Genomic DNA, 142053 nt, shown 5'->3' with positions numbered 1-142053 from the left:
AGCGTGAAACAAACTGGCTGCTGCTTACTTCCATGTTCCAAGTAAAGCACAAAATGCCTTGTGGCCCAGGGATGGGGAACTGCAGTTTTGCAGCTTCATTAAGTGGCCACAGCACAAAGCCAACCCAGCGCAGATGATGACAGAGACCCCTCAGGAGCACGTTGTGGAGCAGAGCAAGGGAGTGGGCACATACCGTGGTTAGAACAGTGAGGCTGCCCTGCCTTCAGCCGCAGTGCAAGCAACCACTTTGGACCCTTGCATCTGATGGCGGTGGGCATCAACACACTCAGTAACTCAATGAGTTCAGCACAGAGACCATAGGACCTGCCATTCACTCCTGCATCCTTTGAGTCTTGGGGTGTGCCTGCCTCTCTGGGTCTCTCCCCAAGCAATTCCTGTCCGGTTCACTAGAGTTGGGCAGTGCCTCCTAACATGCCCACTTCCTGGCACTTTTGGCTGCAAAAAATTTGTTCCTGGTCTGAATGAGCAGAAGTGAAAGAAGCCATACTGTCTCTGGAAACCTCCATCCTGCGTCTCAGGATCCAAGGCCTCCCGTTGGGCTTTCCGACTCCAGCATGGAAGCCTGCCTGGGACTGTGGATCAGGGTTCCTGAGTCCTGCCTTGCTCTTTCTGTCCCATTTTCAGCACAGTCTCACCCTGCACTCTTGGGAGCTGAAGGCTGAGTTTAGCACTGCACTGGCAGCCACTGGTTTTCACAGTGGGCCATGTGTTGGTGGTTGGCTTACTTGAGCCTATAATTTTCTTTCTTTAGGCCTATAATTGCATCCTAGCTCAGCCAAAACAGCTCTGCAATTCTTAGAGTTGCCATTATGCCCCTACCTTTCAAGTTCTGCAGCCACTGGGTACAACGAAGGGACTGTATAAGGTTCATAGAAAATGCGAATTACGGAAAAACTATGCATAGAGTTTTTTTTTATTTTACCCAAAATAAACATCTTTTTATTCCATTTTTCATGACCCTTTAAAGTTATTTGTTTTCATCTTATTTGAAATAGAGATCTTCCATTTACTGATTCACTCTCCAAATCCCCCAGCAGCAGGGACTGGCTCAGATCAAAGCCCAGAAGCCCGGAACTGAATCTAGGTTTCCCATTTGTGGGTGCCAGGGACTCAAATACTTGACCCATCATCTGCTACCTCCCAGGGTCTAGAATCAAGTGTGGAGATATAATTCTTGCTTAGGATTCAAGATGAGATGCAGACATTAATAGCAACTTCTTCTTTTTGCAGATTTATCTATTTTTATTAGAAAGGAGATTTACAGAGAGAGGAAAGACAGAAAAAAAGATCCTCTAACCACTGGTACACTCCCCAAGTGGCCACTATGGCCAGAGCTGAGCTGATCCAAAGCCAGGAGCCAAGACTGATGATGCGAGACCAGGAGTTTCCTCCAGGTCTCCCACACAGGTGCAGGGTCCCAAGGCTTTGGGCCGTCCTCAACTGCTTTTCCAGGCCACAAACAGAGAGTTGGATAGGAAGTGGAGCAACCAGGATGTGACCCAGAGCCCCTATCAGTTTCCTTAAAGATTTGCTGATTTATTCATTTAAAACGCAGAGAAAGAAAGAGCTCCTCCATCTGTTGGTTACAACAGCCAGAGCTGGACTTGATCAAAGCCAAGAGGTAGGTCTCTCAAATGGGTGGCAAGCACCCAAAACCTTGGGCCGTCTTCCACTGCTTTCCCAGGGATATCAGCAAGGAGTCGGGTTGGAAGTGGAACAGTCAGGACTTGAACCAGCACTCATATGGGATGCCAGTGCCACAAATAGCAGCTTAACCTATTACGCCTCAACACTGGCTCTATCACTCTGCTTTTTAGTATCTTAAGAACTTTTGTTTTTAGCCTTGATTTTTTCAGAAACTTTTTAGAGCAGTTTTAAGATTGCAGGAAAAGAAAGTAGAGAGAATTCACATCTACTCCCCGACAATCTCCCTTGTTAGCAGGTTGCATCACTGCGGTCCCTTGTTGCCATGGCGGAACCCACATGGGGACGTGATGGCTCACTGAAGTCCGGCATTTGCACTGGGATTCGCTGCGCTGCACGTTCTATGGAGAGCACAGATGTGTCATGTCTGTAATGACTAACGCACACAAGCCTAGCACATGTGTTATGACTAATGCATAATGACAGCAATATGCAAAAGATTTAACACCCTCAAATCTCCAGTGCTCCACCTCCTCACCCCTCCCTTCCTCCTTTTACCCCAAACTTCGCTCATCTCTCTCTCTCTCACTCACTCTTCTTCTTTTTAACTGTTGCTATCATTTTGCTTTTTCTGGGGTATTGCAGCATTGGAATGATTCACACTAAACAGCCTTTTCAGAATTGCTTCTTGCACCTAATAAAATGCCTTTATGACTCTTCCATTTCTCTTTGTGGCTCACTAGCTCGTTTCTCTTTTTTTTATTGTGGTGAAATAGAGATAGAATTCCCCATCCTTTTTTTTGTTAAAGATTTATTTATTCTTTTATTGCAAAGTCAGATATACAGAGAGGAGGAGAGACAGAGAGCAAGATCTTCCGTCCGATGATTCACTCCCCAAGTGAGCACAATGGCTGGTGCTGTGCCGATCCAAAGCCAGAAGCCAGAAACTTCTTCCAGGTCTCCCACACAGGTGCAGGGTCCCAAGGCTTTGGGCCGTCCTCAACTGCCTTCCCAGGCCACAAGCGGGGAGTTGGATGGGAAGTGGAGCTGCTGAGATTAGAACCGGCGTCCATATGGGATCCTTGCACATTCAAGATTAGGACTTTAGCCACTAGGCCACGCCGCCGGGCCCAGAATTCCCCATCTTAACCACCTTCACTTGGAGGGTTCAGTGATGTTACTGTCAACCATCTCTCAAGTAGAAATGTCAAATCATTCAACAACCCCTTCTTACTCCTGTTAACCCATTTCTCTTACTCTTTTAAAAGTAAATAAATTTATTGATTGATTGATTTATTTGCAAGGTAGAGCAATTGAGAGAGAGGAAGAGACAGAGAGATCCTTCATCTACCGGTTCACTCCCCAAATGCTTGCAACAGCCAGGGCTGGGCCAGGCCAAAGCCAAGAGACAGAAACTCCATCCAGGCTTCCCATATGGGTGGCAGGGGCCTAAGTGCTTGAGCTGTCATCTGCTGCCTCCCAGGCGCATTAGCAAGAGGCTGGGGCAGAAGCAGAGCATCTGCTATGAGATGCAGCTTAACCTCCTGCTCCTGGCTCATTTCCCTTTACGACTAAGCTACGTTCCATTGTCTGGATTGCCAGGGTTGGTTTCATTGAAGGGCCCCTTGGTTGCTTCCACATTCGCCTGCAGATTTTTTTACATGGACACGAGTTTTCAGATCTGAGGATGAAGTCTCAGGAGTATGGCTGCCGAGTCTCCCTCTGACTTTATTTCACCAGCCTTACAATTGCCACAACAACCCTGTGGACACTGCTGCTGTCCCCAGGTGGCCGATGAGCAAACTGAGGCTCAAGAAAGCAGCCACAGCGGCCGGCGGTCAAATCTCCAGGAACCAGCCGAGGTGGGATGCCCATGAGGGTCCAGAGGCAGAGGACCACGTATGAGGGAGTTCCAGTTTCCTTTTTCAGCCAGTTGGCTCCTTTTCTCCTTTTCACAAAACAAATCCATTTATTTTCCAATCTGAATGTCCAGGCAGGCCTGTCTTGTCCCCTCCCGGTCACTCTTTGTTTAATTGGGATAACCCTCTGACACCAGAGTCGGTGACCTACTTTCGGCCTTGTCACCTCCACGGGAGTCTCCAGTAAATCCAGCCCGACCTCCACTAGCCATCTCTGGGGACAGAGTTTCCAGGTGGAGGCAGACATCTTTCAGGAGGAGGAAGCCCTTTTCTCTCGTGGGACCCTTGTCTCCTAGAGGTGGAGGAACCCCTGGGGAGACAGAGAGAGCGTCAGGCCTGGGGGTAGGGGAGACAGTGCCAGGAGCAGCTCCCACCCCATGTGGTTTTCAATCTATGATAAACTTGGGGTCTGTGTCACCCTGGATCCAAATGCAATCTGAGAAAGATTCGGGCTCCCTGCTCCTCCGCCCAAAGCCACCAACTCCACCTGCAGACCCAGGCTGCACCCCCTAAATGGCATCCCTGCCTTTCCCACCCCTGCCTGCCCGCTCCTTCCCCAAGCCCCCTTAAGCACCAATAATGGAAGTGCTTACTAGGCCGCGCAACACTTCACCCTTATCTTTTATTTATAGCTGACAAAGCTGCAAGCAGGAAAAATATAATCACACTTTAAATAATGGAAGCTGTAGGTATTAGAGCTAGCTGGGCCGTTACGGGAGCCGCAGCCACGTCTCCCTGCAGACCTGCCAGGCCGCACGCCGACCGCATTTTTAATTTTTAAAACATATTTCTTCCCAAATTATTCCACGTTACCGAGGAGTCACATTTATGGGGGTGATAAATTACTGTAATAAAGTGCCGCTTCCCCCCATAGATGGGACGAAGCCGCACCGAGCATAGCGCGGCACAGGTGGCCCCGAGAGAGCCGCAAGGAGTCCCACTGCCTCGCGCCTCACTTTAATTATTTGGCCAATGTGTCCTACATTTTTAATACAGTCACAAGTTTTCTGTAAGCAAAGAACTCAAACTGGCCACTGACACGTCCCACTGTGCCAGTGCTTGAGGGCATAACGATGCATGCCCCTGTGTGTTTGTGTGTCCATGGGCAGAGAAGTGCATGTGGGTGCAAGTGCCCACAGTGTACACGCATGTGCCTCTGTAAGATGCATGGATGCTGCCACCGGCTCACATGTGCAGACGTGTGTCTCTGGCTTGTGGGGGCTCAGGCATGCATGTGAAAATGAACTAATCAGTGAATGAGCTGGGTGTGCACGCTCTGCACACTAACATGTGTTCATTAGCCAAGCATCTGTGCATGCCCAGTATGCATGGCAGATGTGGATCCGGCTGTGTTGCACACATTCGTGTGGCCACGTGCTTTTGCCATGCAGATCTGCCTCCTCTTCCCAGTCTCTCATGTGTGGGCATCCTCTCTCTGCATTGCACCTGTCTTGCCATCCTCTCTCTTCCCTGAGAGTGGAACACAAAGTCTGAAGCACGCGGGCTCTGAGGTCAGATGTCTGTAGCCAAAACCCAGTTCTGTATCCAAAAGCCTTCAGTAGCCACACCTTCTCGAGTGGGCCACCTGATGCCTCCATTTCCCCAGCTCTAGAATGAGATTAAAAATGAGGGCTGCTGGGAAGATGTATGAGTTTAAGACCTAGAAACACCCCCACATGTACCACGGATGCATGTTGGCTGACCTGGCCTGTGGGCCGGAGCACAAACTGCTGGAAGTTGCCTCAGAAAGTTACCTGCAAGAGACAGCCAACTCCCCAACTCCCCAACTCCTTCTGATTCTCTTCACCTGATGGTGGGCCAGAGGGTGGGGCAAGGGCCCAAATCCAAAGTGTCCAGGTGGCCCGTTCCAGCTCCTCAGGTTTGTGGGTCTTCGAGGCAAAGCCATGCCCACTTACTGCATCTCTGCTTGCCTGACTACAGCAAGAAAGGGAGGGTTGCATGAGTGGTGACACTGTGGATAGAGGTAAGACAGGTGCAAGTAGGGGAGACGGGGTGGCTTCTCCAGGAGGAGACAGTCTTGAGCCAACAAGCGGTGTGCAGGTGAGGAGCTTCCTCTGTGGGTATCCAGGGCTCAGTCCCTGCTGGACCTCAGAACAGGATCAATGGGGACCAGTGCTGTCCCACACAGCTGCAGGCTGGCCAGGATTTCCTGGGCACATCTTCAACTCTGGCATCACTAGGGTGCCCTGGGCAACCCTGAGCCAGCTCTGGTGGTGCTAGAGATAGTCCAGGAGGGGAAATGGAGGTGTGGGCACCAGGGATGTTCTCTGTAATGGGGACAGGCCAACGCAGCATGGAGCACTGAGAGGTGCACAACAGGGAGGTGGGCTGTACATTCCTGGGATCTGCTCCCGGTTAACAAGGAATGCGTGGAGCCACAGATGAACACGAGGGGGGACAGACGTGCAGACATCTGCTCTGTTTCTGGTCACACACCCTGGATCCCTTCCCTTCCCCACAAACATTCCCATGTCTGCTGGACTTCGCCAATGCCGCTCCCCACTGCCGGGAGGGAGTTTCCTCTGTAACCAACCCTGGAAGCCCCTTTTTGGAATCTGGTGGGCTCTGCTTGATGCCATCCCATGCACCAAACCTTCACGCCCCAGGTGGGGACTTCCCTCCGCCAGCACCCATGACACACACACTGGCAGCCGCCTGGTGCTGTAAAATAATGCAGGTGCCAGCACATCTGTCCCCCACCAGCCCTGGCTCCTGGAGGAAAAAAAGAAGACTGTGTGTGCGTCATTCCCTACATCTAGCTTGGAGCTTGGCCTCAATTTCCTCATCTGAAACATAGGTTGATAATAGTGTCTAGCCATGGTTGAAGTTTCCATGAGTCTAAACCACTATACTTGGTCAAGCCCCAGGCAGGCAACAGCTGTGGTTATTATCAGTGCAGTCCAGAATGGACAAGGAAGATCTGCTGTTGTGGTGTGCCTACAAGCTGTCCACACCGCCCATTTTACAGACGAGAATGCGGGGGCCCAGGAAGCATCCAAGAGCTGCAGAGGCAGGCCAGCACTTGCACAGGATGTGGTGCTTACACTGCCCCCCTGAACTACACTGCAATGACACAGGTTGCTGGCTCTGTCTTGACCCTTTGTCTTTCTGCTCCTCCTGGCACAGCTGCTAGAGGCTGTCGAGGGAAATGGGTAGCACTCAGACACGGATGTTTTGAAAGAGGGGTTCAAATCCTGGCCACTGCTCACTTGCTGTGACAGTGTGTTGGGCCTGTGGTACCTGCCCCCCCAGGCTTGATTTCCCCCACTGTCTCTCAAAAACTTAGAGGTCAAGGTCATAGGCAGATCTCCTGGGGCCCAGACAACCATCACACTGCTCCCATCTTGCTCAGGTCCCTCCTTTCTTAATAATAATAATTTTAAAAATGCATGTGCACAGGCAGACTTGAACATGTGACTCTTTTATCTCCAGGGGATAAGCCCCTGGTCCCAGACCCATAATACCTGGGGCTCTCTTACAGAACATTCTATCCAGGATGCCGTGGAAGGTCAGAAGGGAGAAATGGAACATTCCCTGCACCCACCTGCACACTGCCCAGGGATCTGAGCTGCCCTGTGCCAGGTCTCATGTCTCAGATGGGACCTAGAAGGGTGCAGAGTCTTACAGGAGATCATCCTATAAGGTAGAGCCAGAGCTGAATTTGACCTCAGGTCTTCTGATTCAGAGCCAGAAAGGAGTGGGTACAAGGGGCTGCTGGCCACAAGTGATGTGAGCTTCCGAAGTGGATTGGTGCCTCTCAAGAGGCTGGGGGGCAGGGGGCAGCAGGCAGGGGCAGCAGAGGGCGGGGCTGTCCAGGGAGGGCATTGAAATCAGCAGTGGCTTCCTCCGTGGCCTGAACTGGGGAAGGAAGCGGAGGGCCGGAAACTGGAGGAGGCAGAGGGCTCTGCACCCACGACCCATGACTGGAACGCCCCCCGCCCACCAGGCACAACACTAGGCCCCAGCCAGCCTGTGGCCCGGAGATCCAAGGTGCTCATCCCCAGCCCTGCTGTCTCCCCTGGGGGCTGGGGGCATGCGCCCTTGACCAGGATTCTACAAGCATGGGCCACTCACAGGGATGCTCTGCCTTACTTCCTCCTTGGGTTCCAACAGCACAGTCACCTCTCCCAGGAAGCCTTTCCAAATCACCTGCTAGACACGCACAGGCAGGATCAGGCGCTCCCAGGCCATTATGACTGGCAGCGCCTGTGGTGCCAGCCCACAGTTCCAGGGAGCTTTATGTCTGTGGTGTGTGGGAGTGGGAGGGGAGGCTGTCCTCTATAGGGAAGCTGATTGTATTCTTGCAAAAAAATAAAACAAAATTATAAAAACACAAGGCCTCATTTCTCTTAGTGACTTCATCCCGCAGATGAGTAGAGAAGAGGAGCAACTTCCCCAAAGCTGCCCAGTCAGGGACACAGGACAGTGTGACTGCTGAGCGGGGTCATGGAGCCAGAGCCCGCCCCCGTGCACCAGCTCATGAAGGATGTCCCCAGAGACTGAGCCACCATGTCTTCTAACCTTCCACCTTGCCTGCAACCCTGGAGCAGCTGGGAGCTAGCAGATGCTCCAGTGAGGAGGAGAAGCGAGAGGGCACCAAAGTGGCATTTCACACCCAGTGGGGTGCAGGGGTCCCAGAAGCATCTCCAGGGTTTCTGGACTGCCTCCAGTTCTTTTGTCTCTCCCCAGATAAACACTCACTTTCAAATTGTGAATCTTAGCTCCCCACCTCCCCACTACCACCACCAAATTGAAATGCTTCAGGCTCTAGCAATCCTAGATCCTACGGCCCTGCTGGTGCCACATGATTAAGACATTGCCCTGCCCAGTGCTCTGCAAGCAGGACTTGGCTCATTGAGACACAAGTGACAGCTAGGTATGCCGGAGGCTCGATGGTTTTGTTAAATGAGGGAATGTATGCATGCAAGAATGAATGGATGAATTAAGAGGAACCTAAGGCCACCAGAAATGATGAGAAGTTCATGTCCAGCTTAAACCTATGGGTCCATCTTTCTGTGTGCTGACCCCACTAGGGGCTGGGGATGACTTATCATCTGGTCAGGGGTCACCTGGCCAGTTCTTGGCAGGGAGGCCTGGAATACCCCTGCCACTCTGCCCTGGACAGCCATAAACCTGCAGACCAGATCCCCTACAATGCCCTCCTCCCGGCTTTCGAAGCCCCCCCGAGAAGGAGGCCTCCCCTCTGCAGCTGCAGGAGGCCCCAAGTCCCCTCCAGAGAGGAAGGAAGTGGACGTGTTGTGGTGCATGAGTCACCAACGGGTTCCCCTCAGCCTGGCGGGTGGGAGGAGCAGTGCTGTGAGTGGCCGGGGAGGGAAGCTGGCAGGGAGGAGATCCTGGAGTGACCAGCCTTCTCAGCATCCTCCAGGAAGTGCTGGAGTCAGCTGCCAGTGTACCTAACTCACGGATAGGATTGCAGAGATATGGCTGAATTCATGAGCAAACGTGACGTGCACGCAGCAGGACCAGGGCCAGGGGAGTGGAGGTGTTGGCTGAGTGCACTGTGGGATCAGGCAAGGGCCTAGTAGGTGGATCCAGGTGCCGGGGGTGCTGAGCAGGGGGAACTCAGTACAGGAGCATGGCCAGGAGTAAGAGCTTCGGAACAAGGCAGGGCTGGAGTGGTACCCAGAGGCATGACTGTCAACCACATCCTGCTCGCTAGGGTGCCATCTTATATAAAATGGGAACAAAAATAAAAGAAGATTGCACATGGAGCAGCATGTTTCATGTCCAAGTGCATGGGTTATGTCCTGACTCCAGCTACCTGCTAACGCACAGCTGGGAAGGTAACAGGTGAGGTGACTCAAGTACTTTGATTCCTCCCGGCTGTGTAGACGCCTGGGTGCGTTCTTGCCTCCTGGTTTCAGCCTGGCTCAGCCTCAGGTGTTCTGGGTAAAAAACTAAACGGGGAGATCTCTCTTCTCTCTGTCCATCTTTCAAATAAATGATAAGTTTTGATGGTAATATATTGACTTTCTTTAAAAGATTTCTCCATTTACTTGAAAGCACAGAAGAGAGAGAGAGAGAGAGAGAGAAAGAGAGAGGTGTTTTATCTGCTGGTTCACTCCTATAGCCACAACAGCCAGGGCTGGACCAAGCCCAACCAGGAGCCAGGGCCTCCATTTGGTTCTTGTACACAGGTGATGGGAATTCAGGTATGTGAGACATCTTCCAGGGTTTCCCAGGCTCATTAGCAGGAAACTGGATCAGAAGAGGAGCAGTCAGGGCTCGAACCAGTGTTCATACAGACTGCTGACGTTGCAGGCAGTGGGGTAACTTGCTGTGCCACACACAGGCCAGACTCTGAATTTTTAATGGTTCTTTCTCCTGGGCCGGCCAAGGTACAGATCTCTCCATTGATATTAACCCTCCGCACTATCAGCAGCGCCTGACAGCCTGGTGACCTCAGGAGGAACTCACTGCCTCCATCCTTACGCTGCTCAACCACTGAGCCCGGCTGCTCCCAGGTCCAGGCTACTGCACACCTTTGCCACTTAACCTTCATCTTCATTATAGACTCACTGGGACAGAGCTGCTTAACGGAGGAACCTCTGTGCCAGCAAACACGTGACAGGGCACTTTAGAAAGTTTGTGCAAGGTGGAACTAAAAGATAAGTTCATTTTGGTGCAGAATAATTTTTAAATTCATGATAATACACACTCTGTAAGTCTTTTTAATGAGATTTGTTTATTTTTATTTGAAAAGTAGAGTTGCTTTTTAAAAAAAGATTTATTTATTTTTCTTAAGGCAGATAAGATTTACAGAGAAGAGGAGAGACAAAGATGTTCCATACGCTAGTTCACTCCCCCAAGTGGCCCCAACGGCTGGAGCTGAGCCAATCCAAGGCCAAGAGCCAGGAGCTTCTTCCTGGTCTCCCATGCCGGTGCAGGGTCCCAAGGCATTGAGCCATCCTTTACTGCTTTCTCGAGCCACAAACAGGGACACAAACCATATGGGATCCCAGAGGATGCAAGGGAGGAGGGAAGGGGGAGGGAGGGAAAGAGAGAGAGAGATCTTCCATCTGCTGTTTCACTCCCCAAATGGCCGCAACAGCCAGAGCTAGACTGGTCGAAAGGCATTTTTTCCTAATTCCCATTTGGGTACAGGGCCATCCTCTGCTGCTTTCCCAGCTGGATTGGAAGTGGAGCAACCAGGACTTGAACCAGTGCCAGCACTGCAGGCAAAGACTAAGCTTACTACACCCCCACACTGGTCCCCTCTGTGAACTCTGTAACTCCTCGGTGTTAGGTTTTAAACAAACTTAAAGTCCCTAAAGTTCTCATATTGTTACACGCAGCTAATTCCCACAGCCAAGTCCTCTTCTCATGATTAGTGTACCGCAAGCCAAAATCCCAGACTCAGTAAAGTGCTTAGTAGGTCCTTTATTCCAGCAGGGTAGGAGCGGGAGCAGGGGTGGAAAGGGACACATCTCCTGCCTTGGTGGCAGGATGGGCGCTGCCAGAGCAGGGGAAGGGACAAGATGGAGGAGGACGGGAAGAGCCAGGTAGGAAGGGAAGAGAGAGGGGGAAGGGAGGGCTGTGCGGGCTGTGTGCGGGCTGTGTGCGGGCTGTGTGCGGGCTGTGTGCGGGCTGTGTGGGCTGTGTGCGGGCTGTGCGGGCTGTGTGCGGGCTGTGTGGGCTGTGTGGGCTGTGTGCGGGCTGTGCGGGCTGTGTGCGGGCTGTGTGGGCTGTGTGCGGGCTGTGTGCTGGCTGTGCGGGCTGTGTGCTGGCTGTGTGGGCTGTGTGGGCTGTGTGCTGGCTGTGTGTGGGCTGTGTGCGGGCTGTGCGCGGGCTGTGTGTGGGCTGTGTGCGGGCTGTGTGCTGGCTGTGTGCGGGCTGTGTGTGGGCTGTGTGCGGGCTGTGTGGGCTGTGTGCTGGCTGTGTGGGCTGTGTGCGGGCTGTGTGCGGGCTGTGTGCTGGCTGTGTGGGCTGTGTGCTGGCTGTGTGGGCTGTGTGCGGGCTGTGTGCGGGCTGTGTGCGGGCTGTGTGCGGGCTGTGTGTGGGCTGTGTGCTGGCCCCAGGGACTGGGATGATCTGAGCCACAGGTAGGTGGGTGGAGACCGGGGGAGGGGCCGGAGAGATTGGGGAGTGGGATTCTCAGATGAGGCGCCAGGTTACATCTGATGGTGGATAACCAGAATGGCGCAAATTTCGAGGGCTGCGAGGAAGGGGAAGCAGGATATGGCGCGGGGTCCAAGATAAAATCAGTGTCCATGACTGATAGTCAAACCACTCCTCACACTCAGTGTCCGCGGGAGTTGTATGGCGCAGGTGCTGCTGGGGCTGCTGCTCCCATTTCACAGAGAAGGACGCTGAGGCACAGCACGCTCAGTTTACACAACCAGCCCATGCAGCTCTGATCTCAACCAAGCTCAGGAACCCCCAAACCCTATACTGTGACACCACGCTGCCCTGCGTGTACCATCCCTGGCTCTCCTCCCATAGCTGGCCTCACCTGCTCCAATGCCTCTCCCCTCTCACAGTCCCCTGCCAGAGCTCAGCAGAGACCGACAGCTGTCCACGCTGATCCCATTACATCCCACCTGCCCCAGAGGCCGGAGGACCCTGGACTCGTCCTGTTGCGGGGGGGAGGGGGGGGTGTGGGGGGGTGGGAGGGTGACTCCTCGCCCTGCCCTTGTCCTGTGGGCGGGGGAGGGGAGAGGCCGCTTCCTCCAGCCACTCTAGTTTCCTCCACTGCAGCCTGGGGAGCTGGACTCATCCTAGCTTTCTGGGCTGTTGTGGCGAGGGGACAACAGGAAGCCCCTGTCAGGGGCGGGTGGAGCTAGAAAGGAATGTGTGCCCAGGGCCGTGCATTCTCATACTAAAGAGACCATCCGTGTTTGCAAACCATTGCCCTGGCCCAGAGACCGTACATTCAGCCACTGACGCTCTTGGTTACATCAAGACACACAGACATGAGGACCTCCATGGTGCACACATGCGTGACTCACATGCACACACAGCCATGCACCTCCACACACCTCCTTGAATCCCAGCCGTGTGTGCCATCTCACCTGTACACACTCTGCTACGTGCCTCACAGCACATGTGCATGCAAACTGCTGACTCACTCACACACAGCAATCCACCAAGGTGTCCTCACGGGCAGGGCCACATGCTACATGCTCATGTGTCTCCCTACACACTGGCAGTCCGGTGTCACTCCCACGTGGGTAACTACATATCCAGAAGCTGCAGCACCCACAACAGCAGCCGCCCCCAGGGCCAGTGCCCTGCCCACTCCCTCCCATAACCCTAGGCCCTAACGCCTCCGCCGTAAGGTCCTGCTTGCGGAACCTAGAACCATCTGGCTGTCCCATGCACAAACAGAACACCCAAGGAACGCCTGCACCCACAGCACCTCTGGTGGTTTGGATCCAGGGAGGGGGAAGGGCAGTCCAGAACTCAAAGTCCTGGGGCCAAAGTTTTGTTTGCCAATGCCAGGCGGAAGTTGCACAACCTGCCCCCAGCTGGCCGAGGGGACGGGCTTATTGTCTCTACTTCCCCTTGGCTGCAAGCCCAGGCCCAGCCAGAGGCCTGCCTCTCTGGGCCAGGGTGAGGGGCAGTTCCTCCCACTCCTGCCCAGGGACCTGGATGGAGGCCCAGGAGGACTCCACGGGTTCCCGGCCACGTGTGCTCCTACCAGCTCCAAACACTGATGTGCAGCATGCTCCCCGGCCCCAGGGGCCCTGGGAGGCAGGGGTTCACCCAGCTCGCTCAACCAACTGGATTAGCACTGGGCTCAGCTTTGTTTTTAAATTCTTGGTCTTAAAAAAAAAAAAAAAAAAAAAGGTGGAGCAGACACCTGGCGGTTAGAATGCTTCAAGCAGAGTTGGAGGGGGGCCACCAAGCAGGGACCACTCGCCAGGACCCGTGCCGACCATACGGCACCAACTGCTTGAAGTTCACTCAGTCCACCCAGGCTGAGAATGGCTTCTCTTGAAATCGGTGGCATTCCCGACAGTGTACTTGAGACAAGCCAGTGGGACTTTGGGAACCTACAGACCCAAATTCAAGGTCTTTACTCCTATCCTGCCAGAGGCTGTGATGGATGGAGCTGTCAAGGGGGCATCTTGGGTACAGCAGCATGGCGGGCTAAGCCACTGCCTGTGATGCTGACATCCTTTATCAGTGCGCTGGTTTGAACCCTGCCTGGTCAGCTATAGATGCAGCTAATGCAGCTGTAAGGGCAATGGAAGACAGCCCAAGTACCTGGGCCCCTCCCACCCTTGTGGGAGACTCAGATGGGAGGTCCTGGCTCCTGGTTTCAGCCTGAACCAGCTTGAGCTGTTGTGGCCGTTTGGGGAGTAAACCAGCAGATGACAGCTCTGTATTCCTCTGCCTTCCAAATAGATAAACAGAGTTATTTTAAAAAAAAAAGATGTTTACAATGGTACAGAAATTCTGAAATCCACATCTTTGTAATGCACATTTTCCATGAGCTTCCTAAAGACTACTTGGATATATGTGACTATGTGTGGATACAGTGTGTGTGTGTGTGTGTGTGTGTGTGTGTGTGTGTGTGTGTGTGTGTGTGCTTCCCAGCTCTGTTCACCGTAGAGGTCTGGGAGCAGCCAGGCTCCTGTAACCACCAGAGAACAGCACTATACCCTGGGGAGGGGAGGCGAGGCTTCCAGGAAGTGGGCGCTTCCCAGCTGGGGCAGAGCCTGGGGACATCCGATTGTGTCCATGAACATGGAAATCTGTCACAGTAACACAGAGCCCGCTGGAAGGATGCTCTTTAGGCCAAATGTAGTAGAATTAGAGCATCAAAATAAACAATGATGACAATGAATTGCAACCCATTGAATAAGCTGAAGGCACAATGCTATAAACACGTGAATAAATAACAGGTTAGTGAGAGCATCTCTCACAGTTGAATACCAAGCAAAGCAGGGAAATAACCTTTAGCAGATTGTTGTAATTATAATTTCACCTACCTCTGGTCAAATCCAGGGTTAGGGCATGAAGGGAGGAAGGAAAAGGATAGACACAGCAAAAGTGTGAGTCATTAGATACTTAGAGTTACTAAAGTAGCAAAGTAACTTCCCAGCAGAGAGACTGATCCAATGGCCAAGCATTGGATTCCAGCATCCTGCTGGGGTTCAAGTCTGTGTCACCCCACAGGACAAGAAAACAGTCCAGTCTCGGAGATAAACCTGCCCACGTATTCAATGTATTCAACGTATTCAACGCACTCTTCAACGCACTTGACACTGGCAGACTCCTGAGGGGGACACAGTATCAGATGACAAGACCTGTTATCTCCCAACACATCCAAGACTGTGGAACTCAGAGCTGAACAGAGCCAGGGAGGGAGCAGAGGTAGATGTCACAACCTGGGGCACTGGCTGGGTCCCCTTCTCTAAGTAACATCGCGGGGCAACAGGTGACACTTGAATGGGATGTTGGGATGAAGGGCATCTGGTTTCTCTGTGCTGTTCTTGGATATTTTCTATGCATTTAAATAACTTTCAATAACATTGTTGTTGGATCCCAGGGACTGTGATTTTACCAAGGGCTCCTGCAAGAACATCCCTCCAAGGAAAAGAGGAGGCTAGAGGAGTATTTAAGCAACTCATCTGCTGGTAGAATGTTCGGGATAAATCAAGGTGGGCACTTGGAAACCCCACAAGCCAAAGACAGAAGTTGAACACCCGCAGAAAGTCCTGCAGGAAAGCGAGTGTCAGCTTAGCGCTGGCCAAGGCTGCCTGTCAGCAGTGTTTACGTTGTCCCCAAATAATTGCCATAGACTTAGAAAATCAAAAATGCTATTGTGATCAGGGAAGGAAGATGCTACCAGGCGAGGCAGGGTTGGGGACAGTCATATGATAAGGAAATTCTCGGCTCCCTGAGTAAGAAGAAGGCACTGCTCTATCCAACACTGGAAGCCAAGGAGTAACAGTGCCAACAGGTGATAACAGACCTGCAGGCTAATAGAAGAGAAGCCACTTCCCATCCAGCTTCTGTTACTGCGTCCTGGAAGGCAGCGGGGATGGCTCATGTACTTGGGTCCCTGCCACCCCCGTGGGAGACCCAGAGGGAGTTCCTGGCTCCTGGCTTTGGTCTGGAATGGCCCTGGCTGCTGTGGCCAGTTGGAGAGTGAGCCAGCGAATGGAAGCTCTCTCCTCCTTCTGTCTTTGCTTCACTCTCTTGTTCTCTCAGGTGAATGAAAAGAAGATAAACATGTTTTAAAAAGGAAACTGCTGTTTCTTTTTTAAGGCCTTTACCTCTGTTGAGTGGAAAATGGGGATAGAGAACAAGCCGACTGCTGTTTCCCATTACAAGTCTTGCAGAACCAAGTACATATAAAACTGTCATAAAAGTAAAGTCAAAATATGAAAATAGAAGGAAAAGAAACACATTCTGCAAGGAGCATAAATGCGGACACTTTGTTGATCTGACCCACAAGTGACAGGAGACTCTGCCAGGTGCTAACGGCTGATGGAGAATCCCTTCAGCTGAGCTTTGTGAGAGTTGATTTACAATAAAGCAGGCCCATGGGACATTACTAAGGAGAGGAGGAGGAAGAAATGGGGGGAAACGCACCAAAGTATTTTATAATTCTTAGGACCCATAGCGTTGGAGAAATCCATTAGTCTTTTTATCTTTTAAGATTTATTCATTTTTATTGGAAAGGCAGATCAGATCTATGCAGAGAAGGAGAGACACAGAGAGAAAAATCCTCCACCTGCTAGTTCACTCCACATGGCCGCAGTGGCCAGTAGCTTCTTCTGGATCTCCCTCGCTGGGTCCTAATGCTTTGGGCCGTCCTCCACTGCTTTCCCAGACCATGAGCTGGGAGCTGGATGGAAAGCAGAGCAACAGGGAACTGACACCTGTATAGCATCCCCCCACTTGCAAAGTGAGGATTTAGCCATTGAGCCATCACACCAGGACCGAAATCCAAGTCTTTGAAACCCTGCTGGGAAGAGCAGACATTCATCAGAATACAATCACTAAAAGTGTTTTCTGGACATTCTTCGGAAAATCTTCTCATTTGGTAATATGGCGGGGGAGGGGGGCCCTCAGTGAACTTCCACCCCTTTCTTTGCACTTGGGAGAACCGAGGTGCCATCTCAGGACCCACTGGCAGCCTCCTGTCAAGTGGAGGGCTCACACCCCATCCCACAATAGCGCCTGGGGGTAAAAAATCATAATGCTTAGGGGAAGATACTGGAAGCATCCAGAACTGAATCCTCACGAGGCACTTCCACCTGGGGACGCCAGGCCTAATGACACCTGGCTGGCCCCTGAGGTGGGTGGGGAGATGGGCATGTCCCCGGGCCAAGAGGGTCTGGAAGGTGCTGCCATGTGTCATTACAACAAATTACAGGGTCAGGCCTCCTGCGTGGGCTCCTGCTGGAGCCAGACTGTCTCCCAGCCCAAGCGGAGGCTGTGTGAGGCTCCCTACCGCGGGTCCCCCACACCTGCCGGAGAAGTCGGAGGCCCAGGCCCCCTACCTTCCCAGCTGCCCATCACGCAGCACCTCTAGACTTCTCTACCCACACTCCCTCCAGGCACAAAGCAAAGCAGCAAGACATGGCTCCACGAGACCACAGCCTCCCACGCCCACGCGGAGAGACACACAGGCACCCACAGGTGCCTGTTCCAGGTGGACCTGGAACGTTCTAACTGAGCCTTTCTAGTGAAGAGCTGCTTATGCTTTGGCCAGGTCCCCAGCGCCTTCACCTCAGGGAAGGACAAGTGAGCAGGCTGAGCAGGGCAAACCACAGCCTACTGACGGGGCAGGAGGCGGCTTCCGCACCTGTCAGGGGGAGTGACCTGTGCCAGGCACCACAGCACTAAAGGGAAGGCCTTGGTCTAGAGTAGCTTGTTTCCTAAAAGGGAAGGTGGTGGCAGGCGGCGTCAAGAAGTGGGGTGAGATGGGGACACACCTGCCCACAAGTGACAGCCTCTCCCGGAGGTGCGCATTGGATCCAGCAGCTAAGGACACCCCGTGTCTCCTCTGAGTCCCACACTGGATTTAGCTTCTGGCCCTGCTCCCAATTGGGCCAGATCCTCGGAGGCCGCAGGTCATGGCTGAAGTACTCAGTCCTGCCACCTGTGTGGGAGACCCTGCCAGAGTTCCAAGCTCCTGGGTTGGCACCAGCCCAGGCCAGGCTGTTCCGAGCTTTCACAGAGTGAACCGTGGATGGGAGCATTGCCCATCTATGTCACTCCGCCCACTGCCCCCAGGTCTCTCTGTCTCCCAAAGGAACTCAGGTATTAATGAATTGCTCGCCTCAACTTCCTCAACCCAAAGGAAAAATGGAGAAATTACTTTGGGACTGGAAAAAGTCAGATTTACAGAGAGAAGGAGAGACAGAAAGGAAAGATCTTCCATCTGCTGGTTCACTCCCCAAGTGACCACAATAGCCAGAGCTGAGCCAATCTGAAGCCAGGAGCCAGGAGCTCCCTCCAGGTTTCCCATGCGAGTGCAAGATCCCAAAGCTTTGGGCTATCCTTTACTGCTTTCCCAGGCCACAAAGTAGGGAGCTGGATGGGAAGCAGAGCTGCCAGGATACAAGCTGGTGCCCATATAGGATCCTAGTGTGTGCAAGGCAAGGACTTTACCCACTAGGCTACCACACCAGGCCCCCTGTGTTCTTTTAACTCATAGATTTAAAAAGAAAATCTTTCAGTATAGCTAGATGATGGCTCAAGTAGTTGAATTCCTTTGCAACTCACATGGGAGACCTGCATTGAATTCCTGACTTCCAGGTTGGAATTTGTCCGGCCCCGGTCACTGCCTATAATTGGAGACTGAACCCGTGGATAGGAGCTCTTTCTGTCTCAGTCTCTGAAATCAAATAAACAAATAAATAATCTTAGCTTGATGTAATTCACCATAACAACAAACTTAAAAGACAAACTATGTGAGAGCCTGGTGTGGTAGCCTAGTGACTAAAGCCCTCAACTTGCATGCACCAAGGTCTCATACGAGTGCTGGTTCCTATCCCAGAGGCCCCGCTTCCCATCCAGCTTGCTACTTGTGGCCTGGGAAAGCAGTCAAGGATGGCCCAAAGCCTTGGGACCCTGCACTCACGTGGGAGACCCAAAAGAGGCTCGAGGCTCCTGGCTTCTGGCTTCGGATCAGCTCAGCTCCAGCTGTTACGGCCACTCAGGGAGTAAGCCAGCAGACAGAAGACCTTTGTCTCTCCTTCTCTCCGTAAATCTGACTTTCCAATAATAAATATATAATTTTTTTTTTTAAAAAAACTATGCAACTATTTTAACAGATGCAGAAAAGCATTGAAAAAATATTGAAATCCACTCACAACAACACCAACAACAAAAGAAATTCTCTAGGGCTGGTGTTGTATCATAGCAAGTTAAGAGCCACCTGCTAGCATCCTGCATGAGCACCAGCTGGAGTCCTGGCTGCTCCACTTCCAGCTCACTGCTCATGTGCCTGAAGCAGTGGAAGCAGGCCTAAGTGCTTGGATCCCTGAACCCACATGGGAGACCTGGAAAACCTAGACACTCTCAAAGAAGCAGATGGGATGTGTTTAATCACATGGCAATTCTTTCCTCTCACTCTCCTCTCCCCGTCTCTTGTCAGCGGCTAGTTCCTCACTGTCCCCCAGCCATTCTCGCTCCCAGGTCCCCAGCCTTCGTTTGTTTACCAAACGCTCCTTTTCTGCCTCAGCGCCTGACCCTATCTGCCCACAGAGGAGTTGCCTGAGGAGGGGCAGGTGCCGAGGGGCAGGTGCCGGAGGCGCCAGGGCCAGCACAGAATTCCTGTCGCCATGAACCAGGAGCAGGCTGAGTGAAGACAGCCCCCTACCCCTCTACCCCACCAGGACTTGGGGTACAAGGGGCTCCCTGGGGGGGGGGGACTGGTAAGTGGTCAAACACTAGAACCTAAAATTTGCCCGCTAAACCCTTTTAAAACATACAAGCCAGTGATTTTTTTTTTAAAGCTCATTAACAACATTGTGGAATCACAGTGATCTAAATTCAGAACATTTTTGTCATTCTTCACCCCAAAAGGAAAGTCCCTTCCGGTTAGGAATCCTACCGCCCACCCACCCCCGTCTCTTGGCAAGCACGGGTCTGCTTGTCCTTTGTGGTCATTTGCCTGCTTGAGCATCTACAGCAGTGACATCAGGTGGCCGCGATGGTTTGTGTCTGGCTTTTCCACTTAGGCTGTGATTCATCCAGGTCCTCTGTGGCCCACGACTGTTGCTTCCTTTTCTTGACTGAATAATATTCTGCTATCTGGATTGATCATATACTGTTTCTCACTGAATGTGCTGATGAATATCTTTTTTCAAAGACTTTTAAAAATTTATTACTTGAAAGGCAAAGAGAGAAAAAAAGTATCTGCTGCATCACACCCCAGAGGGCTACTCAGTCTGGACCCGGCTGGAGTCTAGTGCCAGGAACCCCATCCCGGTTCACCATGTGTGTGGCAGGGGTCCAGGCTCTTGGGCCGCCTCCCCCTGCCTTTGCCAAGAGCTGGATCTGAAACAGAGCAGCAGGATTCAACCTGCCTCTGTGACAGGGTCTCAGGTAGCAGCTTCACCTGGCACACCATCACCACAGCCCTGGCAGGCAGTGCCATTCTGCCCATTGTTTGGCTCATGTGGTAACACTGGTAAGAACATTCTGGAACAAGATTTTGTCTGAATGCTGGTGACCAACCTTTCTCTGTGTGTCCCCAGGAGCTGGGTCAGGTGACTGTGCCCTGTGTAACTCACCAAGGAGCCACTGCCTTTACAGTTCGCACCTTGGCCTTCAGGCTGATCTTGCTCCTGTCCCACCCCAAGGCCCGCTCACCCAGTTATAACTTGCTTCCCCACTTGCTCATTAGCAGCTTTGCAACAGCCCCCTAATTCCCACGAGGGACCCCTGGTGTGGTCAGAAAGATGAGTGCTAGCCTAGGGGTGGAGGGGACAGTAGTGGGTACAAGAAGGCCGCGGATGCTGGTGTCAGGAGTGGACTTTCCAGGAGAACTGTGAGAAACCACAGGGGGCACTTTCTGAGCAGATGGAAGTAACAAACTTCACCTTTAGACGGGAGAGCCTTGGGCCGGCGCTGGTGAAGCTGCCACTTGGAAAGCTGTCCGAGTCCTGGCAGCTCCACTTTCCATTCAGTTCCCTGCTAATGCGCCTGGGAAAGCAGCAGAGGACGGCCCAGAGCCTTGGGTCCCTACACCCACATGGGAGACCTGAATGGAGTTTCAGCTTCCTGACTTCAGCCTGGCCCAACCCTAGCCATTGTGGTCACTGGAAGTGAACCAGTGGATGCAAGAGTGAAGATTCTGTGTGTGTGTGTCTTTCAAATACATCTTTAAATAAGAGCCAAGTTAATTTTGGGGCCCTTGGACTTGAGGTCCAGGCGGTGTCTTCACAACTCACAGAGCTGCCATATGTTGGCCAATTTTGGGTTTGCAGTGTGATTCCAAACCCCACGGAATCGGCCCGGCCAACTGGGGTTCCTATGGTTTTCAGGGTGCAGGGACTTTCTCCTGAGCCACAGACTCATTACAGAGAAGCCCAGGGCCTCCCACGTGGGGTTGGAAAAGCTCTGCACAGCGGAGGAAAGGGCAGTGTGCATTCCCCACCCACAGAGCCTGAGGTTAAACATGACCACGTTCAGGCGAGAAGACAAGGTGGTTTTCCCCAGGGAACTTGTTAGCTCCTGAGACTGGCAGGGCAGAGCATTCCCTGGAAAGTTTAGAATGTTCTAGATTCTCATTCACTCCTCATCGGAAGCAGCAGCCCCATGGCAGGCCCATGGTCCTGACCCAACAGTCCCTGTCTGTACAGATGTAGCTGGTGAGGGGTTGGTCTAGTACAAACATGGTCCCTGTCATGGCGGAGGTTACGCACTGGAACCAGGATCTGAACCTGGGTTTCCTGGCTCCAGACTCAGGGATGACATCTCTTTGAGAGCGGGGACAAGTGGGTGGCACCAGGATCAGAGGGTGCTCCCTGTGTGACCCGATGACAGACTTGCTTCTTCTCCTTTCAGTTGTCCTGGAAAGTCCCCTTGGTTTGCACAACTGCTTCCCAGTGTCTGTGTCCAAAGGTCACGCCTGGGGCAGCCGGAGGCTCGGGAAAGGGGGCCTAGGGTGGGGGCTGTCCACCCCGCATGGCCGTCCTCATGGCTGGATCTTGACAAGCAGGTGCAGTGAGCCTCTGGTCCTGCTCCCTTCACTGCCCTGGGCTGGGCAGAGCTCTGAGATGTCTGCAAGAGCCCCCAGAGTGATGTTGCCCTACCCAAAACATAACGCCCTCCGGACAGCCTGTGCTACCTTCAGGTGAACAGAAAAAGCACAGGATGTTTGGGCAGGGACTGCCAAGGGTGGGATCCCCACCTGCCCAGCCTAAGGAGCAGGGCTGACACCCCTCTGACAAGAGACAGGTGGATGAGAGCAAATATACAAACTTGATGTGACCCCAGTTCTGTGCAGCCCAAGAGGTGTCAGACAGAGTGGGCGATCCAGGGAGTACCGCCCATGTGTAGTGAGGTCCGCCTGTGCAGTCCACCAGACCCCCACTGCACGTGGGCAGGGCCCTGCCTGAAAGCGGGGGGCTTACAGGGCCAACAACTCGAGTGGGTCCAGAGCATTTCCTGCCAGCCTGTTCTCACCCAGGGAACCTGAGAGTCAGCGCTGCCATGCTTTCTGAGTAGTGTTGGAGTCTGGCTTGGGGGTCAGAAGTCCTGTTTTCTGTGACCTGCCTACCTTAGGCTAGAGGAGGCTGAAGCCCTGCTCATGACCTTCACATTCTGAGCATCATGGTCTTAGCCCCCGGCTTGGAAGAGCATGGCTGGAGCCCAGCATGAATGTGGGGGAGGCAGTGCAGAGAACAGAGCTGGCCTTCAAAGCCACTCTTTTGGTAACTGTTTCTCTGGGACATTCCACGCCAGTGACTCGGAGAAGCAGGCAGCCTGCTGTGGAAGTTTCCAGGGTCAGGATGTGGCACCCACACCCCAGGCCCCTGACACCTACTTACTTGGGGCGGAGCAAACATTGGAGGTCAGAAGCCCAGGTTGCATTCTCTCGGGAGAAGGGTTGGCAAGAGTGGCCCCAGATGAGAAGTTTCAGAGAGCCTGTTGGGGAGGTAAACTGAGGCAGGGATTCTGCTGCCTGAATAGGACCAGGCTCCCAGGGGCCAATGCACAATGGGTCAAAGGTGTCCTGTGTGTGCAGGTGTGCCTAGAGAGGAAGACACTGGGTCGTAGCCATGCCCAGCTGTTCACAGGCTCTTATGGTGCTTTCATCACTCCCCGTGCCCCGGGACCTGTGTCTACGGGATCTCCAACCCCAAACTTATCATCTCCCTCTGACCCTAGCCCTCCCGACCAACTCCTCCCCACCCCAAGATCCTCAACGTGCCAGGCCAGGAGGTCACATTCCTTTCTGCTTCCTTTCTGGTCCTCACCAGTGGGGGCTGGCTTGGCCACAGCTGGCTGGCGAGGGTTGGGGGCTCACTCCAGGCTGTTTCCCAGCCCAGCCCCCTTGGCCACCAGCCACACGCAGGGCAGGCATTCCTCCGTGCTCAGGGCCTCCTCTGGGAACACAGGAGCGCAGAAACTTGAGCTAAGCAGCCAAGCACTGCGGTGCAGGCTGGAGGGAGATGGGCCCAGACTGGGGGGCTCGGCTGCTGCCTCAGCTGAAAACAGAAACTGCAGCCCTCGGTCCATACTCCCTCTCAGCTGCTCTGGCCTTCCAGGGCTGGGACCAAAGAGCCTTGGCTTTGGCTGCTAAAGCTACTGAGGGATGTGGGGCAGACACAGAAGTGACACCAGTTTTGTAAAGATGTGGCAGCAAGTGCAAGAGTTCCCACTCCCGGGGGCCCAGGGTGGTCCCATTAAAATTCCAGGAAATAGGGCAGACTACCAGCTGGCATCCAAAACAACCAGCCTGGGGCACTCCCAGGAAGTAGAGGGCGGTAGGGTCCACGCTCAGCACCACAGGATCCAGATCCACATGCCCTGGGGACAGTCACAAGTGTCCTTTCCAACACACCTTGTGCTGGCCCTAACTGAAATTCTTCCCCCTGGAAACCCTCCCTCCCATCCTACGGCACTCTTGGAATCTCCTAGCCGTGACCCACTAGGCATGCAGAGACTAATAGGAAGGAATGCGCCAGTTCATTCTCCTACACATGGGGAAACTGAGGCCCAGGAGGGTCTGTGGCTTATCTGTGACACAGCTAGGCCACCCAAGACTAGTCAGGCTGACCTAGGCTTGAGCTCCGATGCCACCATTTACTTTCTGAGTGATGCTGGCCACGTGGACGCTTCTCTTTTTTTTTGGGGGGGGTGGATCTCGATGTTTCCATCTGTGAATGGGGACCATGAAACCTTCACAACTGGAATCCTATGAAGATGGAAGGAGGCAACAGCTGAGTTCCTGGTATTCAGTGGAGATCTGACACTGCCTGGTGGCTGCCTGCTTCTCCTTCAAACAGTAGGGGGCTGAGAGGGGTGGCACCCTACTAACAAGATGATCGTAAAAAATGCATGGGAAATTTGTTTCATGGTGGTTGTAAGTGCAGAGGGCTCCTTCAGACGCAAAGACAGAATGGAAATGCCTATTGAATGTTTAGGTGCGAGGGAGCAAGACAGCCATGCAGAAATGCTACGGAGCAAAAGAGGTTGGAGCGAAACAGGTCGGAGTTAATGGTATGAAGCTGGGTGGGGAAAGCCAGCAGGGCCAGTCTGTCCAGATGCCCCCCAGGACGTGGACAAGGGGTGTGTGATCCCGTTATCACACAGAGGGTGTTCAGTGGGTTTCCTTACAGCCACTTCCCAGCCAGAAGGGCGGGGTGGGTTCGAGGGATCATTCCAGGCTCTACGGCTTTGGGGTGGTTTGAGGGGTAAGGGGGTGAGGCAGGCAGTCAGTGAGATATTGCTTCCAAGGCCTTCCGACGTCCTTTAGTCTGTGGCATGGCGTACGCTGAAGCACCAGGCTGTGGACTATTGCTTTCCGAGCCCCAACAGAAAGGCTCTGAGACCAGGGTCACCCCGCCCCCGCAAACAGCCAAGGGAGGGTACAGTGGGATGGGAGTGGGGGCAGTGCTAGAACAGGTGTTCCTAGGGGTGTGCTGCTTGGTCAGTGTTTGAGAATTTCAAGACCTCTTGGCAGCTTGAAGGCAACCTCCATAGTGGAAGGATTTTACACCTTGGGACTTGGTAAACACCCACGAAAGAGAGACAGAGAGAGAGGCAGAGAGATTTTTAATGAATGCTGACTTGAATGCATTGCAGCAGAGACCCCAGAGCTGCTGGGCTGCTGGCCAGCCACATGGACATGCATGTCCATCGGGAATCGTGGCATTGCTGATCCCAGCTGTGTGACCTTGAACAAGTTGCTTCACCACTCTGAGCTGCTGAGCCCCCAGCTCTGTGGAGAACAGCACTGGCACTCACCTCAGAGGCCTACTGGAGAGGGACAGTCTGCTATTGGTCTCCTTGGCAGCCATAGGCCGGCTTGGTGTCACCAGGCCCCAGACGTTGCATCTCCAAGGGGAGGCCTCAAAGGAAGTTCCCCAACAGTCTGCTTCTCCTCATCTCCTGGCTCCAGCTCGGCTTTCTCAGCCCAAGCCGTGCACAAGGCCTAGGATTCCTGTCCCCCAGGGTGGGCTGCAGAAATCTGAGCTCTTATCCCTGGAGCCAACCAGACATTCTAGAAACATTTCTCCAGTGCCCCTCATCCCTAACACACACACACCATTGCATCCTGGAGCTGCCCCGCCCTGTCCCATTGAGGATCTGAAGGTCCTCTTTACAGGGGGCTCCAGCCCGCAAGTGGGAGACAGAGAAGCCTTGCAGAGGACTGAGAAGAAGCCGAGCACGGAACAGCTGGCACGGGGTCTTTGGGTCTTGGTCCCCTATACTCCCTGTTGCTGTAGGGGCATCTGTTGTCTCCCACATCACACCACTGCCTGGTGACAGGTGTGCCCTTGTTTCTTATCTTTTTCTCTAAGATGTATTTATTTTTATTAGAAAGACTGAGAGAGAGACCTTCCATCCCTAGTTCACTCCCCAAACCGCTGCAATGATCGGAGCTGAGTCAATCCAAAACCAGGAGCCAGGAGCTTCTTCCAGGTCTCCCGAGTAGATGCAGAGACCCAAGTACTTGGGCTATTCTCTGCTGCATCCCTAGGCCAGAAGCAGGGAGCTGGGTTGGAAATAGAGCTGCTGGGATTGGAACTGATGCCCATGTGGGACACTGGTGTTTAGCCTGCTGTGTGGGCACTGGAAGTGGGTCCAGCGGCCCCAGAGCGGCATCCTGCCAGCTCAGGCCTGCTTTGTGGACAGTATACCTGCAGGACCCGACAACTATCTGGAGCTTCTGCTCCTTTATTTGCTCTGCACCTGGCCAGGGGACCTCTCACCAGGCAGACATCTCAATGTGGCCCTATCGCTTATTGACCCCGCTAGGATACCCCCATGCTGGGGCAGCAGGCATTGCCTGGAGACCCCTGTTAGGGACACCCACGATTCTTGAGGTGCCAGGCCTGTGCCAGCCCTGGACAGACACAGGAGGCCAAGGTGAGCCCGAGGGGGAGGGGAAGCAAAGCTAAGGACAGCTCACAGTCAGAAGGGAGCAGGTGTGCAGGTCCTGTGACCTTGGCAAATGCCCTCTCGGAGCCACATACACCAGCCCTCTGGCTTGAGGGCCAGAGTGACTTGAGGTATTTCCCTTGGGGACGGACCTAGTGCCCACTCCTCTGTTGAGTGGTCTCAGTGAACACCAACAGCCACTCCAAAGTGCAGTCCCAATCTGGGAAGCTAATCCAGGGGCTTGGTGTCTGGAGCTGAGACGACAGTCACCGGACAGGAGTGCGGGGCAGCACAGGCGAGGCAGGCAGGGGGTGGATCCGCAAAGGGCGGAGGGGTTTGGAATGACAACACCCTCAGACCCTCACTGGCCTCACTGCTGCAGCCTTCCGCATTCCAGGGCCACCTGGGTGTGCGCCACGGCAGGCCTGGTTCTGCAACCTGTGGTATAGCCATAGGATCAGCAAGCCCACAGGCATCCAAACCACGGCAGGCCTGCCTAGCCTCCCCGACAGCTGCTCGCCCCCTGGAAGCACCTTGTGCAACTACCAGCACCACAGCCTCGGGGGGCCACACCTTCCAGAGATACTGATTCCACCGCACCACCTCCCATGGACCCGGAACGCGGAAACACCTGGCCGGAGCCCAGACATAAAAGAAGCGCACAATATTTATTTTTTAAAATATTGATTAATTGATTGATTGAACAAGCTCGATGATAAAGAGCTCTTCCATCTGCTGGCTCATACCATCTTCACCCCTAGAGGGTCCCAGTGGCTGGAGCCAGACCAGGCTGAACTTGGGATCCAGAAGGATCTTCCAGGCCCCCCATGTGGGTCCAGGGGCCCAAGCACTTAGGCCATCTTCTGCAGCTCTCCCAGGCACGTTAGCAGGAAGCTGAATTGAAAGTAGAGCAGACAGGACTTGAACCTGGGCTCAGGTATGGGATGCCGGCATTGCCAGCAGTGGCTTAATGCACTGCACCGCCACCCTTGGCAACTCTGCTCCCGGTGCTGACAATGGAATTGTCCTCAATCCCGATGCTGTGAGAATGAACTTCTCTTAGAGCCAGGCGTGCAGGAGGCACACAGCAAGCAGGAGTTTTCCTTCCCCTAATGCAGAAAAAGAATGAAAAGTGACACAAGCCTAATCCTGAAACTCCCGGCGGGGCCAGGCCACACGAGGGGGCACTCACAGCCCTGTGGGAGGACCGGCGCCAAGCGCTGCACGCAGGCAGGCACTGAGTCTAAATTCAGGACTCGCTTTGCAAACACCTCCCGGCGGTGACTCATTGCGGGACTTGGTGACATCTCCTTTGAGTTAAAAACAGAAGTTGAGTGGGGCCAGGCTGCCTCACACCTTTCCCCTCCACCCCCGCCCTGGCAGGGCTGTTGGGGGCACTGCAGAAACGGGAGAGTCTTGTGGGTGCCCTAGGGAGATTCAACCCCTTTCCCCACCCCCCTCCCACTCCCATCAAGCCTGTCATCAGGGGCTGAGACCATCTGACCCAAGATCAGGGAGGAGGAAGTAAGGAGGAGGAGAAAGGCCAGGAAAACGGGGTGTTGGTGCCACCTCCCCACCCCACCCCGCCCTCAGAGTCCCACTGCTGTCCCCTCCTGAAATTAGGAGCCCTGAGGGAGGCTTGAACTGCCACCAAGGGGGAGCCAGGAAGCGACCCGCTGTGGGACCTCTCTGTTTCCCGAACACTCCGCCTGCAGCCGGTGGCGACGTGACCTGCAACACATGGCCTGAACATTAGGTGGAGAGCGAGGAACCCTAAACATTCCTTCCAGGGGCTCGGTGAGGCTGGCCCTTCCACAGCAGGGCCTAGTCCTTCTCCGCCAGCACATTCCAACCTCCCCTTCAGGAAGTTCTTCAATTCGTGCTTTGTGGCTCACCCGGTGGCTCATGGAGCACAAAGTCTGTCCTACACACATGAGCTTCGAGCCTCTGTCCCCGGCGGGCCCCCACCCAGCTCACGGCAGCCTGGGGAGAGAAGCACCCTCCGCTCCTATACCTCCACCCCAATCCCAGCCTTACTATTTCTTTCTGGGTCTACCTCCCCCCCATTTCAACCCCTAGACTATGTGGGGGTCGTATTTGGCTCCTTGCTGCACATCGGCACCCGCAGTAGTAGCTGGCCCCGAGACAGCGCTCAGAGCATTTGACAAAGTTTATGGCAAGTGCATCGAAAGGAGAAGCTAATGGGGGCGGGTGCTGTGGCACCACACTGTTAGGCGACAGTCCCACAATGGAGCGTCCCACAATGGAGTGCACAGTTCAAGTCCTGCGCCCAAGCCAGCTGTCTGCCTTTGCATTGCGGGGGCAGAAGATGGCCAAGGACTTGGGGCCCTGCCACTTTTGATGGAGTTCCTGACTCCTGGCTTTGGGGCATATGGGGAATAAACCGACTAATGCAAGATCTCTCTCTTCATTGTTCTGCCTTTGGAATAAATAATCATAAAAAGTTTATTTTGTCGTTTTTTTTTTTATTGGGAAGACAGATTTGTGGAAATTAGTGCAGTTTTTGAAACCCACACAAATGAGGGGTCTTCAAGAAGATTCTGAAAAATGTATATGACAGAAAAACTACACACACATTCCATTTTTGCACCCAAATAAACTGATGCTTTAATTGTATATTCTGCGAATTTTTAAAGAATCTTTGTGTGGCTCAGGTGCCCCGCTGGCATCGGCCCTCACAGGCTGTGACGCTGTTGGGCAGCGGACAGACAATGGTCAGTGTCCCTGGTTCTAGCCCTCCCGGGAGACACAGCACAGGTTCGAAGGCACGGGAGAAACAAGAAGTGGCTGCCTTTGGGCCACCCTGGAGGCGCTGACTTCCTAAAGGAGCCCTTCACAACTTCCAGAATCTTCTATACCTTCCCTTTGGCTGGTGGGGGTGCGGGGGCGGGCACAGGAAGTGGAAGGCAGGGAGCAAGGCCTTTGGCACCTGCCGACGACACCTCAGAGGCCACTTCAGCGCCTGCACCTGGTCCAAGCACAGTAAGAGCTTTGTGAATGGGTCGATATCAGCCTGACCACGGCTGCGGTGGGTGGATGATGATGATGATGGGGACCCCAAAGTCGCGTGGGAGAGGCCCCCAGAGTTGGCGGGCTGCAAGACCCTTGCACACCCAGTTTTGAAGGGTGCAAGGAGGAGGGGACCAGATGCTGGTCGCCGTGCGTGCTTGGCGGTGGGCGCTTGGGCCTCAGTCTCCCCGACTCTGAAATGGGGAGGGGGTCTTCTGCTGAGCGGACCCCTCGCTGCCCTGGTCCCCAGGGCTCGGCGGCAGGCAGGGGCCGGGCGCCCCCCGGAGCCTGCGTGGCGGCGGCAGCGCGCACGAGCGCAGGGGGCGGCGCGGCCCCGTGGCGGGGAGGGGCGGGAGCGCGCGCGGGCCCGCGCAGGCGGCGGCGGAAACCGGCGGCCGAGCGAGCGAGGGAGCGAGCGGCCGCGGCGCCGCCAACTCGTGCGGGACCCAGCGCTCCGGCGGCCGCCGCCGGTCCTCCCGCGGCAGCCCAGTCCGCCCGCCGCGCGCCGGTGAGTGGCCTGGGGCCGGGCCCTGGCCGCGGCTGGGCCCGCGCGGGTCGCGGGGAAGGGACGGGGGGCCGGGCCGTGGGGCCGCGCCCCCCCACACCAGCCGGGCCGCGCGTGCGCACGCCCGCCCGGGGCCGCGCGTGTGCGTGGCGGGGCGGCGCGCGGCCGTCTGGAGCGTGTCCGCGTGCACTTCCGAGGGGTCCTGCGGAGGTTTGGGGGGCGAGCCGTGTGGAGAAGTGGCCCGGCTCTCCCCAGCGTCCTTTGGCCGCGTGTTTCCTATGGCTGCGAGAGGGTGCGTGGGTCGCAGGGAGTGTGCGTGCGCCCACGTGTGCGAGTGTTGGCCCGGGATGTGTGCCCACGTGTGAGCCTGTGGAGGCAGCCCTGTGCACGTGGGGTGGTCACTGTGTTGACTCCGCCGCCCCCCTGCTGCTTGGCGCCCACCGGGCCTGTCTGCCGCTGGCCCTGTGCTGGGGAAGAGGGCTTGGCTTGGAGAGGAGCCGGTCTATCGTGGGCGCTGAGTGGGTGCTGAGCCTGATTTGGTGACCAGGCCAGAGCCGTGACACACAGAACCTGCTGGGCCTGGCAGGGCTGAAGGCCTGGGAGCCAGACCTCAGCAGGACCCTCCGTGGACCCACCCCCAGGCTGGGTGGGAGCCGGAGCAGGCCCCTTTCTGGCCCTAGGCCCAGAAAACCTGTATTGGATTTTTTCCCCCTTGTCCTTTGGGGTTCTCCAGCCAGATCAGATTTGAACCCTCCCCCAGGCCAGGGGGAGGAGCCTGACCCAGCAGAGTGCAGTGGTGGGGGACCCTTGCCATGTAGCTGGCGCACGTGTGCCAGCCAGGCAAGATACACATTCATGGGTCTGACTTATTTGCATGGAACCCCCCAACGCCCATCACAGATGGACCCCAGCCAACTTGGGATACCCTCTGCTTGGGTTAGTTTTTGCAGTTTTGACCAGAGGCAGGGAGGCTGTGTGTGAGTGAGTGTTGCTTTATAAATGCAGATCTTTGCAGCTGAAAGTCATAATTGCTTTTAGGCAAACTTGCCTTTCCAAAGGGAAAGTGTCGCCTGGAGCCAGTGGCTGTGCAGGCGGACCTGGGAGACACACTTCTAAACCCGTCACTCCTGGAAGGAAGGAATTTCATTGAAAGGGACATGGAGCCTGCTGCACAGGGAACTTAGCGAGTGAACTTTGGACGTCTTCTTTCAGCAAACAAAACCTGGAAGGAGACAAAAAAAGACCCACATTCTTTTTCTTTTAGTCCCGAAAAATGGGGGGGGGGGGGAACACCTTCAGGGTTTTTGCTGGAAAGGCTGCATCCCTTCCCTTTCCCTCCTGCCAAGGCCAGGCCTTCCCTCGATCCCCCCACCCCAAATAAAACAGGCCTGTGGGGAGCCTCGCAATGAGTCATTCGCTGGCAGAGAGCCCCAGGGGCAAACATTTGGGAAGGTTCTTGCCTAACTTCCCAGAAGAAAAGGCTCAGGATTGAAAACGGACCCTGTGGTTTGTCAGCCTCTGCTGTCCCTGTCTGCTTCGGAAATGACTAAAAAGCCCTTTTCTTTCTGCGTCTTCTCTCCTCTCTCTCTCTCTCTCTTTCTGTCTCCCCACAAAATACAGGCTACAACTGCGCTAGTGGGCCAGAGCGGTCTGCATGGAGAGAGCCTCTGGGCTTCAGAAAGAGTTGCCAGCCTCACCTGGCTGGAGGGGAAGGGAGGAGTTGCTGGTGGAATGGAGCAAGAGCGGGAGAGAGAGAGCCGAGAAGGCCAAGTGTGCGGAACCCCTGCTCTGTGCTGGGAATGAGCTGGGTGTCTCCTGGGTCATCTTTGGCTGCATAGGGAGGTCGAGGCATAGCGAGGGCCAGGCAATGGAGTAGCTCTGGAATCCTGCCACCTGTCTGACTTCACAGTCTGTCCACGGTACCCAGTCCATGATGTTGGACTTCATAGGGGGCGCTTGCAGGGAAGGGGGTGCCTAGTCCCTTTTTAAAAATTCCTTCAAGAGCAGAGAGACACTGTGGGAGAATGTTGGCACTGACTGACTTGTTCGTGCGTCCTTCCCCTCCATAAATGCCTGCCATGGCTGGGGCAGGAGCTGGAAACTCAATCCAGGTCTCCCACGTGGGTGGTAGGATCCCAGTCAGGTGCTCCAGCCCTGCTGCCTTCCAGGGCCCGCCCTGGCGGGAGACTGCACCATAACCAGAGCACAGGGTGGAGCCCAGGTGTCCCACAACAGCTGAGAAACTGATCATCTGATTGGATGGCTGGATTTTGGAGCCTCCGGGATACACAGTGTGCCAGACCTGACGGAGAAGCCTCAGGGCCTCATGCAGCTGCAGCCACAACCCCAGCACCGTGAGCCAGCACTGTGGTGTGGACTCATTTTACAGATGAGAGCCCTGGGGGTCCTGCAGACCCCATGCTAATGTGTGGTGGCCTCTGTATTTGAACTCAGGCCAGTCGGTGCAGAGCCCATGGTCTTTCCTCTGAACTTAAAGAGTGGCCATCCCCGTAGCCTAGGGGACTAGGCTAGGTTCAGGGTGGTTTTACAGAGGAAGATGATGACCCAGAAGGTTCAGAAAGTTGGGACAGTGGTCACGGGGCTGCAGATGGCAAAGTCGGGGTTCCTGCCTGGACTCTTAATGCAGAGCTGAGGTTCTTAACCTCATACCACGCCTGGCTACCTCTGCTGCGCTTTCTGCTCCCTCATGCGGCAACGCCAAGTGGGTTAGGTCGGGCCAGGCTTCTGAAGGGCTGAGCTGCTCTACCGGACACTAGTGGCACCGACACGACCGTCGTTCAGTTTTCCTGTCCACTGCAAGGGCCGTGGATTGCTTTCCTGAGGGAGGTGTCTACACAGTCGTCACAAAGAGAAGAACGCTGCCTTCCTCTTGGTGGCTCGAACCAAGCCTGGGAGTTAGAGGGTGGAGGGCAGGGGAGCCTGATGAATCACCTGGGATCAGAGCTGGGTTGGCACCAGGCAGGGATGGTGCCCCAGTGTTTTCTGCCCAGTACCAACTGCATTAGAGGAGCTCATGGGACACCTCACCCTCGGTGGTTGCGGGTGGGCTGTGTCGTCTCCATGCAGTCATGGCCACAGCCATGGCTACCTCCGTTTCTAGCATGGCTTCTGCCACTCTGTACTTGAAAGGGATGCCTTGTTGGGAAGAGGGAGGGACCTGCGGGGTCTGGGCCCTGCTGTACCCCTGCAAGTGTCCTGGGGTTGGTAAAAATGTCCTCTAGTTCTGCAGACTGCTGAATGTTTGCAAATTACTTTGAGATGCATTAATTGAAGATGTTGCTGGATGGGTCTTGCTTGATGAGTTTCTCTCCGGTCAGTCCTTATTTCCACATTTTTTATCTTTTGTGGTTTTTGTTGTTGTTGTTGTTTTCCTGAGGTCAGGAAGCCTTGTGCCCGTTACCCTGGAACTCCAAGCTCTTGGGGTCAGGTGTTCAGAGGTGAAGGGATCTGGGTCCGGGTACCCGCTAGGTGACTTTGAAATGATTAGGCAGACGATGGCCAATTAGAAGCAGTCTTGGGGTGTGGGGAAGCATTTTTGGTATTCGGCTATCTGCTCTTTCTGACTCTTGGGTAGCAGCAAGATAGTTTTTCAGAGGGAAATGTGAGTTTGAAAAAAAAGAAATCAAGCCTTCCAATTCGCCCACCCCTGTCTGAGTTGGATGCTGGCCACACAGCGCCTTCCCTTGGCCCACCCACCCTAAATTAAAACCAAGGACCTGCTCAAAGTCCAGACTGAGGAGTTAGGACAAATGGGTTGGGGGTGGCATTTCCTGTCACATTGGTTCGCTCTGAGAACTTGAACTTGGAGTGTGATCTGGCGTTCTGACATCCCTAATAGGACCCACATACACACAGACTGCCCTGTTGTCTGGTTCTGGATTTTTCCATTGACGACTTCTCCAGTGGTCTGGTGGCAAAGGCACTGAGCTTCCAGCCAAGCCTTCTTGGCTTCCCCCTCACCCCCGCAAGACCATGGTACCCCATGAACCCTCCTGGCTGCTGTGTGTCGTTGGGCATGGGAGGGGGGGGCCGAGTCTGAAATGCGTTCACTTTGGAGCGGCTGTTTCTTTCTCACAGCCATCTGCATGGTGGTGACTTCAGAGAGAAGAAAAAGGGGCTTTATGTAGGAATTCCATAGAGTGTGAAGGAATCTGGCAGGGGAGGGAGTAGGGGAGTTGTCACTGGAGCCTGCATTTTTTCCCCCCACACTGCTTAACCCTCACACTCCTGGCATTGGGCAAGGAGGGGCTTTTGTTTGCCCCCTGAGTGTGTAAATCCCACCCCCACCCCGAGCTGTGGTCTAGGTTAGTCCCCAGGACACATCCCTTCTGCAGGTGAGCGTTAGAGTTGGGGTTTGTGCATGACCCCTTTCTCCAAGGCCCTCTCTCATGGAGTGGGGCGGAGGGGGGTCGGGGGAGCGTTGTTGGAAGGAAACTTGCAAAAGGAAGAGTCACTATAAACCCACCCAGCTCCTAGCGGCCCAAGCTGCCTCCACACACCTGGGGTGGGAGGGGAGGAGCCTGGGGTCATTCTTTGTGGGCGTGTGAAGTCGCTGGGACCCTTGCCAGCTACCCCAGTGGCCCATCTTACAGAAGGGAAGCCAAGGCCAGAAGAGAAGCAAAGACAACCACCCACAGTTGTGTTGAGAGTTTGTGTCTCAGTCCCTTCCTGTCCGTCGGGAGCAGAAAGTGGGCAGCTGCCGCCTGGGTCTCCTCCCCTGGAAGCAGAGTGATGTATGATCGCAGGTCTCCCATCCAGTGCCCACATGTGGCCGCACCTGTGCATGGTTGAAGGCGTTGCCCTGAGGCCTCCAGACAAGGCTGGTGTGCCGCGGTGCTGGGGCCCCCTTACCTCCACTCAACAGAGTGGGACAAGAGAGCAGCAATTGAGAAAGGGGCCAGGGGTTAAAGGCCGAGTGGCCCTGGAGTGGTATTCGCTGCCTTGCCCACTCAGCTCCAAAGCGCAGACTCTGGGTACAAGGGCATAGTCTCTCTCCCAGGGGCTCATTCCAGAAATCACGTAATGCTTGTGGAATTGGGGGGGGATCCCCTCCGACGGGCTCGTTCCCAGCATCCTCTGGAAGCTGAGGTTGGTCCTATAGGTAGGCACCTGCTCTTCCTCACTCGGTCCAGCAGTGGCTGGTGTGCTGAGGAGAGGGCATCAGGCTCTGGACTGTGTGTCATGTGTCTCGTCCCCACCCCACCCCACCCCCATCGCCTCATGGCTTCCTGCAGGCCCAGTCTCCACTTCTTCAGGTGTAGAGAGGGACAGGAAGCAGACTCCAGGCCCCTCGGAGGTGATTCATCTTAGAAATCCAGAACTTGGGGCCTGGCATTAACGAGGTGGGATAGGCTGCCACCTGCGACACCAGCATCTCCATGTGAGTGCCAGCTGCTCCACTTCCAACCCAGCTCTCTGCTAATGCTCCTGGGAAAGCAGAGGGTGGCCCAGGCACTTGGGCACCTGCACTCATGTGGGAGACCCAGAAGGCTCCCCTGGCTCAGACCGGCTCAGTTCTAATTGTTACAGTCATTTGAGGAGTGAACCAGCAGGTAGAGGATCTTTCTCCTTGTGTCTATAACTCTGCCTCTCAAATGAATTAATCTTTAAGGTGAACAGGGCAAAGAGTCCAACTCTGAGGTCAGAGTTCTGACAAGAGAGGGGACTGAGATGGGTGTGAGATGGGGAGTGGGCTGCAGGGAGGACAGGGCCTTGTCATTGGAGCATGAAAATAGTGACCTAGGGGCCATGGTCCCTTTTGGGTGGTGGTAGCACCACATTATATGTAACCAAGGCCATGACATCATTCACTTTAACAGTTTCTTTTCTTTTTTTTATTTGAAGAGCAGATTTTATATAGAGAGAAAGGAGAGACAGAATCTTCCGTCTGCTGGCTTACTCCCCAGGTGGCTGCAATGGCCAGCTGATCAGGAACCAGGAGCTTCCTCTGGGTCTCCTGCAGGGTTTCAGGGGCCCAAAACCTTGGTCCATCCTACACTGCTACATTAACAGGAAGATGGATTGTAAGTGGAGCAGCCAGGACACAAATCAGCACCTATTTGGGGATGCTGGCACTGCAGGCAGGGGATTAGCATTCTATGCCACTGCTCTATCCTGCATCATTTACTGTAAAGAGAGTGATTTTATGTCTGGGATTGGAGGGTGGTGGGCGAGAAGCAAACAGACAGATTATGATGCTTTAACAAACACATCAGAAAGATAAGCTTGAAAGGGTTCCATCCTGGGACAGGATCCCGGCTGAGGAGTCAGAGACCACCTGTCCTGTGGGCTGTGAGCTGATGTCAAGGCCCACAGCCCTGGTCACGGGAAGTGCCGCAGTGAATGCCAGGGACACAGTGCAGATTCTGCCTTTGTCTTGCCAGTCTTCGGGGCTGAGCTGCACAAGGCTCTGCTACATCCCTGATGCCCGTTAGTGGGAACTAGGTTCCTGCGAGTGAGCAGACAGAATGTTCCAGGAGGGTGAGTTGGGAGGTGCTTCCACGAACATGTAAATCCATTCGTACGTTGCTGGCTGCAGGAGCCTGCCCTGCTGTCCCGGAGAGCAGCACAGGGCTGAGCCTCGTGGAAAGGCATGTTCCTGGAGAAAGAGCTCATCCTTGAAGTCCTTTAAGCGCCTGTGGAGCCTCCCTAATCCCAAAGTCTCAAGTGCACAATGCTCCAAAATCCAGACCATTTTGAGCATCATGCTGTCAGCTTGGCTTGCAGAAAAAGTTGTGGATTTGAGGGGCATTTGGGATTTGCCCTTAAAAAAAAAAAGATTCGTTTATTTGAAAAGCAGAGTTACAGATCGAGGGAGACACGGAGAGGTCTTCATCTGCGGTCCAAATGACCGCAAGGACTGGAGCTGGGCCAGGCAGTATGCAGGAGCCAGGAACTCTGTCCAGGTTGCCCATGTAGATGGGCCTTCCTCTGCTGCTTTCCCAGGTGCCTTAGCAGGGAGCTGGCTAGGGAGCAGAACAGCTGGGACTCCCTGGTCCCAGGCATCTCAGATAGGGCTACTTAACCTGCAAGAACCCAAACCTACAGGGCTTGGAGGTCACACAGCGGCAGGCCACCCTGCTGGCAGTGGCCCCTGAATGGGTATCTGGGAGGCCGTGGATCACAGTGGCTGGTTGGATGCTGCGTCTTAAAGCCACAACCTCTGTGGAATAAACCATATTATTTAGTATGATCGTCTGCTGCGGGCTGCTCAGGGCATGGACCCGATGTCCCAAGCCACTTCTGGGCACACAGATGTTGCTGTTTGGCCAATGAACAAGGTCCCAGATTCCACCATGTCCTAGAAAGCGGGCAGCCCAGCCATGAGCAAGAAAATGATTCCCTGGCACCATGTAGTGGATGGGGAACAGTAGTGGGCAAGCCCACCCCCTGGGTTTGGCAGGTCCAGTGGCATCTGGCTGGATTTGGTTATACCAGGCTTCGAGTGTGGACCAGGACCTGCCTCAGAGTGTGTGCATTTCCTTTGTTCATCTCTGCTGGGAATTCTTGTGGCCTTTATGTTTGCCAGCTGCATCAGCCAATGCAAAAGGAAATGGGGACTGGATTGTTGTCTGTGCCGGGGATGGGGATGGGGGTGGGAACTCCCTGTTCCGGGAGCCAGCCTGGTGGTCTGGGAAGCCTTCTACAGCTCCTTTCTCTAGAGGGTGGGGAGGGCACCTTGGGTGGTGTGCAGCATGGGGCACCGGCCTGGTGCTGGCCACCAAAAGAGGCTCCCACCCCACCTTCCAGGGGGAAACAAGCCAAGGGGATGCTGCTGCTGCTTCAGGCCTCTGGCTCTCCTTGGCACGTGCTGCACCATGTCAGGTGTCTGCCCTTGAGGCCCCAATCGTGAACCCCCCCCCAGGGGCCACAAGCTGCCAAAGTAGTTGAGAGCTGTTTGGGACATGCTGTCGGGGTGCTGGTGTGTGGAAAATTCTTGGATGCTCGCGTGGCCCTCGGGGAGCCCCTTTGAAATTACACAGTGCTGAAAGTGTCGGGACAGATGGTCCCCATGATGTGCTAATGTTAGCAGTGCAGGTATCTAATTACCCAGAAAAACGCCTCCCCCATCCTCCTTGGGGTCCTGGAGAGCTCAGCTTCCTCAGGAGGACAGCTTGGCATGGGACACTTCTGACCGCACACAGGCAGCCAGTGCCCTCCGCTAATGCAATTAGCTGATTAAGGACTCGACCTGGTCACGCGGTTGATCCCTTCAGCTGCCATTCCTCCCGGCAGCTCCGTTCCTGGCTGGTGCTGGCCTCTGTGAGTAGAATGGCTGAGCATCACTGAATCTGCCGGGCGACAGTGCACTGGGCGGGGCCGTGCGTGGACCAGAGGTGAATTCATCCATCTCCCTGTGAATGGTCAGTGGATGTACGATGCACAGACTGGTGGAGCTGTGGGAATGACACAGGTTTCGGTCTCAGCGCTCTGGTTGGTGTCATCAGTTCAGTCACACACACACACACACACACACACACACACACACACACACACACACACACACACACACACACACCACTCCCAAGCTGCAGAATGATATTCCATAACGACTAGAACCAATCCAGGTGCCCCAGGCACTGGCGTGAGAGCAAGGCCTTCCCACATCACATCTCCGTGCAGCCTCTCACTTCCAGCCTGCACCCTGAGACAGAACGTGAGATCTCATGGTTGGCTAAATATATAAATATTTTATGTCTCGATATTCTGAAAGTGAAGCCTGAACGCGCATCAGTGCTATAGATCATATGTTACAATAATCCGATGACATGTTGTTTAAATATTTATAGACCGATGCAATATGACAATGGGGCAGGGCGGAAGGAGGCAGGAGGCCTGGCAGATGCCACAGAGGAGGGGCGGGCTCCCACCGGCCCGACAAGTGTTGTATCACACCGGGGCCTTGTGGTGGCGGCACTGGCTGACGTATTGATTACCTGCTGGGTGCCAGACTCTTTGCTGACATCGTTTTGCGTGCTCATTCCTGCACCCTCAAGAGGTTGGGACTCTGGACACTGAGCTGACGAATGGCGCAGACTGACCCCAGGGTGCAGCCTGCAGTCCTTGTCATTGTGTCTCCTGCCCCCCACGCTAGGCTGCATGGCCCTGGCGCGCAGTACTGCCTGGACTTGTAAGTTCTAACTCCCAGGAAATGGAGATTGTGTCTGGGTGGGGTGGCTGTGGTGGCATGCATGGAGAATTAAGCTACCGCCGGGACACCTGCTTCTCATAGCAGAATGTCAGTTTGAGTCCTGGCCACTCTGCTGCCAGTCTAGCTTCTTGTTAACATGCTGGGAATAGAAGGCAATTCAAGCACTACCACCCACCTAGGAGGCTCGGATGGAGTCCCTGGCTCTTGGAGGTAGCCCCAGCAAGGGCTCTCAGACCTGGCACCCCGCTAGGCCCAGTGGGAGCAGACCAGAGAGGTCACTTAGGTGGCCCCACTTTACATGTGAGTCCCCCAGGACCAACTCCAGCACTTCTGCCTTTGGGGGTACCCTGAATATACCACATAGAGCTGCTGTTGCCATCTTTGGCATGTTCTGGCACCTGTCTCAACCCAAGCTGTTCCCCAGTGCTGCCCTGTTTCATTCCTGCTCTGTTATCTAAGGCCAGAGAAGTCAATTGTCACATCCCCAGGGCCCAGGAACAGGCCCTGTCACATGAGATGCCAGTACATGGCTGGCTAGGGACTCAGTCAACCAAACCACAGATGGGGAGCTGCCCCCTTCCCAGCGACAGCCTCAGGCCCAGGGTGTCTCCCCAGTTCTGCAGTCTTAGGGAGCCCCATTGGAGCTGAGGCTCTAGGCTGCCAGCTCATGGGCCACTGTCCCTCAGACTCCAGTTACGAAGTACAGATCCAGAGGAGACCTGAGATTCTAGGCAGTGAACCCAGCATGGCTGCCCATGCTCAAGGCTGCCTTCTGAGCCCAGGACCCTGGTGGCAGCTGCGATGGGGGGAGGCCCTGTCACCCACACACACGCTTCAGCTGGAGCCTCCTGAGGCGGGTCCACTGCTCAGCACTGGCCATAGTCAGCGGGCCCCAGGCTCCTGTGCAGGGTCTTGCCGTGGCTCCCCGTGACTCCATCTCACATGCAGTTGCTGGGTACTAGGGCATCGGCACTGGTGTCATCTCTTGACTACCTGTCATTGCATGATAAAGGTCAGAGCTCTACTTGCCCGGGCAGAGCGCCAGGCTGGTGACGCTCCCGAGATCAGAGAGGGCAGAGCTATCAGACACCGTGCCCAACCTCAGACCTGGAAGCAAGTGACAGGGAACCAGTGACGGAACAGCTGCTCAGTACCTGTTGTGCCTCCTCGATCCGTACCACGGCATTGGTGACCTCGATTTTCAGATGAGGAGAACTGGGGCTCAGAGAAAGAAGCCCCGTCCCAAGCCGTATGCCACACAGTTTGGGTCTGCTGCCAGTGCTCTGCACAGCTCCTGGCCTGGCCAGGACATCTCACCCCATGGAGATGTGATGAAAACCAGACTATAGCACCACCATCCTCTGAGTATGCGCCGGGGGGCGACACTGCTTCCCTCTGGTCAGCAGCAGCCAACCCGGTGGCCTTTTATTCTTCTATTTAAATATCTGCTGATTTCCTTGAAAGTCAGCTTACAAAGAGTGAGCTCTTCCATTCGCAGGTTCACTCCCCCTCATGTCTAAAACCACCTGGGCTGGGCTAGGCTGAAGTCAGGAGACTCCATTTGGGTCTCCCACATGGCTACAGGGGCCCAGGTACTTGAGCCATTCTCTGCAGCAGTCCCAGGCACATTAGCAGGGAGCTGAATTGGAAGTGGAGCAGCCAGAACTCAGACCGGTGCCCATATGCGATATGGGCATTGCAGCTAGTGGCTTAACCCATTTTGCAGGTCTAGAAATTGGGGCCACATGGTATGTGCAGGGACACACAGTGTGTCTGCAGCCAAGCCAGGATTTGAGCCCACTTCCAGGAGCACTGTGCTCTGGGCAGCAGGTGAGCACCTGCTGTGTATAGCACAGTCCCAGGTGCGTCAGAGAGAAGCAGGACCAGTCTGTTTACGCACCGGCCGGAGCTGCCTCCCTACCTCACACCCTAGGACTGCATTTACTCCTTGCTGCAGTCTGCAAGGTGGGTGGAGCTGGCTGAAGTCACCCAGCCCTGGGCAGTGCTCCTCCATATCCCCAGTCTCTCTGGTCTCCAAACTTCTGTTTGCATTTGGACAAACACGCCCGAGAAGAGCTTGACTGTAAGCCAGACTAGGTGGGCTCAGGGCCTTTGCAGAAGGATGGAAATGGTAGCCAGCCCCACTGTGAGGCCACCTGGGGATGCCACTGGGCAGAGGCCTGGCTAAGTGTGGCAACCTGCCATCCGGTGTGTGCATCCTTTTTTTTTTTAAGATTTATTTTATTTCATTACAAAGATACACAGAGAGGATGAGAGACAGAGAGGAAGATCCTCCGTCCAATGATTCACTCCTCAAGTGACCACAACGGCCGGTGCTATGCCGATCCGAAGCCGGGAACCAGGAACCTCCTCCGCGTCTCCCATGTAGGTGCAGGGTCCCAAGGCTTTGGGCCATCCTCAACTGCTTTCCCAGGCCACAAGCAGGGAGCTGGATGGGAAGTGGAGCTGCCAGGATTAGAACTGGCAGCCATATGAAATCCTGGCGCGTTCAAGGTGAGGATTTTAGCCGCTAGGCTACTGCGCCAGGCCCAGGTATGTGCATCCTTGTCCAGGAGCCAGGCCAGACCTTTCCTGGGGTGACACGGCAGCAGTAAATAGGGGGACATCTGGAACACACAAGTCCAGAATGTTTTCAGGCCATGCCATCCACAGATGGTCCATAGTCTGAAAACCGCTTGGGGCGTGTTCCCACACCAGGGAGCTTCTGCATGAGCCTGGTTATTTAAGCATAGGAGACAAGGAGGCCAGGGATCTGGGGATTGGAATCTTCTAGGTTTTCTTCCCATATGTGGGCGGTCATTGCCTTATTCAGAAAACGAGGCTTCTGCCAGCCAAAGCAGGTTTCGGCCACCACCATGGCTCTTTCAAATCCTGATAAGGCCTCTCTCCTGCTGGGCCCACTCCATCTGCCCTGGGCACAGGGTCTGCTTCTCTCTCTTCCTGTGACGGAATTATGCCATAGCCCCTGCAGCATGGGGTGGACCTTTGCTGCTACCTTGGGGACAGGCAGTTCTGTCCACAGGAAACAGAAATGACCACAGTTGGAGGGGGAGCGGTAGGAGGCAGTGTTCCTGAGTGGCTGGTTCCTGGACTATGAAGAAAACTCGAGTGGGAATGGAAGGGCTACCTAGGCCTGTCCTCTATGATGGGGAAGGACATGGGATGGCCCCAGTGCCTGGCAGCTGTGGGTGAAGCATCTCCCTGGACCCCATAGTCCCCTGAGTTAGGGGAGGAGAGCAAGGGGCCAGTGTTTGTTGCCAGGGAACTCGTCCTGTGCCAGCTACTAGGTGTCTGGCTTGGGGAGAAGCATGCTGGCCCATGTTTAGATGGAACAGTGGAGTGCCAGGGAGTGCAGACTTGCTTCTGGGCACTGTTTCTGAGCAGTAGCTCTAGGGCTTGGACTGTTTCCTGGAGAAGAGGTCCCACCCCTTCCCCAGGGCTCCCAGTCCAGGTGCCAGGCGCCAGCCTGCCCCGCCTCTCCTCCCAGTCTTATCTCAGGTGAGCTGGCATCCCGGCTTCACTGGCTGCTGGATGAGAGTGCTGGCTCAGGGCGGTTTGGCATCGGCTCAGGAATCTGGGACCCAGAAGAGAACAGAGGGTAGTGGGAGCTGCTGTGTTTCTTTAGTCCTCCTGCCCTCTGCATGCCCAGTTGGGATGGCAGTAACTGTCTGGCCAGCTCTGATAGATTGATTCCGGCTGTAGTGTTGGGGAAGCTTTGGAGGATGTGGGAATGGTTAGTGATGTCTGCCCTGTGTATAAGAATGGGCAGAGGGGGCACAAAGGGGCATGGCCTGAGTTTACGATTCTTGAAAAAAAAAAGATTTATTTTATTTGAAAGGCTGAGTCACAGTAGGCAGAGGGAGATACAAAGAGAGAAAGAGATCTTCCATCCACTGGGTTCACTCCCAGGCCAAATCAAGAGCTTGGGACACTATACATGTCTTCCTAAGCACTTGGGCCCTCTGCTGCTGCTTCTCCAGGCACATTAGCAGGGAGCTGGATGGGAAGTAGAGCAGCAGGGACTTGAACCAGTGTGCATGTGGGGTGCCGGCACTGCAGGTTGGGGCTTGACTTGCTACACAGTGGTACCAGCCCCTAATGCAGTTCTTGATCTCAGGGGCATGTGCCTCATGTTTTTTAACCTAACCTCCCCACACTGTAAAACTTCAGGGGCCCTGCGATGGACATTTCACTAAGACCAGAAAGGGGAGCAGAGAAGGTTCCCAAAGCACCGCCTGTTGTAATTCTCCTGCCATTTCTTCAGAAACACATTTAGAAGTTATTCATTTGAAAGGCAGAGTGATGGAAGGAGAGACAGAGATTGTCCATTAGTTGGCTCCCTCCCCGCATGCCTGTGAGAGCCAGGGCTGTCCCAGCAGCCTGGCCCTCCATCCAGGGTTCCCATGTGGATGACAGGGATCCACGTTACCTGGGTCATCCTCTGCCGCCTTCCCAGGCACATTAGCAGGGAGCTGGATCAGAAGCAGAGCAGCTGGGACTCAAATGTGTGCACCAGCATGGGATGACAAGTGACCCGCTATACCACAACAGTCACACCCCAGCACACACACACACTTCAAATTGTATTTTTGAATTTCGGGGGCTTAATTTTTAGTGCCCACATAGTCACACCAGGGCCCTCAGCTCCATGCCTCCAAGTTGCTAGGTGTCTAAGGACTTGCTTTGCTTTTCCCAGCTCTAGTTTCCTTGTTACAATGAGGGTCATTGAGGGATGACCCTGAGGAGGACTCAGGTGGAACACAGAGACCATCAGGAGGGCACTCAGAAATGCCAGCACCATTGCCAGCAGCCCACAATGGAAACTTTCCTGGGGCCACAGCTGCCTCTCACCTAAGCAGTGGCTTCCCCATGAGTGCCTGGGACAGGGTTCCTGGCTTCAGTGCATGGCTTTGGAGTGAGTGGGGAACCCACCGAAGTCCTAGGGTAGGCCTGAGAGCGAAATGGGACAATGAGAAAGAGCTGGAAGTAGGAGCGAGGTTCCGAGGTTCCGTGGCAAGGAGAGGGACTGTGAGATCCCAGAACCCCCTGGCCATTCCTGGAGGGTTGTTGGAGGGGGGGCACCTGCCTGAGCTGGAGCCCTGACCCTGCCATTCTTTTCTAACGGCTCCTCCTCCTCTTCCTGCTGCTGTCAGTCTTCCATCAAAACTTCACTTGTGCTCTTGTCCCTAACCCTCATCTTTGTATTTTATCCATTTTAAGAATGTACCCTCAGAGCTGGCATGGTGGTCCAACAGGCTAATCCTCCACCTGCTAGTGCCAGTATCCCATATGGGCTCCAGTTCACATCCCTCTGCTTTCCATCCAACTCCCTGCTTGTGGCCTGGGAAAATAGCAGAGGATGGCCCAAGGCTTTGGGACCCTGCATCCACACGGGAGACTTGAAGCTGCTTCTAGCTCCTGGCCTCAGATCAACTCAGCTGCAGCCTGTGTGGCCATTTGGGAAGTGAAACAGCAGATGGAAGCTCTTTCTGTATCACTGCTTCTCTTTGTAAATCTCTTTCAAATAAAAATATATAGGATTTTTTTAAATGGAAAAGACTGAACTCCCAGCTCATAGAATAAAAGCTACTTACCCAGGATCATGCAGCAAAGACCTGAACCTACATCTGGGCCCCTGAGCTGGCTGAAGGAGTGAACAGCCGGCTGGATGGCACATGAAGATGTGGTGTGAACCAGGGCCCCAGGGACAAGGCAAGGAGCCTGGTAGAGGCTCCAAGTAGTAGCCGCTGTGTCAGGGGACCCATGTCACCTTGGCCTGGCCGCTAAGATTAACAGTGATAACTTTAGCTGGAAGCCACAAAGAGTGAGAAGCGCGGGATCTTGGGAGCACCTTCCACATGGTGCACATGCCTGGGCCAGGATGGGGCAGGCCCTGGGGTGGCCACTGCTGTGCACCCCGGAGCTTTTTCTTGGGTGGAGCCACTGCCTGCCTTCCCTATTGAGGGGGTGGGGAGGCCCTCGCTTTAGCATACCCAGCCTCTCTGGCAGCTTTCTTGTGAAAAACAAGGCCGCTACCTACCCACTTGCCAGGGACGAGGTGAGAATACATGATAAAATATGTAAAGCTGGCAGAGGAGGGAGAGGTGGTGCCAACGTGTGACTTTCCTAAACCCGGAGCTCTGCCTGCTCTACCTACCTCTTCCTAGCTGAGCGATTTTGCAGGTGAGAGAAGTTGGGAAAAAGGAGTGCACCTGCCCAGCTGGATGGATAGCTCTTAGCTGCCTACTTCCCAGGCTTGCTCCTCCGCATGAGCCCCGAGTCCCGCCATCCACTTGCTTCCTGGGGTGGGAAGGGTGGCACTGGGACCAGGTACCTCACCTGGATCTCAGTTTGTGTCTGGGGGCTAGGGCCCTGGGACCCTGGACTCCCCATCTTGCTGGCAGAGGGTGCACAACGGGGCTCCTGGGGCCATTTGGGGTTGGGATCTGCCCCCAACATGGTTGTGCCCCAAAGTGAGGTTGGCCATGATGTGGAGCCTGGGCTTGCTCGCATGCCACCTGCCAAGCCTCTCACAGAACCAGTGGCCATCAAGATGATTCCAGAGGGTTTTGAAGGTTCTGCCCACTGACCAGGGGCCCAACCATGCCCCTCCCACCCTAGGCTAGTGTAGGACCTGATACCTTATGCCCAGGGCCTGGAGGAGACCATGTGACTGGCTGGTGATTGACCTGGGTGTTTGCCTGCCGACTTGTGTTACAATAGACTGAGTTTGGGAGCTGCTGCCCAGAGGGTCTCCCTGTGGCCTCCCGAGCCCTGTTTCCTCCATTCTGCCCTTTCTTCCAGAAGCCTGACTTCTCTATCTCTCCTCCTGAGGGTTCTTCCCCTCACCTAGGGCATCTGCCTGCCCTGGATGGCAGAAACAGAAGCAGGTGGCAGGGGTCGAGTGCTGTCATGTGCCTCCTCTGTGCCAGGCATAACCGGGGCACTTGGCCTGAACAGTCTCATTTGAGGGTGATCACTTCTTTTTTTTGTCACCAAAGTGAGGCTCAGACGGGTGACAGAACTTGAGGAAGGTGTCCCAGCAAGGAACAGGTGACCGGTGCAGTGGTTAAGTCTCTCCTGTGGTGTCTACATCTCCGATGTCAAAAGGGCCTTGGGTTCCGGTCCAGCCTGATCGAGTCCTGGTTCAGGCTGAGCCAGTCTCTGCATTTGTGGACATTTGGGACTTGAATCCAGGTAGAGGGTCTCAGATACAATTTGTGGCTTGGCCCCAGGAAGGAAGTCGCAGCTTGGAGCAGTCCTGCTGGTGGGAGACTGGGCAGAGAAGCCTCCTCCACATAGGGGTCAGCCTGGGGCACGATGTTGGCCACACAGGTTTCCGGCAGGATGGGGTGCTCCCGAGAGGAACCAGCCCAACCCAGGCCCCACGCAGCCTGCTTTCCCCTTTTCCCGTTGCTCCCCCCTCCCCCCCGCTGGCTTCAGTTTCTCCCCCTGGGCTGTGGGCTTGCTACTCATGAACTGAGCAGTCTGCTGCAGGATCCAGTTGGATTACCCTATGGGTTCGGGGCAGCCAGGCCCCCTCCTGCATCCTCCGACCCGCTGGACTACCTTTCCCAGCTTCACCTGCTGCCACATGGCACATCCGGCTCTGTTTACTGTGCCCCTGACCCCTTCCTCTGCCCTGTGTCCCCTGTGCCCTGCCCTGCATGTCCCCAGCCTCTCAGAGGTGCTTGACAATGACAGCAGCAGGAATTAGCTCCTGTCCTCTGGAAAGGCCCCTGGGGGACCCTGTCAGTCATTGGGTCACACCCTGAGGGTGGAACTGGAGCCCATTCCTCTTTTCAGTCTGCCCAGCTTTGAACTTAGAGTTGCAGGTAGACCTGTTGGTGACCCCATGGGGACCCAAAGCTGCCTCCGGTTCATGCTTGTGGCTTTAGACTGGCTCAGAAAAGAAAAAAAAAAAAACAAGAGAGAGAGAAAAAAAAAGTATGTCCTGTGACTGCTCTAGGAATCTGGGCCCAGGGCCCAGAAGAGTGTGTGTGTTTCCTGAGAACAGGGGAGGGAAGGGGAGGCGGACTCTGGCCCAGGGAGGCTGTGGTGACGGCGGCGACAGACCTTATCTGCCTGAGCGAGGCTCCCTGCCCGCCCTGGCATGGGCCCGAGCTCTGGTGAGCACGTCACAGTGTCCGGGATGTCCCCTGACACGCACACTCCCGACACACCTCCCCTGGTCACTAGCGAGTGGGGGAGGGTGGCATACCCCATGGCTGCAGATCACCAGGGCCAAGGGAGAACCTGCCCCCCGCCCCGAGGCTGGGTGTGGGATCACAGGGTGAATTTGAAGAGGAGGGAGTTGCCGACATCTGCCGGGTGCCGACTGCTCAGTTTATTTCTCCTCTTGAGGAAGGTCCAGGCTTCCTACTCCATCTGTGCTTTCTGGGACCTCAAGGCCCCTGGACCAAGAGGCTTCTCTGGAGTTAGCTGCCCTATCCACTCCTCCCCATGCACCTGCCAGGCTCCTACAAGGAAGCAAACCTCTGAAGTCCCGTCTGCCCAGGTGGGGGTCGGGTGTCCATTCGCAGGGCTGTTGCAGATCAACAGACTGAGGGGGCGTAAAGCCCTGGAAACGCCTTTATTTTATGGTTCTGCAGACCTGGAACCCAAAGTCTGTGTGGCAGTGGCCTTGTTCCTCCCAGGGCTTGCAGCGAGCCACCAGCCACCATGCCTCTTGCTGGCTGCTGTCCATGCTGGCTGCCCTCACACTCCTTGGCTTGTGGACTCGTCACTCTAATCCCTGCCACATCCCACACAGTCTTCTTCCCAGCGTGCATCCAGGGCTGTGGCATTACCCCCACCCCGAGTTAGAGGCCGTCTCACCCCACAGGAACTCAGCTGCAAGGTCACGGGTTCCAAAGAGACTTGAGTTTTGTGGGGTCCCCCATTTAGCACGGGATCCCAAGGCACAGCTGGTATGCCTGGGGAGGGGGCACACATAGAAGCCACTCACCCCCTGGTCAGCTCAGGAGAGATCCAGCGTCTCCAACGCCAGAGTCGAACCTACTCTACACACAAGGACACCTGGGTGTGTGGCTGGCCTTCAGCCCAGGCCTATTTTGGTTTCTTTAACCCAGGCCATTAGCATTCGGGCCTCTAGGGGTATCAGCCTGGACAGCTAAGAGCCAAGAGCCCAGGACATCAGCAGTGGCCCGCTCCTTGTAGAGCGGGGAAGATGGCAGGAGAGCGGCTCCTCCCAGGGACCTCAGGTTCCTGCATGTCCTTCCTAACAGTGCCCACCTGCCCACAAGGCCTCTCCTGGCTCCGTGCGTGATGGAAGGGAAGCCTGAGGGCAGGAAGGGTGCAGCCAGTCCCTGCGGGCTTGCTAGGCACCCTTGTGTATCTTGACAAAGGTTCCGTGGGCAGACATTTCCAGTTAGCATCCTGGCCCACCGCCTCATAGCCAGGGCAGTCCCTGTGTCCCTGAGCCATGCTGCAGTGCTGCCCAGCTTGGGAGGACCCAGGGACTGCCAGGGGACTTAAAGGTCACAGCTGCTGGTGGACAATCCTTCCTGTGTCCTGCTCAGGGCCTGGAGCACAGGAGGAGAGGACGCATCTTGGAGCCCAGAACATGCCTCATGCTGCTCCCAAAACCCGGGCTCGCAGGGGAGGGGCTTCTGGGGACCCCCTTGCCCCGGCCCCACAAACAACCTGGGCAGCCAAGGGGAGGTGGATCATGTGCCTGTGGCCTCAGGCCAGGGAGAGGTGTGGCTGGGCCAGGATTTCTCCCAGGACCCATCGAGTCAGGTTATATCTGTAGATTCTCCCTGTGCATCCCACCCCTGTGTCTCACAGCTCCCTGCCAGGCTCTGCCCTGGCACCTGTCCTGCACCTACCCCCTCTGATCTGCTTCCTGACCCAAGGAAGCATGGGCCTCCATCCCCCCAGGGTGTATCCACATGCTAGTGTGCGAAGCAGCCTGCACAGTTGGTGGTGGTTCCTGGTTGGATGAGTCATGAGCCTCTAATCTGAGGTCCCCATTAGGCCAGAGACTCCCCCCGCCATCTCCTAGCCTGGCTTCTGTGTTTGCCCCCCAAGGAAGAGGACAGACATCCTCGGCCACCTCGCTCCTTTGCCCTATGCCTCGACGTCCCAGCCGCTTGCAAGTTCCTTTCACGACTGTCCAGTGCTGACACAGCAGTGGGGATGGAACTGGGGGAATCTTCTAGGTGAGCAGCACAAGATTTCCCATCCTGGCATCCTAACATCTAAAGCGGTAGGGCTGTTCCACTGGCACAGCCAGGCGGCCTGCATGTGGCTATGGGACCCTGTCCCTTTCCCTCCGGCTCCCTTTTCTGCCTGGCCCGGAGAGGGACGAGTGTGTGTGCACATCCAGGGCCTGACTCAACATGCAGTAACCCCACAGCAAACACTGACACTGTACTCCTTCCTGATTGACACAGCAGGCCCTGCAGGGTTGGTCCTCCATGTTCTATACCTACGCTGCACTGTCTGCACCCCAGGCTGGTGCCAGGTTTCAGAGCCAGGGGCCTCTGCCATCTCCCAGCCGTGCAAGCGTGCTCAGTTTGCCTTTCTGTTAGGTGGTGACAGATTGGATGAGCCAAGAGGGGAGGGACCTGTGATGCGGTACCACCCATGGTACGGAGGGGACACACGTGGTTTTGTGGCTGTCCTTTGTGGGCTCAGGCTGTGTGTTGCCTGAGGAATCCTTGTCTGGGGAGAGCTAGTGGGACTTTGGGTCAGGGCCATCTCAGTGTGCAGGCATGTGGCCCCCTAGCTTTGGGGCGCTCCATGTGGATGACCTAAGGTCATGCTCCAAGGTCCAGCTCCTTGGAGATCTCATGTGCAGCTGGGCTGCTGGGCTGCTCGATGTGGCCTCTCTCTGGCCAGGAATAGACCCTTCCTTTCTCTCTTGGATACCTGAATGGCAGCCACCCTCCTGCCATCCCCAGGCCTGCTCAGGTGTGAAACTCCAAAAGAGACATCACAGCAGGATTGTCTGGTCACATCTGGACCAGCTGCTCCCCGTGAAGTTCAGAGAGGTGGGTCGGCAGCCGCCTTTCCCCTAGGAACCTCTCCAGGCTCCTGGGGTGTCCGAGCACATTGTTGTGGACCTAGTTCATGGGAAAGTCAGCAGGCAGGAGCAGCAGCGGGACCCAGGCAATGTGCCAAGTGTCTGAAGCCGGGTTGCAGACTCGCAGTGTCCATGCTACCAAAGGCAGAGCCTAGATCATGGGAAGCACCGGGGGAGCGGGGGGGGGCTTGCAGCTGCTGTGTCCTGGAGAGCCCCCTTGCCTGCCAGGGGTTAACAGCTTATGTCCTGGAGCCATATGCCCCAGGTCCAAACCCCAGTTCTGCCACCTGAACTGAGCAGCATGCCCTTTGCCTGAGTTTCCCACTTGCGTGAAAGGGAGGTTGTGTCATACACCTGCCTCACAGGGCTGTTGTAGGAAGGTGTGTCTCCCTTAAGCAGGTAGAGCGACGCTTGGGATGTGGCAGACACATAAAGGAGGCCCAGAGCGGGCCAGGGCCTTGCCCGTGCTCCCACTGCCGGGGGCTGGGCTAGAGCTGACCGCGTGCGTGTGAGTCTCATAGTCACTTCCCCACCTTACCCCTTCCAGCCGCGTGACCCTCAGCCCACAAGCACTCTGGCTGTGCTGGAGTTCAGGAGGCACTCCGGGCTGGCTGGCTCTCAGTGGCTTTCACTGCCCCCTCCACTTCCCCCACCCCCCCGCCCCCTCTGTTCTTCCCGCCCCAGCAAACAAGAAGACAAACCTCATGGCAAGGGGACTCGCAGACAGCCCTGCTGTGTATCCCCTCCCCAGCTTCCCCTCCCTCACCTCCTCCTCCCCCTGATGACAACAAGGGATACATCTGCCCAGGAGGGGAGCTGACATGGTCCTGAGCCACCTGGGGCTAGGCAGGGCTCTGGGAGCATGACATCCTGGAGTCCCCAGCACATCAGGATCAAGGGTCCCGGGAGTGTCCTGATTTTTGCAGAGGCTGTGAGCTCTGGAGCCTGCCAGTGGAGCATGTGGATCTCTGCTCCCAGACTGTGGCCCCTGCAGTTTCCACCTCTGTGAAATGGGTATATGAACTGGGAAGTAGCAACTCTGCTAGGGGATATCACCATCTGCCAGGGCCATAAGCCCTGTGGTCACGAGGTTTTGCCTGCCCCCCTCCCCCCGCCCCCGAAAATAGATAGGACCCTCCTCGCCAGTTGCGGGCCATCCGTTCCCAGGTTAGGGTCCCCATCCTGGTAACTGCCAGGCGCCCTGCCTGTCCCTTCCCAGCTGCCTCCCAGGACGTCTTCTCCTGTCCTTTCAAAGCAGAAGATCCCGGGCTCCTGCCACATGCATGAGCCCAGGAGACCCAGGGAGGTCCCTGCAGAGTGGGGTAGGCTGTACATGGCCTGTGGAGCAGGTTGTGGCTCCTGGGTGTACCTGGGCTGGCATCAGTGATCGCCTGCACGACAGCGCCACCCAGTGGGTGCTACCCGGTCTCCTGTTCACAGGGGAGGCACCTTCAGAGTGGAGACATGTGGAATGGCTGGACAGAGCCAGCCCAGGATTTGAGCTCAGCCTCTCTCTCAGCCTGATACTTCCAGACCAAGTACTCTGCCTCCCCCACTTCCTTTGTCTCTTCACTCAAAACAGGAGCCCCTGTGTATCTTAAAAGAGGCTGCAGATGAGGACTGCATCTTACCCAAGTCCTTGTCTCGCTGGTCCTCAGTCTGGCCATCTGTGAGATGGGCCTGCGAGCACACAGCTACACGTAGCCCAGCACCTGTCACTTAGTGGGCACTAAGGTTATGAATCACACACACATACACCACCTCTGGGGCTGCAGGTCTAAGGGACCCCTGGAGACCCCAAGCCACGCCCCAACCACCACCTGCCTGTGGCTGGCTGAGAGTAGGGAGAGCTGTGTGCAGGGCCGGAGGGCCCAAGACATGTTCCCAAGCCAAGGAACAAATCCTCTGTGCAGCTCCAGGACTGAAAGTTCTGGTTTTCCTCCAGAAACAAGTCAATGATTAGATCCAGGAGCCTCCAGTGAGGCTTAAATCCTCCAGACTTGTAAAAACATGGCTACAAGGAGGCTTCCCCCCAGCCCCCACCCTGGAGCCTGCCCCACCCATTGTGCGCATGGGAACGCTGAGTCCCAGAGAAGGGCTGTGAGTCCAGGCAGCCTGCGGCCTGTGCCACAGCCCGGGGCCAAAGTCCCCAGCGTGAAGTTAAAAATGTCCACACACGGGGCCCGGCGCGGTGGCGCAAGTGGTTAAGTCCTCGCCTTGCAACCCCGGGATCCCATATGGGCGCCGGTTCTAATCCCGGCAGCCCCGCTTCCCTTCCAGCTCCCTGCTTGTGGCCTGGGAAAGCAGTGGAGGACGGCCCAAGGCTTTGGGAACCTGCACCCGTGCGGGAGACCCGGAAGAGGCTCCTGGCTTCGGATCGGCATAGTATCGGCCCGTTGCGCTCACTTGGGGAGTGAATCATTGGACGGAAGATCTTCCTCTCTCTCTCCTCTCTCTGTACATCCGCCTTTCCAATGCAAAAATAATAAAAAAATAAATCTTTAAAAATGTCCACACACTTGCCCAGAACAGCTCAGGGTGCCGTGAGGGTGCCGCCATGGAGCGCCTCACAGGAAGGCACAAGGATCACCATGGTGTTGGTCCCAGAAGCCCACATTATGTTGTCTGTGCACTGGGCCCAGCCATTGGGGCACGGGAGCTAGCAGATGGTCGAGCCTCAGCACCAGGATGCAGCTGGGTACAGTCCCTTCTTTGCCACAGGTCTCAGCTGCCATATGCTTGTTTCAGTGCCAGCAGCAGTGGAGCACAGAGTGGGCACCCTGGGGCTGGAGCAGCTATAGCCATGCTGGGGTGACAGCCCAAGTGCAGGCCTGCAGGGCTTCCATGCCAGTGAGCCCACTGGGACCTCTCCCATCTCAGCCACTGAGGTCTACCAGTGGCAGGAAGCTGTGACCCAGCCTGCCAAGAGCAGGAGCCCCAGGTCCTGAGCTGTGCATTCTGCTGGCTTGTGGGCATCTGTGCCAGGCCAAGGGCAGGGTCTTTGTCTGAGTCATCTCCAGTTTCCAGGTCCCTGCACACAGAAGGTAGCTGAGAACAGAGGGAACGGGAGCCATCTGTGTCCCGTGTGCCTGGGTTCACACAGCCTGAGCAAGGATACCACGGAACCAGGCACAGCACTGCGGAGGGGGTGCCTGTCAGTGCCAGCTGCCTCCTGTAGCACCTGGAGTTTCCCCCAGCAGCCTGAGCCAGAGATGCCATGCCTGTCCCAATTCCTCTGTGAGAATCCCAGGGGACCCGTTGCCATGGTAGGACTAGAACCCAGGACTGCCGCCTGCTAAACTTTCATCTCTCAGGGCCACTACACCAGTGTTCTTGACCCGGCTTAGAAAGAAGAGGCCAGAACCAACTGGGCTGTGAGGTGTGGGTCCCGGTAGGGGTGGGGCGCAGGTGGCATGGAGGGGAGGGGTGGTTATTAGTGGGAAGAATGGACTTTGCTCCTTCCCCCTGCCCAAATTGGTTCCTGTAAAGGGGCTCCACTTCTGGACATGTTGTGCTCACAGCCTGGGCAGTGTCTTGTACTCCTGGCATGTAAAATGGGACAGGCAGAGGACCACTCTGTGCCAAGCCACCCTACCCCCAAAACTGTCCAGTGGCCACCCACTGCCAACTTTCGGTCCCTGGTTGGCAGTGGCTCTGTGGCGGCTGTGACAAGTTCCATGCACCCTGGGGGTGGCAGCCTGAGCTATTTTGGGAGCTGTGTGTGGTGGGGGAGTTTCCTTGGGGCCACATCCGGAGACAAAGTCTCTGGCAGGGGACATTCCCTCCAGATGGGGCCCTTCGCCCCTCACCGCCTCTTCTCTGAGCTGCCCCACTGATGGGTACCCAGCCTTTGCCCACTACTCGTGGGGGGAACTGTATCGCCCTTTGCCACCCCCTGGGAATGCCCAGTTAAAGGCACCACCCGCCCTGGCTCCACATCTGCCACCCGCTGCTTGTGTGACCGCATGCCCTGTGGGTCCCATGTGAAATCAACCGTGGATGTGCCCGGAACTGCCAAGGTGGGCAGTGAGGCAGACTGTGGTGCTTTGCTGTGGTGGGGCCTGGTGGCTGGGCCCCTTGCTGCAAGGAGAGGAAATTGGGGGACCAGGGCCACTGTGTGGGGTGAAGGATGCTCTCCAGGGACCCCATCTCCCACTGCCGGCCATGACGCAGGGCTGGGCTGTCAGAGAGGCTGCTGTGAAACCGAAACTCTCTCTCTCTGAATGTGGAGTGAGCTGCCAGGGACAGCAGGGGAACCCCACAGGACGTCAGCAGCTGTTTTGCCAGCTCTCCCTCTGCCACCTGCCAGCCCTGAAGGTGAGTAGTTCCCTCAAGGAAAGCTCTGTGTAGAAGGAGACGAATCTGCATGATGAAGCAGAGAGAGCTCAGGGGACCATGGAGCAGGTGTAGCTGCCTAGGGGAGTCCCACATTGGGCATTAAAGTGGGCAGCAGCATTTGCCAGGAGGCAGTTTGGGATGCAGAGCCACCAAGATCTCAGGGTAAGAGCAGGCTGGTTTCTGGGGAGGATGGGGCTTCTGGGATGAGGGGGCTGGGGCTGACTTGGCCTGGGCACCTCTGACAGGACCCAGAGGCCTCGTGCAGTTTTATCACCTGAGAAGGAGGGAAGAAGTGGGAAGTGGCCAGGAGCTTCCTAGGAACCTGGACAGTGTGTGCTGTGGCCAGTCAGCCCTTGCCAGGCAACTTGAGGTATAACCATGGGCAGAGATTTTCTGGGAATATGGGAGGCTGGGAGGAGCCTTCTCCACCTGCCGTTTGGAAATGTGCTCAGTGGATGCCCACCAGGTGCCTGGTTTGTACCAGGGCCTGGACAAAGTGCAGGAAGGTCCCAAGATGCCCACTGCTCTGAAAGCAGAGTAGGCAAACACGTGTGCCCCAGCCCATGTGGCACTGTCTGAGGGGCACAAGGAAGTCATGGCTCCACTTGACTGCCCACCGTGCGCCCAGCGTCCCAGGCTCATCACCCTGGGTGAGGACACCGCAGCTCAGGGAGGGACAGGACTCCCACCCCCTAGGATGGCACAGAAGTGCCAAGCTAGAGACCTGGCCCTGATGGCCAGCAGGGACTTGGCCTGTTGAGAAGTTCCAAGGGGATCTTGTAGGCTGAGGCTATCGCACAGAATGGCCCAGAGGACTGGGGTGCTGTGTTGCCAGGGTGTGGGGCCAAGGGAAGGGCTTGTGACAGCTGTGCAGAGTGTGGGGAGCCATGGTGCCAGGCTCGTGCGCTTGGGAAATCTTTGCCATGGGCAGGTGGGAGGGATGTCTGACTCGGGAGGAAGAATCGACAGGGTCAGCTGAGACCTGGGGTAGGCGGGAGGGAGGGTGAGGTGTTTGGAATTGAGTCTGGGCTCCCGCCAGATCCCTACACTGACAGAGGCCGAGGTGGGGACCTGGGAGAGGCAGGTGGAAGCGCCTGCCTGGGTGTGTCGAGGGCAGACAAGCAGGGATGTACAAAATGGAGCTGAGTGTGGAGAGCAGCCCCTGTGGCTGTGAGCTATGGCTGCCAGGAAGGGGACAGTACGTGACCTCTGGCCCGAATGTTTGCACTGTACAGGACCTGGGATTCCATGCTGGGTGGCGGAGCCCCAGGATCTAACCAGGGGAGGCAGGGTGTGAGGGCACACACAGGAGCAGTTCAGAAACCGACACTGCCTGTGGCTTGTCCCCGCCAGCTCCACGGCCCCTCTGCCTCAGGCCTGAGATTGTGCTGCTTCCTGTCAAGTGATGAATGGGTAATACCTGCCTATCCCAAGACCAGACCAGGGGAGGCACTGGGCGGAGCCAGGGCAGGGCAGCTAGTGCCACTTCCCGGAACTAGAATCCACTCTCTGGCAGTGTCCGCCAGGGCAAACTTGGCGTTAGGCGACAGTTCAGCCAGTCACCTGATGTGTGAGCTCAGACCCAGTGCTGAACCATTCTGAACTCTCCATTTTCTCCACTGTCTGACATGGGTGACAGCATCCCTCCACCCAGGGCCTCTGTGAGATGATGGAGAAGCTGTGCACAGCCCCAGCGCATGTCTGGCATGCACCTGCTTGGCTCATGGTATTATGCTCCTCCCTCAGTCCATGTGTTCCCGGGCTCATGTGGAGTTCCTTAAGTCAGCTGAGTTTCTCTCCCTGGTTGTCCAGTTTTGCTGGCCTGAACAGCCATGGGACTGGCAGCTCTCATCTCCATGGGGACTTAAACCCAGGAAATTCCTGGTTCTCTCAAAGCCTCAGAGTCCTCCCTTGGAAAGTAGGGGTGCTGACACCTGTTGGCATTCTCGACAACCTTGGATGGGTTGAGACTGGCATAGCCTGGAACCTGCCCGTGGCCTCTGGCGTTCACTGTATAGTGCCTGCCTACAGAACCACTGCAGGCTGGCTGAAGGCCCTCAGCAGGGGCTTCCCAGGCCAACTGGACGCGTGGTAGTTGGTCTCGGTGCTGGCACCAGCGTGGGTGTGTTTGCTGGGGAGGAAAGGAAGCTGCAAGCTTATGGGGGTGAACTGCTGGCGACTTCCTGAGTTACAGCAAGGGGGATGCCCAGCCACGGCTGACCTCCAAGAGCCTCTGCAGGCTTTGGCAGCACCTGTCAGCCTTCCACCCCACCCCTGCTGCCATGGATGTCCCTGGGCTCGAGGTCACAGGGACGTAGGCTGGATTCCTGCAGGGCACATGTTCTTGGGCACACGGCAGCACGCACATGGCAGGCAAGGGTATGCTGTGCCTGCACATGCTTGCACCCATGAGGCCCAGGTGGGCTCCCACACCAACCTGTTCCTGATGTCTTGGCTCTGCTTTCACAGGGCAAGTCCCAGCCTCTGTGCCATGCGCCATTTGGCAGGAGGCCAAGGAAAGTCTCCATGGGGGAAGAGTCTAGAAAATGGGGAGGCACGGTGTGGCAGCCAGGGTCTCTGCAGGCATGTCTGCACTGAGCCCAGCAGCCGGGAGTGGCAGTGCCTGTCACAGGGCAGTGAGCACACCCAGCCGCCAGAGCCATGTCCCGTGGGATTCATCTTCGCTGGGGGCCTTCGCAGTCACATGTCACCATTGGCCTTGTTTTCCACAATCGTGGTTCTGGGACCGAGTGCTCAGGCAAAATAGCCAAGACTGGGCCAGCTGCTGAGCTGTCCTCCCTGCCCCTTCCCCTCTGAGCAGGTCCCTGGGACCCACACCGCGTGGCTGGGAAAACGCACCATGCCCTCATTGCGAGGTCTGGGGTAGAAAGGGCCTCTTTGAGACAGTGCTGGCTGCGGCCTGCAGCCCCAGGTCACACATTCCACAGATTTCTAGCCCCTGACTTGGGCCTGGCAGCCATAGCCTCATTGTTCTGTGGCTTGGCACCAACTGCAGGATTCTGGGGTCAGACGGCTCCTGTGTCATCCCCGGGTACCCGGGGCTCCTGCACTGCTCCCCGCATTTCAGCCCCCTGTGCCTCGTGCTCTTTCCGCCTGAAGAAGTAATTCATGGCAAGAGCATCCAGAGGAAGCATCTGGAGAAAGACAAAGTGCAGACTCCCTAAAATCCCACCGGGGGAGACCCTTTGAAGTCACAGAGATCTGGATTTGAGTCCCCCACTGCAGCTTGTGAGCCAAATGATGCGTAGCCTTGCTGTCTGAGCCGCAGTTGGCCCATCTGTAAAATGGGTTTACAGCCCATTGAAAGTACACAGAAAATCTCCCTTGGTGTTCAGGGCCTGACAGGGTCCCCTGGTCCACCTCCTCCCTGGGAGCATCTGAACTAAACAGTCAGTAAAGTTACAAAGCCTCAGGCATCTGGCAAGAAAGATATTGTGGACAGGAGCTGGATGGAGTTCCATGAGTGAGGTCTGGGGATGCCCTACTCCTGGGGGTCTCTAGGGAAACAGCTGTGCAGGGACACAGGCCTCATGATTACATGGTGAGAGCTTGCGCTCCAAGAACCAGCCAGAGGGGCAGGTGACAGCCACCTCAGAACCCAGGATGAAGGCAGCACCCTAGGTGGGAGACTCGGCTGCGTGCTACCTCCCATCTTCATGACCTGGGCAAATCTCTTAATAGTAATAGTGGCATTGTTAAAATAAGATATGGTAGCAATTTGGGGCCCCTCGAGGATAACTCCTGTTCCCTTTGACACCACTGTGGTGTCTGATATTCCTGGACCCCACCTTATGGGGTTCCTGGGGCCCCACATGAATTCTGCACGTGTGCACACTGCAGCCTCCGCACAGCTAGCAGAGGCCCCAGCAGTGACATTCACCGACACTCCTGTAGGGGTTTCGGGGTGGTGGTTGAGCAGAGTCCAGCTGGTGAGCAATGGGGACCGCCTTGAGAGGCAGGCTGCTGGGATGTGAGGTGGGGCAGGTGGACAGGGGAGCCCCTTGGGCTGGACTCCCCAAGGGCAGAGGGCCTTGGACATGTCACCCCGAGGGGTCTAGGGGTGTAGCCGGGAGCAGCTGCAGATCCTGCTGGAGTTCCTGGTTTCATCTTCAAATTCATGCGCATTTTATATCCTGTTCCCTCTTCAGGCTCTCCCTCCCACCTAACAGGATGCCTGGGGAAGATGCTCCAAGTTTGTCTATCCTGGGGCTTCTCTTGTTCTGGGTCCTCTGCGGCACCCCCCCCCGCCCCCTGGGCTAGGCGCTGGCAGTGCAGAACACAGCCCAGATGGTGGCAAGATGCCCTGGGCTGCCTGTCTGCACTTCCGGGGCTTGGTGGTAAGACCTGGCAGTGCAGGCGTGGGAAGAGCCCATACCTCCAGGGAAGAGCCCAGGGTGTCAGGTTCCCCCACAAAATCCCACCCAAAACAATGCTCTGTGCACAGGGAAGCAGAGAACCACCTGTTTGCCTTCACACCAGGACATGGAAAAAGCTCATAGCAAGTGCCATTGAAGTTGAAATCCAGGGCCAGGGCCTGGCGCGGTAGCCTAGCAGTTAAAGTCCTCACCTTGCACACACTGGGATCCCATATGGGTGCTGGTTCTAATCCTGGCAGCCCCACTTCCCATCCAGCTCCCTGTTTGTGGCCTGGGAAGGCAGTCAAGGGTGGCCCAGAACCTGCACCCACATGGGAGACCTGGAAGAAGCTCTGGGCTGCTGGCTTCAGGTAGGTTCAGCTCCAGTCATTGCAAGAAAGTCATTTAACAAGAAAGAAAGAAAATAAACAAATCCATGGCCAACGTTGCATACCCAGCACTAGGTCGTGTTCTGGCTGTTCCGCTTCCCATCCAGCTCCCTGCTAACGAGCCTGGAAGGCAGATGTGGACGACCCAAGTCCATGGGTCCCTGCTACACATATGGGAGACCAGGATGGAATTCCTGGCTCCTGGCTTTGACCTTGCCTAGCCCTGAGTTTTGTAGCCATCTGGGGAGTGGACCAGAGGATAGAAAATACTTGTTTGTCTCCCTCTCTCTGCTGCTTGCCTCTCAAATAAATAAATCTTTATGGACAGTGTGATGATTCAGTTGTTTAATCCTCTACCTGCAAGTGCTGGCATCGCATAGGAGTGCTGGTTCGTGTCTTGACTTCCCCACATCCCATCCAGCTCCCTGCTTACGGTCTGGCAAAGCAGCAGAGGATGTCCCAAGTCCTTGGGCCCCTGCACCTGTGCGGGAGACCCAGAAGAAGCTCCTGGCTCGTGGCTCAGCTCCAGCCATTGCAGCCATCTGGGGAATGAGCCAGCAGATGGAAGGGTTTCTGTCTCTCCTTCTCTCTGTAAATCTGCCTTTCTGATAAAAGAAAAAAAAAACGTAAATCCACGCATCGTTTTTTTTCAGAGTATGCATTGTCCATGAATGTGTCGAAGATCTGTTATGCATGGATTTCAGGTGCAGACAAACCTCTCTGGGCTGCATTCTCTGTGCACATTTGCAAGTGTCTGCATGAGGAGGAGGCACAGCCCGTGGCCGTGTCTGCCGGTCAGGGTTGGCTGCATTGCTGCAGTTTTCCTGCCTTCCCAGCAGGCGTGGGGCTGGGGGGTGGGTGCTCCTGTGACCCTGAGCTGAGTGCCTTCACTGCCTTTCCCGCCTGCTCCCTCACAGCCTCACTCTGCTGCAGTGTGTGAAGCCAGAGAGGAGCTTCACCCTGACACAGCAGGTGGGGGGAGCACACAGACACCTGCAGACCAGTCCTCATGATGCCTTCTGGGGGCCCAAGGGCCCACTTAGGGACACGCCAGGCTGGCGGATGGTCTTTGGCACAAAGTCTTTTCACAGCAGTCAGGGCGCCCATGTCCGACATCAGAGCACTTGAGGCTGCGTCCCGCTCTGACCCCCGACTCCAGCTTCCTGCCCGTGCAGTGGGGTGCTTCGTCGGAGACAGCTGCTATGGTTATAGGAATGTCACCCGTGACCGTGGTCTTCCCAGCATGGGAGTGTCTGGCACAGTGGGGCTCAGCCAGAACAGGACAGCCGGCTCTTTCCTGCACCTGCTGCCACCATCTGACTCGGTCTCTGCCAATGGCTAGATTGAAGGGTGTATACAGAGGCAGTGATGGGCAAAGGGAACAGATTTATCTCCAACGGCAAGGAGCAAGTGGCAAGAGTGGGGCTTGGGAGCAGGCAGGTGGGGCCTGGATCCACTGCTCTCTTAGCCGCCCTGGGAATCCTCATTCTTTTCCTTGTGGGGGCCCTGGTGTCAGCTCTCTCCTGTGGGGGACAGTCCTGGCACCCCAGTAAGGATGGCAAAAGCCAGGGAAGGGTGCATTAAGGGCTAGCCCTGCCACACCTGAGCTGAGCGAGTAACAGCAAGCTATTGCATTCCGTGTATCCTGGCTGGGCCCTCATGGGACCTTGGCAGGCACCTCACCCTGCCCAGGGCCATCTTGAAGAAGAAATGACCAGGCCCCTGTTTTTTTTCTCTTGCAGCCCGTGCCCGGGGAGGCTGGCATGGCAGGCCAGCCCAGCCACCTGCCCCATGGAGGGAGCCCGAACAGCCTCTGTCACACCCCAGGGCCTGCACACCCTCCCGACCCACAGGTAAGCCCCCCTCCCTCTCCTTTACGGTGCATTGAAGAGCCGACAGGCATGCTCAAGGTTCCCTGCCAGCACCCCTCAGACAGAATTACCTTGAATGCCTCCACCAACAGGGAATTCACTACTTGACATAGCTAGCCCTAACTTGGATTGAGCAGCACTGAGAAAGGCGCAGGCTGTGCCAAACCCTAGTCCTGAGTGAAGACCCCGTGAGTGGGGCAGCCTCATCTCAGCGGGGTCAGGGATGCTAGGGAGGGGGCTCTGGGGATCCCGAGGACAACGAGGGTCTTGGAGGGGATTGGCAGGAGATTCTTCCTGCCCATGGACCTCTTTAGCACCCACAAAGCCGCAGGGAGGCCTGGAGTCCTCATGCCTGTCTCCCCCTCCCCCTTGCCATCATCATGCCCCTGGGAGCCAGGCCACCCTCTCCCGCTTGCCTTGTGCCCTCGAATGTTGGAGCTGCCCTGCCAGTGGTAGGCCTCTGCACACGTGACCATGAGGCCTGGGCTGCCCCCCGCCTGCTCCTCCTTCCTGGCTCCTGCCATGCCCTAGACTGCCTGCAGCCCTGGATACTGGCTGGGCCCCTTCCTGTGCATGTGGGTCCTGGGTCTGCCTTCACTGGGACTGCCCACAAAGTATGGCAGGGTGTGTGTGTGGCCCTGAGCCGGGTCTGCTACCAGTGAGCCTTGCAGGGGAAGAGGACAGAAGCTCAACAGGAGCCAGCAGGGCTCCCAGCACAAACCTTGCACCCTGAGAGGCCTCCTCATGGTGTGATCAGCCTGCAGCAATGCAAACTTCTCATCCACACTTGACTTTTTGTTCCAAGACAAGACTCAGACATCCGCACTAGGCACCCTGGAAGACTGTCACAGCATCCAGGTCCTGGTAGCCATGTACAGTTGCACAGGCTGTATACTGTGCAAGATACCTGGCCAGGGAGGCAAGGATATCTGATATCTTTCCCTGGTGCAGGGCTGTATCAGCCTGAGGCACACAGGTGGACAGAGAGAGAAAGAGAGAGCATGAGTGTGTGTGTGTGTACACATGCAGGCAAGCTCCAGGGTACTGTTTGTACCTTATTGTCCAGGTCTGGGATGCAAGGGCCCCTTACCTAGGCTGAGTCCTAGGATGCAGACCCCGGGAAGCCCAAGGCCCCAGGCCACAGCAGTCCACCATCCACAAGGACAGGGCATTCCTGTCTGGGGACAGCAGGGCCTAGTGGAATAATGTAGCAATTTGTCATATTAAATCATTCCCTAACAGTTGAAGTCCCTCCTGATTAATCTCCCAGAATGAGTCAGTTGCATTTGGAGCAATTAGGGTTAGTTACAGCCTTACTTGGCAGAGAAGAGGACCCCCAACCCTCGCCATAATTATTTCATGTGCACCAGGTAAGGGGATGGTGGGCTGCCGTGGTGGCAGTGGCGGTGGCTGTGGCTGTGGCGGTGGCTGTGGCGGCTGCAGCCACGTCGTCTTGTGCCCCGTGTCGGAGTGTGATTAGATCCCATTACTGAGCGCTGGGCTGTGCCAGGCAGCGGCTGCCAGGGGAGGATGTACCCTCAGTCGCTCCAGCATCAGGCTGGATTGCAGAACTGAGGTATCCCCACGGTTGCTTCCTCCCATCTGGCGGCCTGCAGCACAGGCATGCAGACGCTGGCTGGGGAGGCCTCTGGTGACTCCGGACACAGACACAGCCCAGGGTGACGGCAGCAGTGTCTTCCAAGTGGCCCGGGCACCACTCTTGTCCTCTCCCTTTCCCTGGAGGGAGACAGGAGCAGGCTGCATGCACTGGCTTCCCAGCTCCTCCCCTCACCAGCCTGATGGTGTCCCTCAATTTCCCCACCTGTTTACTGGGAATAATCACAGTAGCTTGCTCAGAAGACAGCTGCCAAGACAAAGTGTCACAGTCCACTAGCAGCATCCGGTGCCAGGCACCGTGGGTCTTATCCACCTGTTGCTAAAAATCATTCTAGTTTTGGGGGCTTGCGCTGTGGTTTAGGCAGTTAAACTCCACCTGTGACACCAGGATCCCATGTGAGTGAGCACTAGTTCGAGTCCCCGCTGCTCCACTTCCTATCCAGCTCCCTTCTAAAGCAAATGGAAAAGTAGCAGAGGATGGCCCAAGTGCTTGGGCTCCTGCCATCCCACAAGAAACCAGGATGGAGTTCTGGGCTCCTGACTTCAGCCTCTGGTCCAGCACCAACCATTGTGGCCATGTGGGGAGTGAACCAATGGATGGAAGATCTCCCTCCCTCTCTCTTCTCTCCCCTTCTCCTTCCCTCCTCCCTGCTTCTCTTCCCCCTCTCCCATCTGCTTTTCTGTCTGCATGTGAGAACACACTTGCGTCACCCTTACACTTGCAGAATTGTGTGTGAGATTGATTTATATTTAGGCAAGTGAACTCATTTGCTTTTCAGGGTTAGTATGGATGAATGGATGGATGGAATGATGGACAGATGGCTAGGTGGAACTGAGAAAAAGAGATTACAATGCTGCTGTTTTGTGATGGGACTGATCTGCTTCCCAACATTTTCATGGGGAATGCGACCCCAGACTGGGCCCACCCACCAAAAGACACATGACTTTCCACATGGCGAAAGCCTAGCTGATGTGTGCCGCCTGCAGAGTCCACCCAGCCCTGCCCAGGGTGGGTGTGCCAGGTTCAGCTTGGCAATTTGTTCACTTGGCAGGTGTCGGGGCAGTTGTCACCTTGTATATGTGAGCCAGGCCAAAGTCCCCACAAACAGCTTCCCAAAGAAACGGCAGGATTGGATGAAGCTTCATAGCCAGATATGAGCACCCACTAACATCCACCAGGGGCTGGCTGGCTATCGTGAATTCCCCAAATGTTTGTTTGCTTTGTGCTGTAGCCCTCCCTGATGCCCACCCTGAGTCGCGGGGATGGGCAGCTCACAGGAATAGACCAAGACAGAGTGGAGAGGTGTCAGATCCCAAAGGAGTGTCAGATGCTGCCTGGTACATGATTGGCTGTTAGGGAGAGGACTTCAGAAAAAGAATATTCCAGAAGCAGAAACAGCAAGGTGCAGGCCCCAACCTGAAAGCATATGACCAATGAGGGTGGACTATGGGCTTAAATACCTGTGCTTGGGTGGGTGACAAGTGTGTGTTGCCTTGAACAGGTCCCTGGTCTGTGCTGAGCCTGCAGCAGGTGGGGGAGCCAGTAACGGCATGTGTTGGCCATGGGTTCCCTGGAGACTGTGGCCCCACAGCTCGGAGAGGGTGCCCATAGGCAAGGGGGTGAGGCCTGGGTCTCCATGATGGGCGCTGGCACTGGTGGTGAAGGGTACGAGGGTTTGCCCTTTGGACCTGGAGCTCAGCTGAGCCTTCTCAGTGTGTTTTTAAACTCAGCTTCGCTTGAATTTGGTAAATAAGACTCCTGGCTTTTGTCTGAATGTGTCTTCCATGCTCTGGGTCTGTCATCGAGGCCACAAGACTGCGTCACCTCCACCACCCGTCATGGAGCCAAGTGCAGCCATCCACACAGAGACCACGGAAGTGACAGTTGCAGAGGAACACCTAGCATGTCCCTCGTTTTGTCTGGCATGTCTAATTCGGGAGATATCCTTCGATCCATGTAGCCAGGAAGGGTGCTGCCTTGCTACCAGCCTGTTGCTGATGAGGGACCGAGTCAGAAGCCAAAGCCGGGTCCTTGTGACCCCATTGGCAAATTGTGCCAAAGAGTCTTCGAGAAGGAAAGTGGGCTCCGGGCTCGGACATGGCCAGCTCCAAGGAGTCTGGCCGGGCAGGCTCACTGTACACCAGGCCTGCCTTTTGTGCCGAGTGGATTTCAAACATCTTGCTGAGGACACGGATCCCAGATCCGTTAGAAGTGCCCCCACCCCACGCGGTGTCAGATGTCTTTGAAGGTGAAGTCCGCTTACAGGAAATGTCACTCCAATGAAGTGTGCCTTCTCAGATCGTGGAAGCGGTTGCCTCGAGAGTAATGATGCATCGCAAATTTCAGGGAGAAGAGGGCCATCCAGTGTAGAGATGATTAAAATTCGGGTCAGAAGTCTGACTTAGTCAGGCTAAATTTTTTAATGAGATTTCAGAAAATTAATTGGGCGAATGCATTTTTATTCTTTTAACGTGATTTTATGCTCCTGTTTTCTTTAAAAAAAAAAAAAAGAAGGGGGGTTTATGATGGCTAAGGCTTATTTTGGTTCAAGCATTTTAAACTCAAATTAGCACAGGTGGGGGTGTTTGTGGCCTAATTTGATGTGACTTGGAGAAGAGGCCGGGCTCCTCAGAGCTCTCTGGATGCGGGGGAGCCTCACGCAGCCCAGCCCCAGGCTGCAGAAAAACTGGCAACTTTGGTTGCAAGAATGGGACTAGGGTGAAAGGTGACACGGGCAACTCGGGCCTGTGACTGGCAGCAGGGTGTAGGGCAGGTGCCACAAGGGCCACGTCCCTGTGCCCTCCTCTCCTGAAATGCCCTGGGATAAGAGCACGAGAGACAGCATACCACGCCAAGGAAGACCAGGGCAGCTGCTGTCTCACAGGGTCGCTTGGCAGGCAGTCCCTGGGAAGGGGACAAGTAAGTCAGCCTCACTACCTCACCGCAGGCACTTTGGAGTCAGCAGGTGCCACATTGGCTCCAGGTAGGTGACTGCCCCCAGTGGGAGGGCCTGGCCCCTAGGGTCGCCCTGCCCTGGGGGAGGAGGCCTTGACCTGAGGCTCATTCTCCTGGAGCAGCGGAGCTAATCATGTAATAGTGGCAATGACCTTGAACACCTTCCATGCCCCATAGGCCAGGCCCTCTTTTTTACTTAATGCCCAACAGCCCATTGAGAGCCATTACCTAGGACCAGAAGGGTTTGCCCCAGGCCACAGCCCAGAAGCAGCCACTAGGGATTTGAACCCTAGACTCCCATGTCCCACTGTCATCCTGTGCCCTGGAGCCAGCACGAGCCTCAGGCAGAGCAGGGGGCAGGGAGGCCAGGGACCAGCACAGACACTCTGGGGTGGCCCCACATTGCTCAGCTATTCCAAATCTTGTCCCCTGCACATAGGCACCTGCCATTCAGCTGCTGGGGAGGCAGGAAAGGGGGGCTGGCCCAAGAGGGCAGGGGGACCTGAAAATGGCAACATGGAGAAACCCCATCTTCTGGGCCAGGTCTCAGGGTCACCTCCTTTCCGTTTGGAGCCCTGGGGTGCAGTCTGTCTGGGTCAGGACTCTGTGCTGGCTGCTCCCAGTCTTGTGCCCAGCTCAACCCTGCCAGGACAGCAGAGGCACCCCCAGGGCCTGCTGGGCAGTGCCCCAGCACCCTGTGCTGCCCCTGCCAGGGCGCACCTTACTCTAATTAGGTCCAGGGGGTTGTGACAGGAAGTGCAAATCTGCAGCATGCATATGCAGATGGGCCACAGTGACTAGAGCTGTGGGAGTCTAGGGATCTGGGCTCTCCCTGCAAACCCTGCACTGGGTCCTGGGGGCTCTGAGTCCCAAGAGAACAGGCCCCCACCTCATGCCTCCCAGCAGAGCCACCGCAGCGGTGATACAGAGGGAGTAGAGATGGCACCCCCTCTCTAAGGGCCCCAAGCTGGGGCACCAAGTGGGATTCTGGTGGCCAGGACAGGAAGCAGCCATCCTGCTGCTTCCAGGCTCTTGGCAGAAAGAAGAGGCAGGAGCCTAAGTGGGGGGACTCTGCCATTACCTGCTGTGGGCTCAGTGATGTCCCTGGAGCTGCAGTGTCCTGGAATGCCACCGTGGTGAGGCTCCTTGCAGGGCATCCCTGGCCCACGGGATGCAGACTTCAGACGTGAAGTGCTAACAGGTTTGTGTTGCTGTAAGGATGATGTGTTGTGAGGCCTGGATCCTTCCGTGCCCCCTGGCAGGAGGACAAAGTGGGAAGCAGGCAAGGCTCAGAAACTCAGGGTGCAGGCCCCGAAGCTCCTCCCACCTGCCCTGCCCACAACTGTCAGTCAGTAGCCATAACAACAGTCACTGAGCACTAAGCTAGCTCTGTTGTCTCCATTTACAGATGAGGAAGCTGAGGCTTCAGAGTGGCCTCCAAGTGGTGACTTTGGTCCCCCACCAGCGAGTAGGTGGAGTGGGGCTGGGACCCAGCTGCCTGGCCTCCTGGTGCCTGTCACTCAGTGTTTCTCGGTCTCCTTCCAGGGCCATGGCTGTGTCTGCTGAGATCCTTGGTAAAAGAGTGCACCGGGACATGGCCCGGCACCTGGTGCCTCCCCAGTCTGGGGGTGGAGGGCACCAGCCCTGAGGTTGCAGCGCTGGTCCTGCAGAGCCTCCGGGAAGTTCCGGTTTCCTCCAGGTCGCCAGCAAGGAGGCAGTCAGGCTGCAGGCTTCACCCCCGCCATGTCCTCGCAGGGGGGCACTCGTGTTTCTGCCAACAATCTGCAGGGTTGAGAGTAGGGCATGACTTGAGGCCCCAGGCTGGCGAGGCCTGAACCGCAGACCCCACTGAGTCCCCTCCCTTCACCCCAAGCCCAGGAACCCTGCAACCTCACTGTTTCCCACTTCTTTGTCCATCCTTTGTCACACACACTCTGCTCCCTGGGCGTGCAGGATTCAGGAGTGAGCATGGCGCGAGCCTTCTGAGGTGAGAGTCAGATAGCCTTGGGAGATGATAGAGGTAACAGGTGCGGTGCCAGGTGGGCAGTGCACAGCTCGGCTTCGCCCCTGCAGTGGGGCCACAGCAAGGAGTGCCAGGAGGACTGGCCAGCCAAGCCGTTCCTTTACCTAGGTCCCAGGGCTCGCCAGCCCAGTTGGTCACCATGACTGCTCTGTCCGTCTTCAGAGGCACCCCAGCACCTTGTCCTTCCGCTGCTCACTGGCTGACTTCCAGATTGAGAAGAAGATAGGCCGAGGCCAGTTCAGTGAGGTGTACAAAGCCACCTGCCTGCTGGATAGGAAGACGGTGGCCCTGAAGAAGGTGCAGGTGAGTCTGGTCCCCGGACCCCCTTCCTCCCTCCCTGTCCCCTGCAGGCACCACCCCCGCAGCTAAGCCTCATGGCTCTGGGCCATTCTCTGTCTTTTCTTCCATGAGCCTGGGAGATGAGCACGAGATGGACTCCTGTAGGGAAAGTGCAGAATACTTGAAAGGGAAAGGGAAGTGGGCATGCATTGAGCACCTGCTGCATACTGGGTCATGGCAGGGATGCATGGGACCATGAAACAGTTGCTGTTCCTGGGAGGTTTCTGCCTCATTTTCAAATGACAGAAACAGTAGGAGACTCAGCTCTGCAGCCCCCAGAGGAACAGGGCAGACCCCTTCTCCCTGGGCTGCAGAGATGCCACAGTCTGGGCTCAGTTCAGGGCAAGGGTGAGCAGCAAAGCCGGGCCAAGGCACAGCTAGCGGTCTGCATGCTGGTGAGCTGAGAGGGCTGGGAGGGCGGGGAGGGGCGCGTGCCAGGGTTCAGCCAAGCATCCCACCTCCAGATGTGCTCATGCTTTGAGCAGCCCTGGGGAGGGCAGAGAGGGCGACACCACGGACAGTCACCGTGGCATCAGGGAGAGCACGGGCATTCCAGCTCCCACATGGATCTGTGAACTCACAGAAAATGCCCACTGCCCACCCTGGATTTCAGATGGATCCCCTAACCCCCTGTCATGGTGTGTCTGTGGGGATGCCAGCTCTGTGGCTGTCGAGCCCACTTGCCAGGGGCTCCAGGAATGCCACATTGGGCACTGTGCACCTGACCCACCATAAGGTCGGCTGTTGGCCTCATTCACAGAGGTGACAGCTGAGGCTCTGCCCCAGCCAACCCTTCCCAGTATGGTGCCTCCAGCTAGTCTTCCCAGAGCTTCAGCCTCTGCCTCTGGGACTTGGGCACAGTAACTCCTGCCCAGGGGGGGAAAGTCACGGGGAACCCAGGGAAGTAGTTAGTCCAACGCTGGCTTGTGATGCACGGGGACCGGGCACCATCACTCTCACCTGGGTCCATGGCAAGCAACATGGAGGACTAGGATTCGGATGCTGCTCTCTCTGGTTCCCAGAGGGGCTGGGCCCCAAGTTTACACCCCCAACCCCATTTCTCTTTCTCTAACCCCCTAGATCTTCGAGATGATGGATGCCAAGGCGAGGCAGGACTGTGTCAAAGAGATCGGCCTCCTGAAGGTGAGCCCAAGGGGAGCAGAGCCCCAGCACAGATGCAGCACTGGGAAGACCTCACCACAGTGGCTCTCAGCTCTCTACCCAGCTGCCCTGGGGCCCTTGCTCACCAGAAGGCTGCAGGCCTGAGTGTGCTCCATGTGCACAGTGATCTGGGCTCCCAGGGGCACCTCTCAGACTTGATTCAGTGCCAGCTTGCCATGGACATGACCCATCCTGTCCACTCGCCGGACCTTGGGGATTTGGCCTAGTGACCTCTGGGGTCCTTGTTGGCACATGGGGACACTCCTGAACCTCACAATCTCAAATCTGCCCCCAGAAGGGGAGGGGGCTGTCCACCTTCTCAGTGTGGACCAAAACTCCAAGCCCCCCTCTTCTGACTGGAGGCCTGCGTGGGTTTTGAGTAGGTCTCGGAGTCTTCTCCCAGAAGGACAAGATTTCCCAGTGAAGTAGCAAGGCTCAGTCCCAGAGGAAGGGGAGGAAACAGTCTCTCATTTGTTGCAGAAGCAATATGCTTGTACCATGGAATATGCCTTATCTGCATAATGAAATTTGAGAGACAGAGACAAAACAGCTCCAGTTGTCTGGTTCATCCCACTAAAATGTGCAGTGGCCCTGGGTGCTGAAGGAGCTGAGAGCCCAATTCAGTTCTCCCATGTAGGCGTCAGGAGCCCAAGCATGTGAGCTGGCGTCCCTACTCCCAGGCTGTCCATTTGCAGAAACCTGAACTTGAACCCAAGTCACTCCTTCTACGGAACATGGGCATCACAGCTGGTGTTCCACCTGCTAGATCAGATTCCACCCTGTGCTGAGAGATTGGAAGGGCCCTTGCTTTGGCATTTCTCTTTGCACCTGGAGTGTGCCGTGTGCTGGGGGCCAGTGGCCAGTGTTTGGCTCCAGATGATCCTAAAACAAAACCCTAGGCAAGATTTCTGACAATGGCACAGAACAGTTCAGCGGGCAAGGGTAAGACCTGCAGCCCAGGGCACTGGGACAGCTGAGCATACCTTCAGACAGAAGTGAGCCTTGATCCCTGCCTCACGCCATACACAGAAATGAATCTGAAGCGGCTCCTAAACCCCAAAGCTGAACATGTAAAGTTTGTTGACAAGAACCAGGGGAAGAAGCACCGGGCCATGTTTGGCCCAGGGAGCAGGTACCCTGAAAGAAGCAGAATCGGCTGGGCCTTATCTTAATAAATTGTTTATGCTTCTCAAAGACACATTACAAAAATGAAGACAAGCATGGGTGGGAAGAAGGTCATAATAGTACTTTGTCTGACAAAGGCCTTAAGAGCACTGATCCTTCCAAATCAAGAAGATGAAGGTGCCTGTGTCCCCAGCTCAAATGTCACCTCCTCTAGGAAGTTTTCCTCACACCCCTTGTGCCACCCTGGGTTGGGCCCTTCATCCTAGGTTCTTCCAGTCCATTTCACAATTAGGAACTGGCTCCTCCTGGCAGTGAACTCAGTTCTGGCACCCAGCTCTGACCTAGGCGTGGCAGGGCACTCAACGTGTAGCTATGGGTCTAGGGCTACTGGCGTTGCCTCCCAGTTCTGCATGCAGAGCTTCTCCCCCGAGGCCGGTGCAGCTCCTTGATGCTCCCTACCCTGCTCTGTAGACTCCTTTGCTCTCCCAGAACATCCATACAGATGTCAGGGCATGAGTGACCTGTCTGGAGAGACTGGGCCCTGGGGTGATGGGTGGGGCAGCTCTTACATTCCTCTGCCTGAGTAGTGTGTGAGCCTGGGAGGTCCAGACTGGCCCAGGCTCAGCTCAGGCCTGGCAAACACAGGTGCACCTACCTAAGCAGCTTGAGACAGAGCTGTCCAGCTGTGGATAGCAGACCACAGCCATAGAGTGGATTTAGAATCCAAGTTCAGGGACAGGGGTTAGGCTTGGCGATTGAAATGCCAGTTAAAATACTGGAGTCTCACATCCGCTTCACTGGTTTGATTCCTGACTCAGCTTCCTGATTTGGGCTCAGCTTCACAGATGGCAGCTCTGCCTCTTTCTCTCTCAAAGAACATGGAGCAAACTGGCATGTGACAGTGAAGGGCAGACAGGAATGAGCAGGTGCGGGCCACAACATAGAGAAGGAACACTGCGCCCTGAAGGAGTGGCAGAGACCTCCCTCCTGGGAAGGACAGAGTGGGGAGTGTCCCCATGGTAGAGGACACAGCTGAGCATGACACTGCCTCCTGCAACCCGTCCTGGCTGTGTCACACCTGTTACTGACCACAGCCCCAGGGAACCAGGACATGCAGTGTCTGGGCAGCGCCCCCTACTGGGCAAGGGGTAGATGGGAACAGGTGCACCTACCCTCGGACCAGGGCTCATCCAGAGCAGAGGTCTCAGCCAGGCAGTAGGCAGTGGGGCAGCAGAGCACGGTCCATCTCGGAGGGAAGCTGGCATGAGCTGGGAGACAGCTGAAGCTGCCTCTGGACCCTGGCGGCCTGACCGAGGGGTGCCTGGTGTCGGAGACTGACCAGGGGCATGGTATGATTCTGTGGTGGCAGCCCCAGCCCCTCCCCATTCTGGAGTCCATAGACCAGCACAGGTTGGCATGTGGTATAGGCATACCCATCTCCTAGTGGCAGAAAGCGGACTGACACGGCCTCAGCTGTCACTGACTAGTGGACTAGATGTCAGCCTGGCAGGGGCTGACTGCCAAGGGGCACTGCCCTGCCCAAGCTTAGCAGGGACAGCCCGCTGCCAGGAACATCCTTGTGAGACTCCACAAGGGGTGGGCAGGGGGAGGAAGTGGGGACAGGAATGTTTTGAGGGCCACCTGCAGGCCTGCTGGGCACAGGGATGGAGGCCAGGAGCTTGTCCACCCTCAAGGCATGGATGGCGAGAGGAAGGAAGGGGATGTGTTGGGGGTTCCCCAGAGAACCTGCCTGGCTTCCAACAGGAGGGTAGAGCTGTGAGCAGTTCACGGTCATGCCCAGGCTCATGAATCCCAGCGGCACATATGTCAGGGAGCCGCGCCCATCTGGGTCTCATGCCACCTGCTCTGTTGTTCCCATCTTTCAGGCAAGGGAACTGAGACCCTAGGAGGCTAAATTGCTTCACCCATCAGACACAGCCCTGCCTGATTCAGCCCACGCTGGCAACTGGCATCAGTGGGCGTCGGTGGGAGGGTGAAGCCGTGGGCTGGCATGGGGGCTGGGTCGGTTCTCACCCAGTACCCTCTGCTCTCTTGTCCACCCCCTCGCAGCAACTGAACCACCCAAACATCATCAAATACCTGGACTCGTTCATTGAGGACAATGAGCTGAACATCGTGCTAGAGCTGGCCGACGCTGGGGACCTTTCGCAGATGATTAAGGTACGAGGCCCAGAGGGTGGGAGCCTCGCCCTGCCCCAGCGTCTTGCTCCCCTGGCCTCTGCCCCCGCCTCCTCAAGGCCCCCTTGAGCACTGTGACCCTCAGGCTTTGTGCCAGACACCCTCACAAGGGGATCAGCTAGGGGAAAGGACCCCTGTGGCCATGTCCCCCCCAGCCACTCTGCAGCACAGGGCCACTTCCAGTGCCCTCCTGGGAGGAACCTGCCAGACCTCATGGTCTATGTAGCTCACTCTGTGCAGCCTGGGGCCCATGCTGTATGTGATTCCCTGGAGTATCCGGTATTTCCAGCAGCAAAGCCGATTCCTGCCTGCTGCTTGCAGGACCATTTGTAGTTATCCGACTGAGATTTGCCAGCTCCCAGGAGCTGGGGGCAGCTGTGACTTAAGTAGCAGATGTGTCCTGGGTGGCCCCTTTCTGTCCACACCCAGGTCCAGCTGCAAAGCCCCCCTCGGGATGTCCAGGCTATGCCACTAAACTCAGCCAGGACCCCTGCTCTGAGCTCACCCGTGTGAGCCCAGCCTGACAGCCTCTCTCCCCAAGATCCGCCCACTAAGGCCTGTCATGTGTCTGTCCCCCCACGGCAGTACTTTAAGAAGCAGAAGCGGCTCATCCCGGAGCGGACGGTGTGGAAGTACTTCGTGCAGCTGTGCAGTGCCGTGGAGCACATGCATTCACGCCGGGTGATGCACCGAGGTACGCCCCGTCCAGCCCCGTCCCTGGGACCATCCCGCAAAGAAGCCAGGCAGCTTCATCTCCCCCCCGCACCCATGTCCAGGGTTGTCCTGGCATGGCACACTGGTGCCAGATGGCACAGCGTCCCTAGACCCCAATACCAGCATGGGGCAGCACGGCCCAGCTTTCCTACAATGAGTCCTGCCTGGAACTTGGTCCTGGGACTGTGTTGCCCCAGAGGCTGGGCCTACCCGTCAGCCATGGAGGCACTACCTCCCTTCCCTTGTGCTCCTGGTCTTGTGCACCCACAGCAGCCCCCTCCCTTCCCCTGCAGACATCAAGCCTGCCAATGTGTTCATCACAGCCACGGGTGTCGTGAAGCTTGGCGACCTCGGCCTGGGCCGCTTCTTCAGCTCCGAGACCACTGCAGCCCACTCCTTAGGTAAGGGGGGATGCCCCACTTGTAGCCCCCCTGCCGTGGTCCTGGTGACCTGCAGGGGAATGCAGGAGCTGTCCCTGCTGGTGCAGGCCAGTGTCTGCCCCAGCTTTCCTGTCTGCTCGGAACAGGCCCTGGTGGGAGCTCCTCGAGGCCTGGCGGAGCTGCTGGGCCTTCTCCACACTCTCGGCCAGGCCTTACTTCCTCCTGGTGCTGCACAGTGTTCCCCAGGGGCCACCACACCCCCAGGCCACCTGCCCAAGCTTTGGTTTGTAAATGAGCAGTTCTGAAGCGGGGAGGGCTGGGTGTGTGTCCAGGAGTCCTTAGAGCTGGTGTGTGTCCTTAGAGCTGGATCTTGATGTGGGGTGAGGTGCTGGGGGGCAGGGAGGGGCATAGGGCAACCCTGCGTGCTGGCCATGTGGGTGCAGGGGTCACTGTGACAGGGTCAGACGTTGAGGTCTGGGTCAGGTGAGTGCGCAAGATCCCTTGCTGTGTGCCTGATGGAACATGAGCCATGGCTGATAGATCTGGGTGGGGGCAGTTTTCATCAAATTAGAACAGAGATATAAAAATAGCGCCACCCACTGGGGCCTTGTGGGTGGGGCAGGGTTTCAGTGGGGCCATGCCTCCTGGGGATTGTTCTACAGAGGCCACCTTGGGTGCTGCCCTGGTCCTGGGCACTCAGGAGGCTGTTGGACCCCCGGTGGAGTGGCCACCTCCCTCACAGACTGCCCTACACTCCGCTCACTTCCGCCACCCCCGCACTCATGCCCTGGTGTCTCCAGGCCGGGGCTCCCCACAGCTGGCCTTGAACACCTGTGGCAGTGTAACCTGCAGGTGGTCTCTTGGCCCAGGGGCTTCCTGGAAGCCGTCCTTGCCTCTGCGCATGGTGCACACGTGGCCTAGAGACCGACAGCCTGAGTGCCTGTGGGAGTCCTAGGAAGGTGGTGTCCCTACAGATGCCGTGGAACCCCAGCCCAGCCTTGCAAGCTCTCCCTGGAACTGCGCAGGGAGGAGTGTACAGGCACCACCCAACCCCCCATCCCCTGCCACCTGCCATTGCCCAGGGAACCCAGGGGCCTGCCTTGTTACAGCCAAGGAACCTGCAATCAGGGTGGGGGGCAGCGGGGAGGGGATGTTGGGAAGAGGATGTGCAATGTGCATGATGGTTCCCAGGCCAGCTAGCAACAGAGGCAGGACTCGGGGCCTCTCCTGTCAGACCGGGACTGTCAGGGGTTGCAGGGCAGGGCAGGTGCATCTCATTCTGGAGTGGAAACCCAGACCCTTGGTGCAGGACTGTAACAGGTGGAATTTGGGTGGGCTGGGCACGCTTGGCCCGCCTGATTTAAGGACTCTGGGGAGACCAGGACCCGAGGAGCCGCGCCTGCCGTTGCCTGTCCACCGTCCGTCAGATCCTGCCTTTCTGTGGAGGAGGCTCAGCACCCGTCAGAGCCTGTTAGGATCGCTCCGTGCGGGATGGGAGAGGCGCAGGCCTGTGCGACAGCACGATTTCATGCACTTGGACTACTGCACTTATTATATTAATGAGAAGAAATTGGAGCTTGGGGAAGGGTGATCCCTGGAAGCCGGGCTGTTCCTGAGCTGTGTGAGGGGGCAAGGAGCCCTCCCGGCCTGTCCCCGCTCTGGGCTGTGTGCCCAGTGTATGGGGCTCTGCTCCATGAGCTGAGGCCCAGGGACCTCCAGCAGACCTCTAGCTTACAGGACACAATCCTAAACACCAGGAACACACCCTGCCCCGGAGCCCAGCAGCTCCCTGACTCCAAGGTAGGCCCCTTGCACACTGGGGTGCTGCATGCGGCTGGCTCGGTCTATGCACACACACTGTGGCAACAAGGGACTGAGCTAATCACCAGCACATCATGAGTCACAGAGGACACAGGGGCAAGGACCTCTTTGCGCCCTGTGCGTGGGCATGAATTATGCATCCACCACATCTAATGTGCACCTACTATGTGGGGGTGCTATGGTGGCAGCCACGTTGCCTTGGCAACCACCTCGTCTCCTAAGGCTGCTGACCCCAGAGCTGGGTTTATGCAAATCCATTCTCCTCCCCGGGCCCCCCTCCCTGCCTCTGGATTTGCTAACACGAGGCTGGCATGAAAGGGCATTAGTCAGTGCCATGGTCGGGCTGACAGGTGCGGTACCCAGCGGTGGCAGAGCGGCTGCCTGGGTGTCAGGAGTAGGAGCCGTAATTAGAGCGCAGAACAGAATGAGCGTCAGACGAATTACCAGGCAGCAGATCATATTTGTCAGGAAGGATTGCATACATAAAAATTAAGTGACAGTACACGCCGGCGTAATGAAAGAAAAATGAAAGATTTGCCTATACACAGCTCACAAGCTACAAGCGTCTTGCTCCAAGCAACGGCAGCAGCTGTGAGACAAATTGTGGGGCTGGGAAAGCAGGGGCGCAGGCAGCAGTGACAGGGCAGCCCCGGGCTGGCATCAGAGGCAGGAGGGGAGGCCGCGCGGCAGGAGAGGGCAGCAGGTCCTTTCAAGGAGACCCCTGTGGGCCTGGCCTGGCCACAAGGCACTGCGTTCCTCCTGCCTGCTGCCCTGGACTGCACCCTGGCCCTGGGCTGGGTGCATAGAGTTACACAGCCTGCCCTGCCTCCATGGGACCCTAGCTGGACAGAGGGACAAACACTGTCCATCACAGGTGGCCTGGTGCAGGGACAGGTAGGGCCGTCTCCTGTGGGTCCACTATATGCAGGCAGGTGCAGGGTTCTGCCAGTCTTAGCTGCATGTAGAGGAGTCCATAACTGCCAGGGCTATGGGGATAGGTGTGAGGACCACCCCAGCCCCCCAAGAGCTGCCCTTTCAGTCCTGTGTCCTCAGTGAGTGCCCCAAAAAGTGAAGAGGAAGGAACTGAAGCTTGGAAGACCTGCTGTCACCCAGCTCATCAGCAGGCTTATGGTAGCCATTTCACAGCTGGGAAAACTGAGGCACAGTGAGATGTTAGGCCAGGATGGGAGCCTGCTTGGGTGTCCAGAGAGGGACACAGGCAGTAGCCCAGGGCCTGGTCCCAGACCCACATAGGAGGGAACCATGTGCCTGGCAGGGGCCAGCGCTGTGGCCCAGCCTTATTCAGGCCCGGTGCTGTTTGCCCTCCTGGATGGATGGCACTCCTGGCCATCCTTGGGAGACACCCATCTGCAGGACACAGCCTGGAGCCTCCACCGGCCCTGCCCCACCCCAGCAGTGCAGGATAGCAAGTGCAACTCCTTTGACCCAGAACCTATGGGCTCCCAGGGCAGCCCACCTGCTGTGTCCATGGCCTTTTCAGGGGCTGACCTCACAGAGGGGAAGAGGTCTTCAACGGATAGCAAGTGAGGAGCAAACTTCAGCTCATTCATTTCTTCTTTCATTCCTCCACCAAGGATCTGTGCCAGGCCCAAGGCTACTGGAAGAAGCCCCATTTAGCCTTCACCATGAACCAAATGTTGGTCTGGCCAGCACTGCCCACTTCCAGGGAAGAGCGACAGGCTGTGAGCGGGGGGATCTGGGGCAGGAGGCTGGGAGAGGGAGGGGCTGAAGTGAGAGACTGTGGGTCCTGCTCCCACACCTAAGCCCTCCACACCTGTGCCTGCCCAGCCCCCAGAAGTTGTCCAGCAGTTGGGACCAGAGTCAGCGGGGGAGCTGCCGGCCATAAGACCCCACCCTGCCCTGCAACTGAATGCCAGCTCCTTCCTTCTGCAAAGCCCATCTCTTTCCCAATCAGGTGCAGTTCAGACCCAGCCAGGTTTGTTTTGATGAAGTACACAGTTCAGATGTGGGCTCTTTCATCAGCTTCCTGCTTTGAGGTCTGTGTGCCCCTCTGATACCTGCCAGGCTTGAGATCGGGAGCTGTAGGCAAAGACTGCAGGAAGGTCAGCGTCACTGGGCCCCCCTCCTGGATGCACAGCCCTGGTCCCCTGGTCCCCTGGTCCCACTGCCAGGAAGGACCTAAGCCACTGGGAGCCCCCACCCTGCCCAGTCACTGCCCCCTCAACTCGAGGGTTGCAGAATACATCTCCAGGGGTCTCTGCATATTCAGGGAGTGTTTGAAGTGTCCTTTTATCTCCAACACCCACATGAGTGCATGCCCCGCTCTGCACCCGCCAAGTGGCTGCTGCCAGCGTTCCATGCCTCTGTGGGGAGCTGGTGAGTCGGGGAAGAGGGGCTACACCCACCCCACTCTGAATCCATGTGTCCCAGCGAGGCAGAGGACCCTAGCTTTGTGATCACAGGCTGAGAGGGAGCAGCCCATCCCCAGAATTTGCACCCAGGCTAGCAGGGGCCAAACCTTCTCAGCTAACCCTTCCCAGGTGTGCTGATTTGCTCCCAGATGCTTACAGAGGATCTGCAGGAAGAAGAGGTGAGAGGGCAAGGCTGGTGCAAGCACCATTGCAAGTCCCCAGGAGCCGGGGAGGGCTGCAGGTGTCCGAGTCCTGCACCCGGAGCTTCTGACCCCTCTCAAATCCAAGGCTGGGCCAGGAATCTAGATGTTAAACAAATACTGTGGGGCTCGGCTACCACCACTGATTGGTCCAAGCTCTCCTGGATACATGCGGGCAGCTGGCTCCTGGGGACACTTTCAGGAACAGGCAACTCATACGTCCTGGTGAGGCCACTCCTGCAAGCCTGTGGCACAGGCTGAAGGCTCCGCTGCCATTGGGGGGAAATGGAAGGAGGGAGGATAGGACACAGTAATGAATGGCTGAGTAGGTGGATGGATGGATGAATGGATGGGTGGAATAAGTGAGTGGGCAGATGATGAACGGTGATGGACACATGGGTGGGTGGATGAACAGGTGACGGATGGGCGGATGAACACACAGTCAGTGGACAATGATGAATGGGTAAACGGCCAGACAGATGGAGGAACAATGGGCGAACAGCATGTGCCACTGTGGCATCTTAGGAGAAAGTTCCAGATTGTATCTGGGTGTTTGCCTGACTCCCTTTCGCCAATGGCAATGGGTAAAAGCAGAGGTGAAAGGTTAAGGGGAACTGATCAAGGCCCTGGACCCTCGTCTTCTCCCAACCCGCATGTCCCCCAGGCTTCTACCATAAGCTGGGCTAAGGGCAGTGACCCAGGGCCCTGCCCGTAGGAGGGAGTGGTGCTAGGACAGAGGACAGCAGTTACCTGGCAAGAGGTACAGAGTACAGAGGCATGGCAGAGAGCAGGCTGGGCTGGGCGGGGGCCTGGCCACCACAGCCTCCAGGCCAGAGTCTCAGTGCCGGGCAGTCATGCTGTCTGCCCAGAGCCAAGCAACCCAGAAATGAGCAGAGGACAAGCCCGAGGGGTCAGGGCTGTCAGTCAGCCAGAAGGGGACTAGACAGGGGCCTCACAGGTGCAACACCACCTGGGAGCAGGACCTCTGAGCTCGGTCCCTCTCTCATGGGGATGTCCCCACCCAGCGACACCCCATCCCCAGCACCTGCACAGGCCCCAAGGTCCCACTGCAAGCAAATGGGTTTGGCTGTCATTCTGGGGTTTGTTCACGAATCACATTGTGCCCTGGAGACCACCATGTCCTTTGTTCTCCCTGCACCACCAGCCACAGAGCAGTCAACATTCTGACGGGAGCCCCAGATCTGTGTCAGGATAATATGTTTCTCACCATGTTGGTGAGGGCTATTGTCCTTGTTTGGTAAAGCCATGATCATGGAGTTGACCCTGTGGCTCCATGCTCAGTCCTGTGGGGCAGGCAACAGTTAAGTAAGCCATGACTGGGGCTGCAAGAAGGAAGCGTGAACTCGGCCCCAGGCCGTGTGGTGACAGTGAGAAAGTGGGTTTCTTGCACATCACTCGGGTGAGATGGCGTTTTCCATCCATCCCCAGTAAGATCCTTAAAGACGGGAGTAGAAGAGGGTGCACCAAAAGCCACCCAGTGTTCAAAGGCCCCACCTTGATGCTGTCCCTGCAGTCTCCACTGGTGTGAAGCTGGCTTTTCCTTAGAAAATGGCAGTGCTCCTGGGCAGTGGGAGCGCCTGGGGTCTCTTCAGTGTTATTCTTTGCAACACCGACTGCTCCCCACCCTGTGTCTGGCTTTGAGGTCTGTGGCCCTTGGGAGCCCTTGCTCTGTGTCCGGAGCACGGCGCAGCCTCTCCTCACCCCAGGTCCTGCTCGTGCAGGTAACGCTGGCTACCTGGCATTGTGGGATACAGCAGAGACTCGGCCCAGGCAAGCTGGACTCCAGCTCCCTGCTCACAGAAGCAGCCACCTCTGTTACATGACACTGTGTCCCCAGGCTGGCAGGATTGTTCTCCCCACAGCGGCTTGCAAAGCTGGGTCCTGCAGACCCCTCCCCCAGGACAGCTATTCTCCATCCGGAAGGACTGACAGTAGGCAATGAATGCAGATTCCCAGGCTCCATGCTAGCCCCACCTCCCGCCTCACCAGCTGCTGCACTGCAGCTTGGGGTGCATGTGGCAGTGGGGCGCTTCCTCCCTCTTGGGGACACCTCCCTTCTTTGCAGAGTTCTGGCTATGCTGATGCAGTTGGCCAGTTTCCAGTCTGAGATGGAGTAGTCCATTCCTGTTGCTTTCACAGGAGCCACTGCCATTCTGAGCCTCAGCTTCTCCATCTCTGAAATAGGACCAGTGGAAAGCGAATGAGACATTGGAGAAATGAGCTTGGTCAGCATCAGTGGGCTGCTTTCTTCCCTCCGTGAGGAGCCTGGTCTGGACTCCTGCATGGTCCTGTCACCTTCAAGGACATCTGATCAGTTGCTTCTCACCCCACCGGGCAGTTGGCAGAAACAGTGGCCCACACCCATTCTGGTGTGTGTGGGGGGGGATGGGTCCCCAGGACCATGGCCTTTTATTCACCTCTTTTCCTGTTCTTGTTTGAGGCAAAGAGCTCCCACTACTGTGACAGCTAGGGCTGGGCCACCATGAAGCCAGGAGCCAGGGATTCAATCCAGGTGGCAGGGCCCCAACTCTGGGCCACCACTGCTTCCTCCCGGGGTGTGCAGGAGCAGGAAGCTGGAAACATGCTGGTGCTGGAACTCAAACCTAGGCATGGAACATGGGCATCTTAACCAGCCTCACACCTGCTGGGCCAGATGCTCCCCAACCCAGGCACTGCAGACACAGGCAGCCCTCCCCTGCATGCCTGTACCCCATCCAGGGCCTGGACCAGAGCTAAGCCCCTGTCCCTGGCTGTGTTTCAGTGGGCACACCGTACTACATGTCTCCAGAGAGGATCCATGAGAACGGCTACAACTTCAAGTCAGACATCTGGTCCCTGGGCTGCCTGCTGTATGAGGTGAGTCCCTGGGACCACAGCTCAGTGGGGGAGGGAAGAGGACCTAGGGCACCCAATCAGGCGAGGCTTGCTGGAAGGGGTGACACCTGCCTTCTACCCCTCTGGCCCCATGCCAAGCTGGCCAGAGTATGCTGGGATGGATGGTGGCTGCCCACTTGTCCCCACAGAGGTCCTTGGTTTCCTTGGTGACCGTATCCACAGGCTCAACATTTGCCCATCATTGGCCACTCACTGCTGGAACAGGCCCCAGGTAGAGTGCTGGGCCTCGGAGGAGCTCAGGCCTGGCTGAGAGGTGTCCCCTGCCCTGGGTGGTGGCCAACTTAGACCCAGGGTCAGGACCTGCCCCTGGGCACCGCCTCTGCCAGGGCTGCAACTGTGCTGAGATTCCATCCTCCACCACCCCACCTCCAGCGAGCCCATCTCCCCATCTCTGATGTGGGGGGTGAGGCCTGCATTGCTGGGGCCCCAGAGCCACCATGCACAGTTCGGTTCCTGACTTGGAAGTCCTGGTCATGGTGCTGCTTTCCCTAGAGCCCTCAGGTCTGGCTTGCAGTGGGTGAGCCGAGGACCTCATTCTTAATGCTGGAGTAACAAGCAGCCACAGCAGTGACACTCGGGACCACCACAATGCCTCCGCGGGTGGTGGCCGGGCAAGTTGCCCCTCAAGGAGCCTGCTGCCAGGTGCTGCAGCCGTGGAACCACGGTGGCTCCTGCAGTCAGCATCTTTGGCACTGGAGTTTCCCCTTGCTGCATTGCAGATGGAAACGATGCAGCCACATTTCCATCCCCTCAGCAAGTGGCAGGCTTTGTGGCATCTTCCTTGTTAAGTCAGAAGCCTGCTCTTGTAAGAACAGATGCTTGCTTTTAAAGGCCCATGTGCTATGGGTGCTGGCACCCCTTCTAGAGGCAGCCCCCCAGAGTCATCTCAAGGGTCTGTGGGTGCATCAGGGAGGTGGGCAGCAGGCTGCATCCTTTTCCCAGAATCCTCAGGGGCATGGGGCCTGGGGAAAGAGGGGCATCTAACGAGCTGCTAGCTGGGGCAACAGAGGCTGGACACCACCCTGTACTCCCTCCAGAGCAGATGCCCATGCAGAGCCCATCAGGCTCCTGGTCCGGAGCAGTCCCGTCCACCCACAGCCCCCCAACACCAGTGAGGGAGGCTGAGTGGAGTCCTCCCCACCCCATCTCTGCATAGCCCACTCCTACAGGAAGGTGGGGCTGGGGGTCAGTGGCCCATGAGAATCTGGGGGAATACCAGTGTCTTTGTAACAGAGGAAAGTGATATAAAGCAGAGCTGACCTCAGCAAGGACCACAGGCAGGAAAGCCTGCTGAGCCAGCACAGGCTGGGCAGCTGCCCCTTGCCGCGTCCGTTTCCCCTTCTTGCCTTGGCCAGCAGGAAGCTAGGGTGCAGCTCAGCCCCCACTGCAGAGAATAATCTCCTGTGGCCCTGTTCCTCTGTTCACTGTCACCGGTCCAGATGGTTCTTGAACTTCCTGTTTGGTGTCTTCCTGAGCTTGCCCTCCATGGGCCACACAGGTTTCCGCATGTAAACACACCAGCAACTGTGACCCGACCTGTGTCTCCCCTTGGGCCTGGCCCAGGGTCCTGTGAATAGCCACCCCACTTGGAGACCTGTGCTAAGGTTTCTGTACCAGGAGGACCAGCAGTGCCAGCCACATTGGCTTCCAGCCCAGGCAGGCCCGCCCATCCCTGTCTTGGGCACCTGCCCATGTCTTATGGGGGAAGCCAGCGTCCAGCTCCAACACTGCCCTGCCTCTGCTTTATTAGTTGGTGTCATTCTGGAGTTGGGAGGGGGCAGGGACCGTGGGGAATTGGTAACATCAGTCAAATTCTGCAGGCTGGCTCTGACCTACCTGATAGCCCTGGGCAGCCCCTCAAGGGTATGACGGGCTCCGGGCTGGCACTCCTTCACCTTGCTCCCACAGCCCAGGAGGGGAAGGGGATGTGGCTGTTTTCCCAGCCATTGAGGCTGGGAACACATCTGAGCCCAGGGCTGCAGTAATTGGAGGGAGACACCCCACAGTCATGGCTGGAGGTGCCTTTCTGGGGAGTGTGTTGTCTCATGAGAAGGGTAGGTATATATATATATAAGCAGGGCACCCCTCTTGCCTCCCCCAGACTGATCTGAGGGACCGGCACTGGCCTGGGGCCCAGGAGGGCACTGGTCACAGGGCTATCCCTCTGTCTCCCAGGGCTGGGGGCTGGAGCTGACCGCCTGTCCCATCTGCACAGGAGTCAGAGTGTGAGGAAAATTTGGCTGGGGGCAGTCCTGGGTGGGGGGCATTACTGATTCAACAGGCTGGTGCCCAGAGGTCCCTCAGGTCTGGGAATGGAGTGGGCCCCAGCCGTACCACCCCAGCTCCCCTGCTGCTTGCTCCCCATTGCTGGTCACCCCGCTGGCTGCCCTCACTCAGCAAGAGTTCTCCACATGCTGGTCGGCAGCCCTGACAGGGTCTACCCAGGATGGAGACCCAGCAAGAAAGTGGGGTAGGGGCCCACTGTGCCTGTCCAGGAGGTGGCTTGAGGATTCTGGTCAAAGCAGGTATGTGTTCCAAGGCCCCTCATCCCAGGTGAGCAGGTTGTACACCCTGTGTACCACGGGGAAGACAGCTTGCCCCAGGGCACCCTCCTTACCTAGACATGCTTGGCAGAGCCGGGTGACAAGATGGGTGTCTGAGGCCTGACGGGCAGGGCCACATATAACTGCTGCTCACACGCACCAGCTCCTCTGTGCCCTCCTGCAGTGGGCATGGGCTAGCACTGCCCTGATAATGCTAGGCAGAAGGCAGGAGCCGCAGTTCTACTGAGCCAGCCTATGCCAAAACTGATGGCAGCTCCTCTCCCACTTGTTAGTTGCTGCAGGAGCACCCGGGTCGCCAGCAGCCCCACAGGCTCCGCTCGCAGCCCGCGGCCCTGGTCAGGGTGGAAGGCCGGTGGCGGCCAGTGGGGAAGGCAGGATGCTGCCCAGCAAAGCAGCCCCGTGAACTGGAAAGCCACTGCTGGTCCTGGCCCTGCTCAAGACCCTGAGAGGGAGCAGGGTGCTGGCAAGACCAGAGAAAGCCAGGGATGAGAGCTTTACCATGCCCCCTCCCTCAATTTTCTGGGGGTAATTTTGGAGCTCAAAGGGGTCACAGGGCCACTGTTTCCTTCATCATTTGGGTTCTGAACAGAAACTGCTCCCAGGAGAAATTGTTTGATCTTTGACCACACCTGTAGACGGGTCGGGAGACCAGCACAGACTTAGTGGCTCTCCTGCAACTGCCCATTTTGCCGTTCACCCTCCCCGGGCATCCTACCTCCTGACAGCAGCTCTGTGACAGGTGGGCAAGAGTACCCACAGCACAGCCCACAGCATGGTGCCTTACCTCTGCTCACCTCAGAACCAGCCTCTGGCTGTCGCCTCCTCTGGGCACCCCGAAACAGCTGGGCTCTGGTCAGTGTCTTCAGAATTGCCTTCTAAGGTCACCAAGACAACTTGCCCAAGTAGGTTCCCAGCAGGCAGCACTCCACACTTACAGCAGAACCAGTCCAGGGGTGCTGGCTGGATGAGCAGCTGACTCTGAATTCAGCTTCCCTTCCCCACAGCCCCTGAAGCTGCACTGTGGCTCACGTGTCCAACCTCATTTCACCCTCGAGGATGACATCGTGGCTGCAGCAGAGGCCAAGGAAGGAGTCAGGGCCGTCACACTTGTCCTGTGCCCTTGCAGATGGCCGCCCTCCAGAGTCCCTTCTATGGTGACAAGATGAACCTCTTCTCGCTGTGCCAGAAGATCGAGCAGTGTGACTACCCGCCCCTGCCCGGCGAGCACTACTCGGAGAAGGTGAGCCAAACCTGCAGCGAACCGGGGATGAGGTCCCGAGCTGGCTGGGCAGAGGAGGGGCCCCCAGAGGCAGCAGCAGGGTGGCATTACCTGCCCTACTCAGAGATCTTAACTGTGAAGCCCTCGGGCGTGCTCCACCCGTGCCCAGAGGACAGGCAGGAGAGGCAGCTTCTTGGCTGCCAGTGCACTCCCCAAAAGGAAGCCACTACAGGCAGACCACTGTGTCCCCTCCTCCTGAAGCAGATTTACTAGAATCTTCCCTATAGGATCAGGGTAAGGACTAAGGGGAGGGACATGGCATGCCCAGCCCAGTGCTAGGCTCACCTGCCAGCACCTCTGCGAGCAGCCTCGGCCTGGCTCAGAGGAAATGGCTGCCGTGTGGCATCATCCATTGCCATTTCTGTTCAAGGTCAGTGGCAGTAGGGTGAGTCCGAGGCACTCCCCCCACTGAATTCCGGGCCGTGGCTTCACAATAGCAGTTCCCCATTTACTGTGGTCAATTTTCCTGTCGCCTACCTTGCTGGTAAAGAAACTGGCACAGTTTGGGGGAGTTGCCCAGGTGACCTACCTAAGTGGCCATGCAGGACAACCCAGCAGCCCTGCACCTGCCTGAGGGGTTTCTGATGAACACCCCTGGCTGTGTCTGGGCAGCTCTGTTGTCTTGCTGCCCAGAGCCCCGCCAGCAGCGGGCATTTAAATGAAAACCACCAGTGCACTGAGCACCGCAAGTTAAGATGTAGGCTTTCTAAGGTCATGATTTTAATTACCATTGAAATAATTGGCACTCAGACTATCAGAAGAATGGGAGCTGATCAGAGGTGCCAGGCCCCTCCCCCTGCTCGCCTTCGGGTGTGTGTGTGTGTGTGTGTGTGTGTGTGTAATTAAAAGCTCTGGCTTTCATGAGCACAATAAAGAGGCCAGGGGTGGGCAGACTGCAGCCCTGCTGCATGGTAATACATTTATTACAATCAATAAGCCCTTTCCTCGAGTTGTGTCCTCTGGTTTGGGCATCTACATGAGTGACAGCAGATGCGTGTACACTCACATCACACCACACCCACCCACCATGCAGTGGAAATGTATTCAGAATTAGAGAACCACTGTCAGGGTCTTCAGATGTGTCCCCTGGGGCCTGACGGCCGGGGAGTGGTCCTGGTCATCCCTGGGGCTCAGTCGTGCCAATGTGGACACCAATGCCTAGCTCAGTGCCTTGGTTGGCTGCTCTCCCAGGCTCACCAGCTGCTCTATCCCTTGCAGTTACGCGAGCTGGTCAGCATGTGCATTTACCCTGACCCCGACCAAAGACCCGACATCGGCTACGTGCATCAGGTTGCCAAACAGATGCACGTGTGGACATCCAGCACCTGAGCATGGACGCTCCTGCGTCATCCGAAGCCAACGCCATCACTCTGCCTTACTTGAGACCTCTCTCCCAGAACAGCTGAGAACAGAATGCAGCAGGTCCCCGAGGGCTGGCGCACTTGGCAGCAAATGCTGGGGGCAGGGGCACCAGTCATAGCCAAAGTCCTTCCTCTGTCCTGTTGTGGACAATCTCAGCTGGGCTGCTGCCAAGGGCAGGGGGCTAGCGAGCCACAGCAGCCCCTCACCTCGGGGTTGTAATGTGAATCTAGGAATCCCTCCAGCGGCCGGAACAGGTGCACACTCACGGAAGACTTGCTGGGGACTGGGTGGTTTGTAGTTAGCCTTTGAAAATGGTTACTAGCGAGTTTGGTTTAGTTCTTAGTGCCTTTCCAAACAATCAAGCTGTGTGTCTAACTTACTCAGTTATAAAGGGATAAAGTGGAAATAACTTTTGAGTAGAGTAGAGATTTGGCTAATATTTTCCCTATACTTCTTACTTGATGAATGACGATGAGAACCTGGCACCAGCACAGAGCTTTGCATGGCAGGTGGCACCTGAACACCTGGCGCAGCCCCTCCAGAACCCCTGCCGGGTCACAAGCTCTGTCCCCTGGAACGCTGGCGGTTCATTTCATGATCAGTGTTAAGTGTCTTCCACGGGAAGGCAACACAGGCTTTAAAAATACAAAAACACAAAGGGCTTGGCCCTCAGCCTATCTTTTACAAATGCTGGTTCTGTAAATTCCTAGTGTGACCTGAGGCAAACGTCTTAGTCTGTCTGAGCCCTGGTTTCCTCATCTGTAAAATGGGACTAATACAATCTACCTTCAGAGTTGCTGACAGCATTTGAGATAAGATATGCAGGTTAGCTAACATGCTATACAGGATTCACAGTGGCCCTTCACTCCTTCCCAGAACCGTCTACGGACCACGTATGTCAAGAATTAAAGTACAACTGTATTATGTGTAGGAAACTGGAAATATGTTCACTTATTTCTTGTTCCCAAAGAGGATTAACTGTGAAGATTAATTTATAAATGTGAATTTAAGGGAAACTCCAGCTCTGGAGGAAACAGTCTGCATTTTGTTTTTGTATTCAAATTAGTCCTCACATGTTCTAGGCTGTTGTCACTGGATGTGCAACAGTTGAGCCCTTCAGACGAGACCCACCGTCGGGGTCTGGGTCAGGTGCTGCCTGCGGAGGCTCCACGCGGGAACACCGACAGATGGGAGAGATTGTCTCCAGCTGTGGCCTTTGCTCTGTACTTGTTCTCCAGGTTTGAAATAAAACGTGGTGAGAGGAGTTACTTGTGCAGAAGAGTGTGGTTTGTGCTGATTGTAAGACCCTCTCCTTGTTCTCCCTCAGCCAGCGGATTCTAGACTAAAGGACTGAGCTGTCTAGTTTCTCAGGAAGCCTGTATAAACACCCCTGCCAGGGCCCCCCAGACATTGAGTAATCCTGGAATTTTTTTAAGCTCCTCAAATTACTAGTGGTACACATCAGCCAAGCTAATGCCCTACTAACCTTGGAGCTCTCCCCAGCCCACTCCTGCCATTTCCAGTGAGTGGGCTCACTCTGGAACGTTCTCTCCAGGGGAGGATTAAGTCCTGTCTCCTACCCAGCACTCACCACCATCAAGAGTTCTTCTAATTCCAGACAGATTTTGCAAACACCCTGCATGCAGTGTTCAAGGGTCTGCCCAGACACACAGGCAGGCTGTCACCCCCTCTCCAGGCCAAGAAAATGGGAGACCCCTCTAGAGCATAACAGTTGCAGCCGTCAGCAGCAACCTGAGTGTGTTGGGTCAGAGACCATGTCTAAGTTACTAAAAACCCAGAAGACCCAAGACATTCCTGAGTTCTGGCCAACTGCCCACCCACCTGGTCTCAGCATTCAGAACCAGTCCATGTGAGCCCCGCCTTTGCAGCTGCTCATCTCCCGCCCCTGGGGTCCAAGGCTGCTGTGCTGCACGCACCATCCTGAAGAGCTAAAGGACACCAGCAGCTCAGGGCTGCCCCAAGCCTTTCTGAAGGAAAACCCCACGTGGGCCCTGCCACAGGCAAGGTCAGTTCTGCTGCAGATGGTTGCCACTGTTCAAAGGGAGGCCACAGTCCCCCCCAAACCACACAGTCTCAGGCCTCAGCCACCCAATCAGGTCTCCATGTTTTATTGGGTTTCATTCAGCAAACCTCAGTCAAGCAAGTGTTTCCTCGGGGACTGCCAATGCCCTCCAGCTCCTCCAGCAGTAACCCGCCACTCCTGCGCCCTTCAGGAAGTATCCATGGTTTGGACTGTCTCTTCCAGCACCTCAATTTCCAATGGAGTGATTTTTTCAGTGAGGACTGCCGTGGTCCCCTTCTCACACCTATACCGGCCAAACCTAGTGAGAGGCAAACAGAAGCGTGCAGTTAGGATTCACTTCCTACTGCCAGGTCCAGTGCCAGGGCAAGCACTCTCCAGGCTCAAGCTCTGTGGCCCGGAGGGATGCCACCTCTCCAGCTACAAAGCGTGGGAGCACTTCAGTGCTGCAAAGTGGGACCCCACAGTGAGCATCTTGACCCTATGAACAGGCGATGAGCCAGAACATCTGGCACTTTGTGGCACTGTGGTCCTTTCACACCTCCCTGTCCCTGATATGGGCAGGAGACTGCTTGGTCCTCTGTTTCCAAGTGCCCATTAAGACTCGGTCATTCAACTGCTGCCATCCTCTTCAGCAACAGATGGCTTCACTTACAACATCACACCAGGTCACACAGACAGTACAATGACCTGAGTCAGACTCAGAGCTTGCCACTTTAGATCACTCTCCAGCAAAGGTGAGATCTCAGCCCCTGCAGGCCCTGGTTACACCTGGCACCCTCCTTGGGACAATGTACTGCCAGCCAGGCTTCTCTGAGCAAAAGGCACTGAATAAAAACTTCCCAACTTAATTCTCACACTGGGACTTGGGACTGTGAGGCCACTGGCTGTGCCGTGCCCGTATGCTGGAACTCCTATCCTCTCAGATGGGCATGTAGGCTCAGAAAGGAAGCAGGCAGCACTCCCCCTGCCCTCTTCCGCATGCCTCACACTGCAGCAGCCACCTGACAGTATGTCCACCCTAGGTGTGAAGATACTGCTCATGCCATGGGGTGGGGCCCTGGCTGACACGTGTGAGTAGCACCTTGCTGTCAGGGAGCATTGCTGTCCATGGGACACCTGCCAAGGCCTTACCCCTGGCTTTGCCCCAGTTGGGAGAGCCTCTTGGCGGAGGGCTACACACATCCTGCTCTCCAGGGCAGTGGGGAAAGGAGCCCCAGGGGCAGGAAGCACCAGCTGCTGCTCTCTGTAAGACTCCACGCTGAGCACGGGCTCCCCAGGCAACCACTATGCTGCTTCCCAGCCCCTCAGACTGCGCTTTTGGAATCCTCATCCAGACACTGGTCACCCTGGAGAGGGCACAGCTATCTCCCCCTATCCTGCCACTGGTGCCCCATGAACATGCTGCCTGCCCCAAGCCCCAGGAATCCCTTGCACTTTAATGGTCTAGCTGCAGCACATTAAAGACAGGAAGGCAGATGGGTCACCCAGGGGCCACTGGCACTCCCCAAGCCCTGGACAAGAGCTCTCTGCTAGGCTGCCCTATCCCATCAGCCGGACACAGCGTGTACCAAGTATACACTGCTAGCAAAGGATGCTCTGTTCACGAGACTGAGTTCTGACTGGACCGCAATTTGCGTGGTGGGTGCTCAAGCGTGCATTCCAGTAGGCAAGGTGCCTGACGGCCTCTGGCCTTGCTACCAGGGCTCAGAGGAAAGTGGCTGGAGGTACAGCACGGGGAGCTGCTGCCTGAGCTGCTCCGGGGAAAGGTGAGGAGCCACCATGGCCCTGCAGCAGACAGCAGACTAAGTGGTATGACTTCTGGCAAGCAAATACCACAGGTTTCACAACTGCCCTGCCGCTCCGAGGCCAGCTGCTCTGGACAGCACACCCCGCTCACAGAATCCAAACACTTAACCCTCTAACCCCACACCAGCCAAGGCTCATTCCAGCCCACTTCACTTCTCCCACCAACATCTTACTAATCACAGCATCTCGCCAACAGCAGCCAACAGGGACTCTGGTGGCTCTGTGCATGACCCGAGAACCCCGGGTTCACTCAGCGTGGGAAACAGCTGCAGACACCCACGCAGCTGCTACAGAGATCTCAGGGTGGCCCACAAGCCACAACCACCTTCGCTCACCTGGTCCCCTTCTTGTTGGGCACTGTGTACGGGCGGAGGAAATCTAGCTTGCTCTTGCTGATGACACAGAGGTCAATGTTGCTGCCAGAGCCCAGGTCATTGAAAATGCCCGCTGCGATGGCCTCGCTCACCAGCTTCTTGGCTTCCTCCTCCTGTGAGAGAGCAACAACAGTGAGCCCAGCACCAGATGGGAGGGCTGCTTGGAGGCCCCTGGGGTGCCCAGGTGATTTTGGCAGTCAGCACTGCTCTCCTGCCAGGGCTGTGCGTGGGTGAGCCCCAGGAGCCCCGGGGGCCTGCCCCCAGGCTTTCAGCCACTACACATCATAGCCCTGGGCCCTCCAAACCCCTTCCCCAGGCACTCCCCGCTCAGCACACTGCTTTGTAGGTAGGTGACAGTCACCATGGAGCAGAGGCCTGAGCCACCTAAAACAGGGGTCTGCACACTTGGAAAGGGCCAGTAAGCAGGCCCTTTATGGACATCAAGTCTCCATCACAGGTACTCATCAGGGCAGCACAGAAGAGCCATGCACAGCCCACACATACATAGACTGTGTTCCAGTAAAACCATACCACAGAAATAGGTGGTGGGCTGCATCTAGCCCTGGGCTTAGTGTGCTAAATCCTGACTCAAAATATCCAACACTGGCTCAAACAATTCCTTGGGACCAAACAGAGAACATGAGCATGCAGTGTGAGAACACACCACAGCAGCAGCCAGAGCAGAATGAGCCTCATCTCTGAAGTCCATCTCTCCACCAACGCCTCTCCAGGCAGCTCCACCTACGTCCCTTTGCTGGGCCCCAGGCAGTGTGTCTAGGTCTGAAGAGAGACTGGTGACCAAGGCGGGCTCTGCACCAATCCAGGTCTGCAGACAGCAAAGGGACCCAGAGGCCTGACACTCAGGTGGGGGGAGGGGGTGAGTACAGTGATGGCACAGGGATACAAACTACCAACACAGCAGAAGGAACCGCACCAACCATGGCCGGGTGAGTGAAGCCTCAACAGGAGGGCTGCAGATATGCTGTGCGGCAGGTACTCAGGAAGCAGCAGCAGGACCAAACACTAGATTGGAAGCACCTGGAGGACACCAAGTTCAAGCTCTTTATGAACCAACCTCCCAGAGGAAGGACTAATCTGTTCACAGCACCCTCAATCCTCAGGGACCTGGGGATTGCCAGCTCAGCCCACGGGATGTTGGCTCATACCGTCAGAGGAAGACAACGCCCCACCCAGCGTCGCAGCTGAGGTCCTCCAACGCCAGTCCCCTGCCTAAAGCTGCAGGCAGGTCTGGGCCCCCTCCATGCTCTGGCTTCTCTGCCTGCCCCCAGCCAGGCAGGGATTCCAAGAGCATGAGCGCCCTCTACAGACTCAGAGGAGGAGGGACGAGGCGCTGTGGAAGTAGGATCCCGACAAACCAGCAGCAGGGGCTCCTGGTTATTTTGATCTTTAACCTCCAGCTTTACACCCGCCCCCCCCCCCTTCCTGAGTGGTACCAGTGTGAGGCTAGTAAAGCCAGTCTCAGAAGAATGCATTCAAACAGGGGCTTCTGATTAGAAATTCTCTTCTGGGATTCTCAGCTGTTGGAACCAAAAAGCCTTGCCAGAAATCAGGGCAGGTGGCAAAGAAAACGTCTTGGGCGAGATGGCAGCTGCTGAAGCCACCACATCAAAAAGCCAAAATCCAACCATTGCCAGATCAAATGTGACCCCATTCCAATGAGTGTCCCTTGCTACCTGACACTGGGTATGCGCAGGTGTGTGCACACTGTGAGTACCCTGCTTATGTCCCGGCTCCTGGTCTACCAGCTCCTCACCCTCGTCGCCATGATCCTCTTTCCTCATCATTGTTGCTGCCTTGCAGAACCAGCTGACTGCACCTGATGACACCCACATCACACCTGCAGCATGGTGGCTTGCAGCTTCCAGTTTCTCCAACAGGGTCTGGTATTTACTGGAGCAGCTAAAACCCCAGTTAAGATAACTAAGAATGGTTAGGTTCACCCCCAGTGCAGCTCCTCGCTCCAGCTTCCTGCTGGTGCAGACCCTGGTAGGCAAGAGTGAAGATGACTCGGTGATGTGGCTCATCACGCAGCTGGACTGAGTTCTCAGCTTCGGGCTGCCCTTTCACAGACAATGCAAGGTCTCTAGGCCTCAGTCTCTCTCTTTCTATAGCTGACTTTTCTTCTCTGCCTCTCAAACAAAATACATTTCCCAAGTTTTTATTTTGTGTGTGTGGGGGGGGGGGGACAATAAGAATGGGAAAGATTTAAAGGACACTAAGACATACACATCATATTCAAGATGCATGTCTAATTCTAGCACCAACTGATCCAACTGAGCACACACACCAGAAAGCTGATGGCACTATGAGATCACATGAGTTACACTCTACTTTGCAAACATCCTATAATGTAAGCAGATAACTGATAAAACTTTAGAATGTGCAAATTTTCAAATATATTATGTATAATTTGGTTTATAATCAAATTATCATATGTGCTGTTTAAGTGTAAAGACTTAGGAAATGGGAATCTACATCTTTCATACATCTTTTCGCCCCACTGATTCTAGGGAAGATAACTCCATGTCTCCCCGCCATCACCCAGCCCTCTCCTAAACACAGGCCTGCCGATACTGTGGGATGGGCACCCAGAGTGTAAAGTGCCAATCCTGGGGGAAGGCACTCCCCGCCCCCAAATACCTTCTGTGGCTGACACTGACAGAGGGTCACATGGCCAGTACACAGCAGAGGTGCCAGGTCAGGTTCTATAGCTAGGAGGCCACAGCAGCTGGTGGGCTGTGGAGGTTCCCCGGCCAGGCACAATGATGGGCAGCAGGTCCCTGAAACAGGCCATGTCACTCCCCACACCCACAGGTCCTCAGACCCAAGACAAGAGAGGAAGGAAGGAAGCTGATTGCCAAGGTCTCATTCGGCCAAGTAACAGCTGCCCTAGTGGTCACTTCCACTGGGAACGAAAAACATGTTTCCAACAAGGCTTGCCCAAATATCCCCGGGAAGGACCTTCCTGCCGCTTGGCCACACGCGAGCAGCATTTCCACGATGCACCCGATGCTCGGAGAGCTCACCCCACGTATTCCACACCATCACCACCCATACCCCTCACAATACAGAAAGGGGGAAAGTCACCCAGCTGCTAGTGTGTGCCTTCAGCAAATCATCCTGCAGACCATCATCCTTCAGCACCACCTCACGTGCTCATTATTTGACAACACTGTTCCACACATGATCCCAGACAGATGCACACATGGGACTAGGTATATCCACATTGCTTCTTCTCCACTGGAAATTCAAAATTAAACAGTGTTTGTGCTTAATGACACCATATTTCTGACCTACTGTTTCTTCCTTTATAGGGTTCATTCCTCATGGGGAATTCACACTTGGCTTTTCTGGAGGGTGTGGAGGAACTGCGAGGACTGGGGAGAGCTGTCACCGAGATGCTCTGACTGGAGTGTGGCAGAGTTCATGACCACAGCTGGTCAGGCCCACATGTGACCTGTCCCACCGCCAGGCCAGCGTCCTGCCTGACCAGCTGCTCATGGATTGATTTTGCAAGTCACAAGGGAACTGGGGTTCAGTCTGCACCCAGAGCAGCAGGACTTGGCCCCCTAAAGGTCAAAGGCAGCTTCGCTTTCCATGACCCAGGTTCAAGGTTACCTGTCAGTTGTGCCTGTAGATAGGCAGGCTAAGTTTGCATTCCAAGTCTCCTACTTACGACTGTGCCATCTGGGACAAGGCATTTTACCACTCTGAGTTCACCCTCCTCCTCTGTAATATGATATTAAATATATATATAGTACGTCACAGGATCACTGAAAAATCAGAACCAAGTACAGAAAGCACCTGTAATGGTGCCTGGCACATACCCATTAGCTTAATAACTGGGAACTTAGTTAATAAGGCAAACCAGAGGGCTCCTAAGAACACAGCTTATCTCACGCAGCAACTGCCTTGTGCCAAGCCCATGGCCAGGAGAAGGAGGAGGAGGAGGAGGTCCAAAGAAACCTGCTGACAGCTCTTCACACTGTGTCAGGGAGAAGTTCCTGTAATAATTAATCCAAGCAAAAAAGCACACTCCCTAAAAGTTCAGAGAATATAAAAGGAACACTTCCTGCTTTATGGTTACAAAGACCAAACTAACTGGGAATATCAGTCCCCTGGGCCAGCCCTGCTTCTTAAATGAGATTACACTGAGAGTGATGTACTGTACTGCGAGTCAGCTGTGACAAGCCGCACTTTATAGAGCTATCTGTTTGTCTCCATCACTGCATAGCACAATGTGTCCCTGGACTCCAATGTGCAGCTCCATTTACCGCTACATGACAAATGGGCAGCACTTGTAAAAGGCACAAAGAGGTCTGCATCGGCCACGTAATGGTCACCACAGCTGTACCCGAGTGCTTGAGGGGACAAAACAGACCCCCAAGTTCATTAAACTGACCAGTAATGGATCTTTCAAAAAGTGCCTTAGGAATCGTACAGAAAAGGCTAAAATAAATAACTCAGCATGGAAGGCTAATCTGAAACGGTGTTTGATAAATTATTTATAACACAGGCGATTGTCTGCATTTAATATTGGAGCTACTAGTAGCATCTTTAAAAGATGATTTATGTGTTGTAATGCTATTAAACTTTCTATGGGCCCACTGCTGGCTATAAAGTCTGCTGAGATTTAGAGAATGAGTTTTAAACTGTCACTGCAACATCACAGGAGATGGAGGCTGCATTAAATCTTTACTTTAAACCTGTTATCTAGAGAGTTGCATTTTGTAGATACTCACAAACTGATAGATTACCTCAGCATCCGCTGCGGTGCAGGTCCAAAATAGTACTGCAAAGAAACTTCTCCACATTATTCTCATCTGTGGCTACGATCGAATTTCTCATCTCACTAAGGTGATTTTGAGACTGGGAATGTCACCAGGGTAAAATGCAGGTGTGTCACCCCACAGGCACCCTGGACAGCTCAGCACCAAATTAATTCTCCCTAAATAAACCTCTCCTTGTGACTGTTTGAGTATGCATGCGGAACAGTTCTTTGCTTGCAGTGAAGTAGGCAAAACGTTGAATCTGACTGCAAACCTCACAGTTATCCTGCATGTAGCTTTGAAATGTCCTTCCATCAGCTTGTAACAAGATTTTTCTGAAGAATTTAAAAAGTAAAATTCCATCATTAGCCAGCAATATATTGTTTTATGTAGCTGAGCAGCTGATGTAAGGGGAGCAGAAAGCCCCCCTGAAGAACAGGGCTGGCTGGCAGCCGATTTCCAAGGGCCTTCTATTCCCATCTCTGCGATGGCTCCAAGCACAGGAATGTGGATGGCATGGAGCTGATCTCACAGCCTGCAGCAACTCTCCCACCTGCTAGTATCTAGTTCATGGCCATCTGGGCAGAAGTGTGGATCACAGGGGTCACAGGATACAAAATTTCAGCTGGGCGGAAAGGATACATCTGCTAACAATGTGGTGACCACAGATAATAACAATGTGTCTTACAGCGCAGCCCTGAAGAGCAAAGTTTAAGTGTCAGTCACAAGAAGTGCGAGGTAATGCCCATCTTACCTAACTCAATTTAGATAATGCTTGTGTACTGCAAACACACACAACTTCTATAAATCAGTCAATTCAAGTATTGAAGAACGCTGAACAAGAATAGAAATAGTTAGCCCAAATACATCTTGAAACACACGCTCCTCTGCCAGTGATCTCAGACAGCAGAAGATCCTACAGCAGAGCAGCTGCCAAGGTGGGCTCCAGGAGAGTTTAGACTCCAGCAAGATCGGACCAAGATTCTGCACCTCAGGGGGTACACCACAAGCTCCTCCTCCTATCCCAGGCAACTAGCACAGTGCTTGGCACTTCCGTCAGCAAACATAAAATGAAACAGTAATTTCAAATGTGAGCACGATTCTGCCAAACTCCAATTATGACAGCAGTATCAAATGAGCACAAATCCGAATCTGGACCTGTCCCACAGGACCTTTCCAAGACTGTTAACACAGGAGCAAAAGGTATCCATGCATGGACAGGCTGAGTACCAACCACTCCACTGAAGGCCTGAAGGAGTCATCAACGGCTGATGGCTGAATAAAATTTAAGCAGCTCCAAAAAGCGTCTAAAAAGTGACCATAGCCCACCCCGTGCGACCAAGCGGTGATCTCCCACATTGGCTAACAGACCTTAGGTGCCCCACGTGTAGCCACGTCTCGCACAGTAGAAAAAGCTCATCTTTCATGGTTTTCAGACTGATATTATGAGTTTGAGGTTTGGTGTCATCTGTTTGGTAGACATGGCTCGCTTGCCAAACACTGGGAATCTGAGCCATGCTGCTGCAAACACAGCAGCGAGGCTGCGAGCATCAGGTCATTTAGGTCTGAACTGCTGCCGTCTCTCCATTCCACAGGGAAAGTATGTGTGTGTTCACACACCTGCACTAGCACAGCACCAGGACCTCTAGACAATGCCAAGTGGGTATAGGACAGCAAGAGGGCTTCATGGCCAGAAAGGCCTGTCCCAAGGCACAGCCAGGAAAGGTGGTGTCAGGTCACATGGTATCAGAAAAGGCTGGCACAGAGCGAGGCAGGCCCTGGAGGACCACAGGGTGACTCTTCCTGAGCTGCAGGCCGAGATGAAAGCACAGGATGCCCCTGACACCAACTTTACAGACAGGTTTGTCAGCAAGTTCTAGAGTCTAAGAGAAAGGAATGCTTGGCAGCCCCCACAGCTCTGCGCCTAAGCCGACACCACTCAGTGCCTGGGGCACAGTCTATGCTGCCCATCACAGCATTAGGAGAATCACTGGCGAGCAAGTGCTTCTGCTGCAACAGGTGACAGGGAAAGGAAAGAAAAATCCCCGGGCTTCTAGAGCAAAGAAAACTAAGAGAGCTTCCCACAAGCAGAAACCCATGGTCGCGGCATATGTATACCCAAATACAGATTTCTAAGGCTGCATTTCCTTAGATGAGAAAAAAAATCCTAAAAACCAAGAATGACTGATTTTAAAGAAAGTGAGAAAATGCTCACAAGCCTCAAACTGCTCACCAAGCTGCCCAAGACAGACCTAAGACCCCAGTCCCGTCTCCACCTCTCTGCGTGCATCCAGCGCAAACCCTGAGGGGGGAGCACCTGAGAACAGCACGAAAAAACTACGTCAAGCTGTTTCATGGGTCACACAGGGTAAAAAAGATAGATAGAAGGGGTAGAAAAGGATGATGACAGAAATTTGGTCTTACTGGAAGCGAGTCTGCAACCACAGTATGAGGCCAGCAGGAGCCCAGTGAGCTGAGCCAGGTGCAGGCACACGTGGGAGCCTGGGGCTGACTGAGTCCTCCTGCCCAGCCCCTCGGCAGGCTCCCCAGGTGCAGGAACAGTGAGCGGCCCAAGAAACTGCAGAGCCTCCGCACCGCAGGGACTCTCAGGATGGTCCCAAATGATGCAATGCCCTGGCCAGCTCAGCTCAGCAAGCAGCACACTTCGCAGGCGCTGTGCTGGCGGCAGGCTGGGCTGGGAGGACAGGCACACCACAATGTGTCCTGGCACTCAGCGTGATGACAATGAGCGGGGCTGCAGAGGATAAATGAGTGAAAACCTGCCAAACTTACAGGATGATGGTGATGGCAGGCCAGGAGTGCTACAGGAGGAAGGTGTGGACATCAGGGAAGTACTTGGGTAGGGCTGGATCCCAGCCAACCTCAAAGCCATGGAGCCAGCTTTTCACAATAACAGTGGGTTTTTAACTGGGAAATAATGTAATTCAATCTGTACTTTTTGAAACTGCAATTCAAAATAGTGGGAAAGGAAAGGCCACAGACAGAAAACGAGAAAATGATTAGAACTGAGTAGTCGTAGCACAGTGCTTAAAGCTGTCACCTATCATGTCAACATCCCATATGAGTGCCAGTGTAGTTCATGTCCCTGCTGCTCCACTTCCAATTCAGCCTTCTGTTAGGGTTTGGGAAAAGCTGCGGAGGATGGCCCAAGTGCTAGGGCCCCTGCTGTCCACCCAGGAGACCCAGGAGAAACTCCTAGCTTCTAACTTGGACCTGGCCTAACCCCTGCAATTTAGAATATGTGGTGAAAGAACCAGTGAATGGGAGAGTTCTTTCTATCTATGTAAAAATCAATAAACTTTTTTTCAACTATTTTTATTAGAAAGTCAGATTTACAGAGAGGAGAGACAGAAAGATCTTCCATCCGCTGGTTCACTCCCTAAGTGGCCAAAACGGCCGGAGCTGAGCTGAAGGCAGGCGCCTGGAGCCTCTTCCCAATCTCCCACACAGGTACAAGGTCCCAAGGCTTCGTGCCGTCCTCCACTGCTTTCCCAGGCTACAACCAGGGAGCTGGATGAGAAACAGGGCTGCTAAGATTAGAACCAGTGCCCAGATAGGATCCTGGCATGTATAAGGCGAGGACGTTAGCCACTAGGCTACTACACCAGGCCCAAATTAGTAAATCTTAAGAAAAAGAAATGAATAGCCTTCCCCAGGAGAGATGGAGGAGGGAGCCTCCTGGAGGCCCTTTCCAGGGGAGGGAGGAAGGAACTGCCTGTACGCCCTGAGCAGCCAGCAGCCTTCACACAAAGGCCATCTGTGACTTTCAGGCGGCTCCCTTCTAGCAGGTATGCAAGAGACTATGATTATCTTAACTGTTTTCTAGACACTGGTAATAAGCTTCTGCAACTGGTACCCATAACAGTGAAACAAAAGAAGGTAAAAGACAGAGTTAGAGCTACTCAAAGTCTACTGCAGTAATTCTGGGAGAAATAAAACAACACAAAACCCTGAGCTTAACTTACACATGCCATTTCCTGGGTGCCAAGGGGCTCTCAGCAGCTTGTGTCTGGCCCCTGGAGGGTACCAGAGCACAAGTGATTGGCTGACTGGGGGGCAAATGCACAAAGGTAGTGGGAAGCTCCAAGGGAGAATGTGGATGTGAGGGACTGCCCCCGGCAAGGCAGGGCCCTAGAGGGCAGCAGAGCGGCAGAAACAGGGCCTGGCGGGCTTCATTTCTACCCGCAGGCCCCTGACTCCTGTCCCCACTGGCCTGTGCATCGCACGCTGAGAAACCCTGAGCACTGAGGGTTGTTTGCATGTGCAAACTCCACCCAGATTTCCTCTCCAGTTTGCTAGAAATTGCATTCAAATAGGCTGGAGGAAGACTTCGATTTACCACAGGCAGGCTCGGGGCAAAGCATTTTCCCACTTGCTTTTTAAAACAACCCTTTAAGATGGTATTTCCCTCTCCCCCATTGTACAAATCCCTGAACAGGGGAGGAGGAGAGAGGACTTGTCCAGCTCCACACTCATGGTTTCGTTGAACTTCCAAATTGAACTCTTAGGCCTCAAAAAAAAAAAAAAAAAATACTGACAATGCTTGTCCAGTCCTTAATTCGCTGTACCTGTAGTAAGCCACCCACATTTCCTCTTTTGAAGCACTCTGCCCTACTTACTTCACAAGTACACGCACACTGCTTAAATCATGCCTTCCCAACACCCAGGGGCTGCTCTGCCTCACTACACTTGGCAGCCCTCGAGCCCACCGCACGGCATCCACTGGCCAAAGACTGCAGCACTGCAGCTCCATGTTCACATCACCTACAAAGCACGCTGAAAACTTCTCAGCACACAGAGCAAGTCAAACTTATTGTATGTCAATTTAAAAAAAATAGCATTTAATTTAATTTCATTATCAGGCTGTTTGCTAATCATAAATCTTAACTCAACCAGAGTCAAAGTGACAGTCTGGGGCAGGAAGCAGCTCAGAGAGGCAATCCCAAGCTTGCAGGCTGGCCAGCAGTTTGCCAGCAGTGCCCCAACATGCCCCTGAAGGGCTGGCAGAGACCCAACTGGAACAAAAGGGGTTACACCGTAGCAAAAAAAAAAAAAACCATGGTCACATGAAGCCTGTCATCTACGCCTAAGCCCAATCAGCTGAGTTAAAAGACTTCCTTTCTGGGCTCGGTAGCTAAAGTCTTTGCCTTGCATGTGCCAGGATCCCATATGGGCACCGGCCCGTATCCCGGCCGCCCAGCTTCCCATCCAGCTCCCTGCTTGTGGCCTGGGAAAGAGTCGAGGACGGCCCAAAGCGCTGGGACCCTGCACCAGCGTGGGAGACCTGGAAGAAGCTCCTGGCTCCCGGTTTCAGATAGGCTCAGCACCAGCTGTAGCAGCCACTTAGCAAGTGAATCAGCAAATGGAAGTTCTTTCTATCTCGTCTTCTCTGGAAATCCGATTTTCCAATAAAAATTTAGATACCATTTCTGCTAAGGGACCAAAATCTAAGACCTGGGTCCCTGAATCTTTCACACTGGTTTCACTGCAGTTGCAGTGTTAGGTCAATGTCGAGCACACAAATATTCCAATGTCATGACAGGGTGACAACTACCAGGATGTGACTGTAGTCTATTGGTACAATGCTCATTGCAAATATTTCCAACAATCTGTACCACCAGGTGGAATTTTAAAGTAGCTCTTTAGCACAATTCATACCATTGTGTGTTTGTGCACATTTTCCAAGTTAGGGGAGTGTGGTATAAATTAGCTACAGAAAGTCACAAGTAACAGTATCTGTGAAGGTTAAAACCTTAACTACCTTCCTAAGGTATGCTGCTGGGGTCTCATTACGGCAGGTAATCTCACATTCTGCCTTGCACAACACACTAAGTACCAGCACCTCCCAATTACACTGCAGCATGAATCTCAAAGGACATCTGAAAGTCTACCTGGCGCCCGCACCCACTGCTGAACGCGAGCGCCTCTAATGGAACGTGGCAGCTTTTGGAATGAGATATTCACACGCAGGGACAGCGATGCCAGGCTCCAGCCGGCCCTCCCGCTGAAGAGCCCATGCTAATTAAAAGGCCACAGTGACTGCAGAAATGACCACCCAGGCAACATGAGGCGCTGTCTGCAGTTTTGTTTTCCTGTTTCCAAATATGCTCAGCTGTCCAAACTTCCATGATTATACAGCTACAAGTCACACCTGGAGCCTGTGTGCCTTTCTGTGCGATACTCGTCTGCCTCAAAACCCAAGACAGGAAAAAGGAAAAAAAAAGAAAAAGAAAGGAAACACCCAGTGAGGAGTCCGGGGTGCCTGGTGGCCATCTTTAAGGCCACAGACACAGCCCATCAGCAGTCCCTCTTGTGCACCAACTCACTGCCCCCTCACTGGGACCACTCACCAAGCCCCATTTACAGTAGGCTAAGGGGTCCTCACCAGGCAGAGACCTTGTTCAACTACACTTGGGGGGAGTCCGCCTTGCATCTCTCAAGGACCACCTCCCGTCAACAGCTTTTAAGGGTCATGAGGGGACACCAAGAGCAACCTTTACGCTCTTCTGGGAATGGTCGCGTCCAACCGCTCCTCGCTCCTTCCACTGCCTCCGGCCACTGCTCAGGGGCCTTAGGAGGTTTTTAAGAAAGAATACCTTTTTGAACAAGCTGTCATAATGGAAGGTACCCAGGGTATGATTGTTCTTAACATAAACATCTGACTAGCTCTGGAACTGCTTACTTGGACTAGCAAAGCCTACATTTGATGTGGACTGTCATGTAAAATACATGCATACATACATTAAAATACTGCCGCTAATAGTAATGGCTTTGGAATAGCTCATCTAAGCCCATTATTCTACCCCTCTTTTATTTCAGAATTGCCAACGATTTCAAACACTGCCCGTTCTGTTCATTCACATCTTTCAGTATACAAATTTGCTGACACCCCCCCCCCCCCCCGGTCACATTGACACAGATGGATGAAAACTGTGAAGCACTTTCCCCTCTTTTTGGCTAGAAAGAAAACTTTTCTGCCTCTGCAAACACAGGGACATTCTAAAAAAGTACCATATGCTTCAGCTCAGCCGGCAGAAGCTGCACAGCAGCATTTTCAACAGATCCGCCCAGAGAAGCTGATGACGAAATCAGGGAAACTGGGTCCAAGCCCCCAAGTCCCCTGCTCTCCTGGGCAGTGGTCCCGTTTAATTAACATTTAAATGCCTTGTGCTAACAAGGTTATTATTTTTTTATTTTGTTAATCTCCACATATAATGTAAATCTACACTGCTACTGTATTTACATATTTAGCCCCAAATGTTATTTAAAACTTAATTTTTCCAGGCATTAAAAAAAAGGAAAAGAAAGAGGAAAACAAACTTTTGTAAAATTCTTCATCACTCATCAGCGTGTATTAGCGGACATGTGATGCTAGGTGGCTTTGCACACTCACAGACCCACCACTCCCCCTTTCTGAGATTGTACACCACACAAGTACAATAAACCATGTTAATATTTCATACTACTGTGAAATATGCTGGAGTATCAATTCAACATCTGCTGTCTTTAGGGCCCGGGAGTCCCGCAGAGACACTTTCAATTTGTAATTGAGTTCTATGCTGAATTAATCAGCAGTTTATCTTTTTTACTAAAATAACATCTTCACCACTAACCCAGATTTACATTAACAATTTATGCCAAATTACCTGCCAAGGCAAAACTTATATGATTCTAAGCTACCATCCAGGAACGCTCAATTCTATATTTTCCTGCTTTATTTTTCTAGCCTGTGTACAAGAAACGTGTAAATCCATTGTTCCAGGGCTTGCAAGCCTCAAGCCACAGTGACCTCCCGCCTTTGAAACACAGCCTCCCTCCAAGAGCAAAATTCATTAGGGTTTTCCCAGGAAAAAGACACATCACAATAGGTGGTTATGATTCAAAATTCTTATGAAATAATTTCCAAAATGGAATGGAATCAACAGATAACAGAGTTTAGATCTTTTCCCAAGAAGCTAAGATAATTCCAAATCTTAGCTTCAGGAACAGAAAAAGCCTAGACAAAGGCAGCATTTTCAGCGCCTTAAATTATCTAAGAGCCAAGTTAGTGTAGTCAATTCAGTTTGATAAGAAAAAGGCAAAAGAACCCATTTTGTTTGAATTCATGCGGCAGAGTATTTTATTAGAAGTAATACCTTCTTTTAATTTTTAGCTACAAGTCACCAAACAATGATTCTACTCAATACTACCCTGGAATCCAGCTCTTGACTCTGATTAAACTGCCCATGGGCACAAAGTCACAGCATTCTGTCTCCTGGATTTGGGGGAGCAGAGTGCGGAGGGGTGGGTACAGCAAGCAATAGACTTGGCAAAATATTGCTCCTAGGTATTTCCCCTACATTTCAGAGCTACAGGAAAAATGTAAAGCACAAACAGTTCAAATGAAACATCTGTTCCAAAGAAATGCACCATCATTAATTACCTCTCTACCACAGAGTTAGATGACCCCTCCTTTTCAGTTTATGCTACCAACAGCTGGGGAAGGAATTTCTACAACCACACGGAATGGCTTCTTTCAGCGCCACCCTGGAATACAGAGTGAGGCCCTGCAGGCATTTTGTTACATACTGGTGATAGGAGAACACGGAAGTGAGTGTTGACACATATTTTTGATAGAAAATGAGCAAAGTCAGTAACCATTCCAATACACCATTTGTAGCTTTCCCTTTGTTATCTGATAAGAAAATTGGAAACAGAGGCCTTCAATGGGAAAAATCAGCAACAGGCCCATGATTCCCGAATTCCAGAGGTCATGTCCCAAGGGAACTATCTCAGGCTCATGGAGATCTTGGCAAACTACAGCCTTCTGTCCCCACCTCCTTCCACTGAACCGCTCTGTATTTCCTGGGACTAAATGAGAGTAAGGTGGCTCGTTACAGTGTTCTTCACCTCTTCCCTGAATCCTCCTGGGGGAAGGGTGGTGATGAGAAGCAGCCACTGCTGTGACCAGGGGAAGACACTGGAGTGGCCCTAGGCAAGGAGGACTAAGCTGTGCTGACTCTGCAACACTGGCTCTCGAAGCAGCAGGTGAAACTGCTCCGTAAGATCTCACCAAAGCCAAGGAGCAAACAGCTGCATGGAGGCAACCTCAGTTTAGTCCTCTCTGTCTCTCCCTACAAGGACATCAGCACATCCCAATCCCGAAGAATACACACAAATTTAAAAAAACCTTTCAAAGTATTTGACCCTGGTGGGAGGCTGTAACCATCAATGGCATATCTATTATCTAATCTACAAGCTTACTCTACGGGGCAGTTCTCCCAATCACCCATTAAACCATAAATGTCGACACTTCCGTATCTGCTCATCCCTAACACTAGCTGGTTAACACTTTGAAATAATTCTAATAGAGGGCCCTAGGGATTTTACCTGAGGGTTGACAACTCTAAAACCGAATGTTCTCCACTAAATAAAGCCAGAGAGAAAGTTATTGGGAGAAAATTAATACATATTTTGACCCAGCAATCCAGCCACAATTTACTATGTCCAATGCTTCAGGTAAGAGCTGAATAGGCAGGATAGCTAATAGATAGGAATTAAAAACCAAAACAAATGACACAAACCAGTTCAGACACAGCCTCTGAAACTAGCACTTTTTACTGTGCAGTCTGGCAGGAAAAGCCTCCACCTGCTGTGCCAGCATTCCACAAGGTGCCAATTTGAGTCCTGGATGCTCGCTCTTATTTCTTTTTTTTTTTTTTTTGCTGGCCTCAAGATTTTTTTTTCTTTTATAAAATTTTATTTTGACAGTCTTTGCATAGTTAATTAGGGTAAGAAGGTTCAAGGGCTACAGGAAAGTGGATAATACTAGTATGTTTTCCACATTGTTACCTTCATGTTTAAAGGGGGGTATTAAGGGAGAAGGCCCACCCAATTTCCCACCCTCCCCAGGTCCCGGATGTAGGGTATGCTCTGAGGTTCTTGCTCAAGTGGTTTTGATATTGCAACTGTTATCAATTGCTGTCAATCTTGCCACTCCAAGCGCTATGAGGTCTTTGAAAAATCCACTGATTGACATAGTCCATCATAGCTAAGATGGTTGGTTGACCTGTTCTGTCTTCTCTCTTTTCTTCGTTAGGGTTCTGAGTCCAGCCTTTAGATTAGGAAGAGCTCCAAAGAAACTTCTTGTATGTGCTAGCAAGTACAGGGCCTGGCACGGTCCACTGCCGCAATCAGCTGGTTGCAATTGCTGGGTTGGTTCTGTTTTCACTCCCGACTTCCACTGGAACCAATGGGTGTTGCAGTCCAGCCTGGTTCTGCCCAGCACATACTTGGCCCCCACATAAACCAGTGGGAGCTGCAGCCTAGTTGAAGCGACCCACAATAACCCCCACCAGGCCCGCCCCCTACCCTGGTTTGTCAGTAAGTGTGCTCGCTCTATTTCTAATACAGCTCCCTGCTAATGCACCTGGCAAAGCAGAAAATGACCCAAATCTTTAGGATCCTATGTCCACATGGGACATGAAGGCAGAAGGGCCTGGCCCCTAGATCTAGACAGGCCCAACTCCAGCTGCTGTAGCCATTTGAGCAGTAAATCAAATGGTGGAAAATTTTCCTGACTCTAACTGCCTTTCAAATTAAGTAATTAATTTTTTAAAAGGGCATGTGCAATAAATCCAACTATTTCCATGTCCAGCAAAGAAGTCCATTGCTCCAGCTGAACATTTCCATAGTACATATTTAATCAATAAGGAATCCATCTAAACCACAATGAGATATTAAATTTTTTTTTTTAAGATTTATTTTTATTATGTTTTTATTGGAAAGGCGGATATACAGAGAGGAGAGACAGAGAGAAAGATCTTCCATCCGATGATTCACTCCCCAAGTGAGCGCAACGGGCCGATACTATGCCGATCCGAAGCCAGGAGCCTCTTCCGGGTCTCCCACACGGGTGCAGGTTCCCAAAGCTTTGGGCCGTCCTCAACTGCTTTCCCAGGTCACAGGCAGGGAGCTGGAAGGGAAGCGGGGCTGCCGGGATTAGAACCGGCGCCCATATGGGATCCCGGGCGTGCAAGGCGAGGACCTTTAACCACTTGCGCCACCGCGCCGGGCCCGAGATATTAAATTTTAAAAGGCAGATGGTAAGTATTAGCAAAGATGTGCAGAACCTGGAACCATCATACCATCAGTGGCAAACGCTAAACACTAAGTTACCACTCAACCCAGCAATCCTGCTCCTAGGTACACAGTCCAGAGAAACTGCCACATGTGGCCACACAGAGGTGTGTCTGTGAGGTTCCTAACACGATGTTATGAATACAGCCCCAGCACGCAAACAACCCAAATAGTCACAACGTGGTATGTCCTTAGAATGGAATGCCATTCAGCCCCACCAAGGGAACAAAATACTGAGACCGGCAATAACTCAGATGAAGTACTGTGAAAATACAACAACGGGGGCATAAGGCAGTCCCCAGAGGCTGCAGAGTGCATAACATTCACACAAAACACCCCAGAAGAGTAAAGACAGGAAGTAACCAGCTGTTGTCCAGAGCCAGGAAAAAAAAAGAGGAAATGACTGCTAAGGGATGGGGTTCCTGTGGAAGGTGATGAAAATATCCTAGAACTGGGCTGACGGTTATACAACCCTGTGAGTACACTGAAATCCACAAAATCGTACCCTTCAATGAATCATGTAACAGTTATTAAATAACATAAATGTAACAATAAGACATCCAACTTCTTTGGAACAGAGGAACTTCTAGTCAAAATATCAAAAAAAATGTCACATTCAATCAACAATCTCATATTCCAACTGTGAATTTCTAAAAACCAGAGATCACAATAAGCAAAAATACCAGCATAACTCCTTAAAAGCATTTAATAAGAGAATCTGGTTTATCACTACATATTTTCCCCCAGATTCATAAGATACCTAAATGAATATAACAACCAGACAAATATAACCTCAGAATCTAAAATTTGGAAAAGAAAGTTGAGCTCAGCTCATTAAGGTGACATCATTAAAGTGCCACAAGGAAAACAGTGCTAAACACCATCAATAGAGACACGGGAATCACCGTCTCTAAGAGTTGTCTAGGGCCAGATCCTATTTTTTAAAATTCTGCATTTACTTAAGACTCTGTTTGATGTCAACAGGGTTCACGTTGCCCAGAAAGGTGCAGGGGCTGAACACTGATAGTCCTCCTTGATCTCCATTGTCTGCTGCGTGGCTTCCGCCAGCAAACCTCCCAGCGAGTGGTCACCTTCCTCCGGAGTCATTAAGCCCCGGCATGTCAGCTGGTGGGATTAGCCCGCAGCTTCCACACCTGAGCCCCCGTGGCAGGGACACAGGCATTTGGATCAAGATCACTAATGAATACGGAATTCATATGCCGCTTGTCAGCGCTCCTGAGCTTCTAGCCCACAGATGCAACCGAAATAAGACGGAGGACAGAACAATTGTTGACAAAGATTAAAAAGTTTTGGCAGTTGGGGAGAAAAAGAGCACCTCATTATTCAAATACAATAGTATTACTGATTTTTTTTTGGGTTCAAGTTATTCATGATTTGCATCAGATGGACAAATGCCATTCACCAATATTTAAAGACTTCTTGGTTTCATCATTAAATCTGAAGAAGCCTACACTCCCTATACCTCAGCTAACTACAGAGAAACAACTCTCTCCCAAGGATATTTTTAAAATCTAGGGGAAACAACTTGGGGGGAAAAAAGTCACAGTATAGAAAGCAGCAGCAGGACCCGGCACAGCTCACGCCTTCTCACAGGATCTGTCTGCCAGCCTCACACCCCGTGCTCACGGGTGCCTTCCAATCACCGAGCTCACCAGAGGTCTACCCACCTCCTCCGACACTGGCGTTCAGCTTTCCACGCTGTCATAAGCCCTCATCTGAGAACGGGGACAGCCGGAGCAATTCACACCTCCACTCACCTGGATAAAGATGTCAGAGAGCTCTGGGCCCACAGAAGAGGCGCAACAGGGGGTGAGTGAGTTCACCTCAAATCAGCCTGAGCGGGGTTCAGATTCAGACTCCTTCACTGACCAGCTGTGCTGACCTCAGGCAAGGTAACTGATCTCCTGATACCTCCATTTGAGAAACAGCCCAAAAAGCTGAGAGCAGAGGACGGCATGACCTAAGCCCCAACCACTGCTGACCACCGTGTTTCCACATCATCCCTGGAGTAAAAGGGCGAGTACTCGCTGTGTTCAGCGTGAAGCAGCTATGTTGTCTGTCTGCATGACCATGACAGAGGCCCATCTCTGAGAGAGGAAAGAAAGACCCTGTCTATCTGTTCCATGCTATGAGTTATCAAGCCTGACAGTAGAGCAAATAGCTGCAATTGTCATCACTATGTGATGTTTCTGTTGAATAATTAAAAAAAAAATCTTTAATAAAATAAAATCAGCTTCCATATTTTACAGTTGATTTTGTTTGAACCACCATGGAAGGTACCTCCCAGCACTTTGTTGGGAGTAGGTCAGAGGAGCCCCCCTGGGGCCCAGCATCCTGTGGTGAAGACAGTAGAAACAGACTGGCAGTGCCGAAGCTCCTGAGGCCCCTGCCCCCTCCAGCTGACCCTTCTGAACTCAGGTGGCATGCTCTGTTTTGGTGCTATGCGATCTGTAAGCTGAACAGATTTTTTTTTAATCAAAATAATGAAGTTCTCTCACACTACTGTCCATCTGCAAGCACAAATGAGGCTGCAACATCAGCCTCAGAATTTCTATGACTTGACTTAAAAACACAGTTACTCTAAGCTTTGCTCTCAGAACACCCCATTGGTATCAACTCCTTCATTAGTTAAAGCGGATCTACAGCTGCCTGCAATGACAGATTAATTCTGTTTCCTCGGCAGCTAGGTGTTTGGCATCAGGTCTGTGAGGGAGGCACAAGCCTTTAGGGCGACGGCGGCTCACATCTTGAGCAATCTATAAGGGCTTCTCCAGAGGCCAGCACTCGCCGGGGGATGAAATATGACTTCATAAATCATATGGCTCAAGTGGCACTTGTATATGTCACCATCTATCTTTGTGGCTTCACTCTGAAGGGTGCAGGGTAAGAGCTCACCCCTCGGTGTTGCAACCAGAGCAAGGGCCATCACAGCTGGCACTGACTAAGCATGTGGAGACACACTAAGACTGGAGGAAAGGACCCTGGTGGTGCTAGCCTGCCTCAGGCAGCGGCAGGAGCTTCAGTAACTCAGCTTCAAAAGGCAGAGAGCCAGAGCTCTAGAAACCTGCAAAAATTGGCTAAGCCTGCAGTCTTCATTTCTTTAAGTTGAGCGTCTTCAAAGTCTAGAATTCTAACTGTAGGGCACAGCAGCTGCCACTGCAGATCTGATCCTCTCAGCTTTTGGCAGCTCTCAACTTGAGATTCTAGCAAAAGAATTTTTCAAGTTGCTATTATTGCCTGTCATGGATTTATAAATATTGTGCACTATCTGCTGTGGCATGGCTCTCATGGGACGCCAGAGCATGCCAAATGCATAACAGAATGAAAAACAGTTTCTATTCTTCAAATAAATGCTAATTTTTTTAACTGTGCTCACACAACGTGTTTGGTGACCAACTTCAATAGTACAGAGTATCTATCAGAGAAGGGGGGAAAAGCTCATTGTCTTTTCCAGCAGCATTCAGCTGCTACTTTCATTAAGCTTGTTTAATTAGATTCCAGATGCTAATTTGCAAGTCGATACCAGAGGGTGCAGGACAGTTTGCCTTTGAATCTTCTCTCTGTGAAGTGCGGTCCTGCTGCACACCAGTACCCTTCAGCGGCCCGCACGTGATATTCTGACAATTAGTGCAGAGAGGGGACAGTATTGATCTTGACAGACTAAATATTAATCTTCTACCAATTTTAATGAATTGTAATCTTCAAGAGTTTAAATTTCTTGTTGGGCCAAACAACATATCCTTTCTTATGAAGAAACAGAATGGAAAAATGAATCCAAATTACCTAATTTCTTCCCTAACCTAAAATAAAATCTGCACTTTCTTTCAATTTTCAGAGCCATTTCCCCACCAAATTAGCACACTACTTTCAGATTCTATGTTCAAATCCTTTATGCTTAGCTGCAAAATAAACGGCAAAGGCCCAAGCATGGTTATCATTAGTTTCCACATTCAGCAAACCTGTGGGGAACAAACTCCACAACAGAGGAGCAAGGGAAACAGCCCCATGAGCCCCGTCACCACACCAAAACAGAAAAGATCACACAACTGACCCTTTGTCACTGGGTAACCATTTCAAAGTCCACTGCACTACTAATATGCTGGTACAATGTCTCAATAAACACCTTTGCTGAGAAAACATAAACCGGGATTTCCTGTCCCTAAGTAATACAATTTTCTTTGCCTTCACTTCTAACCAGATAAATACTACAAACCCTGGAGGTGAAGTTATCAAACTCTTTCAAAGAAGGGTTACTCTGACAGCTTCTGTGTGAAGCTGCTTCTGACCCCTTTATGCACCCACTCAACAAGTCCCAGATTAATGCCTGCTCTGTGATGGTTATTGTGCTAGGTGTTTGGAAAGGGAAACGAGGAAGCCACAGTCTCTGCGCTAGAACTCCCAAGCGAAGCCCAAGGGGGAAAACAAGATGAAAATCACAAGCTCACTCAAGGCAGTATTTGGGCTATAACTGGTAGGAATTTTTCAAAGCTCTTCTTCCACCTCAAACTCACAGGTGTAGTTGGCAGTGTCTCCGAAATTCTGTACCAGATGTCACACTTGAGGCAAATACCGGCTCAGATAACCTGAACTGGCAAAATCCCAACTGCCTTTCACAGGTCTGCTTTTTGGACAAGTAATTTCCCAAAACACATTATGCCCTGTGCTCCACCTCCTTTGCCTGTACACTTATCAGGGAATCGGCCTTGTTGGCTCTGTTTCTATATCACACTGTTGGAGAAGTGTACAAGTCATCTTCCTCCCCGATCTCATGACAAAATCTAGCTCTCTCCAGAGGGGAGAAGAACAAAGCGCCCCTCTATTGCCCAGATGGCCGATGATCGCTAGATTTGCTTTAGTTCAGGGTTACACTGTGTCTGAGACAGATCCTGAGCAGCAGGCACTAAAGGACAGAAATGACTGTATGCCCCTGACTCTCACTGGCAAAGTGGGGGAGATACCCCACCTGGAAACAGCTATCAGACCACAGAAGAGCAAGGTCCAATGGAGCCCTGGGGAAGTCACTGAAGACACTGGAACTCAGCAAACACACAGGAAGGATGCTCTGGACCTTGGCTCCCCAGTTAGCTCCCAGGCACACACATGAATGCTTTGTCTTCACAAGGTGCACACATTTTTATGTACCTTAGAGAAAAATCTAACCAGCAGACCACATGAAGGATTTCACAGCTATCATAAAAGGCAGAAAGACAGAGGCACAAGGGAAGGGGCGCTCCAGAGACCAGCTCATCCCTGAATGCCTGCAACAGCTGGGGCTAGACAGAAAGCAGGGCCAGGAGCTCAACCAAACTAGTTGCTGGAGCCATCACCTCTGCGTCCTAGTGTCTGCATTAGCAACAAGTTGTCGTCAGAAGAAGGGGAGCGGGAATGAGGCCCGGGCACACCACTGCAGGACACTGGTGTCCTCACTGCTAAGCTACACATCCATCTCCAACACCATAGCTTCTACTGTAAAGGTTACCAAATCCTATAGTTTGTGTTCCTGCAGATGTCCAACAAAGGGTGCAATCTAGCCCAATAACCAAATCACTTATTTTTGTTTTCTTCAAGTACAAAAAGCACAGTAGCTTATGTGAGAAAAGTCAGTGCTGGCAGACCAGCACTCATATCCTGAGTTCCAGCTTTCACAGCTCTAGGCCCACAGCTAAGGGACAGAGAGCACCTCAGAATTTCAACACCACTTGTGCTCCAAGGAGAAGGAGATTGAAGGAAAAACAAAGCATTTTTCACATGCATCTCCTTCAATTATGCTCACATATAAAACATTACCAAAAAGTCCCAGAGATGTCCTCTGGTACCACAACAAAGGAACACTGCAACACGTTAGACAGCAGAAATCCACTTCGAGGAAACAGGGCAAACCCAAACTCCTCACCAACTGTCCACTCACTGGTGAAAAGAAGCCTGAAAATGCCATCCAAAAAATGAGCTGCCTGCAGACCTAGGCTCAGCAGTGAGGATGCCACACAGTGGAGGAGTGATTTGGTGCTGTGAAGATCCAAGCATGCGGAATACCCCTCTGACGAGGTAAGGGAGCATCCGGGACCTATGCTAGCAGATGCTGGGGGCAGGAAGGCTGTTGCTTGTGGCCACAGCTTTCATGAAAGCAGACTGAGAGGGAATGTCATTCAGGAGACACTGCCTCTTCCACCACCTAACAAGACAAATTCTCTTCCATGGGAAATAACCGAAATCCACTATACCCTGGGAGGACTCTAGCACATACAAATTTTGGGCCCATCTTGTGCAGATTTTAAATGCTGGCCTTATTTTCAGGTCAGGTCTGCATGACACAGAAAAGACATACACAGTTTCTCCCAGTAAGAGAACAGAACAAAATGTCATTATGAGATTCTGTGACACAGAAAGCATGGCATGCCCAAACACTGCACACAGCAGCAGCAGTAGCACCCACGCCTGGAAGGACAGCAGGCCAGAGCCCAGAGGATGCAGCTGACTGGCTGGCTCCTCGGGCTCCAGGAAGGGAGCCAACACACAGAAGCATACAGCGGGTCTGTCCTGGCTTCAGGGCAGCCAGTAATCAAGGTGCCAAAGTTGGACACACAATTGCAGGGATTTACATACCTCCATATCTGGCCTAAACTTATCTTCAAATACGGCCATTGCTGCCAAGGAGCCAGAACCTGTAAGACAAAAGGTGAACCCTTAGTGTAGTTTACCAACTCCCCGCTTCTCCATCTCCAGTTTGCCTTGGGGCAGCAAAAGCTGGGGGGTGGCAGGGGGGACTGGGCAATGTCACATTCAATTTCAGTGTGTCCTATAGCACTGCATAAACCAAGTAAAATCGGTGCTTCAAAAGCCTCAAGCCACACCTACCACCACCTTGGGTAAGACTGCAACTGGCCCTACATCAACTCCTGACTGGTATAGTCGTAAATTATTCACAGTAAAACACTGAAGCATGAAAATGAGATTGTGGAGAGCTACTGTTGTTTTAGAAAGTGAAGGCCACATTCTTTCATACATGCGTTGTGAGCACTCGCTCTACACTGGGCCTGGGTGGGCTGCTGGGGACAGCACTAAATACCAAGCCAGTTAGAAAGAATACATTGTTTTAATGAGGAGGCCTAGTGGAGTCACCTTGACACTCAGGAAGAAACTCCCGCACTAGCAATGGTAATAGGACTGCGAGCCGCCGCAGCCACCAGATTATTCCAGATACAACTGTAAACCACTTTACTATATGGCATTTATTTGGAGCTATTATTTTTAGTCTGTACTTTGAAGAGTAACAGCTGAGTAGACAAAATGACAGACAAAGCAACAAAAATTTATTATCACAATGGCAAATGGCTAAAAGGTTACGGTGCACAGAAATTAACAGACAGCAAATTTATCCCTACAAAAGTAGGATTACAAAGGCATTACAAGTAAGTATGGGCTCCCCTTGAATGCCAGCAGAAGGCAGCTCAGCACTCTTTGAAAATGTGAACTTGCTTTGTGTGGAAACCAGGGAATGTTTAGAAAATCATCATCTTGTCTTTACAGAGCTCTGGTAATATTTCAGATTACACGACTTTCAGAGAGAGGATAGAGTTGGCCACAATTTTTTACTCCAATTAGAAGATTTTTCTGGCATTTATTACTTTTTAACTTGTTTTGCATAACACTATCTATTTAGCTGGGTCACAGAGAAAACCATATTTTCTATTTAACATGATTTGTACACACCGCTTGACCACCTCAATGGTTTAGCAAAGGAAAAAGGCAGCGATTAAACAGTTTCAAATGAGGTGTCCTGCTGATTTTATCAAGTCTGCTGAATGTATAATGAAAAAGGAGAAGCTGACAGCAACACTGCATTGAGAAAATACAGACTACCTTACTCGAACCATTTAGGGAGGTCCAATTATAGATCAAATTTAAAGGGTAGAAACAGCAGATTTACAGACACAAATCAATGAACATGGTAATCCCGATGAACATGACAGATACTGCTGTTTCGGAATATTGCTGCGGCTCAGGCTCATTACCTTCCCAGCATCGGCTGCATCACAGCTAAAGCAGTGGGGAGCGCCGAGCGCAGGCCACCATTACAAGCGATGACTATTCATTTAGGCTTTGAGAAGCAAAAGGCAACCACGTCCCCGCCCCCATAGCTTCTTATTTTGTCAATAATAATAATTTTTTTAAAAAGCTGAAATGTGAATCCAAAGGAATATTAAAAGCCCTTTGGAAAAGAGACAGAATTTAAAAGACATAAAACCTGTGCAGTCAGGTAACACGAGCAGCATGCAGGAGCAAATTCATCCAAACAAATCTCTCAAGTCCAAGGCATCCTTGAATATGTGTGAACGGGGCCCAAGGCCCACCCCACCTGGACCCCCATTTTCTGAGATACACTTTTCCTCAGCGTCAGGGTACAGGGGAAAGAGGCACTGGGGAGTTCCAAGACACAGGAGAGGCCCAGTCTGGCATGGACCAGCATCAAGCAGGCTGGCATCACATGTACAACAAAGGACAGCTGTCAGGAAGAGATGAGAACGTGGCAAATGCAAGGGCGGGGCTCCCACCTAAAGATACTCCCACAGAGCACCTTTCCCCCCCTCTGTGAACAGCCCAAGGGGAAACGGCAAATCACCATTTTCAAAAGGCCGAGGGAAGGGTGAGGACGAACCTAAAAGCTAACAACTCAGGCAAAGCTGTAATAAACTCATGTTAAAAAATAAAGCCAAGCTTTCCTCACAACTTAGTGGTCATTTTTTTCCTTTTGTGCCATCCTGTCTTTGGTAGCTTCACAGCAAAACATTATTATTGTTACTATCACTTTTTTAGGCACACCTATTTCCTACTGCTGCATTTCATTTGGTGCTCTAAGAAAATCACTTCCCTAGTACAACTATTCTTTTTTCACTTAAAAAAAAAAAAAAAAACCACTTGTTTTTTGCTTAAGAACACTGCTGCAGACCAAATTTCTACCAGTGGGAATCGTAGGCTATTCCTGCAGGCTGAGGACAAGTGTCCGCCTGGCCTGTGGACCTCTTCCTGTCCTCAGAGCAGAGTTTTGGGAACTGTTACTTTGCTTTATAAATCTCAAGAGCTGAAAGATACAGGGCAAATAAACACAGCACACACACACATACATACACACACACACACACACACACACACACACGAGACAAGCGCTCCTATTACACTGTATTTCTGCTTTCCCTTAAACCTACACACATGCACACACACACACACACACACACACACACACACACACAACCTAACACATATGCAACCTAACACACAGCACAGAAATTCGTCTGGAAAGCAGGGTCTTCCTAAACTGTAATTTACCCTCCTATGAGATCAAACATAAGCAAGTCCCAAAATAAGACTGAAAAGACTTTTTAAAAGAGAATTTGATGTTTAATTTCTAAATCACTTGCAAATTAGTTCCCATTCCCAGCTTTTAAAGAAAGGAGGACTCTGGCGCCCCCTTTCAGAGATACACAGACATGGCAGGGGCTGGGGTAAGTTGCCTGAGTCAGGTTTCCACACGCCGGTCCTGTGACTGAGACATATTAGATGGCACGAGGCTTCCTAACAGGAGTACAACTGTACAAGGCGGTGAGGGAACCCCACACGAACCCTCTTGCAACTTCAAGGCAGCATGATGGAGAACACAAGGCATATGGAATTGGCCAAAGACAGCAAACTCAGGAAGACCATCTTAAAATTAAAGTTAAACTGATGATTAAAAATTTTCAGCGACTACATTAAAAAAACAAATTCTTATTCTATTCAAGTTTAGTAGATACTAATCTGACACCAAAACTATATTCAATAAATCACAGAACACTACCTACTGCTATGTATACACCATGTCACCTATAAAACATTCAAGTGGCATACCTCATTTTCCATAAACCATTAATAATACTTTGAGATATCTCATTATTTCAGCATCAAACTACTAACCTATCACTCTTCTTCATATATAAACACAGGGCAAAAATCTTTTTAAAAAATTTTATTTTTATTGGCAACACAGATTTACACAAAGGAGAGACAGAAAAACGTTCCATCTACTGGTTCACTACCACATGGCCGCAACAGCCAGAGCTGAGCTGATCTGAAGCCAAGAGCCAATAGCCACAAGTCTCCTCCAGTCTCCTACACAGACACAGTGTCCCAAGGTTGTGGGCCATCTTCCACTGCTTTCCCAGCCACAAGCAGGGAGCTGGATGGCAAGTGGAACAGCCGGGACACAAACCAGCACCTGTATGGGATGCCAGCACTTACATGCTGAGGATTTTCCAGTTAAGCCATCACACCAGTCCAAAGGCAAAAATCTTTGGATTTTCTGCAAGGTTTCCCATTAAGGAACAAACATACAAAAAAGGCAGGAGACAGTATGCACAGTACAGCACCCCTGCTTCACAGGATGAGTTGCGTTGGGTCAAAGTGACAATGTCATGATGTCACAAATGACCTGCTGCCCACACCAACAGGCTGGGTGCTGCGGACAGGGGCAGTGCTGAAGTCTGTCCTCCAAGAACTCACACTTCTCAGAGAGGATGGGGCAGCCAGAGGAAAGCAAGTAGAGCACTGTGCTAATAAGCACCCACCAAGGTGCTTATTAAGTCATCTTCACAGGGCGGGTGTCTGGCCTATAGCTGTGGCACAACAGGCTAAGCTTCAGCCTGTGGCCCTGGCATCCCATGTGGGCATGAGTTTGAGTGCTAGCTGTTCCAGTTCCAGTCAGCTCTCTGCTTATGGTCTGGAAGGCAGCAGAGGATTACTGAAGTCCTTCAAGGAAGAAGCGCCTAGTTCCCAGTTTCAGATCAGTTCAGCTCTGGCCATTACAGCCACTTGGGGAGTGAACTGGTAGATGGAAGATTCTGTCACCTCCACCTTGCAAATAAAAATAAAATAAATCCTTTTTTCCCCTTAAAGAAAAAGGGCAGGATTCTTTTCTCGACTGTGATGCTATGTCACTCATCAAACAAGTTCTGTGTGTGCTTCAACACAGCACAGAGACTTGACCTTCCAGGACCAGGTCCCTGCTCCTCCCCTCCCAAAGCACAAGTACTTGACACCCTATCAACACCACACTGACAACCACTCCCTAAGTACCCATGCCAATTCAAGCCTATCTCAGCTTGGCACATGGTAATTCATCTGCCTCTGGACAGTTCACACAATCCGTGGTTGCCCTTCAAATCCCAGCTTCTTCCCAGAAGCCTTCCTTGATCACCCACCATCAGACCTCACAAGAAGAGCACAACGCTCTCATCTCCGCCACTTGCCCATCCTTTCATACCCACATCCCGCACACCCAAGAGGCCCCAGCATACAACAAGGACTAAGAGTGCAAGTGTTGAATTAAACTGTGCTCAATGATGACTACTGTCTAAGGGGAGCCAGGGAAACTGTGAGCCAACCTTAAACAAGTGTGATAGCAGCAAATGCCTTGCTGTGCATAAAAGAACATTTATTGCCCAATTTACAACAGGCAGAATATATGACAAACTCAGTTGTAAAACAAGTTCAATGTTCAAAATGGAAAAAGGCCTCAAAACCACAAAACCATGTCCTATTAGATGTCCTGGTGTGGCTTGAGCCACTGCGTGATCACAGGATGAGCTGCCCCTCACAGATCTCTGTGTCCTGCTGTCTCACCAGGAGCGGCATGTGGCTGCTCCTTAGCAACCTTCAGCCAGGCTGCCTTTTCCAGCCCCCCTACAGCTACAGAGTAGCCAGTGTTGTTTCCAGAACAAAGTTCTGCAAAACAAGACAACAAGGTGCAATCAGTGACCAGCATGCAGAATGACAGCTAGGTGCAGCCACTGTGATGTCCAACCTAGCCACTGTACGCCTTTCGCCCTGCATCCATTTCCAGCCCCACCCAAGGGAACCCAACTAGCTACCTGTTCCATCACCCAACTCGCAATCTACTCAAGAGCTGGTCTAAGCAGGTGGCAATGGGAGGAAACAAACCGGCCTCCTTTCAGCAGCAGCACCCTGACTGTCCCCATCAGGTTCTCATTACAGCAGCTCCTCCAGCCCAGGTCCTGGCAAGGACAGAGAGGACCTCGTTGGCTCCCTCTCGGTCGGCCAAGGCCTGACACACCATAGACCCTGAGGTGACTGGGGGCCCATCCACTTTTGCTGACTTAAAGGGAAGGAGGTTCCCTACACCCATGGCACAAAGGCCCATTTCTAATCATAACTTTAAAAGCATCTGTTCTTAGGAATAGCATGCCATTGGCCTAGGGGGAAAAAGAAAAGGGGTGGGACTACATCCTGTGAATAATGTAAAGTACAAGCCAAGCCCTGAAACTCAGGAAAGTATATGTAACACACATTATACTAGTAACTAAAAAAGATAAATAATCTCAATACTCCAACTGGAACAAGAATAAAGCAGTTTACAAAAAAACAAAAAGGCAGAAGCTAAATGCATTTAGAAACACTGTTCAAGTACACTAGTAATCAAAGCAATAGAAGTAGAATTAAAACCACCATGCTTTGCCTTTTAAATTAGCAAAATTTTAAAAAGAATAATAGCCAGGGCTGACAAAGAGTAATGAAATGTGTAGGCATACACACTCAGAGAAGCAAAAACAGAACACTGCTAATGGGCAAATCAGAAATAACAACTGGAAATCATCAAGATACCGATTATACACACACATATACATACTATCACCAAACGGGCAATTTACCTCCACAGAATTATGAATTATCCTAAAAAATAACTCTGAAGAAATAACTGCAAGTTACAGACATAAAAAGATCACTGCTCAAACTGCAAGGGGGAGGAGAGTCACAACCAACCTGGAGATGAACATGAAAGTCCAACATCGAACAGGAGACAGGGGAAGGATAACAGAACATGCTGTAACACTGCAAGCCACTAAACGCCACAAAGTGGAAGAATTTTGGGCCAATGAAAACATGTTCATGGCATAATACTTAGTGGGGAAAAAATAAAACTCAAATTATTACCAAGTAACACATTCCATGAATCTTGAAGAGTAGCAATCAAAATAACATCTTACTTCTAGCCAGTACTGCTTTTTGTTTGTTTTGCTGCATTTTAAAATTTTTCTTCAGAGAACATATATTATTTGCAATGAAAAAAATTGGGAAAAAATTATTTTCAGGTACAAACTTGCAGAGAATCCAATACTGAGAAAAGGCCCCTGCCCCTGCTGACTATCCCAGCTGCTCAGTGCAGCAGCAGCAACATCAGCCAACTCACTCCTTAAATCTGCGCAGAGGCCCCAGCAGGTCAAGCCACACATGGTCCCACTCCCCAAGGAGGACAGCAAGCCTCCCTTCACTACTGGTCGGAGGGCTTCCCAGGATCGTCCTCAAGGCCACACAAGGCAAGGATCAAGTCCTTGGAATAGATCTGTACTGAGCCAGACCCCATATACCCAGAGGGGAACTCAGGCCGAGTCCTGAGCCGACTACACACACAGCTGCACTAGAGACACACAGCGTTGAAGAAACCTCAAAACACAGCCACATCCATCAGTTTAACTCACTCTTTGGACAGGGCAGGCTGTAACAGTCCCATTTCAGAAAAAGAAAGACTGAGCATAAAGATAAGGAACTTTCCCAGATCACAGTCAGTGGGATTTCACAGCCAGATCTTTCTGAATTTAAAGTGTGCAATGTTCTTTCCATTCCAGTACGCTGCCTCTCAAACAGCAAAGCCAAATGCTTGAAGTCAAGATTAGCGAGCATGCCTACGAGAAGCAGCTCTTTTCTTAGCTCCCCAGCCCAAAAAAGCTTGCCTTCCAACTTGCTTTTTCTTCAGATTTCAGCAGAGCGATTACCACACATCTGGACATGGTTAATTTGGGCTGTTTTACTTGGCAACTCAAATGAGACTGGAATTTCAGTTAAATGTTTTAAATGATTAAACATATGCCCATTTACTGTTTAGCAATGCCACTCAAGTACCTGTCGTAACAGTATTTACTGTAAAAGCCTCATTTAAAAAAAATAAAAAGTGAAATTAGTCCCCATTTTCTAAAGCTTCTGGAAGCATTTTTTATCTTAGTTTATCAAAACCACAGAGGTTGAATACCCTGATCTCCAAATGCTAGGGACCAGAAGTGTTTCAGATTATGAATCTTGAAATATTTGCACATAAATAATGAGCTATCTCAGGGATGGGATCCAAGTCTAAACCCAGATTCATTTATAATCCACATACATGTTAGCCCGAAGGTAATTTCATGTAATACTTTAACACGCTTGCATTCTGACTGCAAGCTGTCACCTGAAACCAGGTGGGGACCCCCCACTTTTGGAGCTGTGTTAGCTTCTGGGTCTGGCATGTTCAGCTCATGGGTTCAATTTGAACCTAAGCTTTTCTAAAATAAACAATCCAACTCAAGAGACAAGCTAAAACGCATCAGGAAAATTTTATAACCTCTACATTGCTTTTAGGGCAGCTCTCCACATTCAAACCTTCCGGTTTAATAAGGCTTGGAGATAATGATTTGCTAAACAAAATATGATTTTTTCTATGTCAGTTTACTAAAACCTGGAGCAAATTTAGCAAGTCTACAATCTACATTATTTGACATGCTGCAGATATACTAAAAGATCAAAATAATTTTCAAAACTCTACTGCACTAAGTCAAACTCAAAAAAGGAGCTGAAAACCGTAAGATAAAAATCTGCTTTTTTCCAGTGGAAAATGTCCAAGTGGTTTAGGCCCCTGCCACTTACATGGGAGACCTGGAAGAAGTTCCTGGCTTCTGCCTGACCCAGGACCAGCCACTGTTGCCACCTGGGGAGTGAGGCTTAAATTTCCCCAAATCTGCACAAAGGACTCAGAAGGTCTTAAAGAGATGAAAGAGCTCTTACATTCAGGGTTAAAACAAATAGGTGGTAATTTGGTTCTGTCATTTTAGCAATGGGTTGTTCATTGATTTAGTCTTCCGTTGTTATTTTACTGGGGTGTTCTTCGCATTTGCCTTTGTTTTTGGTTGGTGTTATTCCTTTTCAAGAGAACATCTTTATGTATCATTTGCAGGGCAGGTTTGGAAAAGGCATACTCTTAACTTTTCTTTACTGTGGAAGAATTTTATTTCATTTTCAAAGACAAAGGAAAGTTTTGCTGGGTACATTATCCTGGGCCAACAATACAAACCCATCCATTTGTTACCTACAGGAGACACATTTCACCAACAAAGATCAGCGGAAACTGTATCTCATGGATTCTGATTTTTTTGTTAGTCTCATCTCTTCAAAACACTTTCTTCTGATTAAATTATTCAGTGACTCATAGATCATACAGAAGCATCATTTTCTTCAAGGTTTCTGATTTTCATTTCTTCAGTGACACTAGTCATTTGGTAGCATGTTATTTAACTTCATAGTATTGTTAGTTTTTTTTTCAAGATTTATTTAATTTTATTGGAAAGCCAGATATACAGAGAGGAGGAGAGACCAACAGGAAGATCTTCCGTCCGATGATGATTCACTCCCCAAGTGACTACAACGGCCGGTGCTGTGCCGATTCAAAACCAGGAGCCAGGAACTCCTCCAGGTCTCCCACACGGGTGCAGGGTCTTAAGGCCTTGAGCTGTCCTCGACTGCTTTCCCAGGCTACAAGCAGGGAGCTGGATGGGAAGCAGGGCCGCTGGGATTAGTACCGGCGACCATATGGGATCCTGACGCGTGCAAGGCAAGGACTTTAACCACTACACTATTGTGCCAGAATAATTTCTTTTTTCTTTTCTTCCTGTTATTTTGTTTTGTGGCTTTTCATTTAAGGGGATGCATTAGTAACTGTGTAATGGAGACTATCATATCTAGCAGCATGTTATTTAATTTCATGGCATTGTAAATATCTATTTTTCCTTCCTGTTGTTGAATTTGCATTGTGGTTTTTCATTTAAGGGGATGTATTAGTAGCTGTGTAATGCAGACAATCATAATACATTGCAGTACGCATCTCTTGTTCACTATATCTTGACAATAGTATGCTGGACTCTTTGCCATTGTCCCTGCCCGCAATGATGAACATATGACTGTGTATGAAGAACTATACTATAGTAATGATTCAGGGGAGCTTAGTGAGGGGGGAGGGAACTGGGGAGGGGATAAGGGAAATCCCAGGGCCTATGGAACTATATCATACAATGATAATAATGAAAAGAAGTAAAAAAAAGAGAGATGAAAGATCTCTTTGTATGTCTCTCCCTCCCTCTCTGTAATTCTTAAGTGTTTTCCTTTTTTTTTTTTCTAATAAGATCCATGATCACAACTCTCAGAGGGGAAATCAGTGAAGTAGAAGTAATGCTGGGAGGTCTTTAGGTCCGGAACTTCAGTGCTGAGGATATGTCTCCATTTTACAAGTGGGGCAAGCAAACTGGATTGACTAGTTTCACATAGTTTACCCAAGGCAATACAGTTACTGGGAAGTGAAGCCAAGACACAAACCCAGGTCTCACGGTTCTTCACCCTATCTGCCCTTCAGAAAAGTACCTTCCCTCTTCACCAAAAAACCTCCACCAGCCACCCGCTTCCCACCCTCAGCCCCCACTCACCCCGCCCCCAGGAAGCCCCATAGAGGGGACACACCTCAAGGGTTCCCCAGTTCTCTGCCCAGACACCTTGTTCCAAAACCCAAGAGGCAGCCATGCGGCTCCAGGAGGCACTGGCACAGCATGAATGTTGCCTCTGAGACCCCAGGGTAGTGGCCAGGCTGCCCTCCCCACACCAAAAGGATGACAGCCTGGCTGGTACCTTCCCTGCAGGGGAGCTCCAAGGGCAGGAGGAGATGTAGGGCACCAAGCAGAATACCAGGATTTGTCAGAGCTCGAAGTTTGCCATCGTAATGGTTCTGGAGGCCATTTGATATGATCAACCTCAACAAGGCCCTGGGTGCACAACTTTAATGCCACCAGAGATCTTCCAAATCTCTTCTTTCAAAGTCCTGAGGTTCTGAGGGGCAGCAGGAAACAGATTTCACCTGCCTTCCCCAAATCAACTGAGCCAGATCATCTCAGGAAAAACCTTCTGCCTCTGCTAAGGAGCCGTCCATTTTAAGCACCCCAGGACCTGTTCGCCACCACAGCCTGCCAAGGTGGAAGACGCACGCAAGCAATAAAGCACCACCTGCAGAACTTCCTAATCCATCAGTGTCAGCTCTGCCTGACACAGTGCTTACTCACACTCGCTCATTGTTAGTCAACTGGCTGTTCAGACTGGGTAAAACTTGGTGCTTGCACAGACCCATGGATCGGGATCATTTTTCACTCCTTTCCTGCCTACAAGGTCTAGTCTCCTGGTATTGGTGCTTGCTCTGAAGGCCAACCATGCTTAGGGCTGGGGGAACACACTCAGCCACTAGGGAGCAGTGGTGCACTCCTCGCTGCTCAGGAAAACCAGGCCAGACTGCCGGGTTTAATTGTATGCACGCATTTCATTAGAAATCTCGGCCAGAAGCTTCCCAGGCAAGGCAACCCAAGCAATCAGACAATCCTGCATCGCTTGCTGAAATCCAGATTTGTCCTTTGTCAGCATAAACAGTTTAATCTGATGTTTTCAGTCCTGAGTAAGCACTGAGCAGTACATATAAACCCCTCGTGAGGGGGAAGCGTGCTTCCTTTTCATCAGCAAATGCCCCCGACGCTGGAGTCCACCTTTCATTACTGGCAAATTCCATCTAATACACTCCAAAACAGAATTGTAAGGAATACAACATTTTCACTCAGAACCTAATTTCTCAAAGATACCATCCTTTTCTAAAGATACTGTAACATAATGTAGCCAAACAGGAGTTAAATTTTACTAAGTAAATAATTTAAATTGCTACTTGAAGGGAACAGTGATTTTTCTTGTAACTGTAACATCTCACTGACCTAACAGGCTATAAACACTTTTTTTTTAAGAAGAGACTAACATCAGGGACACCCAGGCCTAAAATGTGGAAGGTTTCGTTTCATTAATGCATTTTAATGAAATGCCACAAGATACAGAGAAAGAAAACCACCTTCCTCAGACGTCACCTCACTCTACGTTTACAGAAGCTGGAGGATGGAAGGAAGTGACCCGAAGGTGTGCCTGTCCTCTCGGCCACCCACGGTCAGGCCAGCCAGCGGAGCCTCCCGCCGCAGCGGCCACCAGAGGGGTCCTTCACTCCTCAGTACATTTCAGAGTGACTTCCCCAAACCCAAGTCAGGCCAGTCAGAGGCCTTCCTGTGTGCTCCTGTCCCTCAGAACTCTTAGAAATAAACAATTTTCATCATTTGAAGAGCAAACCTAGTTTTAATCCCAAGAAAGGTTTATTTCATCCATAAAGCCTGCATTCAAAAATACAACATGCTACTTTATAATAAAAAAGAAAAGTTACACACATTTATTTAATTATTCTAGGAACTAAATACTATAATCTTCCTTTAATATACTGACAAACTCTACGATCAGAGGTGAAAAAAACCTAGCCGAAGTCACAGAGCTAGCAAGGCCAGAGTGGCACTTCAAAGCCTATGTGGCAGACAGTCTAAGAACTACACAGCGAAAAGTCATCTGATGCAGAAAATGATTTTCCACTTAGCCGATCAATAAGAAAGTACAAAACCACCAAGCACTGGTTTTGAGTCTAAAGGCATTTTTCTTTAGCAGGGCCAATTCTGGACCAATCCTGAAACAAGAGCAGGTAAAGATGAATTAGTTCATTCTACTTTCTCAGAAGTGGGGTTTCAGGCAAAGAACCGTGAGCGTTCCATGGAACTGTTAGGACAAGTACTCCTGGCAAGAGCTCTTATGTGGTCCTAGACAGACTCGGACCTGCATTCAAGCCAGAAAAGAAGTCACAGGAAAAAAAAAAACGCAGAAATAACACACAACGCACTAATCCAACACCTCACCACTTACCTACAAAAAAAAGTCCAATTTTTCTTTTTAAATACAGAACCAAGAACAAAGCCTACTCTAACTACAACAGATTAAGAACTGGCAAGGGCTGACTACAATACAGTCTGTGAAATAATATGACAAAGCTTAGAAGTTAATATTTTTTCATCTCCTAACATAACGGCGCCATCTATTGGCTTAGTACCACCTTAGCAAGCAGGAAGCAAGATGCGTACTTCAGCTTTCACGGGCTCTGGGTTCCCAGTTGTTTTATTCCTGGCATTTCACAGTGGCATACATTTCTAAGATACAGAATCCATGCATTGCACATTTTACATCTAAAATGCATCTTACTTATATTAATCAAAGCAGGAAAAAGTGCCAGAGAAATTGGAGTACACAGAATTGCACTCAGAGAATGTGTTGGCTCCAAAATTATCAAAACACCATGCACCAAACATCTACTATATGCTACACACACAGGTTTTTACATATGGTGCCTCACTACATCCTCAGGCATTTCCCTTGGGACAGCTCCTGCAGCCTTTTTTTTTTTAATATGGTTGTCTGAGAGGCAGAAATCGGAGCAGATAAGGAGCTCTCACTCCTCAGTTCATTTCCCAAATGAACGGAACACGCTCCCAGATGAGAGGCAGCAACCCAAGCCCTTGAGCCATCACAAGTGCACAACGGCCTTCTACAGTCTGCAAGCGCAGGACACCGGAGCCAGGAGCTGGAGCTGGGTCAGGCCCTCCGAGGCGCAGCAAAGGCCTCTCAGCCACCAGGCCAAAGGCCGGCCCAGACACCATGCTGCAGCACATGAAACCAACACACACACCAGCTGAGGAAGGTTGGACTGAAGTTGCGAAACCTGTTTGAGCCCAAAGACCACATCTTTTCACCAAGTCACACTGCCTCCAAAAAACAGCACCAAGAAAAACCTCTGTACAGAAAAGCACAGTGAGGGTGCTGGTGCTGTGGCATAGTGGCTCAAGTACCACCTGCAATGCCAGCATCCCATATGGACCACCAGTTCAGATCCTGACTGCTCCACTTCCACTCCAACTCCCTGCTAACAGCCTGGAAAAGCAGCAGAGCATGGTCCAGGCCCTTGGCCCCTGCACCACTGTCGGAGATCCAGATGATGCTCTAGCCATTGTAGTCATTTGAGGAGGAAACCATGGAATGGAAGATCTTTCTTTTCCCTCTGTCTAGCTCTGCCTTGCAAACCAATATCTAAAAAGAAAAAAGTACAGTGACACTCAAATAATATTCACATACAACCTGACATTTTAACATTCCAAAAACTCTGTGACCTTCTCAAGTCAACAAACCTCCATCAGCTTCCATTTAGAAAATAAAGGATTTGACACTCCAAGAGGTTAGACAGAGCTGGAACCAAGGCAAGGCCTTTCCTGTCTTCTAGGACTCTAAGGAGAGCTTGATCTTAGCAGTCACAGACCAAGTGGGCTTACAACAGTTCCCCAAACCAGCCCTTTTTCCCTTGTTCCAGAGAACGGAAGGCTCACAGAAGTCCATGCCAAGGGAGACACACGTTTCCAGGACGTCCTACACACAGCCAAGCCCACAGGCCCAGGCTTGTGTAGGGACAAGTTCCTGAAACACTGCATCAATGAAGGCCACATATGCATCCTCTGAGGTGGCTCTGGTCAAAGGCAGACACAGCTGCTGCTAACTCACACCTGACTGAAGAGCTGAAAATGAATACGGACCAACCATGCCATCTCGAGACACACCCATCTGGCGCAGCACCGGATAACTTTCAAAATCAAGTCATGTGGAGACAACAAAGATGGCATACAACAAGTGTGAGGTAAGAACAGACCTGAATTCATTGATGCGTTCACCATACCAACCCAATGCTACAGCTTTCTTACTCGGCAGCAAGACACCCTGCGTGCTTACCACTCACTCAGTCCGCATCTTTTTATCCTTTCAGGGGCGCTGTGCACTGGGACTTAATAGGTACACTGCAGTAATTAGGAAACTGCATAACCAGTTCATCTGGAGATAGAACTGCACCTGATGGCCCTGGCAGTGACCCCAGGCTTCCCTGATGGTGCATACCAATGTTTATGCCTTGAGTTAGTATTCCTAAATTGTCCAAGGGCCTCATTTTCAGGAATGTCATGCCTGAAATTTTATTCATGTTAATTCTATGTGGATAAGCACGCAAAAATAAAAATTTTATACACCTTGCCAACGCTGCTACAAGGAACACTGCCAAAACTAACAGCAGAAGATGGTCCCCACGCTTCTTCTGACACTACCTCAGACTGCCTAACAAAGAAAAGCTGGCAAGTTCAAAGAAGCTAATTAATCTGAGAATTAAAAGAACTCATATTCTTGTCTATTAAAAAAAATGACAAAAACTCTCCTTAATAAGCAGAAGTCAAAAGAACCTTACCCAGCTTTCAACAATCACTAATCGAACACCGGCAATCACCCTCTTCAAAAGGCAGGCAATGGCTGCGCTCTGCATTCCCTCCGAACCGGGGCCTTTTGCTTTTGGTTAAGCTTCTTACTGAAGTCTTTCTACTGTAACTTAAAATGTTACAAGAACTTAAAAAAAAAAAGGCAAGAAAAGAAGGAAAGAGGGTGGGAGAGGAAGGGAATACAATCATGTTTTTATAGTTACAAATCACACTGGGTCAGTTTAAAAACACTTAAAATTAGACTTTTTTTTTAATTAGACATTTTTGTGAAAGAAAGGAAACTAAACTTAAAGGATCCCCTTTTCTTGGAAAAAATGAACCAAATCACGTTTGTCCTGAACCTGTGCCACAAACTGCCCACAGAAACACTGCAGCCAAGGAGAAAGTCACAGACTGGGGTCCCACCCCAAACTGTGCCCTTCCTTGCTATGTGACGTTGGCAAGCAGCCTGTGTAAGCCTCATTCTCCGGGAGCCAGGGGTGACGGAACCCAGGATCACCGTGCTGCCACGATGGAATCGGAAAGCCTCTCCCCACAGATCCACTGATGCAGCCAGATGACTGCTGTCCTCAGGAAGGACATTATGTCCAGAAAGGCCTGGGGACAGATGCTGTCCCGCTGTCCCAGGGCCACCGCACCAGGAGCTCAGTCAGCACTCACGGAGGGAGCAGCTCCTGAGCCAACCCAGCTGTGGCAGAACGTTACAGATGAACAGGGAAAGACAGGTGTCTTCAACTCAATGGAAATTAAGAGCAGCCTTCAGGCACCTGGCTGGCCGCCAGTTCAGGCCCACACTGAGATGAAATGTAGACACCCTTGTCTTACGGATAATTTGTAGCTTCCAGCTTTCACTGTCAAGTAACTTAGGGAAAACCAAAAAAAAAAGGTTAATTGCAAACTTCTGCTTTCATTGCTCAAAATTAAAAAAACTTCTAATTTAGTGACTAAAACATGAGACTTCAGATGCAATGTTCAGTTTAAGCCACGCTAGCGAAAGCTGACCTCCCGGCGAGTGTCCGGAGGGCTCTGGGATCTGCTCTGCAGCTCAGCCAATATAACAGGAATTACACCAAAATCCACCCAATGCGGGCAATTCTGGGGTCCTCTCACAATACCACTATTCCCCACTCCCTTAAAAGGAATGAAAGAAACAGAAAAGCAGAAAAGACAAAGCAACAAAAATTGCAAGCAGATGAAAGAAAGGCACAGCTACTGCCACAGGCAACAGCGGCCGCCCCACCTGAGAGCCCCAGACAAAGCCGGGCTGCAGCCCCCATCAGGGTGCCCCGTCACCCCCGGCTCACCGCAGAAACAGAAAGGAAAATCAGGTGGTCTTGGAGTATTCGAATTGTTCAGATAATTTTAAGAAATGTTCCTTCTATATTAGAAAGCTGTTTCAGGAAACACTGTTTGTAACATGCAGGACAGACGACCTAGGCATAGAGCAGCTGAAAACAAGGCAAACACACACCCCTTGGGAAGCACGGTTAACAGCTGGACGAACTCACACCTGTGAGACACTCACAGAGGCAGTGCTGTCGTGGGCTTGCCCGAGATGCAAGGACGAGGAGGGAACCCCAGCTTTACCAGTCATGGCGGCCTGAGAACAAGTCAACCACTCTCTAAAGCTTTGAGTTTCTCATCAATAAACCAGTAACAGCAACAGCAAGAATCCCTTCCAAGGCCCTTCACCGAAAACAATGGGACAGCACCTAGCAGTCCCTGGCCCATAAATACGCTTTGAATTTAAAATAATTCTAAACTTCAAGAAAGTTGGGGGCGGTGAGGACCGGCGACACACAGACAATACGCTTTCCACTGCTCCCTCACATCCACACTGGGGTCGGGGAACACGGGCAGTGCTGGAACTCTGCTCACAAGCCGAGGTCTCCACCAGCAACCTTCAGACGTTCTTGGGCACAAAGTTAGGGAGTCAGAAATCCAATCACCATCAGAAATTCTCGGAGTCACACAGGGCTCAGAAATTCCACTCAGCCATCTGACTTAGGCCAGTGACAGAGAGGGAGACTGGGCACCAAGACAGACTCCCCAGGATGTGAGGGGGTGGCAGCCTGGAAAGCCAGAGCAGGAAAGTCAGCTGGAGGGGTGGGCAGAAGAGGGAGATGACCAAGTGCCCCAGTGGGAAGAGAAGTGTCCTCAGGAGTAGGGCTGGCATTGGGGGGAAGTGGAGAACAGGTGCCAGCCGCAGGGCTGGCCTCAGGGCGGCCTGGGTTCTGACCACACTGCCACTGGAATCATCCAACACTTCTGGTAGGATGCGGTCTAATTCTGCCACTGCCTGGCCCGGGGGCATTCACCGGGAACCTCTAAGACACTCTTACAACAGCCCACCTGCAGCGTGAGGCTCTCCGGCCCTGCTGGCCATCCTCGCCTCTGCAGCACGCCCTACCCTCATCACTCCAGCCTGTGCTTCTGTGCACTCCCTGCCTGGGCCCTCTCCCACCCCACCCATCCAGGAGACTCCAGCCTGTCCTTTCCTCTCCACACGCACCACGGGCCTGAAGAGCCATTCCTATATTCAGTGTTCCTTCTCCCATTTCTCACCCGCTGACTGGCAGAAATAATGGGCGGTCGGTGAGGAGCCAAGAGCAAGGCTCCCTCAGGCCCTCCGAGTGGCATTCTGGGAAGAGCACTCACAAGGCAGAATGCACTCTGCACCTGCTGTTCCTGCGTGGGGAGCCCCAGCTCTGGACAAGTGGGCTTCAAGAATCAGAAGCACCCACACTTCCCAAGAAGGAGTCCCCTGGCAGCGAAGGGAGAACTGCAGGACGACCTGGACCCTGGCTGCACCAGCAGTGTGCACTGGGATTCCAGCACTCACCTGCCATGATCTGTTCTAAAGCACCATTTTTTAAAAATTATTCATTCACTAATTTGAGGCAGAGAGTCAGAAGCAAACAACAGCTCCAACGCGCATGCTCATTCTCCAAATGACAACAGCCAGGCCGAGGTCCACAAGAACTGAGGAGTCACCGTGGCTCTCCCACAGAAGCGGCAATAACACAGGAACTTGAGCCGCCACCTGCTGCCTCCCAAGACCTGCAATGGCAAAAAACTGAACTGGACCACAGGGAGGGCCAAGGCCTGCATGAGGCGGGCGCTGGGCAGGAGGGGCACTGCCAAGACCAGCTGGACCACGGGGGTGGAGCCACTGATTCCTCACCCATCTATCTTCCCCCAGTTCTCCCCATCGTGGCTTCACAGCACACCTTTCACACCAAGCTCTGTGCCTGGTGATTTTGTTGGCTGGTTTGTTTGGGGCATATTAAGATATTTTGAAGGAGTTTATTTAGTTGCATTCTCCTTATTTTAGGGTTTTTTTTGGTTGGTGGCATCACATGTGTGTGCTTCTCTTTAACTCATATGAACGCTGGTTCTAATCCCAGTGGCTCCACTTCCCATCCAGCTCCCTGTTTGTGGCCTGGGAAAGCAGTCAAGGACGGCCCAAAGCCTTGGGATTCTGCACCCGCGTGGGAGACCTGGAAGAGGCTCCTGCCTTCAGATCAGCTCAGCTCCAGCCACTGGAATCACTTGGGGATTGAATCAGTGGAGGGAAGATCTTCCTCTGTCTCTCCTCCTCTCTGTATATCTGACTTTGTAATAAAAATAAAATCTTAAAAAAAAAATGAACAAAATGGACAGACAAGTGGATGAGACAACTGACAGTGACAGATATCCACGCAGGGTTATCATAAAATATTTCCTCGGGAAAAAACAAGCACAGCTCTTGAAAGTGATAACTTTGGAGAACTATGAAACAGATTTATTTTTCAGAAAGTGCTCTGTCCAGCTGGATGTCCTGACAGATTCCTGAATTACTGATTAGAAATGTGTTAACATCATTTGCTCATTAAGGACTTCGCAAACCTCCACGCCCGGGTGCCCAGGACTGCCCAGGACTGCCCAGGACTGCCCAGCACACTACGTTCTTTGTTCTTTCCGAGGAGTGTGCATCTCCCCCAGGAGGCTGTGAACTCCGAGGGAGGCAGAGCTCCACAACCAGCCTAGGGAAGGGAGCAAAGTATCTGACACAGGAAAGGATCTTACTGGCCTTAAGCTCAAGCAACCAAAGTTCTTGAATTCCCTACACTGAAAACTGGCACTATCCCTGGATGCCACTGCCCTTGTCAGCGTACCCATTAGTGCTCCCTACTGGTCTGTGAGTGTTTTAAAGACAAAGCCCCCATATTTATCTCCACCTGAGTCACCTGTTACAGTGACTCCACAGACAGTGGCAACAACCAGAGGAAGCAATCACCTACTCATGCCTTCACAGGATATTACTGACATCTCCTTCCTCCTCATGTAATCCTTTAGGATAGCAAATTTTCTAAACCAGGGGTGGAGAACCTCTGTCCCGCCAAGGATCATTTGAATACCTGTAGGATCATTCACAGGTCACTGCAAATGATCAACGTAAAAATTAGCCTGCTACAAACGTACTAAATTTTGAGTCTCCTACAGTTTCCTTGGCAGGACCAGACCAAACGATTTCATAGGCCTTCCAGATCCTGTAGGCCAGACACTCTGCAACCCTGTACAACTGAGGTGTCCTGCACACTCCAAGCCAGCAAGCCATCAGCTCAACTCAAAGCAGGCCTGCAGAGCACTGAGATCGCCTGGGCAGGACCAAGCATAAAAAGGGGCTACAGGACCGGGTAAGACACATATCCAACTCACTACTGAGACAACTTTTCTACACTATTAGGGTCACATGAACAAGACACTACAGATCAAATGCTACCTACAGAAACCAATTTGGTTTTCCCACTGCAATCATGAAGTCATTTTTTGATCAATGCTAATTCCCTAAATTTAATGAGTTTTACTAGGCAGAATCTCAGCGGATTTAGAGATGCAGGATTATGTTAGCCCTCTAACATGACTCCGCAAAATGATAATATGTACAAGACAGCTAAAGCAGTAAAATCTTAGCTGAGAAATCAAAACTAACTTTACTGAAACATTTCCGCAAGCCTGAAAATTAGGGCCCAACACAGTAGCCTGCCTCAAAATCTTTGCCTTGCACGCACCCATGTGGGTGTCAGCCCATACGCTGGCTGTTCCACTTCCCTGCCAGCTCCCTGCTTGTGACCTGGGAAAAAGCTGAGGACAGCCCAAAACCTTGGGACCCTGTGTCCACATGGCAGACCTGGAAGAAGCTCCGGGCTCCTGGCTTCAGACTGGCTCAGCTCTGGCTGTTGCAGCCACTTGGGGACTGAACCAGAAGATGAAAGATCTTTTTGTCTCTCCTCCTCTCTGTAGTACAATCTCCCTTTCCAATAAAAATAATAAATAAATCTTTTTTAAAAAGACATAATGAAAGCAAGATAACCTTTACATTGTTTAAAGCTATCCGATGAGAAGAGATAACAGTACCTGGATGGACATAAAAAACACATTTGAATAAAGCAATTCAAAACAGTTCTAAAATTGCTCTGAGTATCTTCACTTTAAAATAATCACAAAGGATCATCCATACGGCATCTCCCCAACAAACAGGGGACATCTGCTCTATAAAAACCCAATCAGAGTCTTGCAACACAATGAAGAAGCAAAGTCTCAAACTGGCAATTTCCGCACGATTCCAGGCAGCCGTTTTCCTAGTCCTTCCCTAGTCGTGCAGCCAAGACACCAAGACCGAAGACAAACTCAGTACACAGCAGCTGGAAAACGCCACACCACACCCAATCAATTTGAGTTTATAACCTACACAACTTGACTAGGAAACTTAACACATACATTAGACACTGAAAATCCCTAGGCCACTAAGGCAATTTTGTCACTGAAAATAATTTCCAACACACCAAGCTGAACGGCTTGCTTGGAAAGCTGAACTGGCAGTTACAGGCCAGCCAGGAGCAGATGCCTTGTAAGCCTAACGCATCATGGGAAGCGGGGCAGGAGCCCACATGGGCACTGCTTTGTGTCCCAGCTGCTCTACTTCTCTTCTGGCTGGCTCCCTGCTTATGGACTGGGAAAGCAGTGGAAGATGGCCCAAGGGGGGATGGCCTCTGGGGGAGCCAGAAGAAGCTCCTGATTCCAGGCTTCGGACAGGCCCAGCTCCAGCAACTTGGGGTATGAACCTGTCTCCTTCTCTCTGTTGATCTGACTTTCCAAAGAAAATGAACAAATCTTTAAACACACACACACACACACACACACACACACACACACACACACACAGTGCAGCAGGGACTGGAGACAATCCACAGGCGAGAAGACGGAGATTTCCAGAGGAAACACCTAGGAGCTCTCAGGTTTAATGGTCACTCCAGAGGGAAAAAGAAAACCAAGCCTGCACCAGGACTGCTGCGAGGTAAGACCTCCACCCCGGGCTCCTTGCGGCCTCGAAGGCATCTCCACTCCGATCTCGCCTTTCGGGTGAAGGCTACCCACTCCCCACCTAAGGCCTTTCTATCCACACTGTAAGCTGCCAGCTGCCCCTTCCCCCACATCCCCTTATCCAACACACATCTTTTTAAAGATTTATTTTTTTATTATTTTTTTCATTGGAAAGGCGGATATACAGAGAGGAGAGACAGAGAGGAAGATCTTCCGTCTGATGATTCACTCCCCAAGTGAGCGCAACGGGCCGATACTATGCCGATCCGAAGCCAGGAGCCTCTTCTGGGTCTCCCACGCGGGTGCAGGTTCCCAAAGCTTTGGGCCGTCCTCGACTGCTTTCCCAGGCCACAGGCAGGGAGCTGGAAGGGAAGCGGGGCTGCCGGGATTAGAACCGGCGCCCATATGGGATCCCGGGCGTGCAAGGCGAGGACCTTTAACCACTTACGCCACCGCGCCGGGCCCCCAACACACATCTTTTTAACTCCTACTCTCAGTTAACTATAAATTCCAAGTTAGACAATGAGTAATACAGAGCTCTCACACGCTCCTGACCAGCCTCCCTGAAGGCATGCTCCTGGCTAACCACAGCACAAGATCACCAACACCACTCTGCTCACCAACTATTCCTTTCTACACAATGCATTTTTTCCAGCCCTTGCTCAGCCTGTTCACCGCCACTAAAACACAAACTTCCAGCAGGCAGGAATCTCATCTACATTCTTCTCATGCTGTACCCCATGCACCCAGTACTTCTGTGCTCAAGAACCAAAGCAGGGCCCAGCGCAGGAGCCTAGTGGCTAAAGTCCTTGCCTTGCACCTACAGGGATCCCATATGGGCACTGGCTCTAATCCTGGCAGCCGGGCTTCCCATCCAGCTCCCTGCTTGCAGCCTGGGAAGCAATAGAAGACAGCCCAAAGCCTTGGGTTCTGCACCCGAGTGGGAGACCCGGAGGAAGTTCCAGGCCCCTGGCTTTGGATCAGCACAGCACCGGCCGTTGCAGTCACTTGGGGAGTGAATCATTGGACAGAAGATCTTCCTCTGTCTCTCCTCCTCTCTGTATATCTGGCTTTGCAATAAAAATAAATAAATAAATAAATAAATCCCTAAAATAAAATAAATATTTCTTTAAAAAGCGAGGCCATCTTGGAAAGCGGGAGTCCTGACACGTCAAGGGCAGCGCACACTCACCCATGGTGACGTAAGGCAGCTTGTCAGTTGACCCGTGAGGATAGATGCTGTACAGGTGAGGCCCAGTGATGTCCACGCCCCCTAAAACCAGGGCTGCACCGATGTAACCTTGGTACCTGGTGATCAAAGAACAACACATGAATAGACCTAACACTCCTGTCACCTGACCCCAAGACGGCGGGGTCCCACAACAAGTACCATTTCTCACACTGTTTCATTAAGGGCGTCATGTTTAGAGGACAAAAGCAGATAGATAGATCCCAGCATGGCAACCTAGTGGATAAAGCCCTCGCCTTGCACATACCAGGATCCCATATGGGTGCTGGTTCTAATGCCAGCAGCCCTGGTTCCATCCAGCTCCCTCCTTGTGGCCTGCCCAAAGCCTTGGGACCCTGCACCCATGTATGGGAGACACCCAGAAGCTCCTGGCTTTGGACTGGCTTCGCTCCAGCCATTGTGGCAGCTTGGGGAGTGACTCAGCGACCAGAGATCTTCCTGTCTCTCCTTTCCTTCTCTCTGTATACCTGAGTTTTCAATAAAAATAAATAAATCTTAAAAAAAAAAAAAAAAGGCAGGGGGAGATATTCATTGGCTGAACATTATCAGCCAAAATGAACCGCGAGCTGTACGAGGAACTCCACGCACCTCGCTTCAGCTCAGTCTCTCAGTCCTAAAAACAGGCTGCTGCCAGTCCTGTTTCAAAGCGCACAGCCTCAGAATTACAAAAGGCCAAGAAGATTCAGTATTTCGAACTGGTCATAGAGTATCTTCCTAACACCGTTGACGCCTTTAAATGGAATCTAAGGGCCAGTGCTGTGGCTCCCACCTGCAGCACCAGCATCCCACACTGGGACAGCTTTCAAGACTTCCAAACCAGTTCCCTGCCCACGCGCCTGCCTGGGAAAGCAGAGGAAGACAGCCCAAGTGCTTGGGTCCCTGCACGCATGTGAGGGAGCCAGAAACCCCAGGCTCCTGGCTTCAGACGGGCCGGCTCCAGCCGCTGCGGGGACCAGGGGTGAGCCGGTGCTGAGCCGGTGCTGAAGATCACCGTGCTTCCATCTCTCACTCACTGCCTTTCAAATAAACAAATACATGAAAAGGAGAAATCACCACTAATGTTCAGAAATGACTTAAATTGTAAAGCATCCACAGAATGAAATGCTGTGGTATCCCCAAAAACTGTCCCACTGACCAACGGTCTACACTTTCCGAGGTCACAAGCCCCTGAAAAGCACTGACTGGAACATGGATCCCAGGGACCAGCACCCTGGCACAGTGAACTAAGCTGCCATCTGCAACACTGGCATCCCATGGTAGAGCACCAACTCAAACCTTGGCTCCTTCATTTCCTGATCAGTTTCTTGCAAGTGCACGTGGAAGAAGTGAAAGACGCTCCACATGCTTAAGTCTCCACTACCCAGGTGGCACAAGGACAGCACGCCGGGCCTGTTGCTTCAGCCTGGCCCCAATGTGGCTGTCACCATCATTTGGATAGTAAATCAACAGTTGGAAGATCTCTCTGCCATTCAAATAAACAAATCTTTAGAAGGAAAAACAAAGGGGGGACTCTCCTCCCCCCCAACAAGGGGCACCTAACAGAGTCTGTTGCTGTGTCAGGAGGCTGAGCCTCTGGAACCACTCCATGCACTGGAGGGAAGGGCTCCTGCAGTGACAAAGACAAAACGCACAAAGCACTGTGACCAGGGAAGCCACAAAATAGCATTTATGATAGCAGCCCATCCTTCTAAATACACAAACATAAGGACATGGGAAGATTTATTTTTATTGCAAAGTCAGATATACAGAGAGGAGAGACAAAAAGATCTTCTGTCCATTGATTCACTCCCCAAGCTGCCACAACAGCCGGAGCTGAGCCAATCCGAAGTCAGGAGCCCGGAGCCTCTTTCAGTCTCCCACGCAGGTGCAGGATCCCAAGGCTTTGGGCCGTCCTCAACTGCTTTCTCAGGCCGTAACAGGGAGTTGGATGGGAAGCAGAGCCACTGGGACTGGAGCCGGCGCCCATATGGGATCCCAGCACTTACAAGGCTAGGACTTTAGCTGCTAGGCCACAGCACAGGGCCCTGTAGTTTAATGTTTAAACGTTACTTTCAAAACCAATAAAACTCAACTTTTATAAACAAAGTTAAAATGATGAACCAGGAAAAAGGAAAATTTAGACCTTTTACAAAAACAAAAATAAAACACACACACATACACATAAGAAAATTAAGACCCCTTAGAGCATTCCAAAGTGACTAACAGAAACATATGACTACTTCCCTAGAGGTGCTGAATAACACGGCAAGCAGTTATCCAACTCTTAAACACTGCTTCATCTGCAATGCACTGAACAAGCCACCAGAGGGAGCGCTGCATTTAAAATTAAAATGCTGTGAGAATTCTCACCAAACGTGCTTTTAATAAGTTCCCACAAGATTTTACTTGGTTGACAACAGTTCTCCCAGGCAGGGATGATTTACAGCAGGACTGATGAAACCACTGAAGTAACGAAGGCTGTGAACTGCCCTTCCTACCGGGCTGTACAACTGAGGGCCCAGAACCGTGCCAGCCAGGGAAGTGGGCCTGCCAATTCTCAGGGAACCAATGGAGACCAAGTGAGCTGGGCAGGGGCCGTCACTTGCAGGGCACACGCTCCCACTCCCGGGAACATGGCCAGCAATCAATGCCCAGGACTACAAGTAATCCCAGCAGCTTCCAACATTTTCAAAAGAAACTGGAAATCAGGCCCAGCACAGTAGCCTAATGGCTAAATCCTCACCTTGTATCCACCAGGATCCCATATGCCCAGCCAGCTCCCTACTTGTGGTCTGGAAAAACAGTGGAGGAGAGTCCAAAGCCTTGGGGAACCCTGCATCCACACGGGAGACCAAGAGGGAGCTCCCGGCTCCTGGCTTTACATTAGCTCAGCTCCAGCCATTGAGGCCAGTTAGGGAGTGAGTCAGCAGATGGAAGATCTTTCTGTCTTTCCTTTTCTCTGATCAGCCTTTACAACAAAAACAAATAAAGCTCCCAAAATTCAAATGCACCATCAAATGCCTTATGAACTTAAGGGGCCAGCACTGTGGTTCAGCACATTAGACCATGGCCTGTGACTGTGGCAGCCCACCAGCACAGTGGCTTAAGGCCCTGCTGCTCTGCTTCCCACCCAGCTTCCAGCCACACACCCGAGCAGGCAGCGGATGGCCTCAACGCTGCGTCCCTGACACCGGGAGTCCAGGGTGACGACAGCCGAGGTGCCTGGACCCATCACCCACGGGGGGTCCAGAGTGGAACTCCTGGCTCCTGACTTCCTCCTCGCCCAGCAAGTCACCCGTGAGATTTTATCCTCTTTCCCTCTTCTCCTCTGTCATGCAAGTCTATAAACACCAAAAATTTACAAAAACCATCATGGCATTTTACAAGAGCTGACTTTCCAGAATAAGATGCGTAAGACAGCAGCAGCGCCAAGGCCTCACCTGAACAGCATCTGCTTCAGCATGCGGTTGGCCGTCACGACTCGGGGGAGGCGGCCCGTGGAGAGGGAGTGCAGCTCCAGGTTGGAAGAAATGAGCTGGGTGGTCATGTCTGTGTCCGCAGCTGTCCCAGCGCCACAGCAACTGAAAAACACAAGCAGGAACTTTGCTGCCATTCAGCTACCAGAGGGCTCGGTGGGAGGAGCCCTCCTGGGTAACGACCAGAGCCCAGGGCACAGGGACAGGTGTGAGGTCCAGCGGCACAGCAACTGCGCTGGCCGACACTAAGTAAACAGGGAGCTCGGGATATGCGCCCAACGACGCACCACAGTGCTCCCTGCGGCCCGGGGGGCGTCCCCAGTCGCCGCTCCCTGTGCCTCTAACACAGCAGGCATTTCACTAATCCTACAAATGCATTCACATTCCATAAAAGGACATCGTGTGCTAGAAACTTTGCAATTTAAGGTCCACCAAGTGCCAAGTGTCCACGACCAGTGGACTCAGCACTAAGTACTCAGAACAGAAAACGTAACACAGTCCGGTGCTTGAAGCTGAGCAGCAAAGACAAAGGCAGACAAAAACTGTAGCACAGCACATACTACAGGACATCAGCGCACATGGAGAAGTTGGTCATTAACTCTGATCATTAAGAAAAGGTTTGAAGTCCTACGCAGTAGCCTAGCGGCTAAAGTCCTCGCCTTGCACACCCACCTAGGATTCCATATAGGCACCAATTCTAATCCTGGCAGCTCCACTTCCCATGCAGCTTCCTGCTTGCGGCCTGGGAAAACAGTCAAGGACGGCTCAAAGCCTTGGGACCCTGAACCTGTGTGGGAGACCAGGAAGAAGTTCCTGGCTCCTGGCTTCAGATCAGGGCAGCTCAGGCCGCTGTGGCTTTGGGGAATGAAATCATCAGACAGAAGATCTTGCTCTCTGCTTCTCCTCTTCTCTGTTTATCTGACTTTCCAATAAAAATAAAAATAAACCTTTAAAAAAAAAGTGAGAGAGAGAGATTTTCTGGGCCCAGTGCGATGCCTCAATGGCTAAGCCCTCACCTTGCAAGCACCAGGATCCTTTATGGGCACTGATTCTAATCCCAGCTGCTCCACTTCCCATCCAGTCCCCTGCTTGTGGCCTGCGAAAGCAGCAGGGGACAGCCCAAAGCCTGGGGACCCTGCCCCCACGTGAAAGTTCCAGAGGAGGCTCTTGGCTGCTGGCTGACTGTGGCGGCCACATGAGGAGTGAACCAGCAGACGCAAGATCTGTCTCTCCTCTTCTCTGTCAATCTAATCTGCCTTTCCAATAAAATAATAAATAAGTCTTTAAAAAATAAATAAGGGGGGTTTCCTATGAGCCTAACCTGTACTTGCTATCAGAGGCAGGGCGTTTCTAAGCAGAGGCCACTGTACAGCGAGATGAGGAACACAGTTCAGGTGCACCGGCAGCACAGGGGAAGAGAGGCTTTCTGAGAGATGCTGTGAGGCCTAATACCACACTACAAGACTGGGATTCATCCTGAAGCAGTGTGGGACTGTGAAAAGGAAACGGATACAATCAGATTCAAGTGTCTGAAGACTAAGGCAGAGAAGAGCAGGACCATGGAGAATAGACCAAAGGCCCATTCCTGTGATGGCCCCTTGACAAAGCAGCTGCTGAACTAAGGCCCTGCAGGGGGAGGTCAGCAGGGGGCGTTGGTGAGACGTGCAGAGGGCCAGGCGTGCTAGGCGGTGTTCTGCAACAACGCCATCCTATATGGGTGCTGGTTCGAGTTCTGACTGCTCCACTTCCCTTCCAACTCCCTGCCAATGTGCCAGATGGGAGACCCAGGTGGAGCTTCAAGCTCCTGGCTTCAACCTGGACCAGCCCTGACCACTGCGATCATTTGAGGAGTGAGCCAGCAGATGGTCTGTTTCTGTCTCTCCCTCTCTAACTATGCCTTTCAAATAAATATTAACTAAGTCTTACAAAAAAAAAAAAGAGAGAGAGAGAGAGAGAGGTGCAGAGAACGCAAAGGGCGATCAGAGGCTGCACGGTGAACGACTCGCTGGGACGACAGGTGGACGGAACAACCACTCCAGGGAGAGACGATACAGGCTCAGCAGGTTCCAGGGAAGGCCACACCAGGTTTGATAAGAACTATTCCCGACCACCCATACTTACTAAATATTAGGAGAAATGAAGTGGATTTTCGAACAATTCTTGTCAGCGACCACCATGCCTTCAGTCGCCCTTGTATCCGCTCCAAGGACTATACCATCCTAGCACAGAGGGGAAAGAAAACCTTCATCAACGGTTTCTGCAACGACACAGCACAGCGCTCTACTCCCGGTCGGCCAAAGCCCTGATCCCTCGGACGAGGCAAGGGGCGGGCGGTCAGCTCCTGGACCCACCCCAGGGTTTGGCACCTGCGTCTGCCTGCCCCACGTCCTCCTGCACCAGGCTCACCAGGACAGCCCAGCGCGCCGTCTCCTGACAACACTGGACGCCCCTGGAGCTGAGGGGGGCCCCCGCGCACCTGCTCCGCGCCCACTCACCTTGTACACCACGCCCGCGATGGTCGTGCCCGTCTTCCGGGCCTTGGGCAGCTTGTAGCCCTTCTGGGCGAAGTCGGCTTCCAGGACGGCATTCCTGCGAGAAAGCGGGCGAGGGTGGGATCCGGACGGAGGCGCGCGAGGACAACACGGCCCGGCGGCGGCACGAACCGCAGCCCGTCCCCGCGGACACCCGGAGACAGGAGGGGTCCCCACTGGCCCCGGACGAGGACGGACCAGGCAACCTGCGGGAAAGCCAGGCGCGGGCCCCCCATTCCCCCTGAGTCACGCGGGCCGCGCCAGCTCCCCTCCGCCCAGGCTCCCCGGAACCAGGCCGCGCGGCCCAGCTCCGACCCTTGCACCGCAGCGCCACTCCCGCCCTGAACGCTGCCCCGGACGTGGCCGCACCTGCGACAGTTTTCGAAAGAGAAACCTCCCACCGGCGCCTCATACACCGACACAGCCGCCATCTTTCCCAGGAAAGCACTTCCGGGCCAGCGAGCTCCGCCCACGAAAGGAGCGGCCCGCTTCCGGCGACCTCCTGCCAGCGCAGGGGCGGGGCCGACTGCGCGCGGGAACGAAGGAGCCTACGAGTTTCCGTGTCCTAGAGAGACCAGGAGCTCCTTGGAGTCGAGCGCCTCCAAGGGCAAGAAGGAGAAACTGCGTCCAAGACCCCAGCCTGGGGAGGAAGGACTGGTCCAAGGTGGAGGTGCCTGCGACCCATTTTCCTATGGTCAGAACGGGGCTGTTTCTCCCGGGACGTGCTTGACACGTTGGAAATCAGCCACACCTGAGTCCCGGGCACAGCCCCAGCGTCTCCTTGCCTTCAGCAGGGAAACCACGCGAGCGCCCAGCAGCTGCCAAATGCACAAACAGAACGTAGCCTGTGCAGACAGTGGGGTATCCGCAACCGATTCACACGCTCCAGCAGGGAGCCCCAGGGAGACGCGTGTGGGAGAGCGGCTGTGGGCGGCTGGATTCCCGGCCCTGCCTGTGGGTGACAGCGCAGCACCCCCCGGTCAACCCTCAGCGTGTCACCTCATGGCCGA

The 142053-nt window shown here is 53.1% G+C and overlaps 2 protein-coding genes across 3 annotated transcripts; one reads left to right on the top strand and one right to left on the bottom strand.

Moving 5' to 3' along the window:
• The first annotated feature begins 60775 nt into the window (after positions 1–60775).
• Positions 60776–87215, top strand: NEK6 (NIMA related kinase 6). Of its 2 annotated transcripts, XM_040963726.1 has the most exons (9): positions 60776–60884; positions 67661–67801; positions 68918–68980; positions 72194–72304; positions 72908–73016; positions 73330–73437; positions 80613–80707; positions 84437–84550; positions 85808–87215. In XM_040963726.1, exons 1-9 carry the CDS (start codon positions 60795–60797, stop codon positions 85916–85918), a joined length of 942 nt encoding a protein of 313 aa, XP_040819660.1. In that variant the 5' UTR covers positions 60776–60794; the 3' UTR covers positions 85919–87215. The 2 variants fall into 2 exon arrangements, with proteins under 2 accessions (XP_040819660.1, XP_040819661.1); XM_040963727.1 differs by lacking the exon at positions 67661–67801.
• An 849-nt stretch (positions 87216–88064) lies between these two features.
• Positions 88065–141514, bottom strand: PSMB7 (proteasome 20S subunit beta 7). The gene is made up of 8 exons (XM_040963728.1): positions 141413–141514; positions 141008–141101; positions 140634–140731; positions 138477–138617; positions 135001–135116; positions 112729–112787; positions 90137–90288; positions 88065–88293 (listed from the first exon to the last, which is right to left on the bottom strand). The coding sequence occupies exons 1-8, from the start codon at positions 141472–141474 to the stop codon at positions 88182–88184; spliced, it is 834 nt and encodes a 277-aa protein (XP_040819662.1). The 5' UTR covers positions 141475–141514; the 3' UTR covers positions 88065–88181.
• Positions 141515–142053: the final 539 nt, after the last annotated feature.

This window comes from Ochotona curzoniae, unplaced genomic scaffold (genome assembly GCF_017591425.1).
Source record: "Ochotona curzoniae isolate NIBS_2020 unplaced genomic scaffold, NIBS_Ocur_1.0 scaffold_3208, whole genome shotgun sequence".
Taxonomy (NCBI): domain Eukaryota; kingdom Metazoa; phylum Chordata; class Mammalia; order Lagomorpha; family Ochotonidae; genus Ochotona; species Ochotona curzoniae.
This window is presented reverse-complemented; position numbering and strand designations above follow the sequence as displayed.

Bases quoted from the DNA above. Each gene is read 5' to 3' on its own strand.
- NEK6 (XM_040963726.1), top strand. From the start codon at position 60,795: ATGGCAGGCCAGCCCAGCCACCTGCCCCATGGAGGGAGCCCGAACAGC. The intron at 72,305-72,907 runs GTACGAGGCCCA...CCCCCACGGCAG, and splicing joins ACCTTTCGCAGATGATTAAG to TACTTTAAGAAGCAGAAGCG. The intron at 73,438-80,612 runs GTAAGGGGGGAT...GCTGTGTTTCAG, and splicing joins CACTGCAGCCCACTCCTTAG to TGGGCACACCGTACTACATG.
- PSMB7 (XM_040963728.1), bottom strand. From the start codon at position 141,474: ATGGCGGCTGTGTCGGTGTATGAGGCGCCGGTGGGAGGTTTCTCTTTC. The intron at 140,732-141,007 runs GTGAGTGGGCGC...CCTCTGTGCTAG, and splicing joins TCGCGGGCGTGGTGTACAAG to GATGGTATAGTCCTTGGAGC. The intron at 135,117-138,476 runs GTGAGGCCTTGG...TTTGATCACCAG, and splicing joins CTGAAGCAGATGCTGTTCAG to GTACCAAGGTTACATCGGTG.